A 144,179-nucleotide genomic window follows, 5' to 3' on the forward strand; every position below is an offset into this window, starting at 1 on the left:
TTCTTAACAAAGTCACTCACAATCCCTTTCACTCACGTTGGCAAGTTTATGGTACTGCATTTCCCGAAAACGTAATAGTTACGAGAATACGGATTGTTTTTGACTGAGAATGCTCGCCAAATATTAAGTCCGTCGGTACCTAATGCAGTCACAGTTTTTAGCCACCGACCTGCTCAATACGCCACGCGGAATTTGTCTTTTGTCGTCACAAACTTCACTTAAAAATTCCGAAGTTTCTACACACCCATCGGAATAATTATGCCGTTATTTTACAACATTTTTGATGTATCAAACTCTGCAAGATCCGGCAACTTATCATTTCCATCGGAACTACTACTACACTCGTCCGAACTGTTTCATGGCTAGGTTCCGGCTCTTCCCTAGAATACTCTTAACAGTCTTAAGTCTTCTCTACCAGCAGAGAAAGTCGCGCGAAGAATATTGCTTTACCATTGGTCAGTTTACTCAACAGCCAATAGCAAAACAACATTCTCTCGCGTCAGTCTGCGCTTTTCATAAATAACCAACCGCAAAATAGTAAACCTAAAGACTGCAATTTTTGCCGACGTAATTATCTAATATGCTGAAGTTTTGTTTATGCATAAAGTTATTTACTATTGTTAGTTACACCTGAATTAACTTTCCCTTTACCATAAACTTACTTTACAAACCTATTCTACAAAAATCCCCTTTGTCCACATCCATACTTCTTCGAAATGTTCCCACACTAAATCCCACTACATAACTCGTTAAACAATTATCTTCATATTAACCTTAAACCACACTCAAGCATCATTCATACTGCTAAAACACATTTATAACATTTTACATACACAAAAAGACATAATAACATTTTATGAAAATACTACAACAGTTTATGAAAAATGCACTCTAGTGGGCAGAATCGAAACTAAATCAGTTCCCTATCCAATATTGTCCTCTATCGGCTGATACATGAACTACGTGCGCGTCCAGTCTCGCGTCACCATCTGTCACTATCCAGCTCTGAGACACATCTCCCACTTAACCGCCTCCAAGGCAGGATCAGTATACGGCGCTACGCCTTATGCGGCCATAACCCAGTAACGATTTTCCCGCACTGTCCTAACGGATACCTTCGTCGTATGTTGAACATTGATTTCTGTGGTTATTTCGCTCAGTGTTGGTTGTCAGCACTGACAACGCTATGCAGATGCTGCTGCTTTCAGTCGTTAAGTGAACGCCGCCGGCCGCTGCGTTGGCCGAGGTGAGAGGCAGTGCCTGAAAATTGGTGTTATCGGCTACGTGTTGCCACTGTATATTTCGGAGTATTGAATTCCCTGACGATTTCCGAAACGGAATGTCTCATACGTCTACCACTAACTAGCAACCCGCTTTCAAAGTCGATTTATTCCCGTCGTGGGGCCATAACGACGTCGGAAACTTTTTCACAAGAATGACATGAGTACACATGACAGCTCCACCAATGCATTGCCCTTTTGTACCTTGTGTACGCGATATCCGTATATGTGCATATAGCTGTCCAATGACTTGTCATCTCATTGTATTAACTTCACTGGATATTTTCGTGAGATTTTCTGCTGTTAACACCCCTCCGCAGCAGACACTCAGCTTATCTTTCCAATATACATTTCAACTGGAATTTAAAACTTCGTTACTATCCAAGTAACAGGGAAATGCTGTTTTAGACGAAGAATTTATATTCAGATATGGGCTACAATGCAAAGTAGAACAAGAAAATAAAACTCAGTTGGCCATATGTGATCTTCTTTAGTGAGTATGTCTATGAGTTCGGTATGAAGCGAATTTCACTCTTATTTCACTGCTATTCTTTATTAATAACGGTATGAGGTGGCGTACCGCGAACAGCAGCAAGTCTCACCAGAGTATCGAAACAGTCTGTATTGTGTGCTGCTGACGACACACGAAGAGCCATTTTCGGTCGACAGTTGTTGTCCTGAAGCTTAAGCTCATCGTATATTGCACCAGCTCAAAGAAGTAAATATGTTTTACATGTATCATTTCCATAGACTCGCGCGGTCCTCGTACATTGTGGAAAGAAATGTAAGTTCTGTTTAACTGTCTAATGACAACGACAAAGATACTATGTGTTGTCCATAGGGATTTATGAGGAGTAAAAATAGCTGTATAATTAATTTTTTGTTTGTTTACAGGTATAAGGATGCAATTCTGGTACACACTGAAACCCCCGCTCTACACTATTGTGGCACGCCGCTAGAGAAGCCAGAACAAAATGGCGTGGGTCATTGATAAATTGGAGTGTCGTGCGGTATTTCGTTTCCTCATCTGATTGGGAAATAGTTCACAACAAACCATGCTGTGACAGTGTACGGCTACAACGCACCATCATATTTCAAAGTACGACGTAATTTTTATCCTCTAAAGGCAATTACACGGTCCAGCTACATTAATGTGAAAACAACTTTTGTTCGACGTCAGTATGTATTAGCCACACAGACAGCAGGTGTCAGCACTAGCAGCGGAGGGTACATAAAGTGCGACGGTAGGACGCGGACAGTATTACAGTCGTTACCATAACGCGGAAACGGAGCGATTTATCTGGCGTCTAAAACGGCGTGATCATTGATTTCGAGGCAAGGGTAGAAGCATTTCCGAAACGCCTAAGTTTGTAAACTGTTTTGGTGCCGCTGTGGCAAAATGACGCTGCCCAAAACCGGCGACGAGGCAACTGTGTTGCAGTTAATGATCTTTCCTTCGAGAGGGGGCCACAATCATATAGAATTTTTGAAAGAAATTTCCGTCATTTGACTGTTAATTGTTTATTTATTGTGCACAATCATAATTTCGGTTTGGTGGTCATTCTGAAGTGCATGTCGAAGCGTTATCTCCGACACTTTTTAAAGTTTCAACACGCACTTGAGAATCGCTACGAGGCCGAAATTTTGGTCATGTACAATTAATGAACAATTGACAGTGAAATGGTGGAAATTCCCCCCTCCCCCTGCCCCCCCCCCCAAAAAAAAAAATGTGGTGAACTACGTACGACAGATCAGAGGTGTAAACGACCGGTGTGGAGATGTGACAGCCGAACATACTGTTAAGCAAGTGACCACCCACATAAACCAACAGTGTCTTCTTAAATGCTGCTGTGTATGGTCTTCTGCATCGGGCGCCCGGTTCATGCAACGCTGCTGACAGCTATTTACGGCGACGCAGGCTGGAATTAGCACGCCAGTGCCTCAACTGGCTGTCCAGTGAGTGGTGACAGGTGGTGTTTTCAGATGAAACATGTTTTATGCTGCACCGGACAGAAGGCCTGAGCCGTGGTAAAAATTGCTGTTTTGAAGAGCGCAACGCAGCGCGGAGTGTGAAGCAGTCGCCCTCCGTTTCTGGCGGTGGCGCCGCTGTAGCAATCGCAGCTTTGGTGTCTCCCTCTGGTGAGAAAGGGGAAAGGTTGCCTTTTCACGTGTATTTAAGGGGCACTATGAACTCGCCAGGAGGTCGGTCTGGGGTCAGTCTGGGTCAGTCTCTCGTCCCCAGCTTGCTAGTCTCTCGTCCGCATTTGTGAGGCAGTTAGTGTCTGTCTGTCGTTCGGATTGCTACTACGTCTGTCGTTCGGATCATCCTTTAAAGATGGCAAAATGAGAGTCTTTCCACTCCGCCAGTAAGAGAACTGAGCGAATGGTTGCCCGTTCGGGGCTTAGTTCCTGCATCTGAGTCTACGCGTTAGGCCGCCAGTCTGCTCGAGTTTGCTCAGGCAACGGTCATTGGCGGTTGGATCGATCGGTTGGTCGGTCGCGCACCGAGACCCAAGATGACTGGTCCGCCTTGAGTGTCGGCGCATGTGAGGTTGCCACGTGAGTCCAGTTGGCCGCGCCGTATAGCGAGGGGTAGTGACTTCGCGGTCGACCGGAGAGCAACAGGAGTCAACCCACGACATCAGTCGGGCCGGTGCGAGCTGCGACGCCGTGGTGTAACTGGTTCTCCGAGCGCTTCTGGGCCTCTTCAGTTACCATCTTGTGGAGCTTGGTCCTTTCCTGGTGCAGGGATGTCGTTTTGCCAGTGGGCGTGTTTCCTCTGCATGGTTGGGTCCGAGCCAGTATTTCCGCCGTCGTGTGTCTGGAAGTGAGTGGGAGATGCACCAGCAGGGCAGTCGCGACGGGGCAGCAGTCGCGGAGACGGAGCAGCGGGCAGTCGGTCGGTTGGTGCTGACCAGGAAAGACGGGAGATCGCCGCGCCTTCCTGCGTCCGTTCAAGCGGCTGCGGACGGTTCGGGAGAGCGATTTGGGGGTGCTGCGCCAGGTCTTCTCGAGAAATCGCAGTTTATTAGAAGTTAAGTGATTGGTGATATGTTGTGTGATTTACTCTTGTTAAATTTTACTTGTTTTCTTGGTCAGTCTCTCGTCCCCAGCTTGCTCGTCTGTCTCTCGTACGCATTTGTTAGACAGTTAGTGTCTGTCTGGTTCGGAGCTGCCTCTGTCATGTTCGTCGGATTCGGCGTGTTAACGAATTTATTGCTTGGAGTGTAACGGCGGAATTTCTGAAATATGTTTTGATCTTGCCTATCATCTTGAGAGGCGGTATCTGTGTACTGTAGAGCATGTTAACCTGTTTGGCCAACCTTGTATAATTTTATATAAGATTGCATTTCATGGGCTTTCATTTAAATGGCCATTTTAGTATATAAAGTTGTCACCCTTCCATCGTAAGACCTTCTTAGACGTTAAAATCAAGTTGCACCTTCGGTGGCAAAGTTAATTTTTTTTAATTTTAGTGTTTGTACCATTTCCATCCCTCCTACAGGGTGCATAGTTTGTGTGCTTGGGTGAATTGTTAAAACTTTTAGTTTAAAGTAATCTGGTGTGTTGCAGATTTGCACCAGTGTAGTCTTTCAGAGGTTGTTGTGAGCGGTCGTAACTACGGCCGTGTGAAAAGGGAGCGGCAAGGTTCTCAGCCCGAAAGCTTATACAGTCAAAAAATTGTTTCTTTCTGCCTCTGAATACATTGTAACTTGATATTTAGAGGGTGCTTTCTGATTATAATTTTAAATCTGTTTCTTTTTTTTTAAAAAAAAACGCTTTTACCAATAAAATTCCCATTTGCTAAAGGCAATTTGATTATGATTTCATCAGTTACTCCCTGGCAACTACTTCCACCCTCACACAGGGTGATTAAATGTGTTAATTTTCTTGATGGATCGCTAGTAAATAAAATAAATTTTTAAGAATATTCCTTGAAAATGAATCACGGTTCAAGGCCGTTGACACGTAAGGTGTCAAACGTCTGAAAGCAAACACTCTGCAACTATTGTCGGATGAGTCCAGGTCGGAAGAGGGAGAGTTGTGGTTTGGGAAATATTTTCGTGGCGTTCTCTGCGTGATCTCGTCATTCTGGAAGTCACAATGCATCAACACATGTGTGCAGCTATCCTTGGGGACCATGTTCACCCCTACATGCAGTTTGTTTCCCCATGGCACGATAGTATTTACCAGGAGGACAATGCAACGTCTTACACAGCTCGCAGTGTACGTGCGTTATTCGAAAAGCACCAGACTGAATTTACCGTATTCCTCTGGCCATCGAATTACACAGATTTAAACCCAATAGAGAGTTTGTTGGATCACTTAGATCGGGCTGTACACGCCATAGATCTCAACTGCGAAACATGGAGAAACTGACCACGGCGATGGAGTCGGCAATTCTCGACGTCCCTGTCGATATCTTGCAGAACCTCACTGACTCTCTTCCTGCACCTCTCGCAGTGATTCGCGCAGCAAAAGATGGTTATTGAGGCTTTTGACAGGTAATCATAATACAGGGTGATTCAAAAAGAATACCACAACTTTAAAAATGTGTATTTAATGAAAGAAACATAATATAACCTTCTGTTATACATCATTACAAAGAGTATTTAAAAAGGTTTTTTTTTACTCAAAAACAAGTTCAGAGATGTTCAATATGGCCCCCTCCAGACACACGAGCAATATCAACCCGATACTCCAACTCCTTCCACACTCTCTGTAGCATATCAGGCGTAACAGTTTGGATAGCTGCTGTTATTTCTCGTTTCAAATCATCAATGGTGGTTGGGAGAGGTGGCCGAAACACCATATCCTTATCATACCCCCATAAGAAAAAATCGCAGGGGGTAAGATCAGGGCTTCTTGGAGGCCAGTGATGAAGTGCTCTGTCACGGGCTGCCTGGCGGCCGATCCATCGCCTCGGGTAGTTGACGTTCAGGTTTCATAACTGATAACTAACCTTTTTCGTAGGACTCTCCATACAGTTGATTGTAGAATTTGCAGCTCTCTGCTAGCTCTGCGAGTCGATTTTCCTGGGCTGCGAACAAATGCTTGCTGGATGCATGCTACATTTTCATCACTCGTTCTCGGCCGTCCAGAACTTTTCCCTTTGCACAAACACCCATTCTCTGTAAACTGTTTATACCAAAGTTTAATACACCACCTATCAGGAGGTTTAACACCATACTTCGTTCGAAATGCACGCTGAACAACTGTCGTCGATTCACTTCTGCCGTACTCAATAACACAAAAAGCTTTCTGTTGAGCGGTCGCCATCTTAGCATCAACTGACGCTGACGCCTAGTCAACAGCGCCTCAAGCGAACAAATGTACAACTAAATGAAACTTTATAGCTCCCTTAATTCGCCGACAGATAGTGCTTAGCTCTGCCTTTTGTCGTTGCAGAGTTTTAAATTCCTAAAGTTGTGGTATTCTTTTTGAATCACCCTGTATTATGACTGGATAGTGTATGATCGGTAAAAAACTAAAGTTTTTTCTAAAATTTCTGACTCAAAGTATAACTTATGGTTCCAGAATGAGATTTTCACTCTGCAGCGGAGTATGCTCTGATATGAAACTTCCTGGCAGATTAACACCGTGTGCCGCACCGAGACTCGAACTCGGGACCTTTGCCCTAGGCGGGCAAGTGCTCTACCAACTGAGTTACCCAAGCACGACTCACGCCCCGTCCTCACAGCTTTACTTCTGCCAGTACCTCGTCTCCTACCTTCCGAACTTAACAGAAGCTCTCCTGCGAACCATGAAGAACTAGCACTCCTGAAAGAAAGTATATTGCGGAGACGTGGCTTAGCCACAGCCTGGAGGATGTTTCCAGAATGAGATTTTCACTCTACAGTGGAGTGTGCGCTGATATGAAACTTCCTGGCAGATTAAAACTGTGTGCCGGACCGAGACTTGAACTCGGGTGTACTAGTTCTGCGTGGTTCGCAGGAGAGCTTCTGTAAAGTTTGGAAGGTAGGAGGCGAGATATTGGCAGAAGAACTGCGAGAACGGGGAGCGAGTCGTGCTTTGGTAGCTCAGTTGGTAGAGCACTTGCACGCCTAAGGAGAAGGTCCCGAGTTCGATTCTCTGTCCGGCACACATTTTAATCTGCCAGGAAGTTTGATATCAGCGCACACTCTGCTGCAGAGTGAAAATCTCCTTCCGGAAACATCCCCAAGGCTGTGGCTAAGCCATGTCTCCGCAATATCCTTTCGTTCAGGAGTGCTAGTTCTGCATGGTTCGCAGGAGAGCTTCTGTAAAGTTTGGAAGGTAGGAGACGAGATACTGGCAGAAGTGAAGCTGTGAGGACCGGGCCTGAGTCGTGCTTGGGTAGCTCAGTTGGTACAGCACTTGCCCGCCTAAGACAAAGGTCCCGAGTTCGAGTCTCGGGCCGGCACACAGTTTTAATCTGCCAGGAAATTTCATAACTTATGGTTCTTCTGCGCACAAACAGGACCTGTAAACCGTCATTTGAGGCGGTCGCAACTTGTAAGTTGTAATGACAGGTGTTATATTGTCGAAAAAAATGCATTTGCGCCATCATATGGCGGAGAACGAAGTGACAGATAATATCTCCCTGAAGAACCGGAAGGGGCAAGAGAAGTGGGGCCTTGGAGATCGAAGACCGGCGTTTCACAATCTAGAAGACTGTTGAAAAAGTGAAAATCAATCGTGGATCAGTTTTCAATTTCTTGCGCGACATATGGCGGCTGCGTCAGGCAAATCCAGATGATGTCTTTCGCTACCTAATCACCATGGACGAGTCCTGGGTATCACTATGACCCGAGACAAAGGAGTAAAGCAACCAGTGGAAGTATGTGGATTCACCGTCTCGGAAGAATGTTAAGCCGCATCATCATCGGACAAAGCGGTGCCGTATGTGTTTTGGGAGTGTGGTGTGGTGTGATGGTAGCACATTGTGCTCGAAAGAGGCAAACCGTTACAGAAGCATACTACCTAAGCCCCAAGACGAAGTTACGGAGCCTGTGAAGCTGAACCGTCGCTGGGAGCTGCAAAATGGTGTGTTTCTGCCTCACGACAACGCCCCAGGTGATGTTGCACAGTACATGGTTGCACATGGTGCTTCTTTGGGCTATTAAATTTTCCCTAATCCACGTATTCTGCTGACCTGGCGCAGAGTTATTTCTTCTTTCCTTGGATAACGAAGCCATTGCCTCAATGACGACAGCGTAATGTTCGAACTGGAACGTTTCCTGAACAGACAAGATGTAAGCTTCGACAACCAAATTCTTCATAAAGTCATTCATCATTGTCCCTGAGATAAATATCGTGCCAAGAATCCGAGGTAGTTCTTTGCTACTTGAAATCGCGGAGAGGTTCTGTCACTCGTTGACTAGTCTGGTGTGGCAATAGAAGATACAAAAGGGAAGCCGAAGTTTTAAAATTTCGTGTTTAATAAATCGTTCATGCAGGAGAATCATATAAACATACCTTCGTTTGACCAGCGCATCGAGGACATAGTAAGAGGTATCCTTGTCATAAAGAAACAAGTGAAAGAACTAAAAGCTAATATTCAATAAAAACAATACCAATCGCCGTTGTATAGGGTTATTTCTAGGCAACCAGTTTCGACGTTACACTACGTCATCTTCAGTCCTAAATTGCTCCAATACAGTAACTTCGTGTTACAAATATAGCAGTGCCTTTAATTGCTCTCGTAATAGCTGTTGCTGACTGTTGTCCAGCGAGCACGTATGCCCGTAATAGCTATTACGAGACCAGTTAAAGGCATTGCTATTTTGTATCGCGAAGGTTACTGGATTGGAGCAGTTTAGGTCTGAAGATGACGTAGTGTAACGTCGAAACTGGCTGCCTAGAAATAAACCTATACAACGGCGATTGGTATTGTTTTTGTTGAACATTGAACAGCCATAGTCCCATACTCCACCAGAAGATGGAGTTACATCATTAATAGCAAAGTCCGGATGGAATCCCAGTTCAGTTTTATTGGGAGTACTCTACGGCATTGGCCTCTGACGTAGTTGCATTTAGCGCCAATCTCTCGCCCAGCACAAAGTCCCAACTGAATGTAAAAAAGCGCATGTGACAGGTGTATATAAGAACGGACCTGCAAAATTAGAGACCGATGTCCTTATCACCCCTACTGCAGAATTCTTGAACATATTCTCAGTTCGAATATGGAAAAAGAAATCCTTGAGACCGGAATGATTCTGACCACAAATCACCAGGGTTTTAGAAACCATCGCTCGTGCGAAACTCAGCATGCCATTTTCTGACATGTATCCCGCGCACTATGGATGAAGAGGAACTGAGAGATTTCATATTCCTACACTTCCGATAAACGTTTGACACTGTGTCCCACTGCAGATCTTCCCGGATATGTGAGCGGCTCGAAGACTTCTTAAGTAACAGAACACAATACGTTGTCCTCGACGCCGAGTTTTCATAAGAGACAAACATATTGTCAGGAGCGTCCCAATGAAGTGCGATTGAGCCACTATTATTCTCTGTACACATACATAATCTTCTAACATTCTGCGTGGTGTCTGTTTGTTCTAAGTCGTGTCTCCCTACCATTTTCGCGCAACGACGCTCTGAGCGTGTTTTTTAGGGAATTGACTAGTTTGAACCCGGGACCTGTTGCTGGTAAGGAGACGCCAGACCACACATGACATGTAGAGTTCAGAAGAGTTCAGTGAGACTAGCGATGATATAACCAAATACTTAATGATTCCAGCGTCAGCTCCACTGCACTCCCTGTGAGTGAAGCCTTATGCGCTCAAAAATGCGGCATCGCGTGCGTTCATTACCTTGTCAGTGTTCGTCAGGGGGCGGCGGACGGCACAGCTCCATACAGCTCGCTGTCTCGGAAGCAACTCTCTCCTAACTTCCCTACTACAATTTACCGAATTTGGTTTAAAAAAAAAACTATCTGGCTGTGTTTTCATCTGGCCAATCAGGATCACAATGTTAACCTTAAGCTCCGCCTACAAAAATTCTGTCTATCCAATGAGAAACGTTATACTTTTCGTGGTGGGGCAATGTTTTTTAACGTTTGCGATGTAACAGAGACGCAAAAAAGTCTCACGCTAAAACTTGCGGCTGGTGTGGCCCTTTTAGTGTTATCGTAAGATCTATACTGTTCTTCTGGAGGGCTCTAGCTGTTAACATAGGCTGGGGGGTGGTCCTGGTGGTTAGCTGGCCCGTGGGTGTCCGTCCCTTATCGTAGGGCCTTCTAGCTTAACACGGTTCTGCTCTCGGCTTCCTCGTTTCTCCACTCGGAACTGTGTCTGTCTCATGGTGGGAAGGTATGACATGCATTTAGGCATTCTTGTGTTAGTCTGTGGTATTCCATTTGCTCACTCGTTACTCGTATTACTTTGGTTAATTTAATGTCACGATTTATTCGGAGCTATGTGACATACTACTGGATTTGCTTATCATGTCAGGGTTTTCATGGAAGGTGTTGGATTTGCCTGACACCTCACAATCTGGTGGGCAGTGAGGACAGAAGACTGTGGCTGTTTGCTAATGATGCTGTCGTGTATGGGAAGGTGTCGTCATTGATTAACTGTAGGAGGATATAAGATTACTTGGTCAAAATTTCCAATTGGTGTGATGAATGGCAGCTATAATTGTAGAAAAGTGTAAGTTAAAGCAGATGAGTTGGTAAAAACCAACCCTTAACGCAGGAATACATCATTAGTAGTGTCCTGCTTGACACAGTCAAATCGTTTAAATCTCTCAGCGTAACGCTGCAAAGCAGTATGAAATGCTACGAGCACGTGAGAACTGTGGTAGGGAAGTCGAATGGTCGACTTCAGTTTATTCGCAGAATTCTAGGAAAGAATGGTTCACATGTAAAGGAGACCGCATACAGGACGCTGGTACGACCTCCTCTTGAGTACTGCTCCAGTTTTGGGATCCGTACCAGGTCGGATTGAAGGAAGACGAACAATTCAGAGGCGGGCTGCTGGATTTGTTATCGGTAGGTTCGAGCAACACGCAAGTATTTTGGAGACGCTTCGGGAACTCAGATGGAATCCCTGGAGGGAAGGCGGTGTTTTTTTCGAGGAACGCTATTGAGAAAATTTAGAGAACCGGCATCTGAAGCTGACTGCAGAGCGGTCTGCTGCGATCAACATACATTGAGCGTAAGGACAACAAAGACAAGATACGAGGATTTAGGGCTCATACGGAGGCATATAGATGCGAGTGGAAGAGGAAAGGAAATGACTGGTACTGTTACAAGGTACCCTCCGCCACGCATCGTAGTGTGGCTTGCGGAGTATTTATGTAGATGTAGACATGTAGATCATTAGGGAAAGTGTTGCATCGAATGCTGCATATGTGGAAGACTGACGTCGTTGGCAGGTTTCATGTTCGCAGCTTGTAGTAGACGAGTACTACGCACGTGATTACTCACTTCGCAGACATGTCACCTTTATGAAGTTTCCAGAGCACAATACTCGCTGGTATTACCATTCTGCTGGCTGCACAACAATCGGTGATCGGACCGCGCCAAATTTCTCAGATGAGCTTAACTGAAGCTTATAGTTGCCAAATCTAAGGCTAAAAATTGTGGCACAGTCTGTCAGAACACGAGTATTTCCATTTAACCTTCTAGCGACCTGTCACGCACTTCCATCTTCTTCCAAGCTACCAACGACCTCCTTCACAGTTCGTTCAGTAAATCATGGATAGACCCCATTTGACCAAAGTGGCCTTCTTAGTTTTCTGTTCTCACTTTCTCAGTAACAACTGTCTCCCTACGCTCAACATGCAGCCTACCGTTCAGATGCAAGCGGGTGGCAACGCTGCTATTTCACATATGGTTGTATTGTCCAGCAGTTCTTTAAGGGGCTCCGGAACGCCCTATACTTGCAATGTTAAAATAACGCTTATAAATTACATCTTTCCTCACAAAGTATTTGAGGTAGGAAGTTGAACTTTTTACAGATTATTTATTGGAATATGGGCTACAACTTAACACAGGGATTTTACAAAATTTTAGTTCAGTTATTTAAGATGATTTTTTTTCAATTGTAATGAAAATTCACAACATTTTTTTGCAATTTTTTATTTATATATTCAAAAATAGACAGTTTTTTGGAAAAAGGCTCTGTTAAATTATGCAGAAGGTACTGTGTAACATTTACTGAAAGTTTGAAACAAATATGTTTGTAAGATCCTTAGAAAACATGTAATTAGTATGAGAAAATAAAAGTTTTGGGAATCGAGCGACAAAGATTGGATTAACTTTTTAGTGCATTCCAGGTCCATAGGATGGATTATCTTCATCCTCTGCAAACTCCTCCTCCAGCTTCCTCTTGTTCCTCCTCCTGTTTACTCTTCCTTGTATTTCTAGACTCTTTACAGCCCGAAGGCGTTCCTTGTCTAAAGCAAGCATCGCTCGTTGTTGTGTTCGTAGATTTTGCTACCATTTTCTTCAGTTGCAGTTACTGCAACACTGTTTCAAAAGGTGGTCATGTATGAGAACTTATCACATTTCAGTTGTATTTCACTAGCAAGTCCTACGTGCTTTATTATGGAGAGTTCCAGACCAACTTCACTACAATTGAAAAAATTCCTTTGAGAACCGACATATCAAATATTTCATTCACATCCGATTCGCCCATAAAACATTCATAGTTTTCACTCATTGAACCAAGCTTCTTCTGTGAAGTATTTTCTTTCCCACTTTGACTGCTATGGGCAGGTGTACTTGAGAGGTTAGGTTCACTCACTTGGTTATCGTCTTTATTGTTTACAGTAATAACACATACCTTTGGCTTTCCAACATTTCTCCTTTTCTTAAAAGCCTTCAGAGGATTTCTAATAACTTTACTTTTAGTCATTACTATACTTCAACAAAATGGAGACTCAAGAAACAGAATTAATTACGAATATTTTCGAGATAACGACAGAGTAAATAAACATGAAACAATCGACAATCACACAAGCGATATATATTGAACCATCACAGGTTAGCCACAACACATACTTTATCTCACATCACTAAAATGTACCTGATGAACACGGACGTTAATAGTAACATCATTTGACAGCAGTTTAACAGCGCCACAGTGGGTCACGCCCATGTAGAACACATTTCAAAAAAAAATTAAAAATAGTTGTAGTCTTCGGAATTGAATAAATTATATATCTATTAAAAGGTAATATTCTGCAGATTCAGAAAACGCAAAAAAGTAAAAATTGAACTTTTCATGATTTTGAGCCTTTCCGGAGCCCCTTAATAACGAAACATGCAACCTTCCTATTGTTTTCTCTTTACATTGTCTGTTTAGTGTTAGTTCTCCCTAACTTTTGGAAACTGGTAACTGTAAATGTCGTGTGACTAGGGCCTCCCGTCGGGTAGACCGTTCGCCGGGTGCAAGTCTTTCGATTTGACGCCACTTCGGCGACTTGCGCGTCGATGGACATGAAATGATGATGATTAGGACAATACAACCATTCCCTGAGCGAAAAAAATCTCCGACCCAGCCGGGAATCTAACCCACGCCCTTAGAATTGACGTTCTGTGGCGCTGACCACTTTTAGCTACCGAGGGCGGACTTCGAAACTGGCAAGAATAAGTAATAGAATAGGTGTGTCTGGAACACAACAAGCCGTTAACGAAAAAAGTAACCGATTACAATCAACAAGAAAAGGCTTCTTACTTTTCAAATGTGAGACAGAGTGTAGGATTTTGTGCTTCGGCATGCGTGGCTTGGTTATCGTGGGGTTTTCCCGACGAGACGGTTATGCTTTAGCAAGCAGGTAGCTCATGTGAAAGCTTGGGCTTGTCAAACATCAGGAATCAGATGATAAGTGCAATTATCGATTGACTATTACTTGCGTAGATTGAGCTTCTTTCCTCTAGTTGTAATACAGGCAGCCAAAGCAGAAAATAAACTGGATCCGTTGATAAATCTTTTTATTCCTTACTTACCTCCCTTTCTGCTTTAATGATCGTCGACGATGAAACGACCACGCTGATAAAGCTAAATGATTCCGACGCATTTACATGATGTAACGCGTTACCCATTCAGTGGCAGTGACGCATTTTCAGAATGATTGCCTGTTCACAGTTATTGCTTGTGATAAATCCCCTGACACCGTGTTGTGCACTTGTAATTGAGCAAAAGCGAAACACGTAGATGATAGCGCGAAACAACTACAGAGCAGTTTTCCATGAATCCGCACTGCAATATTTCGACAACGTTGTTACGTATCTGTCAACCGAACGCGGCTTGTTTTAACGGGCGGCAATGACGGTGACTGCGAGGTTCGATAAGAGAAAAACAATGCCGCACTCTCCCACATCTCGCGCAGCGCAGAAAATGCTACAGTATTTACACGTAGCTGCGGACGATGTATCGTTAACTTGTAAACTCGTTACAATATTTCGCCGATTGTGAACCGAGTGGGATGAATTTTCTGACAAGTACAACAAAAGCTTAGATTAAATTCCAGCTATTACTGCACAGCGAGTAGTTGTTGGCATATAGAGAAAAACACAGATATTTTCTAAATTTGAATTAAGACGACATGGAAGTAAGGTCTGTGTTCATTTCCGCAACAAAAGTATGCTGATTATGGTTTAGAATGACTGGACAATGAGCTCTGCGTCTAGTTGTAATGTCATTTTTATTACTACCAGGCAAGTGAATTATTATTAGCCGAAAGACACGCTTCTGTCCGTGGAGACTGAATCATAATGTCTGTTGGCTTAGATTTTCAGGTGGACAGTAGCACATAGCTGAATATGGAGTCCGGAATTGAGACAAAGAGTACTGAAGCATCTTCTCAGTCCAGGAGTCATTGGTGGGTATCTTAATGTGAGTGGCATTGAAGAGTGAAGAGTAGAATATGTTTCCCATTGCAAATGACCGAAAACAGCCCAGGAGTAATCAGCGGGTGTTCTCAGTGTATTGGAAGTGAAGAAGGGAACTATGTTTTATATTGCAAGTTGTATGAAACAATTTGTGGTTCAAATTGGTTCAAATGGCTCTGAGCACTATGGGGCTATTGAAGCTGGTGTCTCGAATGTATGAGGCTACAGACATACCATCAGATTTTAGGAAAAAATTACCTCCACACAGTTCCAAACATGGCAAGAGCAGATAAGTGCGGGAACTAACACAGAAGCAGCTTAACAGCTAATCCATTCAAGTTTCTATGAAGAATGATGTACAGAACTGAAAAGAAAACAGAGTCTTTTATATGACGTTAAGTTTGTGGCATCTGATAGTGGACGCAAATTTAAGAAAAATCAAGACACGTTAATAGAATTTAGTCGGCCGAAGTGACTGAGCGGTTCTAGGCGCTTCAGTCTGGCACCGCGCGATCGCTACGGTCGCAGGTTCGAATCCTGCCTCGGGCACGGATGTGTGTGATGTTCTTAGGTTAGTTAGGTTTAAGTAGTTCTAAGTTCTAGGGGACTGATGACCATAAATGTTAAGTCCCATAGTGCTCAGAGCCATTTGAACCATTTGTGTTCACCACGGATGGCAATGAACGCTCTACAACGTGCTCTGAGGCTGGACACAAGGTTGGTAAGGCGTCCTCTTCGTCCACCTGGCGGCTGACGACTTTTGGTTGGTAGTTGCTGTACGTGGACGAGCTGCAAAACTTCTTCCAACGTGTCTAACACGTGCTCAATAGGTCTAAGTCCGGGGGTACAGGCAGGCCAATCCATTCGCCGATTATCCTGTCGCTCCTAGAGCTCCTCTACCTGCACAACTCGAGGTGATCGCACATTGTCATCAATAAAAACGAAGTCATGCCGAATGCTCCCCTGAAAAGAGGCACATGGGAAACGAGTACAGTGTCACTATGACCGGTGAGTGTACCTTGTTCAAAGATTTAGCGGTCAGTAGATCCATAAAATATTGTGCCTTCACACAGCATAAAACCTGGACCACCAAAATGATCATGTTCGACAACATTCCTGGGTACATTATGTACTCTCGTATGACAATAGGAGGGAACACTTAATTGTAATTATTGTATTTTGAATAAAAGTGTAATTTGTGTTCGTCTCATTGTGTATGCCTCTCATTTACCTTCTCTACCATACAGTAGCAGTTCTTTCTATGTTTGGTCTAATTTTCATCGAGCTTTGTCGCTTGGCCTGGAAGTTAATTTCGTCCTGAAGTATTGCATTCCAGCGTAAAATCGTACTGATTAACACAGTCCAGCCGGGTGTCGAATATTCAGTAGAAACGAAAATTACATCTGCACTACAGCTCAGCATTATAGGATCACGAATGTCAACAGTTTATAGAATAGGATCATCAATCACCATGGCTTTTCACTAATAATTTTCGTTTCCTACAATAAAGTATCGCTGCTGAAGATTGTAAGTAATTTCAGAAAAACTTAACCAAAATATTATTCTGTAACGAACGGGAGCTCAATGCACATTTGAATACACCAAGATAATGTTTTTTTTTTTAAGAACTCTACAGCACCCTGTTCCAAGATTAGTGATGAATATTTGGTGATGAATATTTGGAACGCGGCACATTTTTAGGAGGTGTACGTCCGAGGGTGTCTCTGCAAGGGCCCTGAAGATGGGCCGGCCGCTGTGACCGAGCGGTTCTAGGCGCTTCAGTCCGGAACCGCGATGCTGCTGCTGTCGCATGTTCGAATGCTGCCTCGAGCATGGATGTGTGTGACGTCCTTAGATTAGTTAGGTTTAAGTAGTTCTAAGTTCTAGGGAACTGATGACCTCAGATGTTAAGTCCCATAGTGCTCAGAGCCATTTTGAACCTGAAGAGCAACACCCTTAGAGATCAGTGGCACGTAGACGATATTCTTCGCCCCCTTCCGTTCCCCTTCATGGCAAGCCATCCTGGGCTTATATTACCACAAGATAATTCCCGCCTGTACAAGACGAGATTTTCTGCTGTTTATCTTCGTGCCTATCGAACCCTACCTTGGTCAGCAAGGCCGCGGGATCACTTCCCAATTGAGAAAGTTTTGAAGATCATGGACAAGACCCTACAACTGTCTCTGAATTTTGACACTCTAAAGTACCAGTTGGATAGCATTTGGCACATTATCCTTCAGAAGCACATCCAGCAACTCTATTAGTCAAAGCCAAGCCGAATAACTGCTCGCACAATGGCCAGCGGTGGACCAACGTGTTATTAACTTCCTCAATTTGTGAAGCTCTTCCTTTTGAAGAACTCATGGAATTGTTCTGAAATTGAAATCATTTGTTTGTTTGCAAATGTGCGTGCATCTACGGGTTTACGTCCCATTAGGTTAATTTTTCCGCGGTGTTCCTTTGCTTCGAATGTATTAGGTAAGACAGCAGTCTCAGAGCTATAACCGTTCAGCGTGATAGTGAAACGGAGTTAATCAACGAATTCAAGTAAGAATCTTTAGAAGAAATACAATGTTGTCATTGTCAAATTCTGTTGGACAAATTCAGAGAATCCGTATTCGAGGAGAATTCTGATACAGTTCTGTTGTCAACATTGCATATCGTCAGTTGTTAGCGAACTTTGAATGTGCAAGCAGAATTTTTTTTCGACTTCAGCCTCCGCTGACAACGAGGGAAAAAGCAGTGGCCTTTAGATCATATTCTTCCTTTCTTTTGCTTGTGCCTTGTCCTGCAGTTTTCGCAGGGTCAGCATGGTTACAATCGGATTTGGCAAAGTTAATTTGAAGGGGGATGGAATAAATGTACCACAGATGTCTGCGTCTAGTGTAAATCATGAAATAGTGCAAACATGTTTTCAAATGTTTGCGATACTCACCTAGTGGGATGTGGAAAACCGCCTAAAAACCACATACAGGCTAGTCGGCACACCGGCCCACGTCGTTAATCCGCCAGGCGGATTCCATTTGGGGCCGGCGCGCCTATCCGAATCCAGGAAGCAGCGCATCAGCGCTCTCGGCTAACCTGGCGGGTACAGTGGACTTCATATCATATGCACATGACAAAAAACACCGTTAGTAAATAGTGCGTCACATTTATAGAGAAAACTGTTATTAATCCATATAAAACGCGTCTGGTGAAAAACAGTCTTCAATTGCAGTAAACTTAAAACGAAAAAAGAGAACTAAAATATGGTAGCTGCAGCGGAACATGGCCATGTAAACAAACATACGATTGTACATCGTTCTTAGAGACCATTACAGGAAGAGATATTACGATTCATACCGAAGCCTCCAGGCAGACTGAATGGAGCAAAATGGAAGATCCACAATATCGGTACGAAGTACCCTCCGTCTACCTTTAGTTTTGTATACGTAGTGGTAGAATTAGAACAAAGAGCGTTCCGTGTTCAGAAACGGATATAATTACTGCATTAGTATTCTGCAGTTAAGAATAAATGTTGAAAGATATGTTGAGAAAGGCAAGGTTATACATCGATAACTGTAAATATGAAAAAGGACCTGTGAATGTAAGGTGGAGAAAGGTACTGGAAAAAGGCACAGTTCCACGAAGAAGTAGTACAATGTCTCAAACATACATATATCGAATGTACTATGAAAGTAGCAGAGACATACAAATATAAACGACTATGACGGAATTACATAGTTTCTTTCATAACACGTGTAACAATACAAGGCGTGCACATTTCCTGGATGGGAATTGGTACAGCACTCTCTGTCCTGTTATGCTATTGTCTTGTTGGTACTTTGTCCAACCTCCATTCTTCCTTTTTACCTCAAAAATTCCCTTCGGCATTGATTTTGTTACGGTTGCAGTAAAATTCACCAGCTGCAACATAGTCGCATGTATGAATAGTGATCCAATACCATCAAATGTTTTTTATTCCAGTCTATGATCACAATATCAATTCTTTCGACGAAAGAATTGATATTGTGATCATTGACTGGAATAAAAAACATTTGCAGTGAAATTGTCGCTCACTCTTCTCCTGTAGCTCTTTGCAGCTCACATACGGCCTCAAATTGCCTTACACTGAGATAAGGACGCCTTGCAAGTATTCCCCAAAGTTTTTCTGCGGGGTTCAAATACGGGCTACATGCAGGCCAGGGCAAGACATCAATATCATTACCTTCAAACCACTTTTTGGTTTAGCAGAAACGTACACAGTTGCATTACATAGTTTGAACATAGACTTTCATCCCCGAGATCATCATATATTCTAACCAACTCTGTCTCTAGCATCTCAGTGTACACGTCAGAGATTATTCTAGTGTCCACCCAAGCAATAAGCAATGCGTAACTTACCATTATCGCAGAAGGCTGTCCAAATCGTTTCCACTTCCACCATCAAAATTTATGCTCATTCTTACCTGCTGCTCTGTTCTCAGATCATGCCGATAATACTGAAATCCATCCCGCCCATCTAAATTAATCTTCTTCTCATCACCGAAGAGCGCTTTATCCACTGCGAAGTCCACAACATATGTTTCTCAGCAAACTCCAATTTAGCCTGTTTACGCTTGTGTATTAGAGCCGATCTCTGCAGCTATTTCTTGAATGCAAAATGTTTGTCGTGTGACAAAATTTGTCGCACAGCTTTGGCAGTTACTGTCAAATGCAACTCAGCAACAGGTTGACAAGAATAACAGTTTGTGACCGTTGCCTTGCTCAAAAGTAACGCTTTATATGCCTCAGATAACTTCCTACTTCGCTCATATCTTCCGTTCTGTCCATATGTGCGCCCAATCTAACGAAATTATTAATCTCTGTACTTGAATAGTTCAACTTCTTGGCAATTTGACCATTAGAGAATTCCATTTCCTTGTAAGTATCGATTTTTTTCTTTTTCATCACATGATAACTGTCTTCCGGGTGGAATTGTCACAGTCATGGTTTATGTTCACAACACGCACTGTCGCTAACGGTGTCAATTCCCTAGCTGCAATAAAGGAACGTAAGCACACACTAACACCACACAGGACCGACTGCCTTCATACTGAGTTTCACCCTCTACCACCTGAATTGTTGATATCTTGTTATATACTGTACTACTGACGTCAAATGTATATCATTTGACTGCATTCGTCACTGTACTGGGTTTTGTACTATCGCCTATATATTGCGCACAACTATTCCAACAGAAAATGTTAAATTTCCTTCAAATGTTCTTATCTTTATACTGATTTCCACTACTTTGGGAGAAACAACAGACCAAATAAAAATCGGCATGGAAGCAATTAATGTGCCACGTTACCAATGTAGCTTCGTCGCTTGATGGGTAATTATTAGAGTATTAATCCAAATCCCTGAGGCTAAAGCCGCAGTTGACCCTGGATATTTTCGTGATTTCTGGATGTTTGCTCCTTTAGCAATGATCTGTTAACGTGCAAAAGCGAATTGGCACCATGATCGTAGCCCGCATCGTCTTCAGGCCCTTCTAAACTGTCTGACTAAGTCCGTTCAAATGAAGAAGGAAGGCAAGGGCATACCACTTCTAATAGAAGCAGGCGTAGTAAAAGTGTCGTGGTCAAATCAACCTTGTGCATTATTTACTACACTTAAAATAGCAGATTACATCAGGGGGAAGAAAATAAGATTACCGTCTCGTCGACAAGGAAGTAAACAGTCGTAACTCAGTGGGATAAGTACAGTAGAGGTAACTTACCATATTCGTATTGAAGATTTTAAGGAAACCATGGAAAACCTTTTGAACTGAGATCCCTATGGAAGCCCCCCCCCCCCTCTCCTCTCCTCTCTTACTGGTTCAAATGGCTCTAAGGATTATGGGACTTAACATTTGAGGTCATCAGTCCCCTAGACTTAGAACTACTTAAGCCTAACTAACCTAAGGACATCACACACATCTATGCCCGAGGCAGGATTCGAACCTGCGACCGTAAGACCTCTTACTGCTGTCAGATTTAGAGTTTCATCTGTAGAGCTAGATTATCGTTGTCACAGTCCGAGCAGGATACAAGTGTGACTTAACGTGACAATCATTAACCCGAGAAGAACAGATCCAACAACAATAATCCATTCATTAAATGATTTTAAATGTGACTATCCTCACAAATCTAACTTCGCCCAAGCATTTCAGCGCTAGTTCGAAGCTATTGTCAAGGACTTCATATTAGACGTATTTTTAGGAGGGGGTCAAACCGTCGGTCGAAGATGTGCTAACAACGCCTTTCGAAGTCTTCTTGACATGTCACCATGAGGTGTGTCAGTGTACAGGCTACACAGATGTTGCAGGAATCCAGGACTGCGGATGTACAAGTACCTGTGATACTGAAACGCTAGTAACAAGTATTATTTTCCACGATACTCAGTGAGAGCACTCTTTGAACAAAGTGCGTAACATTTATTGCAACTGCAGAATCGGAGTTTTCCTCCGTATATTGCAGAAATGTTTAAAGATTTCCACAGGGTAATGTACGTTAAATGGAACGATGAAGTCTATGAACAGACGGATGGCATAGCTATGGGGAGCCGCTTAAGCCTGCTTATAGCGAATTTCCTTACGGGGTAGCCGCGCGGTCCAAGGCGCGGCTCTCCCGTCAGAGGTTCGAGTCCTCCCTCGGGCATGGACGTGTGTGTTGTCCTTAGGATGAGTTAGTTTAAGTTACAATAAGTAATGTGTAAGCTTAGGGACCGATGACTTCAGCAGTTTGGTCCCATAAGATCTTACCATAAATTTTCTTATGAAAGAATTCGAGGAGTAGGCATAGGAAACTTCTAACAAAAAATCGAATATTTGGTTCCACTGCGAAGATGATACTTTGTGGCATAACAGAGAGGAACTAGGTCGTTTTCACAAACATCTCAACGGGATTAATCCGAATATTCAGTTTACCATGGAGGAGGAGGCAGGTGGAAGATTAAATTTTCTTGATGCGCTAGTTTTCAAGGAAGATGGTAGCTTAGACCACACAGTTTACCGAAGCCACGCACGTAGACCGTTACCTACATGGAGGGTCGAACCACTATTCACAACAAAAGTGAGACATCATAGAAACTTTGGGGGATAAAACAAGGAACATTTGCGAACCAGAGCTGCTTGACATGGAACTAAAACATCTCATTAATGCATTACTGAAGAGTGATTATTCATCCGATGAGCTAACCCTGTGCAAAAATCATAGCAGTGCGCAAGCGCCTGTGAAATCGGAAGTATTCCTGCCTTTCGTTGACGACGTTACTGGTCACAAAGGAAAAATCTTGACAAAATGAAACACACCTGGAAGATATAGGATCACCTAAAATTGGCTAAGGATGCTCGCAAACCGCTGGAAAAGGAGGAATTTAAAGGATTCCGTGTGGTTGTGGTGATGTGTACGTGGGTACTATAAAAAAGAAGGTTCGAAAAACGACTAGAAGAGTACAAGGGCAACTGTAGAATGTGAGAGATCGAAAAATCAGCTGTTGCGGATCATGTCTTGCAGACAAGAGAACACAACGTTCATTTTAATAGCACTCAGATACTGGCAGACACAAGTGGACGGAAGGCTATACAGAGAGGCCGTAGAGACTGTTAAAAACCCCAAGAATTTCAGTAGGACGGGGGAGGAGGTCGTAAAATTGAATGACATCTGGCTCTCGGTGCTGAATAAGATGCGTATGAGCATTCCTCCATGGGATGACAGCAACAACGAACGACGGCAACAGACAATGGCCAATTGTGCCTCTCTCACGCCACTAATCGGGAGCAAGCGTAATGAATTTTGCTGCAGTCAGTAGTAAGCTAGGGTGTGAACCGGACACATCTTGGGTTTTAATGAGAAATCCATCCCACCACGGCATAATAGCCTGAAATATTTTATTAACTGTGACCTTTCCGGCCACGAAAGTTTACATTTTACAATTCATCCCTCTCTCTTTTCCGTGGCTAAAATGGTGAAGCATTGCTTTTATGCACATGTGCTCAACATATACGTATAGACTATTTTTCAATTTTTAAAATCTTCGTTTAGTTACATGATTGGTGAAACGGAATTTTTTAAATCTTCGTTTATTTATATGGTTGGTAAAAATACTATGACAAAGTAAGAATACCATGACAAAGTAAGAATAGCGAGACGCCACCGACCACGATTCATTTGAGACGCCGGACGCTGAAACCAGTATGCAGTGCTAATAAATGCTATGTTTTCAGTAGCCTACTAGTAAATTAGATGCTAAGAAGAATTAATGATAGTAGTAGAAACATTGTAATAAGCGTTCGGAAGTTAATCGTAATCAAGAAGTGATAACATTCATTCTGAACACATCACCGGAAGGGGTACAAAACATAGAAAAGCTTCATTATCATAAAACGATGCCCAGATCAAGTAATCAGAAAAGCTTCCATAAATACATATGTTTTAATACCAGAGTTAAGAGAATGCATGTCCTTCTCTGACAAGCTGCACTGCTGATTTTAACTTGGGATCTCCGTCTTGTTTTAACTGATGACACGAAAAACGTGGTGCGTTCGTTGAAATTCTGCTTGTTGTTAAAACTCCTCCTTAATCTTCAAAGGTTGTGGCTATGATGTATTTGCAGAGTGACTTTATTAGGATAATAACCGGCCAGTTGCACGTCACCGTAACGGAGCAGCTTGATAAATGAGGTACGTTGCCGCCGTATAAGAGTGGTCAGTGTGACATGTCGTGTAGGACATGGATGATTAATGAGTTTAAATGCGCATGCGTGTTGATACCACTGGTGGTAACAACCGCCAATGTAAAATCTTTCGGAATGGAAGTGTGTAAGATAGGTAACGTTCAAAGCAACTGAAATTAACGAAAACAACAAATCCACTGGTACACGGCTTCTGTGCCTGATTGCCTTGGGATCAGAAGAACTAGGACAACATGATATTGAACGTCATTCGTGACCCAACCAACTTTAAATTGCATTTATTAAACATTGTATTCAGGTAAGATAATACAGAACATTGATCTTTCCTTTGAAACAATTGTAGGAGACATTAACACTGTTTGTGATCGAATATTAAACAGTCATACAAAATTACGACAATATTAATCCTTGATTTAAAACAAGTTACTTAAAGAGGTCAATACGTGTCTGAACAAATAATCAAATTTCAGTGCTCGTTTTCAGGAATGTTATTAGAAATCATCAACTCTGGTTTTAAAACAAAGTGTTCAGAGACATCTACACTTGCCCAAACGAATTATTAAACATCAAAGTTTGGATTAGAGAAAATTTCTAGTAAAGCGGCATCTTAACAGGAGGGAAAGCATTCACACATATAACAAACTCTGCTTATGAACAAGCCACCCCTTGGCTGATATTATGGGCATAAAGCCAATACTGAGACAGTCTGCATTGCTGCCAAATTTATTCAAGATGGCGGACCCTCCCCCATCTCGTCTCTGGGGGGTAGATGTGGCAATGTCACACCAATGACATCACCTGATGACAACACCTGCTGATGTGACCTCTTCCCTCACTTTTCCATGGCCTCCATCCCCCTCCCCTCTCACTCCCCTCCACTACTTGGAAAATCGTGGGAAAAGTACTGACAGATCCACACTCAGTGGCTAGTTTGCAAAAGCGCCAACAGGGGGAGCTCAAAATAGTGATGTCTCAAATGAAAAAGAGATGTTGGGAGCCAATAGGAACATTGTATTCTCCATAGGAACATTACATTCTCCCAGAAATTGGTGGGAGTGCTACATCAGGCCAAATGATCAGAGCTTGAGGGTATATAATGTGACACAGTAGGGCCTCGCTTTCACTTGTAGTCAGTCAGTGGAAGAAGAAGAACCAACAAGAGTCAGAAGCAGCAGCAGCCGAGGTCCACTGTCGCCACACTGCAGATTAGGAAGAATAAGAAAAGTAAGTATCGAATATTACATCTTTGTTTGTACCTATTATTATCATTATTCTTATTATCGCATGTTTAGGTCTTGGTCCTGCATGTGATAGTTCTTCCTTCTTGGTCAGTAGCCTTCAAACTGTCAAGCCCTGCAGAAGTGACTGCCAATGTGCTAGGACCAGCATTGAGTTCCAGTGTGTCAGCACCTGCAGCGGCCTACAACTTGTCTGGGCCTGCAGCGAGCATGTGTGGTCCTGTAGTGCAGCTGGTCAACACGCTGGAGCAGAATAAGGAACTGCTAATATCTGTTCCACTCTTGATTTGTATGATGAAAACACCTGGTCTATCCCCGACTCGCAGAATTATGCAGCTCGTGGTTGTAAATAGCACAATGCAGGTTAGCCTGTTCCATCCATCGATTTGTATGATGAAGACGCCCAGCCTATCCCCACTGCGTAGAACAGTGGAGGCATACAAGAGATTTACTGCATGTATACCTCTAAACTGCTTATGGGATACTTTGAAGAATGTAGCGAACTGCTTTGGATACCAAACAGGAACTTACTCTGGTACGGAGTGCAATGCATAACAACTTATATATTCAAGGTGTTCAACAGGAGAGCAAGATCAACATCAATAAAATAATATGGAAAATGCCACACATCACTGTATCGGATGAGCAATGTTTGGAGCTTTTGAAAGCTCTGAATGCCAGTGTATTTCTACCATTAACTTTCTGTTCATGGGAGGTTCTTGAGTACCCAGTGATACCGACTGCAAGCAGACACATGTGGGCTATTAAAACCTCACTTCAATTGGTGACTCCCACATTCATCACATTTGCGTTTCAGGCAAGTAGAAGAGAGAATGTAGCGATTCCGCCAAATTTGACAACCGCGGGTTAACTAATACCAGATTATACGTGGATTCAGAATTCTATCTGTATGTTAATTTAGATCTGCAATGAGATGAAAATGTGTAAGTCCAGCATCTGGCATGTATACTAATTTCTGTGCTTCTCACTATGAAGAGAAAGGATTTATACTCACACCATGGAAATTCAAGGAGCTGGCGCCAATCGTTGTAAACCACTGCTCAGAAGAGAATTAGTAATTAAACCTAGACCTATAGATGTACGAACTGAATTTGAATCTGCAACAAATTTCCCAGAACACACTGCAGTATGTGCTCTACTTCTACAAGACCATATGGTTAACTATCGCCTCCTCACTGGTGTTGTGCAGCCAGCTGTAGAAATGAACAAGTGCTGTGCCATACCCAGAACATTTCACAATCGCATCTCAAGGTGTGAACATCATTGCAGTCGTTCAGGGTTTCTATGATAACGAATGCAGACAGTTCATATTTAAAGATGTTGCTTTCATAGCACTTAACGGAAGATGCTGCTATGATAGAGACATTCTCAGTGAGTGTTGCATCGCTGAGACCTTTCAGAGATGTGAAGTGTGCTAAAACATTGGGGAGTGCAAAGTGGTTAACACGATTCTACCATGAAATTCACTAGGATGATCTGGTGACATTGCTTCGATTATTCGAATACACAGATACCATCAGCTACGTCGAAGGCGAGAAGATCACATGGATGCATCGAATCTTCGAGGACGCAGCTATTCAACACCTGGAATCCCACGGGTGCTCTGCTATCCGTTGACTCAGGGATGAGAAAAAAACTGTGTCAGAATAGTGCTGTGTCTGCTTATGAAAATGTAAAATTACTTTGAAGTTTGCTGATAAATAAAGGAATTTTTACCTCGCATTCTGTGTACTTTTTTCACAATGTAATTTTACCCAGATACCATGTCTGCAGTTCTCCACAAGAACTAGAGTTATAATTCTAGACATGTTTGCTGTATGTCTCTGGAAGCAGACATGGTCACAAGCCACCTTCTCTCACAACGAAACATGTGCTGCATGATGGGCATACCTCCATGCAACCACGCAGTTCACCCAACAGCAGCACTAGCTGAGAGTATTTTTACAATTTTCAGTTGCACTGTTTAAGAATATTTTACAATTTTCAGCATTACTGGTTGAGAATATTTACAATTTTCAGTAGCACCAGTTGAAAGTATTTACGAGTCAACCCAACAGTAGTGCTGGTCAAGAGTATGTTTAGATTGGTTGGAAGTAGGTGAAATTTAAACACTAGACTGTACACAACTTGCTTTTTTCTCCTGAAGGGTTATTTACATTTCATGCACGGTTTGCAAATATACATTTACAACTGCACATAGTATACAAAAACCCACAAATGATGTGGATATATATATATATATATATATATATATATATATATATATATATATATACATATTTACACCAAAAATATCTACACTCATAAACAGGTTATACTATTTCTGCATACATAAACTATTCACAACCACTATCACACACACTCTCACTCTCTCTCTCATTCAGACACCGTTCTCATCACGTAAATAGTGTCAGTATGGGTGAGTTTCAGTCCTGTCATCACAAATGACTCCTTTATTATCATAGCCGTCAAACTGATTTTAGACTGCAGCTCAGTGCACAACTCATGCCCTTCAGACCAAATATTAGTTTTCAGCACAGTGTGCTGCGGTGGAACACCACAGACACTTCTGTGCAACCACTGCAAGCAGTCTTCAAGCTCAAAGGCCCTTAACGCCATACAACACACGCCATTCGTACGCCTCTGGGTGATGGCTCAAATGGCTCTGAGTACTATGGGACTTAACTTCTGAGGTCATCAGTCCCCTAGAACTTAGAACTACTTAAACCTAACTAACCTAAGGACATCACACACACCCATGCCCGAGGCAGGATTCGAACCTGCAACCGTAGCGGTCGCGCGGTTCCAGACTGTAGCGTCTAGAACCGCTCCGCCACTCCGGCCGGCTGGGTGATGGCACCTTGCAGTGACTGATATGTGTACATTTTGGGTCTTAGACCCGCAAACTTCACAGTGGATGACCATCTCGCACCGACTTTCATTAGTCTAATAATCTTCTTGTTCTGTGGAACAATACCATAAGGATTATTGGCTATGTGTGAGGCCGCGCGGGGTAGTCGTGCGTTCTAGGGCGTCTTGTCACGGTTCGCGCGGCTCCCCCCGTCGTAGGTTCGAGTCCTCCTTCGGGCATGGGTGTGTGTGTTGTTCTTATTGTAAGTTAGTTTAAGCCTAGGGACGATGACCTCAGCAGTTTGGTCCCATAGTCCTTACCACAAATTTCAATTTGCGATGTGTGAAGATGTTTCGAGTTCTTCACTGTAGCAACTAATTACTTTGTATGCATCACAGCTTTTCACCTGTAGATAAAGCTATCTGTATCCATATAAAGTAACTTAGGATCAGCGAAATGAGGTTTTGCAAACTTGTAATGGAATCAGTACATTGGAATTTCGATAGATATAATATGCATATCCCCACAAAGAAATTCATTAACTTTACTGCAGTCTTCGACTTCTCCACAGCAAGTAAGTTCTTGCTGAAGATAGTGGCCTGTTTGAAATTTGGTCTGGTGACACATTCTCTTATGCCCTATCGCCGAGCCCAACATGACCTAATAAAAATTTGGCGATGTTTCCACAAATTTTCCGTTGTCTTGCCGAAAATTGCATTATTCATCAATTTCTAAAAATGTTTTTCGAAATCACTTTTGGCAGATGCACTCTGATTCGTATTCAAATCAAAAAGCTTCTTCAGCCAGAGTGACTTCTTGAAGAAGGTAACACAGGTAACTGCAATTAACTCTATCCTATATCGAGAAGTTTCTGTAATGCACGATGTATCTCTGCTTATCCCGCAGCATTGTATGCAACTTGGGGAACTAGTTGCTCTGGACATAGTGGCAAATCGGTTTGTTCATCATGCAAACTATTAGGGTATGCTAGGTCTATTTCCAGAACATACTCTACACCAGAATCAGCTGCCATACATTCGGTTTTTCCACCTAATCCCTTGCATTCGTTTTCGAGCACCCATCGAAACACGCTAATCGTTAGCGATTGTTGCTCGAATCAAAGGATGTGTTGAACCTCTCTCCCTACATAGGTTATTCGTCTTGGCGTGTCTACGCGCACTTTGGCTATGTGCCTCCATGGATCCCTCACTCGAAGTAAAGAAGCATGTCAGCATTGGCCAAAAGCTCGTTGTTGACTTTCTTTTCTTGAGCGAGGCATTGCAAGACAATCTTGTGCTGTGTAATAGAAGGCAGGCTCTAGAGAATATGTGGCTATGAATACATCCAGAATTTCTCGAAAACATCCGCCAGTAAATGCATATCTTTGTCCATGCATACTCATCGAAATTTGGGATATTAAACTCCTGCCAAACATTCGAAGCATGCTGGTACCCTGCATCCGATATGGCATCACCTGTAAGGTTATTGGAAAATGCAGCAATGTCACGTAGTCTGGTTGTGTTGAGTTTCCCCATACAATCCAGATACTCGTATGGGAATACCCCCCCTTCTTGTCACAAGCTGAAACTTTGCGTCATTGAGATGTACACCTCAGGTGATATGCATTTCCTCCAGAAGCAGGGTTTCAACAAGTTTCTGGAGTGGTGCCTGCATAGAGCGTAGCGAATCCAGGAAGCAGAGCGTAATTCTAGGCGTCATTCGTTTGGCGAATGAGATATATTTCTCGACGCCATCAGGTAGGATACTGTAATAAGTGCTCTGGATGCATCTTATAGTTTCTCTTGAAAGCTAGGAGTGACAACACAAAGCAATACCGATCTTCACTTTTGACATTAATACATGCCTTCTGTCATTAACTATATCATCAGTAAGCCTGATGTAGCAAGACTCTCCATTGATTGAATCATGGACATGCATATGGATTTCGAGGTATATTAGCCGAGTGCTTTACTTGAGCCTCTGACCTGCATCTCACAAAACCTGTCTCATATAGCACTCAAGGTGAAATCTTCAAACCATATAGCAACTGAGGTGCACCACGATACCACTCCATTTGCCCCTAAATGGTGGTCTCCTCTGCAGCACCGCCTCATTTGGCAGGATACGTGAGCTTGCAGCAGAGTAGTGCACTGCACTGAATGGAGGGGTAGGCAAGTGAGCTCTCTCTCTGTCAGTGAAAGGCATGATTTCAGAAACCCTACTGAGTTTTTGTACCCCATGATGGGTTCTCAATTCACAAGAATGAGACTTGCTCGCTCATCAAAAGTGTTCCCAATCACCACATAGCTTAGCTCTGGCATGGTATCAATAACCTGGTGCAGATCACTATTAGGATGGGAGAGGGAACTGCTGCCACTCAGTGACACACTATGAGTACCATTGGGTAGTGTGGGTTATCGTAGGCGAGGTTCTCCACATCATCCCAATGCAAACAACCAGGCTGTGGAGAAGCTGTGCATTGAGGCACAATGGTGAGACCCACACCAGAGATGCTGGGCTGCTGCTGCAGTGGTGAGCAGGGCAAAGAGCAGGCCGCTGCAGGGAGGATGTGGCACTTACGACCGATTGCACTGTGCCAGGTGACATCCACACCTGTCAGAATGGTGTAGCACCCACGGTGACGGTGGGCGTGCTGGCAGTGTCAAGGGCGGTGACAGCAGCAGTGGCAGTGGCAGTGGCAGGGGTAGCATAGGTGGTGAAGGCAGCAGTGCCAGTAGTGGTGGGATGCAGAGGCAGCAGTAGAGGTGGCGGCGACTGTGGCTGACGTTTGCACAACAACAGCTAGTGGCATCCAGGCAGGTGAGGCATGCCTCACAGATGTGCATTTCACTTTCACCTGCCTTGGTAGCTGCAACAAAGCGTACTGTGATGGTGCAACTGTGAAGGGGATGACTTGACACACACGTGAAAGAAAGATAATTATGGAAGTAATCACCCTCCTCCTCTTCCTGTCAAGCCAACACCAGCTCCCCGAGATCCCCGGCGACTGCTGCCTTCCATGCCAGTATCTACTTGTGGAGCTGAAACTCCATGTCTTCTGGAGAAGCTGTAAAACAAAACAAAAAAAAGACTGGTAACACTCACTTCCGAGTTTTTCATAACACAAAGGCACATGCTGGTAAAAAGAATTACGCTACGAAATATATACTTACATGACTGCTCTAAGAGCCATGTAGCCTCGTTAGGCTGCCGCTGCAATTCAGTCTCTACTAGCCAATCGATCTGAGTCAGCATGTGCACTGTAACAAAAAGAAGACTGTTTTGATGAGGTACTTTTTTTATCTGAAATACACTACAAACTCTAAATTCACTGTATCGAGGAATATGCTACAAAATTCGACCATGTGACTTGAAATGCAGCTTAATCTGAAATACTCTGATTTCATTTTATCGAGAAATATACTACAAAAATTCAGCCACATGGTTTTAAATGCAGTATAAATATGTATCAAACGCAGAAACATGTGATACACACTGAAAGACATCACTAAATTTTAACATGCAGTTTGAAATACAATGGAATTTGAACACACTTGCTACTACTAAATTGGGTTTAACAGGAAATACACTAAATTTGTACATATACTACACAACTACTACTAACACACTTGTTACTGCTAAAATCGCTTTAATAAAGAATATACGACAAAATTCAACCACATGGTTTGAAATACAACATAGACAGGTATCGATCACAGAAATGAACTACGATCAGTAATATTCTATTGAATCTGAACAAGTGATTAGAAGTGCATAAAAATACGAACACACCTGCCGCTACTAAATTTGGTTTAACATGAATATACCACTACGAATCCTGTACGCTAAAAATGTGTACTTATACGGCTGCTGTGACGCTACCTCTGATGCATTTCAGTGTAGAGACTGTTCTTCCACATGTGAAAGGTGCTGTTCCTGCTGCTACTGTTGGCATCTTACTTCTTCCAGTTGCTGGGCTAAGGCAGCTAGTGTCTCCGGCATGAACGCTGCAACGACAAATAAACTTTAGATAGCGAAATTCGAACACATGGTGTGGCATGCATCGGAAAATATACTACGACACTTGTTGTTATATGCGTTTCAACTAGAAATATACAACTAAACTCGAAAACGTGGTTTGAAATGCAATGAAATATGTAATGCAAACACACTTGATATATTGAAATCTGAACTCGCACGCTACGTGCAAATTTGCTGCAGAATTCGTTTTAAAAAAAAGGCAATGAGAATATATCACCACAAATTCTGTACAGCGAAAAAATATCTACTTACAGGCTGCTTCGTCCAAGTCCTGCCTGGGCACGTTGTTCCCTTGTTGACAGTGATTGTTGCTGCTTGCTTCACTACGAAGGATGAACACTTTTGGATGACGGCTGGTAAAAGAAATGTTCTGGATCCATTGATGAATTCGACCACAGTGAGAATGAATGTGTCATGGTTGGGTTATATTTAATTTAATGTGCGTTTTCTGCATTATGTAAGTTGAAGTTCCAGTGGTATTTTCCATATGCAGCTCCCCACGTGTTGTATCCAGCGCATTCGACACTCGCTACGTTTTTTTTTTAAAACAGCAATATGTATATTTTGAGCACATGTATTTTATGAGTGTATTTCACATCGATTTCTGTACATGTAAAGCGACCCCAGTTTAGCTCTGAGTTCTATTTTCACGTGGTAATGCAATTACTTGTGTAAGCGGTCGGGAGAAGGTAGTTTCGTACCGACTTCCAATTGGAATAAGTTAATTTTGCCTCGATTTTTACTTTACTGTGTTATATGGAACAGCGTTAATTACCGTATCAGCAGTGTATTGATCTGTAATTAGGCGAGTATTTCCATCCAAAAGGTTTGATTTCATGTCATTTCTCTTTAGTTTCGCGTTTGTTTCGGTTTCTTTTAATTTCGTTGGGTAATTAGAACAGTGCAAATTTCCACAGCAGTAGTGTACTGATCTGTAATTAAATGAGTGCTTCCACACACAACAAAAATAAAATAGAACTCCCTGTGAAAATAAAGCGACTACATTCCTCACCAGCAGCTCAGCACAGACTGAGTTTTTTCCACCATTTTCAAAGTGGAGTGGAGGGGATGGAAATGGGGAGGGGAAAGTGAGCATGTGGAAGAGACAATGGGGGACGGGGGGGGGGGAACATACATCAGCAGGTGATGTCAACAGATGATATCATCAGTGTGATGTTAGCACATGTACTGCCGCAATCTTGAATAAATTTGACAACAGTACAGACAGTCCGAGTAAGCTGGGGCTCATCTAAATGAATCACAGAGCCATGCAATAAACCGACTGGTGGAACCGCACCAAAAGTGCAGGGAAATCGGCAATTATTTCACTGACATAATTAAGTGCGCTAAGAAATTTTACGACAAGGGAGCTCTTGTGATAAATCACCACGGAAGCCCGCAATTTCAGGGCTAGCCTGACTCTCTCTGTTGGATGTTCATTCTGCGATACTGCTGGAAGATTTGGCAGGAATGTAGGGACTGTACATGATTGCTGGCAGCGGTGATCACGAGAATGTACGGTCGCAAGAGGACCGGGCTCCGGGCGGCCACGTGGCACTACCGAGAGAGACCGTCACGTTCGGTGTATGGCTCTGGTGTATCGTACTGCATCTGCAGTGGAATTTTGAGCAGCAGTTGTCACTTCAGTGACACAGTGACTGTTACAAAACGGTTGCTTCGAGGACAGCTCCCGAGCTAGACGCCCTGTAGGTGCGTTCAACTGATCCCAAAACGCTGGCATTTGCTACTGCAGTAGTGTCAAGCGAGAGCTCATTGGAGGCCAGAGTGGAGGTCTGTCGTGTTTTCTGATGAAAGCTGTTTCTGCCTCGTTGCCACTGATAGCCATGTGTTGATTAGAAGAAGGCCAGCTGAGCACTTGCAACCAACCTGTCTGGGTGTTTGATGCACTGGATCTACACCTGGGGCTATGATCTCTGGTACAATTTCGTAAGACAGCACGAGCACTCTCATGGATATTCCACGCACCCTGACTACAAATTTGTACGCCAGTCTGGTGGTTCGTTCTTTTTGGCTGCCATTTATAAACAGCATTCCATGGGGCGTTTTCCAGCACGATAACGCTCGCCCACCTACCGCTGTCGTAACTCAACATGCTTTACAGAGTGACCTTCTCGATCACCAGATGTGTCACCAATCGAGCACATGTGGGACACCATCGGTCGACAATTCCAGCGTCATTCACAACCAGCATTAACCGTCCCTGTATTGACAGACCAAGTGCAACAGGCATGGAACTTCAATCCACAAACTGACATGCAACACCTATAAAACACAGTACATGCACGCTTGCATGCTTCCATCCAACATTATGTCGGTTACACCAGTTATTAATGTACCAGCAGTTCACATTTGCTATGGATTTTCTTGCACTTGTATTAACATGTGATCTTGCAGTGTTAATCACTTAAATAAGTTATCAAGAAAAACGAATTCCAGAAATTCCATTATTCTACATTAGCTATTTTTTAGTGTTACGGTTTTTTCCTGTCAGTATAAAAAGTGAAAGTCATCATTTAAAATAGAATAAGAAAATATAGCCGGCCGGAGTAGCCGAGCGGTTCTAGGCGCCACAGTCTGGAACCGCGCGACCGCAACAGTCGCAGGTTCGAATCCTGCCTCGGGCATGGATGTGTGTGATGTCCATAGGTTAGTTAGGTTTAAGTAGTTCTAAGTTCTAGGGGGCTGATGACCTCAGAAGTTAAGTCCCATAGTGCTCAGAGCCATTTGAACCATTTTTAAGGAAATATATTAAACTTCTATTACAGGACTGGCTAGAGGCGGAAGTCTGTAGAGTGTAGCAAGATAAAACACTCTCCCCTGCAGTGAAGAACCTCATGGCTCGTTAGATGGTCTGCCTATAGTATCTTTAGCATGTGATCACACATACACATTTCGAACGCATTCAGCGTGTTCACGGATGCAGTTAAAACTGTCCGAGATTCCAATCAATGCAGCACCACCAGCAAGACGAAACGCTTCATGAAGAGTTATAACCAAGCAAATGTAAGGTAAATAATATTTTTTTGATACGGTGAAACTGTAACTGGCTACAGTATCTCCCCCATCATTACGATAATGGCAGGAGCGGAATTCTCCAGCGAATATATATAATAAGAAATGGCAATTTGAAATGTTTGCCACTATGAGCGTCTTTGACTAAACACATAAATGACACATATACTTTAACTACCAGAGATTGTATTATTAATAGAGAGGGAGAGTTTTGAGTCGCTGCTCAGTGAAGGGCTTCGATGCCGGACGTGCCGTACAGACAGTGAATTTTATTTGACATGCTGCCTGGTGTGACTGCATGCAGAGGATAGATTTCTGAGATGACTTTATAGAGAGAAGATATTTTTGGAAAAAGGGAATATGCACTGAGTTTTATTTGGTACAAGCGCTAGCGGAATACTTACTGTTGGGTAAAGATTACATCAGTATCTACGGTTTGGTATCTAGAACTAATTATCAGTCATGTGTTCAGAATCTTAATTATTATTCTTCACCCTACATCTTCAGTTAAAAGTACTTGATTAGGAAAACAACGGGTAAATATTACATATTTTATTTACATGAGTCGATTTTGATGGTGTATTACAATGGTAGAAAAAAATTATTGCTCACGTTGGTGCGAGTCACTTCTGTGTTTTTAAAATTACTTTAACATAATTTCAAAATACCCTTTCATTCATCTGCAAACATTTTATTACACTGATGTTTATCCTCACGGTTTGAATGCAATCGTCATATTACTGCACTGTCACGGTTTACGCTACTCCGTTGACAGGTAGCTGCATTCTTAGAAAGATAGCAAAATCCTCATTTGTGAAAGCAACCTGAAGTAAGATAAGGCAAATAGCCACGCAGTGATTTACATTAGGTACATGTAGTTCAGCACTTCATAGTACCTGCAGAATGCAGACAGAGCAGACCTGAATCATTTGTTGCAAAGGTAAGAAACCGTTGTCGGGCCTAAACGAATCGCTTAAGATGAAATCAGGAACAGGTTTCATTTGTAAAATTTTCGTATAAATTCAGTATTAATATGCAGTAGTTAGACTTTGTGTGTGACAGTTTCATGAGAAACCCATATAGTGTATGACTGAAAACCATCCTTTGTTTTTAATTTCATTTGCAAGTAGTCAGACATGAGTAGTAAAGATCAATTGCCGTATTTAACCTCTGTAATAAAAGTCTTATTACGACGAGACGCGTTTCGCTTTATTTTAAATTGTCTTCAGTGGTCATTGTAACAATATTTTTTTCTCTTACAATTTTGTTTGTTACGGCCATTAACAGTTTGCACGCTGTATTTGTTGCTATAAACAGTTTTTATTCCTTTCGTTACTCACGGTTTATTTGTTATTTATTGCATTCTTCTTCGTCGTCCACATGTGTGTGTTGAGTATTTGCGCGCATCACTTTCACAGTACTTAACACATTTACACTTCGTCTTGGAAAACATTACTGTGCTCTCGCCATTTTGCGTGTTTTATTTTGCTATTACGGGTTGCGATTGTCTTTTGTTTGTTTTGATAGTGGTGGAGGCGTCTGCTATCGCTCTGTCAGTATTTATATTTTCCAACCAGGAAGAAAGAGAGAGAGAGAGAGAGAGAGAGAGAGAGAGAGAGAGAGATAGAGAGAGAGAGAGAGATGGATTACATTATTATTATTATTATTATTACTAATTAATTTATTTGTTTTTAGTTTTTATTTTTTTAGTCGGATGTTTATCTTCGTGTGTGTGTGTGTGTGTGTGTGTGTGTGTGTGTGTGTGTGTGTGTGTGCGTGTGCGTGTGTGTATGAAGGGAGCTAACCTGTCCTTGTTATTGTGTGTGTAAGTTATTGGTTTACTACGGTAAAGTAGTAGATGATCTAAGGTGGGAATATTGCCTGGTTTGTGATATCATTCTGTCGTGTACACAAGGTTGTTCTTTCACAACTACAAGTTTTATTAGTTTAAATAGCGCATGGTTGCTAAAGGCGGCAATTAACCTATACAACTTGTGTATGTGCAACTCCGGAAGAAACGAGGCCGAAAAACTTAGAAGATAAGTGAGATGCAGTTTAGATTAACTGGTATCACACACATCAGAAGTTATTTACCAAGGTAATGTTCATATTCAAAATTAGGGCAGGTAAGGCTATTCTAGATCAGAGAACATGGGCAACACTAAAACTGGAATGTAAAAGTACTTGCTTCCCCATTGGTAGCCAGAGATTTTGGTATAAAAACAGCGTACAATTGCCAAGTTTAATTACAAAAGTTTCACCTTAATTCATCATCACGACCACTACTCTTACCTGGGAAGAACAATAAACAAGTAGAAAGACTAGTTTTGCAGATGACTGTGAAGTGCCGATGTGATTACCCGAATGCGCCCTGTGCTGTACTGGCAGCAGCTGTCGCCGCATCGGCATCAGTAGCAACAGCAGCAACAGCACAGTGTTCTCCCCGCCATGAATCCCAGCAGAGAATTCTGCCAGCGAAGGCGCGCACACAGGCCTGGCTGCTAGATTACTCTGAATCTCTTGTGATAGCGCCGTTCTTTATTCCGGTTTTAAAATCCGGTCCCCTGCCGCCCGCGGCTCAGATCTCTCTTTCGCTATCGAACACTTCCCGGGAGCGCACGACACTCGACTTGAAATAATTCTCCGCGTATCGTGCGCACGCCCATCCCCGCGGTCTATTCTGAAACGCCCACACCCCCCACCCCTCGGGTGCCGCCTGCTTCTGTACCCGGACTGGCGCGCACCACGCACACACACGTACATACACACACAGTGCGCGTATCCTTTGCGTCGGGAGCGGAAATGAAAACGTAGCGAGTTGGCGGCACACACAACGGCCCGCGCCGCCGGGAGGGGGCGGTGGGTGAGGTGCAAACGGGCTGTAACGCGCCCCAATCCGCTGCCAGAAACAGGAAGAGGCGAAGAGAGCGAGAAGACTGCTCCGAGATTGGAGAAGCGGGAGTGCGATGTAGCGGGGAGGGGATCAAACGGCGGGGAATTTGTGTCAGGCTGGAAGATCACAGGAAACGCCTGCACGCCCCTCCCCGCCCGATCTGCGAGATTTCTTTGTGCTAATGGAAAAATGAGCACTGCTGCTTTGAGCAACAATGTGTGATTACCAAAAAGGAGCTGCGTCGTGCATTAACGGGGTGCGCGTCCGCGGACTCGGAACACGGCTTTCTGGCGCCGTGGGGTACTCCCAACTGTATTCGCAACCGTCTGCAACACTGGATGCACGCGTACCACCAGACACTACGGTTAAAGGTAGAGCGTCAATAGCACAGATGCTCTTTGGTTCTGTTGCCTGTAGCAGAGGCGACGCCTTCTTCTAGGGTGATTACGATTACTGCACAATCCAGTGCTACATTGTATCCACGAGAAACTATTCCATCAGGTATGTAAAAACGTGAGACAAGCTAAATACACTCAGAGATGAAGAAGAATGTAATTATTACAATTCTTTCCATCTTCGCAACTGACTAGGTTTATTACATAGAATACAGGTGCACACAGTACCAGATAAGACACAGGTCTTCAGTAAAAAATGTGGATGTGTACAAAGAAATGCTCAATATATCCGAAGTGAACCGAATGGATGGAAAACATACTGACAAAAACTGGACAACTCTATGGGCGAACATATCCAAAAAAACATTTAACTCTTCTAGTGCAGTCAACTTGTTGACCCGCCAGGGTAGCCAAGAGCGCTAATGCGCTGCTTCCTGGACTCGGGTAGGCGCGCCAGCCCCGGATCGAATCCGTCCGGCGGATTGACGACGAGAGCCGGTGTTCTGGCCAGCGGTTTTCCACACACTTCTAGATGAATACTGGGCTGGTCCCTACGTTCCGCCTCAGTTACACAGCTCGCAGACATCTGAAGACATTTACACTGTTTCATGGATTCCACTAGACGCAGGCAGTTGGGGTGCACTCATTCAGTACTGGGGAGTACAGGGTGGTGGCAGGAAGGGCATCCGGCCACCCTTTAAAATTAACACGTCAAATCTGATTAACCCTGGTAGACCCTGCGTCACCGCGGTACAAGGCGCAAGCGATAGATAGATAATGCAGTCAACTTGTTATCGGGTAGTAAATGAAATAATAGCAACAACTCAAAAGCTTAAAGCCATTAAATTTTTTGGATGTGTCTAATTTTCTAACTGTGAAGAGAAAGACAATGTGAAGCACTGATTTATGTGCATCAAATACGGGCAAGATACGCTTGTGCACGAAAGTTAAACCTGCTTAAATGAGTAGAAGAGGCCAAAGACATACAGATAATTGAAGCTTTTAAACCAGATAATGCCGGCCGGTGTGACCGAGCGGTTCTAGGCACTTCAATCTGGAAACGCGCGACCGCTACTGTCGCAGGTTCGAATCCTGCCTCGGACACTGATGTGTGTGGTGTCCTTAGGTTAGTTAGGTTTAAGCACTTCTAAGTTCTAGGGAACTGATGACCTCAGATGTTTTAAGTCCCATAGTGCTCAGAGCCATTTGAACCAAAAGCCAGAGAAGAGACACTACCTGCCAACAAAACAAAATCCTATGCAATGGCTGGTGGGAAACTTTGTCCACTACATCTTAAGTGAAAATGGCAAAGAATGGAAGAGGCAGAGAAAGAGATGACTTAAAATTACGAATCCGCATATAAAGGGTACTTTAAAGCTGTCAAACAACTGAATGATAAGTATTTCAAGATTGAAGAGATTTTTCCTTTTCCTTCCCACATATTCTTATCATTATCCCCTTATTCACTTCCTCTTCTTTAGTCAAGAAAGAGCTATTTACTTTCTTTGTATGCTCAGTATTTCCATACAAGTACAATTTTAAACTGTAACATTATGTGAAGAATAGAAACCGACGACCATAACGACAAGAAAGAAGCAAGCAGAAGGAATTCCCTGTCATGTCAGAAGAAGATGATGCCGAAGAAGGTGAAACTGGTGACTCTAAGGAGAGGGAAAAAGATGAGTAGTCAGTACAGTAGAATGCCATGAGAGGAAGCCGGGTTCAATTCCCTGCCAGATGGAACGTTTCTCCACTTGCTGACTGGGTTTGTATTGTCTTCATCATTATTTCATCCTCATTGATGCGCAAGTCTCCGAAGTGGCGTCGACTAAAAAAGAGTTGCACCAAGCGACCAGTCTGCCGATGGGTGGCCTGACCACACACACAATTCATTTTCATTACAATTCTAAGGAAGGCAGTAACTCACAGGTATGAATATTACCAGATTATCAGTTTACTAACTCATGGTTACAAAATACTAAAACGAGTGATTTATACAAGAATGGATAATTAGTAGAAACTGACTTTGCGTAAAGTTAGTTTGGGATCTGGAGAAATGTAGGAACACATGGGGCAGTACTGACCCTAAGACTTAATTAGAAGACAGGTTGAACAAACGAAAACCTTCTCTTGTAGCATTTGTGGATTTAGAGAAAGACTGACAATTTTGACTGGAATACACTTTTAGCTACAGTGTGAGAGAATTAGGACCTGTGACTCTGCCGTGCCATTAGTAAAACAGCTACACTGTTCCAAAAATGCCAACTAGATTGCTGTTCTCCCATCAGCCGACAGCACACCTAGCGGGCATTTTGGTGTACGTGTTTCACTAATGGCATGGCAGTGTCACAGGACCTAATTCATTTACATTGCGATTCTGCCATGCTGTTACTATAACAGCTACAGGTGACCCAGACGTGATCTGAACACACACTAGAGAAAGAGAGATAAAAAAAAAACATAGAGTAATTAACATACAAAGGCAACAAAAACAAGGAATAAATGATCTGCGCTTCGCACGAATAAACCCAGCGCCTCTGGCGGTGCGCACGGAACTACTGACCCACAAGCGAAAACATCACACACACACACATACACACACACACACACACATATATATGGTAGGCAGCTACACACACATGGAAGGCGGCTGCGGGTCACTACACACACTCTGAAATTCTGAAGTTAGCACGGATAGAATGGGGGGAGTAAAAAGTTATCTACAACATGTACAAAAACGAGACTGCATTTATCAATCTGTTCGTTAAGTGAGCAGCAAAGAAAGGCAAGAGGAAAATTTGCAAAGGGAACTAACGTTCAGAGACAAGAGCTAAATTTTAAGGTTTGTAGGTGACGTTGCAGTTCTGTCATACATTGCCTTTCTGTCAGATACGGCTGATGACTAGGAAGATCGCTTGAATGGAATGCATATTGTCTTCGTGGTGTCACTCTAGTGAAATGTAATCGAACTAAATCAAGCTATGATGAAGAAATTAGATCTTGAAGTAACACTAAAAGCAGTAAATGAACCTTAAGCATGGTCGCAGTTGCAACTCTGCAAATGTGATATAAGGCATAAAACAGTCACCATTTCGGGAAGGTAGTTGTCAAAAGTTCTTCACCTAGGTTTCAACCCATATGAATAGGCTTTTTTCAGAAGTCTTATTACCTAGAGATAAGTATATACAGATAAAAGCAACGTCCGAAAAATTAGGATGTTATAGAAACACCACATACACACAATGGAGATTGTTATAATATTCAATAAAAATACATGCTCTTGTTATCATAAATGCAAGCTGAATGACCACGTGCAATACACAGAAGAGTGGGCGACTGGTCAAGTACCTAACATGATACAGTTCCAAAAGGCTAAAAGTTATTAATTATTAAAATAAGCCATAGCTTACGTTTTACTTGCTGATCATGATGTGCCAACAAAGTATCACTAATGCGATTGCAACAATAACGAGGAAATGTTACAAAGAACTTGGCAAGAAATTGAATACAGACTCGATATTCGTCGTGCTACCAAATGGTTCACATGTAGAAGTGTACTGATGGTAAATAAATAAATTCTTTGAGATGCTCTACAATGTGGTGCATTTTTCATTGACGTATGCACTGTGTTTTTTTTCTGGCTCTTTGAAAACTGGGAGGTTTGAGTGGGACACCCTGTATTTTGAAGCCCTTACACTCGGCTTAGGTACAAGTGGTGGCCCAATTCAAGCCACTATATTTTATGCAGGTGTGTTTCGATGTTTACCGATTCTACAGTAATGCGTTTTATTGACTGCGGTGGTGTCGCCGGAGGCAAAGAGATACAACCCTTGCCCTTAACGAAATCGTACAGTAGGAAACAATACATTGAGATAGATGTACACAAAGTGTCGACACCTAGCAGATATCGGTTTAAGTACCCACGATTATTCGCACAGCATTTTATAGCACACTCGCCAACAAAGCGAACCGGAATGGACAGCGTAAGGAACTTCGTATTAGAGGATGCAGCAACAGATTCCACACCGTCGTTAGCTTCTCAGTTCGGTGTTCACGAGCCAAGAAATGTTTATTAACAGACTAAGAACAGGTCACATGAATACTAACAAGTCGAAGCAGTTGTTTACATTAATACTGCCTCCAAACTGCGATTTCTGATTTGTTGAAGAGGACACTGTAAACATATTAATAGAATGTAATAAATAACGTTATCCAAGAATTATTACACAATGTTTAAGAACAATGTAGCATTTTTATCTTAGAGTTCATAGATCCATTAACAGATCCACTGCCAACCGTAGTAGCAATTTCGTTCGTCTGTGTAAAAATGAACTTCAAAATTTTATGAGTATTTTCTATGTACCACTACATGACATTGTACATTAAAAATTGTGTCTTTCATAGTAATTGTAAAGTCAGATCAATTATCCCTTTGTAATACATTGTTTTGTATTTTGAATTTACGACAAATAAATGAATTGTTTGTATCACTATGTAACATAGTTGTATCTGATCAAATGGGTTTGTATGAAACCAAAAAACCCCTCTTTATCAGCCTTCACTATAAATTGTAGCATAAACCAAGTAGCATAAACAAGATTTACGTGTTCTATGATAGATTTCACAGCGAAGAAAAATTTGCCAAAATACAAGTTTTTTCAAATGGTGCAAAACACGTTTCCCTTTTTATTGTCACGTTCAATTTCGGAGACAGCAAGAAATTTTGCAGGTATTCGTATAAAGATGTTGTAGTTCCTCGTCTCCCCCCACCACCGCCCCACCCCCTCCAAAAATTGTTATGTTGCTACATAACTCCGAATACGTTCTCTGGAAAATATTATGCCTTTAATACGTAGTACCTTCGGTGGCTGCTACCAATCGCTAAACTGTTTACATATCTAGATCATTTTATTGTTCCTTGCTACTTGCAGCTTCGAATGAAACGTCCACCATTCATATCTGCATCATTTTAATTGATAAAAATTGGAAATGGAAGCAAAGGTAACAGCTAAACTCGACGTCTACATGCGTAAAAAGAATAGTACAGCTACCATCAAGCCGAAGGTTGGTTTGAGCACCACAGTGCTCACTGGGCGTGGACCTATTGAATAATGTATGCCCATTTCATGTTCCAGTTTTTTAAATGAGTTATCCAGTGAGTAAGACGGAAAAAAGCTAATAGCATAGACTTGTTCTTTGGTTTTGACATTCTGGCCTTCTTTTTGTCCGTGGCTCATCTTATTATCCTACTCGTCTTTGTACTACGTTCTCCGTAACAAACCCTCATCATTTCAGAATTTTTTGATTTCGTTACTCCCGCTTTCACAACTAATTTAATTATAATTTGCTACTCTTCAAAATCATGATCGGCATCCGTGGCCAAACCAACATAATACACGTGGCACCGTAAACTTTATATAAGCTATATTCGAACTTTAAAGCAGCTTTGCCCGGCTATGTAGTCGTATTCATTCCAATCTCCTGCTGGCAGGCCTCTTTCTTCCCCATCTCTCTGTCGTCGCTTCCTCCACCCTCTCTCTGTCCATCTGTCCGTTTCTCCTCTGTCCATCAAACTCTTTTGGGATCTGTAGTCGGATCTTTGGATCAAGTTGACACAATTCTGCGAAAGTTCAATTCTTCGGATGAGATGCTGCTGTTACTGCGTATGATCGAACTCTGCCCACACTAGTGCCGTCACCTTTTATAGGCCAGCAGGGAGTACTTGGAGCAGGCGGCGAGTGTTGCGGGTGCCGTCCACACTGCCAAGTACCTCCGACACTGATGAAGGCAAACAAAAACAACGAGCGTTAGAGCCATACACCAGAGGTAGTTACATCATTAACAAAACACACTTCGCTGTAGGTCTATACTTGAGAGACCAACTACGTTCGGACTTTAAAGCAAACTAACTGAATATCCAGCTTTGCCCGGCTATGTAGTCGTATTCATTCCAATCTTCTGTTAGCACACCTCTTTCTTCCCCATCTCTCTGCCGTCACTTCCTCCACCCTCTCTCTGCCCATCTGTCCGTTTCCCCTCTGTCCATCACATCCTCCTCCTCTTACCTCCACCTCCTCCTGTATCTCCTCCTCTATCTCCCCTCTCTAAATCCATCTCCTCCATCCCATCTTTCTCTTCATCTCCTCCTCCCTCGCTCTTTCTACCCATCTCTTCATCCCCTCTCTCCATCCATCTTCCACTTCCTCTCTCTTCTGTCCATCTCCTCCTCTTTCTTTTTTATGTTAATCTGCTCCTCCCGTCTTCCTATCTCCTCCCTTCCCTTTCTCTGCCCATTCCTCCCGTCCCCTCTCCTTCTCTGTCTCCTCCTCCTTCCCATCTGTGTCCATCTTCTCCTTCCCCCTCCGTCACCTTCGCAGTAGAAGGTTCCTAGTTTTTATTTCCGCAGGACGTTTGTAAGTTAAGCGCTGTCGGGTGTGGCCGGTACTTGGATGGGTTACCATGCGGGCCGCCATGTGCTGTTGCCATTTTTAGGGGTGCACTCAGCCTCGTGATGCCAACTGAGGAGCTACTCGACCGAATAGTATCGACTTCGGTCAAGAATACCGTTATAACGGCCGGGAGAGCGGTGTGCTGACCACACGCCCCTCCTATCCGTGTCCTCCACTGCGGATGGCGTGGCAGGCAACTTGTGGCCTGTAGACGGAGTGGTTTTAGGACGTGTGTAACATATGTGTCTAAAATCGATCCAGAGATTTAAGTAGAGATTTTTTGCCACGGTTTGCCCGTGTACGCGCTTCTCGCATATCTTTAACAAAAAAATGGTTCAAATGGCTCTGAGCACTATGGGACTCAACTGCTGTGGTCATAAGTCCCCTAGAACTTAGAACGACTTAAACCTAACTAACCTAAGGACAGCACACAACACCCAGCCATCACGAGGCAGAGAAAATCCCTGACCCCGCCGGGAATCGAACCCGGGAACCCGGGCGTGGGAAGCGAGAACGCTACCGCACGACCACGAGATGCGGGCTATCTTTAACATATTTCACTCATATTTGGACACTGATTTCATCTGTATCTCTAGTAAGTTTCGCATTGCAATTTCGTTTTCACGCACTTCAGTGTTTATGACATCATATTTCCTGAACAATATGTTGTACAATCATATAATTTTGCAGGAACATTCAGCGACAAATGTGGACATTGTCTGATCGATATGTTGCGAATAGAATTAGTAGCAAAGAAGTAATAAATTAAACGAAATGAAAGATATGGCAGTTTTTCACGCATCTCAGTGTTTATGGCGTCATAGTTCTTGAACTGTGTGTCGTATAATTATATAATTTTGGAGGTACATTCAACAGCATATGTGGATACTGTCTGCGAAATGTGTTGCGAGTAAAATTAATATCAAAGAAGTAATAAATGTAAACATCGTGCATGATGCGGCAATTTTTCCCGCATCTTAGTTTTTATGGGGCCCTGAACTGTTTTCGGTAGGTTGTTCTTACCCCGCAGCAATAGTTGCCTGACAGTAAGGGATATGTGTACCAAGTTGAGTTGAAATCGCTGCAATGGTTTAGGAGGAGATGTGAAAAACACACATACACACACATCTATTTTTTTGATATGTATGGTTGTGTGGATTCATGAAATTAATTACTTTCACAAACGTTGTGAATCCTAACGTTGCAAAAGGCACTCGGTCCATCAGAAGTAAAAGCTGTCAACATTTATGTTCCTGTTTTAGGGAGATTACACCAGGAACATAAAGTGAATTGAGTACATACGATCGGTTTACAGCAGAACTAACCCCAAGCATCCGGTAATTAATATAACACAGCAAATCCTCTAAAGCGGACACTAATAAAATCTTTGTTCCCTCCATATTGAATATTGCTGAATTGATTGACCCAAACGCTTATACCAAGAACAGTAGCGCGAATAGTTACGTAAGTGTGTCGCAAGTATTCTGAATATTCTGAACTGGTACACATACGAAGGAAGATGTTAATATCTTGCTTATTACGGAAGTCCGAGGATCAGTTTTGAGGGTGAAATCTGTGATTAATGTTCAACCACTACATACCACTCCCGTAAGCACTCTAAAAATAAAATTGTGCCAGTAATATTTAGCACAGAGGAGTATAAGCAGTTCACAGACTACATTTGCGAATTAAAAGCGGGGCAGCCTGAACATATCTCACAGTAGAAAGAATCTCCTCCTTTGCACGTTACAGTTATTTGCGGAGAATACGTGTAGACGTATGAAAACACGGATGACTTTAAACCAGTAACTTTCAATTTTTTTGTTTTAGCTGCGATTTTCAAAGCTGTTTCGAGAGAGAAACAATCAAGCCATTATATTTTCTTCCTTTCACCCTATCTCTGCTTAAACGTCTTCTTTGAAGTGTAACAGAAGTAGTGAACTTTGACATGAGCTTTCCCAATCTCTAAGTTATAGCTCCCTTAAAAATGTGAAAATTATGGCCACGATCCATGTCCCACAGCACCAGCCTCTGTCCTCCAAGTTGACGACCGATTCCTAGTTACGCATATTCGGTGAACCCTCTGCCAAGCATTTAAGTATGAATCGCAGAGTAGTCCCACAGATGTAGAAATACAGAAAATATTTAACATTTTGATTTTCATTCAATAATAGCTGTGAAATTTGATATAATTTTGTCTCATATACCCGCATTATCATTGATTCTGCTCCTGATTCCACTGTTTCCAATCTTGTTTTAGACGCTACCATCCAGCATGACCTCATGTACTATTATTTGCCACTTACTGTTCAGAGTGACCTCTCTGACTTCATAAGGAACGATACTGACATGTTAGCCAGCCAGTAAGCTGTGAGAAGAGCATTCCCTAGAGCCACATACATCGGATTACGCAGGGTTCCAAGTGTTGTAAGAACAGTGGAATACCTCCGTCTGCACCCAACTCACGCGATAAGTCTCCCTGAACATATGCCGGTCGTCTCTCTGATAGTAAAAGTCGCATCCCAACTACTACAGCCTCACACGCTTAATAAGGTAAAACAAGTACCCAGATAATTTACTGCCACGAAAGCTCATGCCTACAGATTACGAAATGGTACCTTACACTATGAACGTATCAGATAACGACGTGCCTCCTCTGTAGGTCTCCCAAGATCTGAATACAATCACTGCGTTATAATGCTAGGTGCAGTATGCTTTGATACAAGACGAATGCTGTTGCAACGTTAAGAACGGAGTAACAAATGGGGCGCGTTCTTCATGACGTCGCAAGAGTATTTTATGTATTTTGTGAATTAGAAGATTATTTTTCTAACTGACTAACTGTTTTACACCTGGAGTTGCTTCAGTGTAATAGCTGTAAGTATTTCTGTTACGATGTTTCTCTTGATTGAATAAGAATAACTCACATTAGCGCTGAAATTGTAACATCAATTTATCATACGTAATTTCACTTGAGTCACCTTATACCAATACATTCTCCGCTCGGTGCCGCGAAATTTCGCTGGCCGGCTGAGTTATTGATTTGGTGTATTATCCCGTTCTCTCTTCCGATCTGGTCTAATTACTCTCTTTTTGTGTCCAGCTTTCGCGCACCGTTGGTTTGTGCGGGTTCCTACTAATTAATACGATGCACACATCATCTTCGAAACAATGGTGCGTAGAGCTCCCGCTGAGAATTATACGACAGCGTATTTCCTTTATAGTTACACACTGCCGAGACCTGGCGGTACTTTTAGTCATGTGTTTTGTGACAGCTATCGGCGGAAGAGGGAAGCATCGACGTTTATTAATTTCACAGATAAAGCTCTAATGAAGTGTATGTTACAATGGCTTCTTGCAGATTCGAAATCTGCTTGGTTTCCGGGCTTACTTTGCCAACTGTGTGCTGCAAAGATGAAAGCCCTACAGTCCATAGTGACTGTGGTGCGATGGCTTTGTCTAGGCCAAAAATCTTATGTCCAATTGAGGATAGAATTTGTGAGATCCTCGCCTGTTCGTTATGCTGAATTTTAAACCTTTATTGTCTGTTATGCATCATAACAGCCAAGCAGACACGTTGCTGCCAACATACTGTCAAGTCACATGAGCCCCTAGTGTAACCAACAGGAACAAAAAAGACAAGCCAACTGTAACGAAGTTAGAAGTTAATAAAAGAAACGGATGTTTAGCAAAAATGGTTTAAGAAAGAGGTCCATTTTGTTCAGTCATAAAACGTAGAAGGAAAACAATCATCTAAGAGCATCTCAGCCAATGATGACAACATCCATCGAGATGTGCATTTTTTTGTATTAGTCGTAAAAAGATTTATTAAATGATTTCCGATTTTATTTTTCACAGAGCCTTCTAAGCTCTTGACGAATGAGATATGCTTTTCTATATCTCAAGTGTTGTAGTTTCGGTGAATGGTTATAACAAAACGACTTGAGGTGCTGCTGTTGGCTTACATTAGTCACACAATTCCTGACACATCACAATAAAACAGTGTTTATATTACATAAAAATTCGTGATTTTGATTATTGACAGCAAAGACTGACAGTAATATCTGTCTCCTTGCTTACACGGAAGTCGAGGAAAGGAACGTTAGGTGCTATATTTCCTCTTCTACCCCTCGTAAATGATTAGATGTCTGTTTCGTGTAATTAGCAAAAAGAGAAGAAGGAAATATCTTAATGACGGGAAACAATTATTTAGTCAGCACAATCTGTGTCTGTTAGTCCGCCACTAATAGAGTGATGAATGACAGAGCAAAGAGATGTAGGTATTGTAACGCTAGTATTTGCGTTAGTAGAGCAATATTTCTTTAAATAAATCGGACTTCGTAAACCAAATTCTGAAAAAAAAGCAGATAACTTCGATGATCGTGCAAAGTGCATTTAAGGCTGCACTAATGGCTGCCGCTCAGTAGCATCACATTCTACATCTACAGCTACGTATACGTGATTACTCTGCTATTCACAATAAAGTGCCTGTCTCTCTACCGTTCCACTCTCGAACGGCGCACGGGAAAAACGATCAGTTAACTTTTTCTGTGGGAGCCCTGATTTCTCTTATTTTATCATGATGGTCATTTCTCCCTATGTAGATGGGTCCCAGAAGAATGTTTCTGCGATCGGTGGAGAAAACTGATGACTGCAATTTCATGAGAAAACCCCGTCGCAACGAAAAACGCCTTTGTTTTAATGATTGCCATTCTAATTCACGTATCATGTCTATGGCATTATCTCCCCTATTTCGCGATAATACAAAACGTGCTGCCCTTCTTTGAACTGTCTCGATGTCATCCGTCAGTCCCACCTGATGCGGATTCAGCAACCCACAGCAGTACTCCAGAATAGTGCGGACAAGTGTAGTGTAAGCAGTCTCTTTAGTAGACCTGTTACACCTTTTAAGTGCTCTGCAAATGAATCGCAGTCTCTGGTTTGCTCTACCCACAACATTATCTATGTGATCGTGCCAATTTAGGTTATTTGTAATTATAATCCCTAAGTATTTAGTTGAATTTACAGTCTTCAGGTTTGTATGACTTATCGTGTAATCGAAATTTAGCGGATTTCTTTTAGTACTCATATGAATAACTTCACACTTTTCTTTATTCAGGGTCAACTGCCACTTTTCGCACCACACACATATATCGTATCTAAATCATTTTGCAATTCGTTTTGGTTATCTGATGACTTTATAAGACGGTAAATGACAGCATCATCTGCAAACCATCTAATAGGGCTACTCAGATTGTCTCCTGTGTCGTTAATATAGATCAGGAACAACAGAGGGCCTATAACCCTTCCTTAGGGAACGCTGGATAATACTTCTGTTTTATTCGATGACTTTCTGTCTATTACTACGAATTGTGACCTTTCTGACAGGAAATCACGAATCCAGTTGCACAACTGATGCGACATTTTTAGAAATGTGGCGCGACTTCGCCTTTACATGAGGTATGTTACAAGAACAGACATCTTGTGACCAGAAAATTGTTACATAATGGGATTTATCTCACATATAGTTAAAAACTTTTTACTTCTAATGGATGAAGTTCTCAATGTCAAAAGCTGTAACCACTTTAAGATAAAAAAATAATTCTGCTATCCTTGCCTTAAGCGGGGACGTGTCATAATTCTTAATCATGTTAACTTTTTCTTGTAAAAATCCTTTATTTTCATTTTCTTTTCTGTCATTTCCATCACAATAAATTTCACTGTTCCGTTTGCATTTGGACATTAACCATAAAGAATCAACGTAAGACATTTACAAGTCCTGTCACGGTTAACATTATGTTTAGTCTTTTCTCTCTCGTGAATGATTAATTGTTGTTTGTTTACTGTGATTAGCAAAAAGAGAAGACGGAAATTATTAATGACGGGAACGAATTTATTAATCAGCACGATCCGTGCTAATAGAGCGATTCCTGACCGTGAAAATTAATGTATTTCAACGCTAGTACTTGAAAATTAATGTATTTCAACGCTAGTACTTGCGTAGAAGAGCAATGTTTCTTTACATGGCTCGGACATCAAAAATTAAATACGGTAAAAACTCCGGGTCCTTTTACTGATTGTGCAATATGCATTTAAGGCTGCAGCTATAGCAGTCGATGAATAGCATTACCGTATTAGCAACACAAACATCGATTTCGCTCCCCTGTCTCACTACTTCTGCTATCCGTGAAGACAGATAGGGCACCAAGAGGCAAGTGATACAAGAAGAAGGAGTGAGACCTATCAAATGTTTTTCAGATGAAAACATCACAGAGCTTATAATGTCTATACATCTGAAGTCTTGGAAGGCTGTCGATTCATTTTTCTTACTTCTGTGATGCCCTATTACAGTGCTGATAACGATAATTTCAGAGAAGGATGAGACAAAACGTGTAAGCTTAATTCTGTAACAGCATTAACGTGATTTTGTGTCTATATACGAACCGTGTTATATGTAAGGGTAATCCTCGTAGTTAAATTTTTCCTTTTTGTTCTTGGCTTTCAAACATTCAATCAAACATTTAACTGAGACGCTAGTCCACTGAACAGCCTTAAAAGCCCTTATCGTTGGCTGGACAGTTAAGAGGCATCCTGCCATACACCCACTGTTACAAATCAGGAGAGGCCACTGAGCCCACCCACTCTATGACCGGCCGAGCGACGGTTCCTACCTCTGTGGCCAAGGGGTTCTAGGCGCTTCAGTCCGGAACCGCACTGCTGCTACGATTGCAGGTTCGAATCCTGCCTCGGGCATGGATGTGTGTGATGTCCTTAGGTTAGTTAGGTTTAAGTAGTTCTAAATCTAGGGGACTGATGACCTCAGATGTTAAGTCCCATAGTGCTTAGAACCATGTGAACCATTTTTGACAGTTTCTCTCCACCGGCTCTGTCAGGTGATAGGACGGCGACGACTCTTTGGCATGGTGGATGGACGGATGTTTTATTGGTTCATATGGCTCTGAGCACTATGGGACTTAACATCTGAGGTCATCAGTCCCTTAGAACTTAGAACTATTTAAACCTAACTAACCTAAGGACATCACAAACATTCATGCCCGAGGCAGGATTCGAACCTTCGGCCGTAGCGGTCGCGCGGTTCCAGACTGAAGCGCCTATAACAGGTCGGCCACCCCGGCCGGCGATGTTTTATTGAAAGCGAAGATTTCCTCGCATTTGTCGTCCCACTAAGGGTTAACACTTACGGCAAACGTAGCAAGTGAAATATTAGTTTAATTGTAAAACAAATATTAGGTAGCTGTTATGAGAATGACGAAATTTCGTTCATAGATACATTATTAATACAATATACCGCGTGTTGTGGATCGATGTGGATGCTACAGTTCTGTCAACATCGAAAGGAAAACAGAGTTTTGAGCCTGTTACAGGGGTCATTAGTTTTATTAATAGCAAGTCTAGAGAGCGCAGGTAACAGACAAACGAGTTTTTTAATTTCTGAAATGAGAGAGGCAGTCGTACGCTCCCTCCTTGTTTAGGATTCACATTCGTTAATACTCACAACTAAACATGATGACAACCAACAAAGAATCTTTACAGCCATTGCTAATTGGTCTAAAATCGGACTTTATTAAAATAATTGATGATAACCATACGATACCATATTATTGTCTAATTCTTATTTGAAACGACATCTCAAAGCACCGAGTTTTGACAGATGGTTAAGCTTACTTATTAACTCTGACCAGTTGACATAACATTGGCTAACAAACACAAACTTTGTCGTTCGTGTTACGACCTTATCACGTTTTTCTTGCATTTCTACAAATTTCTCACAACGTTTCTGCCCCCACAAAGAAATACCCGTATATATTTTTAATAATACCGAAGAATCACAAACACTGGCAATGATGATGCAGTGAAAAAGAGAAACCTGAAACTTTTTAATGTGCCGAATAACAAAGATTTTGTTTCTGTATGTCTGTATTATGCTAATAAATTGCACAGTCCGATTAATAAAAAAAATTTGAAAAAAATGGAATTTGTCAGTGTCGTCTGCCCGCAAACGGATAGTGTTTTTTTTTTTTTTTTTTTTTGCTTCGTACTTTTCAGTAATGACGCAAAAACTAAATTTTACCGCGTACGTAACATTCAGAGTTTACATTTGATGAGACATCCACCTGTGTGTAATTTGGTCTAAACTGACTTAACTCCAATTGGTGGCGGGAGACATCATGTTTACATGCGATTCAGAACAACGATTGAGCTTAGAATTCTTTACTTGGCTTTGCCTGAGGGGAAGGATGTCTTTGATGAATGTTAAAATTTTTAACTCAGGTGAGAATCGAACACGAAACCGTCAGAATACTGTGTAAGAACTAGTCCATCAGATTGTCTGAAACCAGAAAAAGTCATTTGGAGAAACACAGACTTGCCAAAGATCGACTCATACTGAAAGCCATGAGTTCGACCCGATTACTTCCCTTATTTTTCAATTAAATTTCATCTGCTAAAAGTAGCAGTCTGATTGAACAACGGAGATAATTTACTTCCCTTCTCAATCCGCTAGTAATGGCAAAAACTTCCAAAAACATTTCGCATAAGAAATCGCGGCTCTGCAACAGTTCCCTCTCGATACAGGAGACGAATTCCCATCAGCCAACCGCCTCCTGAAACCAATTATCCCGCAGCACGAGCGTCACAAAATCATCACGAAGTAGAAAGACATTATGCACTTTTGGCCCCGAAATGGTCTATGTCTACGTGCAGTTCCCACTCATAAGGAAGTAGGATTAGAGGACTATCCCGCGAAAGTGTGACAATGTAGCAGTGAGATTTGACAGATAACGAGGACAGGTTAAGAAATTATTCAGTGAAACACTTTACTCAATTGAATCGTGTATCCACAGGAAACTAAAAATTATTTCGGCAGAAGCATAATAATACAGGCATTAACAAGGGAATAATTCTTCAAGTTTGTCACATTTAGATCTACAGGTTTGTTCCTGTGGTCTCCAGTCCAAAGTCGTCCAGTCTTGACTTGATGCAGCTGCGTATCCTGCGCAAGGTTCTTCGTCTCTGTGTAACTATCACAACCTATATTCATTTCAACCTGAGTAGTACGTTCATCTCTTCGTCGCCCTCTATATTTTTTACAACCCACACTATCCTCATCGAAATATTCATTGATGCCTCAGGATGCACCGTATTACCTACTTCTTTCTTTTATTCAAGTTTTGCCATAAATTTTTGTCAGTTACACTCAGGACCTCCGCATTAGTTAGACGCTCTACCCATTTAACTTGGACATTTCAAAATTATCTATTCTCTTCTTGTCTGAACTGCTTATTGCGCGCTTTTCACTTCCGTAAAATGGCTATATTCCAGACCAATACCTTCAGAAAAGATTTCCTAACACTTCAACTTATGTTAAATGTTAAATATCTCATCTTTCTCAGGAATACTTTTTTTCGCCATAGCCAGTCTGCATTTTATGTCCCCTCTGCTTCGTTCATCTTCAATTGTTTCGGCGCCCAAATAGCAAAACTGGTAAACTACATTTTGTATCTCATTTTGCTGTATAACTTTATTCCCTCAACAATGCTATTACCCATGTTTTAATTTTGGTGACGTTTATTTTATAATCACTTGTCAAGACAGTATTGCTCTGTTCAACTGCTCTTCCAAATCCTTTATTATCTCTGACAGAATTAGAATGTCGTCGGCAAACCTCAAAGTTTTTGTTTCTTCTCCCATGATTTTAATTCCCTTTACAATCTTCTCCTTGGTTTCCTTCACTGCTTGCTCAATGTACGGACTGTATTACATCGGGGATAGGCTACAACTCTGTCTCACTCCTTCTCAACCACTGATTCCCCTTCATGTCTCTTGACTATTATAACTTCCCTCTGGTCGCTGTTCAAGATGTAAATAATATTTTACTTTGTGTTATATCCCTGCTACCTTCAGAATTTCACAGTGCGTATTGCAGATAACATTGTTAAAAACTTTGTCTAAACATACAAATGCTATAAACGTTAAGTTTGCCTTTCTGTAACCGATAACCTAAGTCGTAGGACTAGTGTGGCCTCGCGTGTTTCTCTATTTCTCCGGAACCCAAACTGATCTTCCCCGAGGTCGCCTTCTACCAGTTTTTTTTTCAATATTTTCTCAACAATAACGTTTGAAATTGAAATCAATTGATATTAAATAAAAATTACAGTAGTGTGTGAGAGAGCCAATGGCCTTGTCGCTGTGATGACTTCGGTTCCCGTCAGGTCAACGAAGTTAGGTGTTGCCGGGCTTCGCTAACACTTGGGTGGGTGACCGTCCGGGTGTGAGAGCGCTGTTGGCTCGCGGGTTGTACTCAGTCCTCGTTAGGCCAACTGGGGCTACTTGATTGATGAGTAACGGCTCCGGTCGCGAAAACTACCAACGGGCGGAAGAGTGGTGTGCTGACCATAGGCCCTTCCATACCCGCATCCAGCGACGCCTATACTCTGAAGATGACACGGTTGTCGGTCGGCACCAGAGGGCCTCCAAGGCCCGTTCGGACGGCTTTCAGTTTAATCTGGGAGAGAGGTACGACTGTAGAGTCAGCCGCACTTGTTCAGCGACGAGAAACGATTTCGGTCAGACAATGTTGCTTGAACATACAAAGAATTTTTGCGGAGTTGCGGACTATAGGAAATTTCATTTGAAGGACATTGTTGGGAATTGGACATCCGTAATAGATTTCATACTCTGAACTTTAATATATGGCCCATTTTTGAGCATTTTTCAGTGAAGTTTAGTGGCGCAAGTGTTGTAAATATGCACTACAGGCAATTAAAATTGCTACACCAAATAGAAATGCAGATGATAAACGGGTATTCATTGGACAAATATATTATACTAGAACTCACATGTGATTATATTTTCACGCAATTTGGGTGCATAGATCCTGAGAAATCAGTACCCAGAACAACCACCTCTGGCCGTAATAACGGCCTTGATACGCCTGGGAATTGAGTCAAACAGAGCTTGGATGGCGTGTACAGGTACAGCTGCCCATACAGCTTCAACACGATACCACAGTTCATCAAGAGTAGTGACTGGCGTATTGTGACAAGCCAGTTGCTCGGCCACCATTGGCTAGACGTTTTCAGTTGGTGACAGATCTGGAGAATGTGCTGGCCAGGGCAGCAGTCGAACATTTTCTGTATACAGAAAGTCCCGTACAGGACCTGCAACATACGGTCGTGCATTAGGGTTTCGCAGGGATCGAATGAAGGGTAGAGCCACGGGTCATACACATCTGAAATGTAACGTCCACTGTTCAAAGTGCCGTCAATGCGAACAACAGGTGACCGAGACGTGTAACCAATGGCACCCCATACCATCACGCCGCGTGATACACCAGTATGGCGATGACAAATACACGCTTCCAATGTGCGTTCTCCGCGATGTCGCCAAACACGGATGCGACCATCATGATGCTGCAAACAGAACCTGGATTCATCCGAAAAAATTTCGTTTTGTCATTCCTGCACCCAGGTTCGTCGTTGAGTACACCATCGCAGGCGCTCTTGTCTGTGATGCAGCGTCAAGGGTCAGCGCAGCCACGGTCTCCGAGCTGATAGTCAATGCTGCTGCAAACGTCGTCGAACTGTTCGTGCAGATGGTTGTTATCTTGCAAACGTCCCCATCTGTTGCCTCAGGGATCGAGACGTGACTGCACGATCCGTTACAGCCATGCTGATAAGATACCTGTCATCTCGACTGCTAGTGATACGAGGCCGTTGGGATCCAGCACGGCGTTCCGTATTACTCTCCTGAACCCAGCGATTCCATATTCTGCTAACAGTCATTGGATGTCGACCAACGCGAGCAGTAATGTCGCGGTACGATAAACCGCAATCGCGATAGGCTACAATCCGACCTTTATCAAAGTCGGAAACATGACGGTACGCATTTCTCCTCCTTACACGAGGCATCACAACAACGTTTCACCAGGCAACGCCGGTCAACTGCTGTTTCTGTATGAGAAATCGGTTGGAAACTTTCCCCATGTCAGCACGTTGTAGGTGTCGCCACTGGCGCCAACCTTGTGTGATTGCTCTGGATAGCTGATCATTTGCATATCACAGCATCTTCTTCCTGTCGGTTAAATTTCGAGTTTGTAGCACATCATCTTCGTGGTGTAGCAATTTTAATGGCCTGCAGTGTATGAATTGGTTTTTAAATAGACCCACAGTGGTTTATAACTGACTGAAACGATTCAATAAACGATTTTACTTAGAAATTTTGCGTTCACTACGTAACAAAGTGATTGAACCTAAATGTAACTGCTCACCTATACTACATTTTGAACTGGGGATTTCTCGAACTTCATTCGAGCATTCGTGTTCACCCCTAGACAGTAGTATTCTCCCACCATCCAACCTTACGGCTGGATTTGTGATTGTAGACGTCGGGCTGTTAGCCCTATCATGGCTCACATCGACTCATTCTACATTCTGCGCGCATTCCGTCACAGGATCTTGATAACATGCTGAGTATTTTTGACTATGTAATGGTGTGACGTGATCGAAATAATCGTAACTAAATGAATTCCATCTATTTATTATTGTAAAATGCATAAAAGAGAATGCAAACTGTGTAACTGAACAGAAGCTGTTCTTAATATGTGCGTTCCTGGTAACATACTTTATAACTACACATAGTGACGCCTCCTGTTTCTCCGAACGCAGGTTGAGTCACTACTACTGGTAAATGGCAATCAAGGAGGCGCTGCTTGTAGTATTTCGGCCAGAGCTGTTTATCTTCGTGATTGTATTTCAAATCATTTGTTTTCTTTTGCAAATATAAATTAAAAGATTTAAACGTACAAAAGAACAAATATTCATGGAAGAGCTTTCCTACCTGTCTGTGGTGCCGGTATTTGCTCTAATAATTTCAGCATTAATAAAAGAAATGAAACCACGAAACTGTAACACTATCGAAGCGATGAGAGAGGTGGTACTCCTACGTGGCGTTTCCCAGGTGGCGGACAGGGGTGTCGGCCTCACCTGCTTGCCGATGAACTTGAGAGAAATAAAATAGTTCGTGGACCAAACACAACTTAACCGAAGAACATCTAGACGCAAATCTCGATCTTACCAATCGAGGTGTAGTTTTGTAATTTTATCCTAAAGATCATCCTCACTTATACCTTCGACCCGTAAAATTGAAATGGCCAAACAAACACTACAAAAGCAACTACCCCAGACCCCGGTCAGGTTGTTCTCTACCATCGCATTCTGGGGGATCGGTAACATCGTGCAGAAAAGGATAGGAGCTTCTCAAAATTTTCTCTTCGCAATAAAAAGAACTTCTTATCATAACACTGCTGACAACTGGCAAACCTAAACAACTGACTGATACTCTAGACAAATTTCACTATTGAAACCCTAGCAATACAGGAAACATGTATCCAAGATGAAATCTTTACGACTCAGAAAACTTCAGGATGTTTAAAGATAAACCACTCATAAAAATCAAAGACAAATGATCAATACTTGGGAATGCCTTTATAATATGGAAAACGAGTTTAGATACCCAAGTGAAAGAATCTCAGTTCTTACAGTGAAATCAAGGAACAAAGCATATGCCTTAACATATGCTCCTGCCCCACTAACAATGATAACAAGAAAGATCCTCTCAAAGTAGAAGGCTTTTCGGAAAAGCTAGAGTAAACTGCAAGTAAGATCCCCAAACGCTGTGTAAAACTCTTAAGTGATTTTGATATATAGGTTGGCTTGGAGAAGAAATACAGATCAGCAGTAGGACTTTATCCAGCGCATCGGCGGACGAATGAGAATAGAGAATGTCTAACAAGCTTCTGTACATCGTCTGGGCTGAATCTTATGTCAACAAAGTTTGCGGGACAACTACACATTCCCTAAATCGTTTCAGGCAAATGCCGGGATGGTTCCTTTGAAAGGGCACGGCCGATTTCCTTCCCAATCCTTCCCTAACCCGAGCTTGCGCTCCGTCTCTAATGACCTCGTTGTCGACGGGACGTTAAACACTAACCACCACCACCACCACCACAACTACACAAAAGAAAACCTGGAGGTCACCTAGCCCATTATTAAGAATATTCCAGATAGATAATGTCGCGGTTTCTACAAAGAATATGCATGAAATTCAAAACGAATGAGTACGGAAGAGAATTGTTGTTGATTCTGGTCACTACTTAACACAAATCAGAATTGGGTTCCAACCAAATAGGTCCAGACCTAACGACAACCGATTTCCAAGAGTTGATACAGATTGCCTGAAGGAAAACGCGGAGACTTTCGCTCGTGCAGTAAGAATAACATCTCAGGTATTGGCCAGACACCCATAACAAACTGCAAACATCGGCCGTAAAATTAGGAAGCCACTTAGGAAAAGTAAACACAAATGGAGGAACACGACCTGTGATGATGTCGTAGAGGAGCGTATGAAAGTACTGAACCGTTGGAATGGACATCAATCAGTTCGAAGACGGAAGTTCTTCCTGAACATACAACAATCAACCTGAAAAACAATTCACCGCGGAAAACGGGCGTGCGACTAAAGGAGGCTCATAAAACAGACCAGGAGTTCCAGAAAAACAACATCCGAAATATCTACAGGACATTCCGTGAGGACTTACCTGGGTATAAACCACAAAAATTGTGTTTCCGCCAAAATAATGGAAAACTAAAGATAAACAATAAAGGAAACCTCGTGATACTTGCTGATTACTTTCAAAATTTACTGGACTGTGATCCTGAAGTCGAGAGATACATTTTGGAAAACCTGTACCTAATCCCGACTCTCATCCCTCAACAATTAATGAAACAAGAGTAACAAAGCACCAGGAGAGGATGACATAACTGCGGAAGTATTCGAAAAACGAGGAGGTGACCTGAGACGATTCCAAAGCACTGGAAGATAACTACTATACATCCGAGGCATAAAAAAGGTTATAGAACAGACTCCAACGACTACAGAAGCCTATATCTTCTGCCAATTATAAAAAAGTTCTGTTCAAAGCTCTGTTAAACAGAGTTGAACAGCAAACAGATCATTTGATTGGTGAATATCAAAACAGGCTTTAAGAAAGGCAGATCGTGTGCTGAGCAGGTTTGGTGTTTGAAGAAAATATTAATGATACGTGCAGTACCAACGTATATGGCACATCTGTGGATTTCAAGAAGGCTAACGACTCTGTTGACAGAAAAAACGTTTTAGACACTTTAGAAGAGCTCAGGGCAGACAGTATAACTAAAGAACTAACCTGCCAGATCTTCACAGACACAGCATCTCAAATGAAGTTTCTGGATGAAATGTCTGATCTTTTTCAAACACATACAGGTGTTTGAAAAGGGGATGGCCTCTTCTTCTGTTTAACGTTGTGTTAGACAGCGTCATCAGAGAATAGGGGAAAGAAATCGAGGGTATAGACATCTGGACCTCAGGACAGCCGAGTTAAAACGATGTGCCCAGCTTTTACTGACGATACAGATGTCTTCACTAAGACCAGTCAGAGAACCAAATACGCTATACAGAAATCACAAGAGAGAATCGAATGAGCCATAGAGAAGTTACACGAGATAGCTTCAAACGCAGGCCTTCAAATATCATATGAGAAGACTGATTTGATCGAAAATTTACATAAAAAGATCATAAGATCGCCACTACAATTGAAGAATGGAACAACTTCACATGGGTCTTCTTTTAAATATCTCGGAGAAATGATAGTGCCAGCTGGACTAGACAACAAAGCCAGTTTAGAAAGAGCCTCCAAACTCGAGAAACAGTACAGAATAACATGGAATCACTAAAATGAACGAGTGATATACCGTAATGCTTGACTTGCCTGAAGCACTATATGTATCAGAAACTACATCCCTAAGAGGCCATCCAAAAATTGATGAATTTGCAAAGGGCCCGCGAAAAATTATAAGAAAAATTATGATTCCACTAATATAAATGACGTATGGATTAAAATAAAAACTGCGAATATATGCATAGCACCAGACAAGTTCATTGATACAATACGCAGAAGACACTTGAAGTTCCATGGTTAAATCTACAGAAAGGACAACACTAGAATAACCAAGAAACTATTTAATACAAGGTGCACAACTTTGTTTCCGCCGTTTTTTCCCCAACATTTGAGGCTTTAATGAAACAAATTGGTTATACATGTATTTTCCGTCGCTGGCCACTACTTTCTCCCATTTTTCGGGCGGGCAGTGTACGAATCCCACGTCGAAAAAATTGTTCATCTTTTGAAGCGATCCACGAATCGACCCAGTTGGTGACTTCTTCATGAGATCGTGGTGTTGGTCAGCAAGGTCATGCGCTATTGATCTAAACAGGTGATAGAGGGAGCAATGGGGTAGGACTTCTCATTTTAACGTTTCCAAGTACCTGTTGACTTCTTTTGCAACATGGAGTCGAGAGTTGTCGTGCTGCAAAATTACTTTATCGTGCCTCTCGCTGTATTGCTGCCGTTTGTCTTTTAATGCTCTGCTCAAACACATTAATTGCGTTCGATAACGAGCACCTGCGATTGTTTCACTTGGTTTTAACACTTCATAGTACACGACGCCGAGCTGGTCCCACCAAATGCAGAGCATGATCTTGGAGCCGTGAATATTCGGTTTGGTCGTCGACGTGGAAGCATGGCCGGGATATCCCTATGATTTTTTGCGTTTAGAGTATTCGTAATGAATCCATTTTTCGTCCCCAGTCACAATGCGATGCAGGAATCCCTTCTGTTTTTTCCTTTGAAGCAACTGTTCACAATCACACAAACGCCGTTCAACGTCTCTTCGTTTCAGCTCACACGGAATCCAAGTTCCTTCTTTCTGAATCATGCCCATAACCTTGAGACGTTTGAAATGGCTTGCTGTGTCAATCCCACTAATACTGCCAATTCTTCTTGAGTTTGACGCGAGTCTTCACTCAGCAATGTCTCCAATTCTGCATCTTCGAAAACATTCTCTCTTCCACCACTATGCAGGTCTACGGCGTTAAAATCACCGTTCTAGAAGCGTTGAAACCACTCACGACACGTTCTTTCACTAATATTGTCCTTGCAATACGTACTTGAGGGCATTCGGTGAGACTCAGCCGCTGTTTTCTTCTTATTTAAACAGAACAGTAACACCTCCCGCAAATTACGAGAATTGGGCTCGTAAACTGAATTTTCAATCAAGAACAACACAGAGGGCCGAACCGCACATAACCGAGGGTTCGGTGTGGGGCGGCGGTTGGGTGGGTGGACACTGTGGCCTTTTCTGGAGCCTTTCCGTCGTTTCTAGGTCCCCGGTTTAATACATACATACATACTGTCCAACTGAGCAAACAAAATGAAATTCGCAAAGAGTTTATGCCGTGATATCGACTTCTTCCCTGTTTACCATCCTTACCAGCTGCGCGGTGAAATTGGGCTGCAGCGACGAACATTCATCAATCGGCCGCCAAAGTTCACAATATTCCATTTTCCGTCGATACCTGTATGGATACCATTTTGTGACCAATTTGTGTAACTGCTTCGTGGTGCGTCATTTCGTTTGTCTTAGAATGTACTGGCACAAAAGGATCATGAGTATAAAGTTAGACAGATTCGAGATTACTCGGTGGCTTACTAACATTCGTTCTTCCAATGCACCATTCGCTAGCAGAGCAGAGCAGGAAAGGGAGAAAAGTAACAGTGGTACACAAACCACCCTCTACATCAGGGCTTAACAACTGGCCGGTTTCGAGCGCGAGTACTCGCGTCTGCTCAGGCACGTGCTCGCGAGCAGATGCAAGGTCGTGGAGTAGGGAGGGAGGGGAGGGAGGGGAAATGGGCGCGCACATATGAATAGGACCGCAGCGTGCCTATTGAATTCGCGCCGACTGTGTAACGTTAAAAGTACTACGATCAGCTCGAACAGTCACTTCGCTGGTTAAGAATCATGTCAAGTCACCGTTGTGTAACCCCAACCATGCTTTCACAGTTCAACACCCATTGGGAGGAAATGTATCTGTTTACAGAAAAAGATGGTGTTGCAAAATGTTTAGTATGTCACAAAACGCTGAATTCTTTTAGGAAATTTAATTTGCAGCAACATTATATGTCGTACCACGCGAAAGACTACGGAAGTGGAAAATGTGATGGACCAGATCGTGCACAGGAAGTGATTAAACTTAAAAGGAAGCTATCAGAAGAAGATCTGGATGACGAAGAAAAATCAAATGAGGCAGCTCTCAGAGTGAGCTACAAAATTGCTTTGTTTTTAGCAAAATCTTTGCGCCCCTTCACTGATGGAGATTTAATAAAAGATGTTTGATAGTTGCAGCGGAACATTTGTGTCCATCTCAAGTTGAACGGTTTCGGATTGTGCCATTATCTGACATGACCATTATGCGTCGCACACAGGACATGGCAGACGACGTCCAGAGCCAGCTTGCAAATATCTATAAAGATTTTATGGCGTATTCTCTAGCTCTGGACGAAAGTGTTGATATCACAGCGCAGCTTTCCATATTTATTAGAGGTGTTAATAGAGATCTTCCGATTAGGAAGGAGCTCCTCGATGTGGTAGCCATGAAGAACACTACAACCGGAAGTGATATTTTAAGTAGTGTTGAAGAAAGTGTTGAACATATAGGATTGTCGTGGAATTCTTTAGTTTCAGTGTCTACAGACGGTGCACCAGCGATGACAGGGAAAAAATTAGGTTTCGTTGCGCTGTTGAAGGAGAAAATGCAAAAACTGACCGCGCCGAATGAAATAAGGGGCGTTCACTGTGTGATCCACCAGGAAAACTTACGTGCAAAGAGTATCACTCTAAAAAATGTGATGAGTGTTGTTGTTCGTACAACCAGTTATATAAGGAAGCATGGGCTACAACACAGACAGTTCAAAAGATTTCTTGAGGATGTAGAAAGCCAGTATGGCAGCCTACCTTATTACAGCGAGGTCCGCTGGCTTAGTCGTGGCGAATTATTAAATCGAATTTTTGCCTATTAGATGAGATAAATATGTTCATGGAAATAAATAACATGTATGTTCCTGAATTGAAAGAGCCTTCATGGAAATGTGATCTTGCGTTCTTAGCAGATTTAACTAGCCATCTGAATGCTTTGAACATTTCACTACAAGGTAAAGATCTGCTAATTACTCATTTCATAGATCGAATACGAGCTTTTAAAATGAAATTGACACTTTGGGTGAGTCTGCTGGAAACAGGAAATCTAGCTCATTTTCCTAAATTATCATCCATGCAAGATGTTCACAAAGACTGTGAGCGTTATTCACATAGTTTAGTTGCCCTTAAGGAAGAATTTGATCAACGCTTTGAAGATCTGACAGCACTAGACAGTGATTCTGATCTGTTCTCCTCTCCATATTCAGCGAATATTGAAGAGATTCGTCCTGAGCTGCAACTAGAAATTATTGGCCTGCAGTGTGACAGAGAATACAGAGACAAATTTCAGAACAAGAAAAACATTTTGGAATTTTACAGACACTTCCCTCAGGATAGATTTCCTCATTTGCACAAACTGGCGGCTACAATAATATCAATGCTTGGTTCCATGTATGTTTGTGAATAACTGTTCTCTGCAATGAAATGTATCAAGACGCGCGTGAGAAACGCATTGTCTGATCGAAATTTAAACTGCACGCTGCGCCTACGATGCACAAGAACAATTACTCCGAACATAGACGCAATTGTAAAGGGCAAAAAGTACAAGATAACAGAGAATCCCACACTTCAGTGACACCTTTTATTGTGTAACAGTTCACAAATTAATACGAATGTAGAGGCATACACTAAGCTAATAAAATTATGAGGCACGTGTACATTCTCCTTAATTTGTTTCATTTGTCACAGTAATAATTCGCGAGTGATATTCCTGCAGGTGGCCGCGGATTTACATTGACTGGCGGCAGCCGTTGTGTGCCCCACGTGACTCTCCCCACTCTCCGCTCTGGTTCGGTAGTGGGGGTAGCGTGCTCGCTCCTAGCTGCTCACAGCTTGCTCCGCGAGCACGTATGTTGAGAAGCCCTGCTCTACATACAGGTGGCCTGGGTAATTGTAGGTAGTTGATGTTTCACCGACGCCCTGCACAGTCCACGAGCGCCTACTGACCGCCTCTCGGTCGTTCCAGCTGGTGTCCTGCGCCTGCGCAAGGGTGTCGCCGCGCCCTGGCGGGGAACGAGGAGGAGCAGGAGCGCTTTGTGATGCCGCAATCATTGTCGTGCTGTCGCGCCGGCCTGATTGATTGATCAACAATGCGGCGGCCCGCCTGGTGCGCCGCCTCTGCCGTAAAAGACGAGCGGCCGCCTCCCTCGCTGCTCTGTCTTAATGCAGGGGGGCGGTGCTCGCACCAGCTCCCCTTGTATGTCCTCCACTTGCTGACGAGTTCAGCCATTTGTCCACCTCGCTGTTTGGAACGCCCTCTGTTAAGACTGGTGTTCCTTTACTTTCTTGTGCTACAGGCTGTTTGCAAAAGATTCATCCGATTTTGCAAGACTACACTACCGGTCAAACTTTACATCACTCACGAAAAAAACTATATACTCTATTTCATATCGTAAAAACTAAACAGGCCAATAAACTAAACATTTTCTTTCTCTGTCACTAGATACAAGACAATACGATTTAGATTTTAGCCTCTTCAAAGTATCCACTTCTGGTCCTGAGAACAGCTGCACAAACTTTTGGCATTCTGGAGATGTTTTCGCAGATACTATGATCCAACACATCTATAAATTATTCCAGAAATCTTCAACATTAGGTGACCACAGTTTTATGACCTCCGTCAAGTTCATCCCATAAGACTTGAATGAGATTTAAGTCAGGTGACCGACTTGGCCAAATATATTCTTCAGTTCCCCCACCACATTTCTCATATCATACACTCTGCACTATTTAGAAGTACGTTCTGGATCTTTCTCCTGCTGCAGAGCAAACCTACGGCTAATAAGTCTCTTGCCAGATGGAACTGCATTCTTGATCAGTATCCTGTGATATCCTTCCATGTTTAATGTGCCATTAATTCCCACTAAGTTCAATAATGGTTCAAATGGCTCTGAGCACTATGTGACTTAACATCTGCGGTCATCAGTCCCCTAGAACTTAGAACTACTTAAACCTAACTAACCTAAGGACATCACACACATCCATGCCCGAGGCAGGATTCGAACCTGCGACCGTAGCAGTCGCGCGGTTCCGGACTGAGCGCCTAGAACCGCTAGACCACCGCGGCCGGCTCCCACTAAGTCACCGACTTCATCACCCGCAGTACACACCTACACCATACTTCACGGCTGGCGGCACACGCTGCGTCTTCGTACGTTCCTCACGAAGTCGACAAACAAACATTCAACAATGGTTTCAAAATACTTCAAACTTAGATTCGTCCGCGAATCTTGGACCCTGGCTGCAGGCTCTAGTTTTTATGTAACTGTGCTTACTGCCGTAGTTTCACCTTATTTTGGCCGCTACAGCGCCCCTTTAAATCTTGTTTCACGAAGACGCTGTTACACTGTTGAGACACAGATTGGGTTCTTGCATGCTTTTAACTTCCTCGCGAATTTCAGGTACAGTACGAGTTCTCTGACGTTGACTCAGTACAAACATCAGCTCATCTTCCCTGTATGATACTGATAGAGATGTTCCGGATAGCGAAACACGTGCACTGGCAGCAGTTTGCTTGAAGCCCTGCAATGTATACACAAATATAGACTGGGCTACGCCAAGTTCTGTTGATCTCCTAGTAGAATAGCACTCTTGTCGCAGAGTTACAACTGCAGCACGTTTTTCAATTACAGTCTTCCTCTTCCGTCCCATTAGGAGGAAATATGGTATGAACCTGATCAGTTACAGAAACACGCTGACAGATGCACACAATGTACTGTAAACAAATGCGAACTTATTGCTACGCAGTCATCAGAAAGAAGGAGGCGTGTTCGAATGGAACTGTCTCAGGTAAAGGTGCATCAGTTCCGTTGTGGATTCTCATAAGCGTCCCTCTAGGCGAACAGCCAGTCGAATACATAAAAGAGGCGCTTAGTCTTTATATGTTTGTACTCGCTTCGTTATCAGAATGAGGGTATGATAGAACACTCAAGACGACATCCATTGTTGTGGTAGGTAATCGAAAACCCTCGACCGGTGGTGTATATTTTATACATGCATGGCTATAGAATCTTGCAGTGGATTTTAACTTACGCATAAGACTAACATAGTTTCTCGTTTTCAAAAATAACCATCTGATTTTAAAAGGGAATATCTGTTAAGATGTATCCACACACAATCTTGGGCTCCTTTTCACGTTAAGAACCTGAGTTTTCACATCTACAAGTTTTGTAGTCCTGTCTTCCTCAGTTGCGTGTAATATTACGGTATATTGATAATTTTTACTTATGGACCGTTTGACAGCAACTGAATAAAACACAATTTTAGTGCCATACGCGTTTCGCCTTTATTTTCTGCAAGGTTTTGTTAGTGGCCTGGAATATGTACATATGTTTGCTATTTAATTTACATTTTGGTCACTGTACCTATAGGTTATAAACAGTTCTGGTGGTTGGTATTTCCTATTAAGTAGTAATGCTTTGAACTGTACTTACAGGGTGCCTGGACGATTTCCTACATATTACGCTCCTGTTGCATTTTTGGTGTTGTCCTTCGTCTTACAAATGCCAATTTACGTTTTTTCCCACATTTCACAGCACTATGCACTGAACACTTGTTTCGATGCAATGTTTTGGTTTCTGTTGCCAACTGTCAGAAGTTTTTGCCAAAGATCTAATGTTATTGCCATACTTTCGAGTGTAATTATTGAAGTATCTGTGATCTGTTCGTGTATGCATTTGTGTGTGTGTGTGTGTGTGTGTGTGTGTGTGTGTGTGTGTTTTGGTTCAAATGGCGCTTTAGTCTGGAACCGCGCTACCGCTACGGTCGCAGGTTCGAATCCTGCCTCGGGCATGGATGTGTGTGCTGTCCTTAGGTTAGTTAGGTTTAAGTAGTTTTAAGTTCTAGGTGACTGATGACTTCAGATGTTAAGTCCCATAGTGCTCAGAGCCATTTGAACCACTCATCAGTCCCCTTGAACTTAGAACTACTTAAACCTAACTAACCTAAGGACATCACACACATCCATGCTCGAGGCAGGATTCGAACCTGCGACCGTAGCAGTCGCGCGGTTCCGGACTGAAGCGCCTAGAACCGCACGGCCACCGCGGCCGGCTGTGTGTTTTGGTGTGTGATTTTTTTTTGTGGACTGTGTTTGTGTGTGTGTGTGTGTGTGTGTGTCTGGAAGGCGAACGGGGAAGAGTTTTTTTTCCTAGTCGTGTGAGAAGAACGATTGGTTTCTTTCTTTTTTCTTTTCTTTTTCACGGTTTTTCTTTTTTTTTATCTGATCATTTCTTTTATTAAGTGTAGTAAGGAGCCTGTGCTGATGTGTGTTTGTTCATTTATCACATGTTCATTTTCAGCCATGGCTTTCTGAATGTGGAAGTTTTCTTGCGTTTGTATAAGATGCTTGTCATGGTTGCTTATTCTCATTATTTTCATTTCTTGTTTCATGTTTGTAGGATGCTGGTTATGGTGTTTTAAATGTTCTGAAAATGTGGAATGGTTTGTTTCGTACTTCCAGCACCTGATATGTTCTTTGTATCGTGTTTTAAAATTCCTGCATGTCTTGCCTATGTATACTGCACCACAACTTTGACAGCAAAAAGAACGATTTAATTCCAAGTTACATTAATGTAAAGGTTAAAAACAGTTCTACAGTGGCACAAAAGTCGAAATCAGTTGCAGAACGATATTGGTTACTCAATGAAATTAGGATGATATTCGAAAAAATAGTACCTAAACATGATGCTCTATGAGACTCATCTAGAATTGGCAAAAAATACAGAACATGCCACGGTTTCTCTTTCTCGTGTAAGTTCACATTCGTGAGTATTTTGCCTTCGATCGTGGATAATGCGGCGTCTAAAAAATGGTTCAAATGGCTCTGAGCACTATGGGACTTAACATCTGAGGTCATCAGTCCCCTAGAACTTAGAACTACTTAAGCCTAACTAACCTACGGACATCATACACATCCATGCCCGAGGCAGGATTCGAACCTGCGACCGTAGCGGTCGCGCGGTTCCAGACTGTAGCGCCTAGAACCGCTCGGCTACACCGGCCGGCTGCGGCGTCAACAAATTCCCACGGAGTGCGCTTAACAATTTAGGTGCCGAAATCGCCCATACGCCGAAGTGTATACATCCTTGCCCGGTGCTCGCGGACCGTGAATTCGCTTATAGCATTCAATATACAGGGGTTGGGCAAAAGTATGGAACCACCACGAGAAATGCACGCTTTAACATGAAAGCAGATGCCGCCCAAGCCACGAACGGCCCTGTGCAATGTGCTCAATCGTCGCAAATGTCAGTAGCGGTGAGAACAATGTTCTGTGTAGTCGGGAGTGCATCACGTCGGAACTACGTGAATTTTAACGTGGGCAGGTTGTTGGCATTCGTACGGGGCATGCGTCTGTAACCAAGGTAGCCGAAGTGGATGGTGTTTTATGAGGCACCATATCGAAAATTTATACCGCATATAGGGAAAGCGGGAAAGAGTAAAAACATTATTCGCTATGTGTATGTTAAGTCATCGTAACAGACGATTATTGAAGAGGATTGTGACGAAAAATAAGAGGACGAGCTGCAAAAGTCACTACAGAACTGAATGTCGCACTCACAAACCCTGTCAGCATCGAAGAAACACAACGAGAGCTTCAGAAACAAGTAATTGTAGGGCGGGTTGGAAATCCAAAAACACTCATCAGCGATGCAAATACTATCAACACAAAGTCTTGCAAAGTAATGGAAGAATGTCATTTGGTCGGATGAGCCTTGTTTCAAGTCTCTGACCGAGTTTGCTTTCCAAGTGTGAAACATGGTGGGGGTCGGTGATGAGTTGGGGAGCCACATCGTGGCATTCCATAGACCCAATGGTTACTCTGCGAGGTTGTATTTCTCTTGAGGATTGTGTGACCATTTTGGCTAACCAGGTACTGCCTATAGTGCAGTGTTTGTTCCCTAATGATGATACTGTGTTCCACGATGACAGGGCGCCAGTTTACACAGCTCGCATCATCCAGGACTTGTTTTGTGAGCAGGATGAGAAATTTCCGCGTCTCTCCTGGCCACCATAGTAAATCAGAGCCTTTGTGGTCTACTTTGGAGAGAAGTGAGAATTGTGTGTGTGTGTGTGATCGCAATCCACCTCCATACTCGTTACTTGAACTGGCCACTCCTTTGCTGGAGTGATGGTAGAATATTCCAACTGCTTATGTTCTCCTATGCACTCTCAGAAGATGATGATGATGGAGTCCCACACTCCGTAACAGAGCTTAGGGGACGATGCGGGAGACCCGCACCGCCGTACTAGGCAAGGTCCTCGTGGAGGTGGTTTGCCATTGCCTTCCTCCGACGGTAATAGGGATGAATGATGATGGTGAAGACAACATAACACCCAGTCATCTCCAGGCAGGTGAAAATCTCCGACCCCGCCGGGAATCGAACCCGGGACCCCGGGCTCGGGAAGCGAGAACGCTACCGCGAGACCACCATCTCAGAATATAAGGCACTTACAAATAGCTGAAACTGTAGGATTTCCACTAACGTAAACTATAAACTGCTACCAGAATCAACTCCTTGGTTTTATATTGCTGGTAAATGGATGTAATTCAGTTGTGTGTTGTTTCGTGTTTACATGAACGGGCTTAAGCACTGCAAGTGTTTTCTCAGGGATATCAGCGTTATTCCCGTCCCTTGAATGTGCTGTTGCACACTTTTGCCCCTTACGACAGCTCGCTTGTGTATCTGTGTTACTCTACACACCTCACTGAGTCGGCCTCATATTTCATCGTCCTAGAGGAAAGCCTGGATTGACTCATGTGGAATATTTAATCTATCCAAAATTTCGGGCAGTCTAACAATATTCTACTTCCTCGATTTGCGTAGACGCAACCAACGAATCAGACTGACTTGCAGGTGTTAATGATTTCAAAATAATGTGGTCCGTCTGTATTTCAACTCGAAAAGAATAGGTTTTCTAGGCCAACGCGCCATCTCAACAGCAGTGCGAAGATTATAAACAATCGACAACTACGAAAGCGCACTATTATTGCCACGAATCTGTGGTGCAAGCACAGATCTATACGTATACTATGCAATAAAACAACTAGCCTTCGTCCAAGGGCATATAACGAATGCCGCGATTTATGTGTTTCTTTTCGTTTTCGTAATTTTCAAGCTTGAGTCCTCGGAAACCTCTTCCGTGGATTTAAATCCTCTCTTCGATTCTCTCTTCTTTCTGCAATGCTCCAACAAAATATTATAGGTCGCATTTTGCAACATGCGGGTTCATATGTATGACGATGTAGGATGTGACTTTCGTATGAAATAACTAACCTTGCCTGACGGATCGCGGTACAACCATTTTAGCGATTGGGAGTGGCACCTCAGATTCTCTCTCCTAGGAATACCATGTTACATCTGTGATGTAGTTTTCCAAAACAGAAATACAACACCTGAAGAAATTAATAACATGTAATCAAATGATTCGCTAAATCTGTGGATTTCATAACTGATAGATTAGCTTCCCAAGTTGTGCCTGTTAATTTCCGAAGTTGGTGATAAGATAAATGGACGGGTGCGCATCTCCGTGACGTTTTCGGCTTTACTAAATACATCTGTGACGAAATGCGCAGCTGTTCTCTGGTTATTTGCTATTTTCTCTGTCAACTCCATTCAGTGGGGGTCCCTGGTTGAGAAGCAGTACTCAAGCTTGTTTCTTCGTGGCTGGACTGCATGAGGATTTTTCCACGGAGTCTCAGTTTGGCATGTGCTTTTGTAAGATTGGTTTTACGTAGTCCTTCCACTTTAAATCGGTTCTTACACCCAGATATGTATTGGATGTGATTGCTTCCAATGATTGTTTGGCTATCGTATAATCAAATAATAATTGCAATGGCCAATTTATGCCCAATTGTCTAGAGTGTTTATGTTGAGGACCATTGCCGCTACCTGTACGAAGCGTCGTTCCTCTACAGATCTTCCTGCATTTCGATATAATTTTCTAGCGTTGCTACTTCCCTACGTACTACAGCATACTTCGCGAACAGCCTCATGGAACTTTCCACGTTGTTCAGTAGGTTATTTGTACCGAATGCACTGTGAACAGCGATGGTCCTGCATCTCTCACTTAGGGTCCACCCCAAAGCTACTTTTACGTCCGGAGATACTCCCCTTCATGGAAGACATTTTGTATTCTAAGTTCAAATAGCTCTTCAGTCCTGGTCTGATATTTCGTACGCACTGTTCTTCTTGATTAGGCTGTGTTGAACGCCTTCTGGTGTCGAGGGACACGGTGTCAAGCTGGAGGCCAAAACCCGCCAAACTTACTTTGTTGGCGTGCAGCTGGGAGTTGATCAACCATCCATCCTACTCTACTGCTCTTTCAGTCATCTACTACGTTTCCTCAGATTACTAGAGTTCCCACCTAGTCAACATTTTCCCAGAGACGAAAAGACGCAGACGGCTGTCGCACACTGGTTTCCGTGGGAAGCGGTAGAGTCTATCGTCAGATAATTTCATTGACTGGATAAGAATTGTCTTCAGTGATGATTCCCGTTTAGAACTGAGCCCTGATGACCATCGAAGACGTGTCTGGAGACGTCCCTAACTGCGGCGGGATACCAACGTTGGCCGTCGCCCGCCATACGGCCAGACAGCCGGCAGTTATTTTCTGAAGTGCTAAGACTCCTTTAGTTGTCATGCGCGGCACTCTTACAGCACAGCGACACATCGACTATTTTCTACGCCAAGTTTTATTGCCCTGCATGGCAAGTCATCCTGGGGTTACATTTCAGCAAGATATGTCCCGCCCATACGAGGCGAGAGTTTCTACTGCTTGTCTTCGAGCTTGCCAAACCCTGCCTTGGCCCACAAAGCCGCCAGATCACTGTCCAGTTAAGAACGTTTGGTGCAATATGAGTAGCGCCCTCCAACCACGGCGGGATTTTGACGATCTCAAAGCGCCAATTGGACAGAATTTGGCACTGTGTCCCTCAGAAAGACATTCAAAAACTCTGTCACTCAAAGCGAAGCCGAATAACTGCTTGCATAAGGGGCAGGTACGGACCAACGTCTCACTGACTTGCTGAATTTGTGAAAATCTTTCTCTTGAATAAATCATCGAATTTTTCTGAAATTGTGATCATTGATCATTTGTATGTGTGTTTATATAGATCACATCTATCGATTTCCGTCCCATTCGCATAATTTCTTCGTGGTGCGTAGTTTTTTAATATTTTTTTTTTGTCTTAGAGTATATATGAAACAGTTGCACTGTGTATTCTACTTCTACGTCTACATCCATACTCCGCAAGCCACCTGACGGTGTGTGGCGGAGGGTACCTTGAGTACCTCTATCGTTTCTCCCTTCTATTCCAGTCTCGTATTGTTCGTGAAAAGAAAGATTATCGGTAAGCCTCTGTGTGGGCCCTAATCTCTCTGATTTTATCCTCATGGTCTCTTCGCGAGGTATACGTCGGAGGGAGCAATATAACCGGCCGCGGTGGCCGAGCGGTTCTAGCGCTTCAGTCCGGATCCGCGCGACTGCTACGGTCGCAGGTTCGAATTCTGCCTCGGGCATGGATGTGTGTGATGTCCTTAGGTTAGTTAGGTTCAAGTAGTTCTAAGTTCTAGGGGACTGATGACCTCAGATGTTGACTCCCATAGCGCTCAGAGCCATTTGAACCATTTGGAGCAATATACTGCTTGACTCCTCGGTGAAGGTATGTTCTTGAAACTTCAACAAAAGCCTGTGCCGAGCTACTGAGCTTCTCTCTTGCAGAGTCTTCCATTCGAGCTTATCTATCATCTCCGTAATGCTTTCGCGATTACTAAATGAACCTGTAACGAAGCGCGCTGCTCTCCGTTGGATCTTCTCTATCTCTTCTATCAACCCTATCTGGTACGGATCCCACACCGGCGAGCAGTATTCAAGCAGTGGGCGAACAAGTGTACTGTAACCATCTTCCTTTGTTTTCGGACTGCATTTCCTTAGGATTCTTTCAATGAATCTCAGTCTGGCATCTGCCTTACAGACGATTAATTTTATATGGTCATTCCATTTTAAATCACTCCTAATGCATACTCCCAGATAATTAATGTAATTAACTGCTTCCAGTTGCTGACCTGCTATATTGTAGCTAAATGATAAAGGAACTTCCTTTCTGAGTATTCGCAGGACATTATACTTGTCTACTCTGAGATTCAGTTGCCATTCCCTGCACCATACGTCAATTCGTTGCAGATCCTCCTGCATTTCAGTTCAATTTTCCATTGTTACAACCTCTCGATATACTACAGCATCATCCGCAAAAAGCCTTGATGTTATCCACTAGGTCATTTATATAACTAAGTTGTTTTTGCGACGTGCAAATAATTTCATTTGTACAAAGGCGTCAGCACGGTTGATAGAGCAGAAACGTTCCCAGTATTTACACGAAAAACTAACAGCTCCTTGCAAAGGAAAGGGAATTATACGCGTTTGCGGAGGTCAGTCTTTAAAGCTTATGGCGCACTTCTGCTAAAGAGCGTCTCGCTTCATAATGGAGTGAACCTGACCGTGGCGAAAATAGTCACTTCTCATCTATTCATCTTATCAACAACTTGGGAAGTTAACAGGCACAATTTGGGAAGCCAATCTATCAGTTACGAACACCACAGATTTAGCGAATCATTTGATTATATCTACGGTAGACTTCAAAAAACAAGCCTCTTCCCGACGGGAGAGAAGGATAAATTCCAAAGAACACCACGGAATTCCGCTGTCTGAAGAGTTCGCAGCTGGATAAATTGAGACATGGACTACAACGAAATTTCTGAATGCACTTCGGATGTGTGTTACTAGACAGAACAGAACACAATACAGTACTGGTTTCCTTGCTGTTCTAAGGTAAGACATTGCGAATGTGATGCAAAGAATTACACACATGAACTCCTGTGTCTGCTGCACTATGCAGTGTTACTAGGGAGAATTTTTGTCAGTGCTGTCTAATGGAATAGAAGGACCCCTTTCTTATACAAAAGCTGTCAAGTGCTTCAACTTCTGCTCATTTATACCATTTTAGTTAGTTATGAAATATGTACTGCAGTTTTTCTGATGCTTCTGTTGCAACCTAATATTTTCAGCAATTTAGAGGCACAGTTTGAGGCCAAACAATTACAACTCACCGCCCTTCTCAGTTCATGACACTAGACACATTCAGGCTCCTAAGAACGTTGTTGGATTATTCTTTCTTCTTTTCCATTTCTTGGAAATTTTAACTAATAAAATACTACGAGTTACTTTTTTAACCATGTTAGACCTACAGGTCTACGTTGTCTAATGACTGTATTCACGATGTGTACAGTGAAGGCTTTGGAACGAGTGGATTATCGCCAACTCCTTTTGATGTTTCTGTCCATAGAACCTTTAACTGTTGATCACTCCTCCCCCTCTTCCCCTCCCCCCCCCCCTTATTCTAATATTATTAAAGACGCAGCTTGACATGTGGTGCAGCCCTTAGTGGCCTGCCTCTATGTTTTCTATTTTAATATTTTGTGACTAAAGCGTTATCGCTTCATATTTATTTTATACGTGACATGCTAGTTTTAAATGTTTCATTTCTGATAAAGGCACTCTTAGAAGTGGCCGAACCTGGGTCAAAAAGACTTCATTTTCGCAACCGAGGGCTGAAATTGTTTTAATTTTACCTTGTAACGGTAGGTGACAACGCAGCCACGTTTAAAGCTTTACGTCATAACGACTTTTGTTTGAAGTGTGCAGCCTCAGAATGCCAAATATTTCCCGGCCAGACTAGTGGAGAGGTGCTCTAGAGAGTGGAAGAAGGGAAGCCGTATCTCTTGAAGCTTATCCGACACAGTAGAGACATGGATCAATCATCTACTGTGGTAGGATGGTGTCATTAAAAGTGTAGGTGACAGGACAGTAGAGAGGAAGAACGCAGGAGGCAGAGACGATGTAATACATCAGCTAGATGATGGAAAAAACGAACTGCACCAGCTGTGGCATTCTTATGAGGAAGGCTATAGAACAGGAAACAATGGTGAACTGCTGATAACCAACCTGACGGTTGAAGGCACAGGAAAATATACAAAAATATAAAGGCGTTTTCTAAAGCTATTTTTTTTTAGTATGAGGCTAGGTCTAACAGTAGTAAACACGAATTTGTTTTAGTACATACACTGCCAGTGACATTAATGTGACCACATGCCAAAAGCTCGAACAGCCAACTTCTGTGTTGCGGACGGCTGCGGGACGTGCACGAAAAGAGTGAAGTTCTGGAAAGTACCGACAAGGATATTCGATTCCAGTGCCGCAGGCAGCTACAATAGGTTCTTCGGTTGAGGGTGCAAGGCGTAAATAGCCCGATCGAGGTGGTCCCATAGATTCTACACAAATCAAAAAAAGCTTTGCATCACCCCAGTTCCCAGAACTCCTGAAGATAAACGTTGATTGTGTATGTTATATCACAGACAGAGTCCCTTTGACTGTTCAGAGATGTCACTAAATCTTCCCAAAGATGATAACAACCATGCATGAGCAGCGCCTATTAGACGGAGGGGGTCCGACAGCCGATCATTTCCAGTCATTCTACCAGGAAGGAGGAACACGGCTCGTGTTGTCTGTGGTTCAACCATGCCTAGACGGTCAATACCACGATTCGATCGCGTCCGCATCGTTACTTTGTGGCAGGAAGGGCTCTCAACAAGGGAAGTGTCCAGGCGTCACAGAGTGAATCAAAGCGATGTTGTTTGGACATGGAGGAGATACAGACAGCGACAGGAACTGTCGATGACATGCCTCGCCCAGGCCACCCAAGAGCTACTACTGCAGTGGATGAACGCTACCTACGCATTTTGGCTCGGAGAAACACTGACGGCAACCCCACCACGTTGAATAATGCTCTTCGTGCAGCCGCAGGATGTCGTGTTACGACTCAAACTGTGCGCAATAGGCTGCATGATCCGCAACTTCACTCCCGACATCCACGGCGAGGTCCATCTTTGCCACCACAACACCACGCAGCTTGGTAGAGATGGGGAAAACAACATGCCAAATGGACCGCTCAGGATCGGCATCACGTGCTCTTCACCGATGACTGTCGCATAGGCCTTCAACCAGGCAATAGTCGGAGACGTATTTGGAGGCAACCGGTCGGGCTGAACGCCTTAGGCTCACTGTCCAGCGAGTGCAGCAAGGTGGAGGTTTCGTGCTGTTTTGGGGTGGCATTATGTGGGGCCGACGTACGCCGCTGGTGGTCATGGAAGGCGCTGTAACGGCTGTACGATACGTGAATGCCATCACCCGACCAATAGTGCAACCATATCGGCAGCATATTGGCGAGGCATTCGTCTTCATGGACGATAATTCGCTCCCCCATTGTGCACATCTTGTGAAAGGATAACGAGATCACTGGACTAGAGTGGCCAGCATGTTCTCCAGCCATAAACCCTATCGAACATGCCTGGGATAGATTGAAAAGGGCTGTTTATGAACGGAGTGACCCACCAACCGCTCTGAGGGATCTACGCCGAATCGCTGTTGAGGAGTGAGACAATCTGGACCAACAGCGTCTTGATGAACTTGTGGATAGTACGCCACGACGAATTGAGGCATGCGTCAATGCCGGAGGACGCGCTAATGGGTATTAGAGGTACGGATGTGTACAGCAATCTGGACCACCAACTCTGAAGGTCTTGCTGTATGGTGATACAACATGCAAAGTGAGGTTTTCGTGAGCAATAAAAAGGGCGGAAATGATGTTTATGTTGATCTCTATTCCAATTTTCTGTACAAGTTCCGGAACTCTCGGAACAGAGGTGATGCAAAAATTTTTTTGATGTTTTTAGATTGGGCTTAAACGCGGTGAGTTTGGTAGCCAGGGAGTACGGCAAACTCACAATAATGCTCTTCGAACCACGCGCATACACTGCGAACTGTGTGAGACTTTGTAGTGTCCTGCTGGTAAATCCCATCGTGCCAACGGAAAATAAACTGTATGTAGGGATGGAAATTGTCTCCAGGGATAGATGCATACTAGTGATGGTCCATTGTACCTTCCAGAATGACGGGATCACCCAGGGAATGACACGAAAACATTTCCCACACTACAACACTTCCTCCTCCGATCTGGACCTTTCCGACGTTTGTCGCAGGGTGTTAACTTTCAGACCGTTCGTACCGTAGGTGATGGAGCATAAATCGTGATTCGTCTGAAAGGCCACGTATCAGAAATGCTTCCACCCTTGGCCCGAAAGCTAATGATCGTGCCTTTTTAGAACGTCAGATAATTCGCTCCGTTACCGCATTACCCCCCGACACGCTTTATACGAGGGTGAGTCAAATGAGAACACATTTGTAATAACAAATCGAAATTTCGCGCCGTTAGCCTGTAAGTTGGTAAGCGTGCTACAAACAACGTGCAGAATGGGCTGTAGGTAGCAGCATAGTGCAGATGCACACATACCGTCGCAATATCAGTATAGAGATGGCCACACCACTTGTGACTTGCACCAGGGAAGAACAGCGTTCTGTTATTCGGTTTTTGCGTAGTGAAGGTGTGAAACCGCCAGACACCACACTTGCTAGGTGGTAGCTTTAAATCGGCCGCGGTCCATTAATACATGTCGGACCCGCGTGTCGCCACTGTCAGTGATCGCAGACCGAGCGCCACCACACGGCAGGTCTCGAGAGACTTACTAGCACTCGCCCAGTTGTACGGACGACTTTGCTAGCGACTACACTGACGAAGCCTTTCTCTCATTTGCCGAGAGATAGTTAGAATAGCCTTCAGCTAAGTCCATGGCTACGACCTAGCAAGGCGCCATTAACCATTTCTAGAGAGAGTCTCACTTGTATCATCAAGAACGCTGTATACAAATGATGGATTAAAGTTAAGTATTCCAGAAGCTACGTACTTTTCTTTATAGCATTCATTACGTATCCTGTTTCAGACCTCACGCCATCCTGCGAGAGCTTATAGCGTGCATTTCGGCTTCCTCAAACAAAACGGTGTTGGCACTTCTGCCGACACTTCAGAAGGTTCAGTACGGTGATGCGTGTTTGTCACTGCAGCAAGTCTACGAATGGAGTAGGAAGTTCGCAAATTGTGTGACTTCAGTGGAAGATGCTCCTCGTCCAGGTCAGGCACAACGAGTTGTGACTCCACAGAACATTGCAGCAGTTGAAGCCATAGCGAAGGAAAACTGCCGAGTGACACTGAATGACATTGCAGCATGTTTACAGATTAGTCATGGGTCAGGACACCACACTGTGCGTGATGTGCTCCAGTTTCACAAAGTGTCTGCAAGATGGGTGCAACGGCAACTGACTCCGGAAATGAGAGAACGACGTGTTGATGCTTGTGAAGAACTTCTTCGGCGCTTTGAACGAGAAGGTGATGGCTTCCTTGCAAGAATCGTTACTGGGGACGAAACCTGGGTCCATTTCCACCAACAGGAAACGAAGAGAGTGAGCAAGGAATGGCGCCATTCCTCATCTACAAAATCAAAGAAGTTTAGGACAGAATCATCAGTAGAGAAGGTTACGCTGACTCTCTTTTGGGATGAAAAAGGCATCATTTTGGAGCATACATGCTTGGAGGGACCACTGTCACCAGTGCATCATACACAGATCTCCTAAAAAATCGTCTCCGGCCTGCAATCAAATCAAAGCGACGTGGATTGCTGTCAGCAGGTGTCCTTTTGCAACATGACAATGCAAGGCTCCACACTGCCCGTACAACAGTTGCAACAATCACAGATCTGCATTTTGAGTGTCTTCCTCATCCACCACACTCACCAGACCTTGTCCCAAGTGATTTCCATATGCTGGGACTACTCAAAGATTCAATGGAAAGAGAGAAGTTCCGTTGTGATGAAGAGGTACGCCACGCGGTGCATGGGTGGTTGCGCGGACTACCAAAATAATTTTTTTCTAAAGCACTTTATGCACTTTGTAAGCGCTGGAGGACTTGCAGTGAGCGTGGGGGAGATTATGTTCAAAAGTGATACAGTTTTGTACCGCATCTGCGCAATAAATAATATTTTAAAAAAACATTTGTTTTCATTTGACTCACCCTTGTATATCCTACACTGGTGTTGCTGCCATCTGTTGTCTGTGAGTAGTTATTGCACGTCGACGTCGAACATACGTGGTGGTCACATTAATGCAATTAGACTATGTGCTGTTAGACTTCGAAATTGGTGTTTTTACAAACAATGCATTGCAACAGAATTCTGCAACTAGTTTCCGCGAGGCGTGCTTTCGTTTGGAAAACTACGACGTCGTGTTTATTTTGTAAGAGGTCGGTTGTGAGCACGTGTTCCGAGTTTGGAGGGCGCGCGGCAGCTGCTTGAAGTGGGGAAGCTCCTAATCCGCGCCTCCTCGGGCCAGGGGGGGGTGGTCGGCAGTACAAGCGAGTGCCCGCTGCGTGGCCATCAGTCAGGGGCGCGCCAGATGGGCACGCGGTCTTAACCGCAAATGACGGCAGCCAAACATCGCTTTTTACTTTGCGGCTATTAGGCCGGGCTGCTTTACGCGCGGGAATAATCACCGCGGCGCTGCTCAGGGCGAGGGCCGAGGCCGGCGGCGGAGGGCGGCGCCTCCCCCAGCGAGCTGCCGCAGATTTGTGACTCGTAAAATGAGCCGGCCGGCCGGGCCTTCATAAAGGCCTCCCCTTTTCTTTATGAGCCGCCTCCGGCCGAGATACGGCTGCTCTGTGCGCCGGTCTTCACTGCCCTCGGTGTGTGACAGTAATTAGCGCGGGATTAACCAACGGCCGCTTCTAAAAATTAACCGCTGTTGATAGTTGGGCCGCTGAGGGTACGCTTCTGTCTCTTCTCAGTTAACGTCACTAACACAGTAACCCTATTACGGGTGGATGTACTTAACTTTAACTGCGTTTATAAAGGGCATAGGATCATTCATTGTCTCTCTGTAAAGAGGCAACCGTGATAAAGTAAGGAAAGATAAATTAATTATTAAAATATACTTACGAAGGTGATCCTGCGGCTGCTATAAATCAAGATACAAAGGAGTTGAGGACATTAGCTACCAATGGGAAAGTCGAAAACTTGTGCTGGAATAGGACTCGAACCCGAGTCTACTGCTTACTAGGCATCCGGACACAGTGGTCACCACAACTGCACGCACTATCCTAGCATGCCTCCCGTCAGACCCAACAGATCCGAGAGAACAGCCACCAAAAGTGTATAATTAAGGAGAGGTTTACTATCTTTTGGTTCAAAAAAATCGATTTTTTAAAAATTGCGTTTTTGGATCCATAAAAGAGTTTAGAATGCACCCCTGAAACGGTTTTTCCGAATACGGAACGGAAATGTTTGTTATTCGCGGTTGAACAAAAAAATGCACCTGCCTGACACTGGCCTTTTTCACGCACCATTTTTTTCTTTCGGAGGACGAGTGCTTGGGAGAAAACACAAAATTCAACTGAAAGTTTGAACGCGTGTGTATGGAAGTTAGCCCACAAGCATTTGCATTCTAGTGCGAAGACTGTGGAGACTGCGACTTTCCTGGCAGTGAGCAGCTTCAACGAAGGGTATTCAGCAATTCTGAAGTCCATGACAACGATGGACGTCACCCTGGGACTCTATTCGACGCAGTTCACCAAGCATTCGGACGACCACCGGATTCGAGCGGCCGAAAACCGCTTGTCACCGGCCGTACGGGCGGCTCTGGAGCAGCGCAGGATGGCCCAGATCGAGCAGAACGCCCGCTATGAGGAGGAGGAAGGACTAGTTTATGGACCCGGAATAGCAGATTGAACGTAAGTTGCATAATATTGCATTTATATGTAGTCAAAACTTCAAACGCGTTTTTCTCGAAATGACTTTTTTCTTATCGCGCGCTATGGTAACTTCAAATCTACTGAACCGATTGGCATGATTCTTTGTTTCCAACGAAGCTAACTACATTGTCTAGGAGTTTTACCACTTTTATTCCGATCCATCAATTATAAATATTTTTACTAGGCCGACGAAGTTGAAAAATCGATAAAAAAACAATTTTTTCAAACGGCCACCATTTTGTTTCCTATCGTCCAAATAACTTAAGCGAGGTACAACTCTAAAGAAACTTATATACTTCGCTAACGTTGGCTCAATTTTGATTTCAGACGAGCCGGCTGACCTGTGACATACCGCGCATGGAGATCTACATCGAAATTTTATTTCTTTCCGACGGAACCTACACCGTTGTTCGTCGACATTTCCGGTCGAAAATATTCCAGTTTGTAGAGGAAATGTCAATAAACATTTTGACCAAATTTGACACTGATATCTATAACACTTCCCGAGAAAAAAATTCTCAAAGAACATGGTTTTTCGAACCGTTCAGAGCACATGAACACCTAGCTCGAACTCTTATGGGAATCGGCTAGATGCCGCAAGTAATAAGGCTAATAAGCAGGAGCACTACATCAGCAACGTGTCGTATGTTCAGAATTTTGATGTGACGGGAGGTGCGTTAGGACTGTTTGCTGACGGCTGTGTCTCGATGGTGCAGTGGTTGGTGCATCTGCCTAGTAAGCAGGAGACTTGGGTTCGAATTTTCGTGTAGCACAAATTTTCAGCTTGCTCCTATTGATATAAGGCAATGCCCGTTGGCAGTTAATGACTTTAATTCCTTTGTATTTTGAATCGTTATCCCAGACTGATACACTAAAATCTTACAATTAGACAAATTCCTGACAAATAGACATATCATTGTGTCTGTTGTCGGAAAACACTTAGAACTTCTACATCCACATCAGTACTCCGCAAGCCACCTGACGGCGTGTGGCGAGGGTGTTTCTGGTATCGCTAACTGCTTCCCCCTCTTACCTGATCCACTCGCGAATGGCGCGTGGGAGGAAGATTGTCAAGTTTTTTGACACTGTCAATCAGGAGATCCGCCATCTGTTCTACTTTTTTAAAGTTTATTTTAGGGACTGGTCACCCGTGAAGACAAGAGCGCACATTAAATCTCCTTTATTGAGATTGATTACAATCAAGCCATCTCCGGATCATAAAAACATTCTTGACCAGTGTTGATGCCATTACAGGTTCACACAAGGTTAAAGTATTTCTTAAAATGACGACATCCATACATAATTAAAGACAGCTTTTCATCGCTCGTCGACAATGTTAAGTGAACCATGATCATTGACATGGCCAAAAGAAACGTAATAACAGTTTTAGAAACAAGGCCAAGGGAATGTGGAACAACTACGCAAGGTTCAGGGAAAATATCTTTCACCCTTTACTTACATTATTTAAACAAGACCCAATTTTTTTTATAAAAAAACGTTTCCCGTGTTTTAAGATTTATAATTTAAATAATTGAGACATGCTCACAATCACGCAATTCTTAAGAGAAATTTTAACCATCAAAACATACTTTTCAATCAGTTGAAAGCAACAGGAATTTTTTTTCAAAGAATGGTATTAACATTTAAGAAAAACAACCATTTAAGAGACATCCCGAACATATACTTTCAAGGCAAGCTTCGAATTATGTTTGATTGCTTTAAAATATTAAAAATCTAAATGATTCCACTATACTTGATAAAATCTTAAAATTTCTTTCTGTTAAAGAAACAATAGGAAAATTCTTAAAGTATTAACAGTTTAAGATAAAACCGTTTGAGACACTGCTAAAATACACGTTCAAGGCAAGCTTTCAATTCCGTAACTCTTGATTCGGTGAGCCGTTTGCAGAGCTGTTTTTGTCTCTCGGTTGTCGCAGGTCCGGGCATCCTTACTCCCCCCCTCCCCCTCTCCGTCAGACCGGCGACATCTCCTGAAACGCGTGGCCCTCACGCCGGCAAATTAGGCGTGTGTTAACGGCCGGTTCGATATTACTAGTCGAGAAGTAGTTTAAATAAACACACATGGGAGGGAAATATAAGTCCAGTACGAAATAGCACAGTGCCTTTGCGAAACCGTAGTCACTATGGAAGCACCGGAGGTTCGAACAGCAACGAGTAGGAACCAAGGTTCGAAGGTTCGCAACCCCACGCGTCCGTGCAAACCAAAACATAAGAGACGTTATGGAGCCCCAGAACAACTCAAGAGGTGGCCGACAGACGCAAAGGTTAAAGCAGACATCCGCGCAACTTAGGTCAACTCTGGAGAAGGCAGCAACTTGCGCGGTTCAATGGTGGGGTTAATGATACGCACCCATTACTCCCAAAATGTCAGGAAGTCACTAGAATTGGACACCGGTGGGGCTTCAGATTAACTGAATAAATATAAACAACTGTCAGCAACTGTCTTTCTGGAATGCACGTAAGCAAACAGCTCTGCCATCAATCAGAGTTTCTGACTAGGATCAAAATTCGTGTTCGGGATCACAGCACTGCAGCCCATCCACCAAGTAACAGAAGTTAAATGAGGTCACTAAGCAGTGGAAAAACAAACAGGGCGGACGTTGATCCCCGCCAACCGAACGCAACGCCTCTGGCCCTCGCATTTTGAAAAACGGTGGGGGGTCTCCTCCTGTCCATTCTGGCGGTCGCGTGCTAACTCAGGCTGTCACTCCTGTCAGGTCAGTGTCGCTCCACCAGATTCCCCTGTATCGATCACTCAGGCCGCCGTACTGCCGATCGAGCCCTCGCGCGGCCGCCGTCGCCGAAATCGAGCTGCCGCCGCGAGGTGAGCGCCTGCACCAGAACAAGAACAGCTCAGAAGCTAACAAACAGGACAAACAGACCCCAGGAATTCGAAGGAAGCTGAGCCGCACAGCTCAGTTACAAAACAAAGGTATTACGCCGCTACACCTTTTTAACTGATTACGTTCTATGCATTAACATTGGGTGCTTTCTTCACTAGATCTCCAGCGTTTTACACTACATTTACTCTAGTATTCGCTATGCATAACTATTGTTTGACGGAAATGTACAATTTGTCAGTGCATTTTGGCGTGTTATGTCTGATTCATAACTCTAGCCGTACTGTTTACTGTTAACATCTCATCCTCCTCTCTCTCTCATCCTCTCCGGTATCACTGTTGTCGCTTTCACTGTGGGTATCGCTGTTCTCTCTTTGGAGATTCTTGTTACGTTACATGCAGGCACATCTGTTATCTCGTGTCCACGGATACTCTTCATGTGTTGCTTTTGAAGTACTGTCTGTTATGCACTTAGTTGTGCCAATTGTTCTTGGTCTGTTACTGCTGTGTAGATATGTATTTTTGTTTCTGTGTAATCTAAGTACAGTGTATGTCTATCGTTCGCATTTTGCCCGCAGAAGATGACAGTGCGTCATGGGGAACCTTCTTCCTAGCCTGTGTAGGTATGTGTCTGTCTCAGACTCATGTGATTTAATTGCTTTCGGAGGGTTCGTGTCCAGCTAAGGAATGTGCCGTACCGCGCCCACGTAATGATACAACTGGCTACACGAGAAGATTCAATGGAATTATGGGATTAATGAATAAAAACTAAACTCCAGATTGCGAAGAAGGTGAGTGGGGGCGAAGTGCCCCTCTTTTCCGTATGGTTACATTCACTTCCTATCATTTTACTTTTGTTGATGTATACCTTGTGCCGGCCAGTGTGGCCGAGCGGTTCTAGGCGCTACAGTCTGGAACCGCGCGACCGCTACGGTCGCAGGTTCGAATCCTGCCTCGGGCATGGATGTGTGTGATTTCTTTAGGTTAGTTAGGTTTAAGCAGTTCTAAGTTCTAGGGGACTGATGACTTCAGATGTTAAGTTCCATAGTGCTCAGAGCCATTTGAACCATATTTTTTGTATATCTTGTAATCTTTTATCTAGACACTGCTCACTCGTTTCAACTGCTCTTTCAAGACTTTGCCGTCTCCGACAGAATTATGTCAACGGCATACCTCAACGCTTCTGTTTCTTCTACGTGATCTTCAATTCCTTTAAAAAACTTCTCCTTCGTTTGCTTTAGTGTTCGCTCAATGCGCAGACTGAATAACATCATGGACAGGCTGAAACGCTGTATCACACTCTTCTGATCTATTGCTTCCCTTTCAAATCCGGAATACATAAACTTGTTTTATTTCATTGCAGTTAGAAAATTATTTTTAATGGAAGTAGCCTTCATTAGCTCTTATTACGCTGATTTCTTTTCTTTAATTCCGGCTCGTGATGACCACAAACAAATTGTCATCACACTAGCGATTTTGTTCCACTGTGACCATCTTCAAATCTGATTAAAACAGAAGAAGCCTTATATAATCCCAAAATGGTTAAACCAACGTGGCACAGTCAAATGATATAGAGAACGTCTAAAGCGATTCACATTATATTCTACTGGGACTGTGACATAGTTTACAGTATATTACTATTCGTTTTTGATATCATGTCTTTAGAAGATGCCACTTTGGCTTAAAAACATTGGGATAACACAGGCTTATTTTCTTAAATGGGGACTAATGGCAGAAAAAGATCTCTGAGAAGATAAGGCCCAGAACAGGTCATATAGATATATGATCAGAAATGCGTTTGAAGGGAAGTGGAGATAAAAGATGTTTGACAGTGTCAGCACAAGGAAATTTGCCTACGAACAGACTGTCGTCTGGAACAGTTTGCACGACAGCTGCCATTATCTATATTAAGCCTTATTACCTGTGGACTTGCCTCCGGTGTTTCGCTGCTCTATCATTGCGTAGATCACCCCGGTGCTGGTATTTCTGTCATTCATTCTGGCAGTATCATCCACTTTTACACCAGCCACCTGAAGGCTAAGGAAAATCCGCATGGTAAGGTGGCAGCCTCGATGTGTGATCGGGGATTATTGGTGGCTGCCTTGTGGGACCAGTCACCCTGCTAGAGCGCCTCACGTGCATCGCTTACCTTCAGTCCCTGTTCGAAGACGTGGGTGGTGCAGCTCCTACATGATGATGCTCCATCTCATTGTCCTCTAGAGTGTGAAGCTACAACACTGTACAGACGGGACATTTGCATTTGTCTGGTGTGTTCTCATGTGTGCTGTTACTGAAAGCCTCACTATCAAAGATCTTTTGAAATGCGGGAAGCACTTTGAATGCCGTCTTCATAAAAAATTAGAATATATTCATCATCGTCATCTTCAACAGTCCGGGAAAAATGGTATGAAATGTTATTGATATTATAAACCATGGTGAATGGCAGTAGGGAGCCCTGTGTAAATTGTATGTCTCTCTTTATTAACTCGGTGACAGTTTTTAATGGATTATGAATGTTTCTGGGTTGTCTGGATTGTGTGTAAACGTGCAGCGCATTGGACTTGAGGCAGAGTAACAGGAAATGATTCGGCAGAGCAGGTGTAAGACGCTTGGGAGTGAGGTCGGCCCACAATTCACAGGGGTTGTAGACACTGTCCTCCCACACGACTCCTTGCGGCTAAGGGTGGTACGGCGCCGTGTGTGGGAGCTAGGGTCGCTTCCCATATTTTCTGACTTCTTTTGAAGATAAACATCTGCCACTTGTAGAAAGTGAGGGACTCACGAAACAAACTCTTGTCTTCACAGCAGTCTTCTCTGAATTTCTTCAAACTGTTGCGGGACTGTTGACATTGGCGGGAGAACGTGCAGTTGGATATGTATGGCTCTAAGCACTGTGGGACTTTTAACATCTGAGGTCATCAGTGCCCTAGACTTAGAACTACTTAAACCTAGCTAACCTAAGGACGTCACACACATCCATGCCCGATGAAGGATTCGAACCTGCAACCCTAGCAGCAGCGCGGTTCTGCACTAAAGAGCCTAGAACCACTCGGCCACAGCGGTCGGCCGTGCAGCTGGCATAAAGATGCTTGGAAGTAAGATCGCAGCACTGAAATGAATGCTTTTTGTTAGAAGGGAAGAGTTTCATGTTGTCATTCGAGGTTGAGAGAGAAAGACTATTTTTGGCGGAATGCTCCGTTGGAGGGAATCCTCGTGCTTGGACTGAACTGCTTCGTAATTTTGCGACTGGCGAGATGCACCTTTTGATGGCATGCAATAAACAGGGTGTAAGTGAGCGTCGCGAGGACAAGCAGATCGTGGTAGGACGCGAGAATTTCCACGCTGAATTGGGGTCAGGACGCTGTTGTGTCCTAATCGACTTGGCGTAGCAGCGCGGTAGAGGCTGCCACATCTTGGAGCCCTGATGATTCCTCCTTTCTGAAGATGTCAGCACATTTGCAGTGCACAGCTTTGCACCACTGTCATACTTTCAGTCAGCAGCACCAGCAGCGTAGTTTGATTAGATTTCACACTCGTGGAATCCAGGACGACCGTCTGTCTCGTCTCCTTTTCCTCTTAATAAATGTGTGGACTTCTGTGTTTTAATCACCAACATCCAGTCGTTGGTCCTATAAAGAATCGCAAGTTTAGATAGTATTCGTTTTAATCAAATCTGAAGATGATCGTTATGGACCGAAATCGATAGACTGACAACAATTTGTGATTCTTGCTTGATTGGAAATGTTGTTGTTGTGGTCTTCAGTCCAGAACTGGTTTGATGCAGCTCTCCATGCTACTCTACCCTGTGCAAGCTTCTTCATCTCCCAGCACCTACTGCAACCTACATCCTTCTGAATGTCTTTAGTGTATTCATCTCTTGGTCCCCTCTACGATTTTTACCCTCCACCGTGCCCTCCAGTACTAAATTGGTAATCCCTTGCTGCCTCAGAATATGCCCTACCAACCGATCCCTTCTTCTAGTGAAGTTCCGCCACAAATTTCTCTTCTCTCCAGTTCTATTCAATACCTCCTCATTAGTTACGTGATCTACCCATCTAATCTTCAGCATTCTTCTGTAGCACCACATTTCGAAAGATTCTATTCTCCTCTTGTTTAAACTATTTATCGTCCACATTTCACTCCCATACATGGCTACACTCCACACAAATACTTTCAGGAACGACATCCTGACACTTAAATCTATACTCGATGTTAACAAATTTCTCTTCTTCAGAGGCACTTTCCTTGCCATTGCCAGTCTACATTTTTTATTCTCTCTACTTCGACCATCATCAATTATTTTGCTCTCCAAATAGCAAAACTCATTTACTACATTAAGCGTCTCATTTCCTAATCTAATTCCCGCAGCATCGCCCGATTTAATTCGACTACATTCCATTATCCTCGTTTTGCTTTTGTTGATGTTTATCTTATATCCTCCTTTCAAGACACTGTCCATTCCGTTCAGCTGCTCTTCCAGGTCCTTTGCTGTCTCTGACAGAACTACAATGTCATCAGCGAACCTCAAAGTTTTTATTTCTTCTCCATGGATTTTAATTCCTAGTCCGAATTTTTCTTTTGCTGTTCTTTGATTGGAAATAAAGAAAGAAATTCCTCACTTCCTGGAGCACTGTCCTCATTCGTGATTATGTCTCATCTTGCATCACCTTGATGTTGGCAGTAAAGCAGATTGTGACAATGTGTTACGCATTGGCCGCCTCCGTCGCAGCGCTAGCAGAAGAGCAGGGACGGGTGCCAGCATTGCTCACAAGGGAACCACTCCATCGCACCCCCTTCAGATTTAGTTATAAGTTGGCACAGTGGATAGGCCTTGAAAAACTGAACACAGATCAATCGAGAAAACAGGAAGAAGTTGTGTGCAACTATGAAAAACTAAGCAAAATATACAAACTGAGTAGTCCATGCTCAAGATAGGCAACATCATGGACATTGTGAGGGCAGGAGCGCCGTGGTCCCGTGGTTGGCGTGAGCAGCTGCGGAACGAGAGGTCCTTGGTTCAAGTCTTCCCTCGAGTGAAAAGATAACTTTCTTTATTTTGGCAAAGTTATGATCTGTCCGTTCGTTCATTGACGTCTCTATTCACTGTTATAAGTTTAGTGTCTGTGTTTTGCGACCGCACCGCAAAACTGTGCGATTAGTAGACGAAAGGACGTGCCTCTCTAATGGGAACCGAAACCATTAATTATTGAAGACGCGAGCTATATTTGCTGGATTCATATTGCCCACGGAATACATCTCACGTATTTAATGCACTCTCGTCCAAAGTAGCGAACAATCAACTGCCACCCAGGGAGCCTCGTTAGCAGCAATACTCTCTCTTCCGTGCACTGTAGTCGACTGACGTCGTGTGTTTCGATGTTTGTTTAGGTGTAGCGTCCCCATGCTACGACGCAGTTACCTCGCATCGGACGGACGGGCAGACAGATAATAATTGTCTGAAAATAAAATGTTAAACTTTTCACTCGAGGAAATACTTGAACCAAAGACCTATCGTTCCGCAGCTGCTCACGCTAACCACAGGACTACGGCGCTCCCAAACTCAGACAATCCTTGATGTTGCGTATCATGTTCACGGACTACTCAGTTTGTATATTTTGCTTATTTTTTCATAGTTCCACACAACTTCTTCCTGTTTTCTCGCTTGATCTGTGTTCAGTTTTTCAAGGTCTATCCACTGTGCCAACTTATAACTAAATCTCAGGGGGTGCGATGGGGAGGTTCCCTTGTAAGTACACTCCTTAGACTGCAGCGGCACATTTCCGCGTACGTCTGAAGTAGGCCGCCCGCGCCTAGTTAGCGCTCTACGCCGTCGTTTCACGCTGGCGTGGCCGTCGGAGCTCGGTCCAGCCCCGCGCTTGGAGGCTGCATTAGGCGCGCCGTGTTTTCCTAAACACAACGCAGGGCCCCCGCTGCGACTCGGCCCTCCGCATCTCCCTATTACAACCAGATTACGGGCCATTGTCGGCCCCCGCCTGTTACACGGGGCGGGGAGGGGGGGCGGCGTGGCTGATCCCTGCCGGACGGAGGGGCGCCGCCGCTGACTCAACACACTCGATATGAGCATTAATTACAACGAGCAACACTTGGTCGCGCAGCCTCGCCGGCCTGGCGACCCGCCGCTAATGGGGCAAATTGATCTGCTGGTGCGCCGCCGCCGGCACTGCTGAACTCCCCTGCCCGCCTCTCCCCTACAGCCCCCGGGTCCTGCGTGGCACCTCAGCGAGTACAAGTAGGTGTGGGATACAGCCCAGGACATTACGCTACCCGAAATACCTGGCGTTGAACTCAGAAAAGATTCTGACGTGACCACCTGCACCATCTCGTGAAAAGCATCCGAACTCCTATTAGTGGACAATGATATGGGATGCGTTCACCTTTCGCCTTTAGTTTGGTTTAGTTTACTTTAGTTAGTTACGTGTTCTATTGATCAATAGTACGGAAAACCGTTATGATGTGGAACGTGTCAAATGTACAAGAAATGCGCACAGGAAACAAGTTTTTTTTTTCTTTTGTTTACATTATAGTGTTATACCATAATATTTATATTATCTATCCCATTCCCTTAAATGATACAAAATGCATATACACTACTGGCCATTAAAATTGCTACACCACGAATATGACGTGCTACAGACGCGAAATTTAACCTACAGGAAGAAGATGCTGTGATATGCAAATGATTAGCTTTTCAGAGCATTCACACAAGGTTGGCACCGGTGGCGTCACCTACAACGTGCTGACATGAGGAAAGTTTCCAACCGATTTCTCATACAGAAACAGCAGTTGACCAGCGTTGCCTGGTGAAACGTTGTTGTGATGCCTCGTGTAAGGAGGAGAAATGCGTACCATCACGTTTCCGACTTTGATAAAGGTCGGATTGTAGCCTATCGCGATTGCGGTTTATCGTATCGCGACATTGCTGCTCGCGTTGGTCGACATCCAATGACTGTTAGCAGAATATGGAATCGGTGGGTTCAGGAGAGTAATACGGAACGCCGTGCTGGATCCCAACGGCCTCGTATCACTAGCAGTCGAGATGACAGGTATCTTATCAGCATGGCTGTAACGGATCGTGCAGCCACGTCTCGATCCCTGAGTCAACAGATGGGGACGTTTGCAAGACTACAACCATCTGCACGAACAATTCGACGACGTTTGCAGCAGCATAGACTATCAACTCGGAGACCATGGCTGCGGTTACCCTTGACGCTGCATCACAGACAGGAGTGCCTGCGATGGTGTACTCAACGACGAACCTGGGTGCACGAATGGCAAAACGTCGTTTTTTCGGATGAATCCAGGTTCCGTTTACAGCATCAAGATGGTCGCATCCGCGTTTGGCGACATCGTGGTGAACGCACATTGGAAGCGTGTATTCGTCATCGCCATACTGGCGTATCACCCGGCGTGATGCTATGTAGTGCCATTGGTTACACGTCTCGGTCACCTCTTGTTCGCATTGACGGCGCTTTGAAACGTGGACGTTACATTTCAGATGTGTTACGACCCGTGGCTGTAACCTTCATTCGATCCCTGCGAAACCCTACATTTCAGCAGGATAATGCACGACCGCATGTTGCAGGTCCTGCACGGGCCTTTCTGGATACAGAAAATTTTCGACTGCTGCCCTGGCCAGCACATTCTGCAGATCTCTCACCAACTGAAAATGTCTGGTCAATGGTGGCCGAGCAACTGGCTCGTCACAATACGCCAGTCACTACTCTTGATGAACTATGGTATCGTGTTGATTAGATTAGGTTAGATTTACTTTCATTCCAATTGATCCGTAGTGAGGAGGTCCTCCAGGATGTGGAACATGTCAGAAAAACAACAATACATGACAAATATTTACAACTAAAGCTGCATGGGCAGTTGTACCTATACACGCCATCGAAGCTTAGTTTGACTCAATGCCCAGGCGTATCAAGGTCGTTATTACGGCCGGAGGTGGTTGTTCTGGGTACTGATTTCTCAGGATCTATGCACCCAAATTGCATGAAAATGTAATCACATGTCAGTTCCAGTGTAATATAATTGTCCAATGAATACCCATTTATCATCTGCATTTCTTCTTGGTCTAGCAATTTTAATGGCCAGTAGTGTATTATGTCTCCAGATTTATTTACTCATATTCAAGAATTCATCTATGGTATAGAAGGAGTTGTCAAGGAGGTATGATTTCAATTTGTTTTTGAAACTGTTACTGCTGTCTGTCAGACATTTTATTTCATCTGGTAATTTATCAAAAAAATTTATTGCAGCATATTGTACCCCTTTCTGTGCCAAAGATGGGTTAAGTAAAGGATAGTGTAGGTCTTTCTTCCTTCTGGTATTGTAACCATGAATGTCGCTGTTGTATATAAACTGGCCATGTTGTTGAGAAAAAATTTCATTACTGAGTAAATGTACTGTGAAGCAGTTCTAAGAATTCATAACCTTTTAAACAGATGCCTACAAGATGTGCGACTATGAACTTCACACATCATTCTAACTACTTTCTTTTGAGCAGTGAATACCTTTTGCCTAAGTGTTGAGTTGCCCCAGGATATTATTCCGTATGACATCAGAGGGTGGAAGTATGCAAAGTATGTTAGCTTACTGATTTCTACATCCTCAAAATTGGCGATTATTCTGATTGCAAAAGTTGCTGAACCTAGTCGCTTTAGGAGATGCAAAATATGAATTTTCCAATTAAGATTCTCATCTATATGTACACCCAAAAATTTAGTATGCCCTACCCAGGCTACTGACTTCTTTTGATGTGTTATGTTTATTGAAGGATTTATACTTTCTTGCACCAGAAAATTAGATGTACCGTGTTTTTTCGAAGTTCAGAGCAAGCCCATTCGCAGAAAACCAATTAATAACTTTTCGAAAGACCTTATTTGTATCATTTTCTACCGGACTTTCTTTTACTGTATTAATAATTATGCTTGTATCATCAGCAAACAGTGTCAGTTCAGCATCTTATTTCACATAAGAAGGGAGGTCATTCACATATATCAAGAACAGGAGGGGACCCATGATCGAACCTTGTGGAATTAAGGCCTTAACTCTACTGGAGACACGTTGAGTGAGGTGTGGGAATGTCAGTGGAGGACGAGAGCCCATTCTTCCTCAAGGGCCAGAGAAGGTAGGACGCTGGGATCTGGAGCGAAGTCGACGTTCTAGCACAAAGCAAAGCAGTTCCACTGGGCTGAGGATCTATTCTGGGGAAGTCAGTCCATTCCAAGAATGTTACTGTCCACAAATCCTTGCCTCACAGATACTGCTTTATGACAGGATCCATTGTCATGTGATACAGTCATCATCATCGAGTTGTCCCTCTACTGTACACGGTACCCAGTGATGTACAATGTGTTCACATTCTTCTACATTTACCGTTTTCTTAAGCGCAATGATAGGACCAAACCATAACCACAGAAAAAGGTCCTCACACCGTACCACCACCTCCTCCTTACCCCTGTATCGTACTGGGCCCATTGGGGGTGAATGACACATGGTGACAATTCGTGGGGCCCAATGCAAATACTGTTAACAGTTACAAAGAACGTTATTGATCTTGGTACATGACGTAGTGAGACACGCACACCTCTCATCGCTGGGGCTGATGAACAGGCGGCGGTTTCCTCCTGTGCTGCTGTACCAGCATCTCAAGCCACTGAGGCCGGCAGCCTGTAGGCCATGCGCGTTGTCGTCAGTGGCTCGTCATGTTGTCATGTGTAAGTCTGCAGGCTTTCGTGGCCGTTGTCACTGAAGTTAAATTCTTCTGGGTTATTAGGCCGCGTCATGTTTCTTCTAAAATGTTAGACGTTTCGACCCCTCTGCTGGGATATTCCTCAGGATCTTTTGGTGTCCACTACTGCTGGAATACTGTCAGCGATGATTTTTTTTCCTTTACTGTATTTCGATTCCCCCCGAAGGGGGCGGGCTAGCAGCAGCTTATTACGCTGCTCTGCAGCCTACAGACTTTTTAAAATGTAAGGAGAAGTTAAGAAACAATAAAAGCAGGCGATAAAACGGGACTTAAATTGCAAAACGGCGGAAAATTGGGGAAAGTTGAAACATAAAGCAAAGGGTTGGCAAAGCTAATAAAATACACAGGAAGCAGACAGGTAACATAGTAGACAGACAATTAAAAAACATGGCGACCGTCTGGTTTCTGTTCGCAAGAGATATAAAACACACCCAGCGACAGTATGATGACCGTTCGCAACTCTTCGCAAAAGACACACAACACTGAACACTCACTGTAAACATTGCACTAAAATGTCAGCACAAAGAGGACACACCATAGTCTAGGGCAGATTGGGGGGGGGGGGGGGGGTGGACCTGGATGTTGATAGACGAGGGGGAAAACAAGGAGGGAGGAGAGGAAAACGAAAGGGGGGGGGGACCAATGGAGGAAGTGGACCCATAAGGGGGGGAAGAGGGAGGGGCAGGGCAGACGCGAGAGGGAATGGGAAATGGCAGAGGAGAGAGATGCAAAAGGACTCGGGGAGAGAAGGGGGGAAGAGAGAGGGTAGATGGGGGAAAAGGAGGATGGAAGGGGGGGAGAGGGAGCCCAAGAAAAGGATGGAAGGAAGGAGGGGGGCTTGAGGATCAGAGTTGATAGGAAGGATAAATGGAGGGAGAGAGGGCATCATCCGGGCGGGAGAGTTGATGGAAGCCACCTTGGGAAAGGAGATGAAGGGTGTAGAGATGGAGGGTATGGGGGACACAAGAGTAAAGGCGTGGCAGAGGGCGGGGATGGGAGAGCAGTGGAGCAACCAGGGGGTGAGGGGGATCAAGGAGGCGGGAGGTGTAGAGTATGCGGATATGTTCGAGGAATAGGAGCAGATGGGGGAAAGGAATGAGGTCATATCGGAGATGAGTGTCGCGTCCACTTATAAAGGAGGAGTTTTGTGGCATTCATGCTGGAGAAGTGATTGTATTGGTTAAAATTCATATGGCTACCATTGGTGGGCCATAGTCATAGGCCAATATTCCCGCTCTGATGCGAAAGAAGGGGCGTTGGTCGCTTATCTCCTGTGGATACCATTGGCGGTCCATCGTCATTGACTAGAAAGGCCTATTCCACACTTATGCTGGAGAAGGGTTATCGGTTGAAATGCCTGCTACCGCTATTGGTTGGTCGTCATCAGTGGCTAGATTCGAAACGGACAGAGCAAGAGAGGGGGAATGTTTACCCAAAATATTATTGTCCGCCGATGTGACTTGCAGCACGTTGTTTAAGCCGCTCACACACCGCGGCCGCGTATTTACTTCCCTGATGGCGGGGAGCCACGATGACGGAAGCCTATAGCCGTCCTCTCTATTGAAATTAGATGCATTCTTAGAAATTTCAACCGTTTCTCGGAACTTTCTTCTGTAAATGTTTGTTTCTTTAGCCAGTACACGTACGTTATTAAAATCGATTTCAGTGCCACAGTTCTCGTGATGTTCCGCTACTGCCGATTTTGCACTTTGTTTTAGCCGCATGTGCCGTTCTTGTTCCTTAATGTTTTCTTTAACAGTTCTTCCCGTTTCGCCTATATACACTTTTCCGCAGCCACATGACACTTGATAGACGCCCGCATTGTGGAGGTATCCAGGTGCATTCATTTTCCGTCGGAAGAAGCCTTTTATTTTGTTTTTACTAAAGAAAGATGTCTGAATACTATTTTTCTTTAAAATTCTGCTTATGCGGTCAGTGACCCCAAAAACGAACGGTAACCTGTCGCCCCTTCTTCTTCATCAGAGGCGGAATATTGGCCATTGACTATGGCCTACCAGTGGTAGTCATACGAACTTTAACCAATACAATCACTTCTCCAGCACGAATGCCAGAAAACTGCCCCTTTATAAGTGGACGCGACACTCGCCTCTGGCAGTTTTCCAGCAGTAGAGGACACCAAAACCCTGAGGAAAATCCCAGCAGAGGGGTCGAAACGTCGAACATTTTAGAAGAAACATTGATACGTCTCCTTAGAAAAATTTATACAGGACTGTGCTTAAACTGATACACAATATTTTTAGCGCAACGCAATCTGACTTTCAAAAATCCCCACAAAAGAATGGCCCTGACTAACATTAACCTATGCATTTCACAAATCGCTTACCTCACAAAAATCTTGGTTACTCGAACTACTGCAATACAGCGAGTGCCACTACTGCCAGCTAAATAAAAGATTCAAACTACGGAAGGCACTAACTACTGATAGGCATAGTTAGCAAATGAAAGATTTTAATAGAGAACAAACACTGTATTTACCTTAATAGTCATAATATATATAGCAGTTCATGACAAATTACAAAACTCCGCCATCTCTCTCCCCACATCCACCACTTCTGGCGGCTCACCTCCAACTGCACAACGCTACGCGCTGTTCACAGCCAGCTGCCTAACACTACAATGGCGAGTATTACAACAATGCAAAGCAGCCACAGACTGCACACAGCACAGCGAGTGATTTTCATACAGAGGTGGCGTTACCAATAAAAAAACCTAAACAGCCTACTTACATAGCCCCCATGCTCCCCACAAAAAATTTTACAAATTGTTTTGGGCAGTGGCCAATAATGATTTGATAAAATTTTTCATAATTACAATAACAAAGATATCAAATGCACACACTTATTGAGACAATGTTGGTCAAAAGCTAAAATTTTCTCACAGTCTATAAAGACAGTCCTGATTCATCACATTAAAATTATAGTGTTTTTCTTTTTTTTCAAAGTCTGAACAGTAAAAGAGAATGCACACAGAAGTAGTGGATATCCATGCAGTCTTGAAGAAGTAGTGTTGTCCTTCCAATGGAAAGACAGTGCTGACTCGCGACATGCAGACAAGTAATGGGTCACAACAGAGCAAACCCACAGCAGAGTCATTCGACGTTTTGAAGAATATTGGTAGGTAGGTCATCACAGAGTAGACCCACTGTAGTCCTGGTAGAGAGTGTGGTATTGGTGGGCCACCAGAGGTGCAGACCCACTGCAGTCCTTGTAGAAATAATGGTATTGGTGGGTCATCAAAGATGCAGACCCACTGTAGTCCTTGTAGAGATAATGGTATTGGTGGGTCACCAGAGGTGCAGACCCACTGCAGTCCTTGTAGAGATGGCCAGCAGCCATCTGTTGCGATCTGTTGCGACTGTGCAGGTGCACAATCACCATCGAAGAGTCTTGCGGATAATATAGCAAGTCCATAACCACCACTTGCGCACTCACAAAGTTTCTGGTTATTGTCCTTAGAACCAGCAATGCTGTTATCCAGTCCCTTGCTGAATCATTAACACATGTCCAAACACTATCAGTCCCTACTTCTCACATATTGTCCATATACTATGACCAACAGAAACGTGTGCAGTGAAATGTAACTTAATTTGATGAACTGGTGTCAAGTACAATTTTATAACATAAGAACACAATAACAAAGGTACAAAACACATCATTAAAAACATAATAATACAGATAACATTTGTAGTAATAGGGGCTTTACAAAAGAATAGAAATAAACATATACATCAGTGTTACAGGAATTATGACATAAGTAAATACATAAAAGATCAGAATAACTTTTGAAACATCAACTTCACACATGAGCTTTAAAGAAAACAGAATAAATAATGTCTAAACATTTTTACAAAGAAAATAACATATTATTAATGCAAATTATATTTGAGGATAACAGTATTCCTCATCATAGTTCATGTAGCTGAGTATGAGAAAAATTCTACAACATAAGTCTTATGAGGTAAACATATAAAGACAGGAAGAACATAAACATACAAGAGTACACAAACACAGCAGAATAACAGAAAGGGAAAGGACAGGGTTTGTTGTACTGCAGTATTTTGGCTCAAATGGCTCTGAGCACTATGGGACTCAACTGCTGAGGTCATTAGTCCCCTAGAACTTAGAACTAGTTAAACCTAACTAACCTAAGGACATCACAAACATCCATGCCCGAGGCAGGATTCGAACCTGCGACCGTAGCGGTCTTGCGGTTCCAGACTGCAGCGCCTTTAACCGCACGGCCACTTCGGCCGGCTGCAGTATTTTGCAAACAAAACTTTCTTTACTTCTTGGAGATCTCCCTTCATTCATCATTATTCCCAAAAAGTCCTATCTATACCTCTTTTCTGTATTCTAACCATATTTCTTTCAAAATAATTATGGCTCATTGTACAATACTCATTTTGGCCCAAATATTTTTCATATAACTTCTCAATGCGTTTTTTCCCTATTGTCCATAGTCAGTTTCTTATGTAGTCTACCCCCCCTGAAGCTAACTTAAATCTACTGAGCTCAGATGCTAAACTAAGGGACGAGGCAATGCAGCAGCTCAAAACAATTAATACAAATAGCAATAAAAAAATGGAAATTGTCAAAGCAAGCAGCAATATTACAACTAATATAAGGCAATGAGCAGCAAACAAGAAAAATAAATCAGTAGTAAAACTGGCTTAACAGAGTAATGCAAAGTGAAATTTAGTAGCACTACGCCTGGCAAACAGCAGCAGCATCTTAACATGACAAAGCACAAGTGAAAAAAATATTACACTAAAAATGGCCATGTCTAATACCTATGTCACATCTTAACACTAGAGTGATGCATCACAATTTATTCTAGAAAAGAAATTACGAAGTCATTAAAAATAGTATTTATGCAATTTCTGTGAAGGGAAATGTCTATTTGTGCTCTCTTTTCCAAGAAAGTTTATCAGAAACGTATTCTTTACTGGGTCTGTAGACAAAAAATAGTGATATTAGTACATCTATTAAATTTTATAATAAGCAATGCTGCAGTGCAGCTAGAAACTAGATATGAAAGAAATGAGCAAATATGTACAAAGGAAGGCATGAAACATTATTCATTAGCCATATGGCATTACATAAGGTAGTCAAAAATTCTCTCAATTCTCGAGAAAGACGCTTGTCATAATCAGGTGTGCAGATGTAAGTATCTTTCCAAGTAATGAGCGTGTCGTATTTGCGGTGCTTTCTACAAAGGAATGTCAATAGCGAGGATAATGGCCTCCCTTTTTTTTCCCACCTGTGCCTCTGGAAGGCACACGCTAATGGTTTTTTTCAAGGCGACTGTCACCCAGCTGGGTGCCCATGACGCATTAGGTGCAGGTGGTCACTTAACTTTCTTACCGAAATATTTACGACACCAGTTTCCACTACAGTGACCGTCTCATATAAAAATTTCACAGGTCGAAAATTTACGTTACAAATGTGTAGAAACAAAATCCTGTAAATATAACAGTGTCCAAAAAATTTTCGTCGGCATTGTGGTACATTCAAGCATTTACACACATTTCATAACTCTTAAAGTACGATTCTTGGTTTCCAACATCCTTTTTCACAAGTCAGAGTCCCTAACCACTACTCATTATTCCTTACCTTATAACACATATACATATTCGTCGTCGTAAAAAATAACATCAAAACACCTCAGTCAAATCTCAAAAATGTCATAGCTTTATGCAATAATTTCAAACCCTAAAAAATATTCTCTGCTCATTTCAATAGTGTTATCTACCTCAAACGTACTTTAAAATCATGCTCCCTTACCAAATACATCATTCAAAGCTCTCACAGTATCACAGTTCACAAAGTACAGACAAAATACAATTTCGTAAGTGTGAAGTTATCCAACTGTGTAATTGCGTAAACATGTGTCGCTGATGTAGTAAAAAAAATGTTTATCTCTCAGTTAAATGATCAGATAGCTGTGTAATTTGTGTGTTACAGAAATATGGTACCGATGTGTAAAGTTGTATAAGCAAATACCATATTAGCTAGGGCTCCTTGTGCTTGCCAAACACATGGTACACAAAGTAAGCATGTACCCCCCTGAGGATTATTGAAATTATACCCTCAGGTGTCACAGATTACAGCAATGGAATGAAATGTATCACGGAAAACTTTCTTTGTAATTCAAAAATCTTTAAAAATAAATGTTTTAAGTATAAAATTAATCACTCAAATACGTGTACTGTAGCGCTAAACTGTGCGTCTTGTTGCAACATAATCTCTGTGGAAGTGTCGTAGTTATCGTCCTCCGAAAGCTAAGTTCTGCAGAAGTCAATGTACTTACCTCATGATAAACAAAAGTGAAATGCTTTGCGTACAGGTATCGTAGTTATTACGCTTATTGCCGTGATGAAGAAAGTACTGTGCTGTCACATATTGTTGTGCTACGGAAAAGGCAGTCTCATTGTAGCTATACCACAAAAGTTACTACTAAAACACGTTTTACTTTCCAGAAGAATTCAGAGAAACTGTGCAGATATAAAACAGATACACCGCAAAAGCAACGAGGTAAATTGTGTCACACATTAGTAGCGTCGTGATATAGTCGTGTAGCTGTCAAATAAACTAACCACTGTGTCATCTGGTATCTCTCAGAAAGCACCTTGAATCCATAATGTATTTTCAAGTAAACCAAAATGTTGCACTAAAATCTCTTTAGCAGTACCAGTACATGTTCTATGTATGTAAGCCTGATAGTCGTTACGTAATCGTGCAACTAACAAGCAAGAATGTACAAATAACAACACTGTGTCGTATGTTCACTATAACAATGCATTCGTAATTTCTGTTTAAATAAGTTCTCTTGGTTCTTGACTGGATATTTAACTTCAAACACTGTTGCATGTTAACAGATACTAAGTCTGACAAAGCATACTGGTAATGTAAAGTGAAAAGCTATATGGCAAAGACAAAGTTAAAAAGCAGATTATCTCTCAATAAATGGTTTTACATGTGAAATGTGGTGTAAACCTTCACTCTTCCTAGTACGCAGAGTTTCAACTTTAACGCAATTATCATGTGGTATACGTCGGTAAAGAATACTGGAATTTTTCTCAAGGTTAGCTTCTATGTTATATTTCTCTGAGCCAGTCGGTGCACGTGGGTGCCTGCGGCGCGAGTCATTGTCTGTCTCTTTGTTGGCGCGCGTTGTTATTGGGATTAGGAGACCTAACTTCTACAAATTCGCCTTCTCAAGAGGGCCCTGCTCTGTTTGAGTCCCGCCAGTTCTGATGCAATTCAGGTCTGTCGTTACGATCATATCGTCTGTCGTCATGTCGGTAGATGCCATAGTTTCTTTCTTGTCGGTCACGTGGTGGAGAATTTCTCCCTGAATCGTAACTGCGCGCTGGACCGTTGCGTCTAAAGTTATTCTGTTTCCCTTGATAATAATTATTTTGGTTCCCAAATTGTCTGTTTCTCTGATTGTCTCTGTGATAGTCACTACCGCGGAGAGGTGATCTTTCCCTGTAATTATTACTACTCTGCCAACGGTTGTCATATGGGTGGTGTCTGTTTTGGTCACGATTTGCGTGGTAAGAATAGCCTTGTCGTGTCCAGTTATTGTTTCTGTCGTCACGGAATTGTGACGTATGTGACCTGTAGTGATTGTTTTCCTGTTTTCGCATCCGGCGACTGTCTGTGTCAATTTCTAATTCTTGTAGGAGTCCCTGAAAAGCTTCAATGTCATATTTGCAACGTCCTGCTAAAATAATACGTCGTAAATGTTCAGGCAATTTGATTAAGCAAATGCGGATGAGTTCTGAGGGGCTGTTTGGGTTTGAAAGATACTGATTCTTATGCAACATGTCTTCAAAATATTTGACAAGACTGGAAAATTCAGATTGTTCAAAGTGTTTCATCATCATGATGCTATGTTTTACTCGGTCTTGTGTAGCTTGAGACCAATATGCTGAGAGGAACGCATGATAAAATTCTCCTTCACTGTGACAATTGTGAATGACCGATCACATTCGCACAGCTGGTTCATTCTCTAAGTAGCCACACATAAATTCTAATCTGTGCTCTAATGACCAGTTGGGAGGAAAACAATGAGAGAATTGATGGAGCCACGCTTGTGGATGAATGTCGTTGGCAGAATTCTTAAATGTTTTGAATTTACGTGTAGTAATGAACAGCTTATAGTAAAAATCATCGTGTCGGCGAGTAGCATATCGGTCATTGTTACGTCGTGTCGGCGGTTCCATCTCAAAATTCGGCAAAATTCGGTGCACCTTGCCAATTTCTTTCATAATTTCCGAAGTGTCCTGTGTTATTATTTTGTGGGTGTTCCGTATTTCTAAGTCCCTCTTCCTGTGTTGGAGCGCGAGTGTCCTCTGAAATATTTAGTTCTTGTATTACCTGTGTCAGCTGATCTTGTACTTCCCGGATTTCTCTTTGGTGTTGCGTATTAATTTGATTCTGATTTTGTTTGAATTTCCTAATTTGTTCATACTCTTCTGTGTCAGTGATGGCTACAGGTCTTGTGTCATTCGTTGCAGATAAGTTAGTGAACTGATCCGATAGTGTACTTATTTCCTCAGTGTGTTTTTCTGAACCAAATTTCAGAGTGTCCATTTGTGTTGAAATCGTATCTACTGTGTCCTTTAAGTTTTCTTGAGTTTTTGCAAGTCGCGTAACCGAATCGGTAGATGCAACTGAGTCAATTTTAGTTTGCAAGGTGTCGTGATTTTCATGAACAATAGTTTGCAGTTCTTTTATGGCTGCTTCGTGATTCTGTAATGCATTTTCATGAAGCGAAAAAATAGGTTGGAAATGCTCACAAATTTGTGTTTTTACGTCAGTACAGACTTTTTGACATTTCGATTCGATGTTATGTAACTCAGTAGTTAAATCTTCACGTGTTTGTTCAAGCGTCGTGTCTAACTCTGAAGATTTTGTTCCATTGTGTCTAACTTTTTAAGACTTTGTTCCACTGTGTCTAACTTTTGAAGCTTTTGCTGTGTTTGTATCTGATTTTGTTCCATTGTGTCTAACTTCTGAAGATTTTGTCCCATTTGTTTCTGATTTTGTTCAAGCGTTGTGTCTAACTTTTGTAGCCTTTGTCCCATTTGTTGCATTAACTGTAATAACAATGCACTGGTGTCTGAAACATGTTCCTCAGTGCTTTTCGATAGTGAAGTTGCACCGGCAACATTTACATTTTGACAAGCAGAAAATGTGTCTTGACTTATTTGCGAAAACGGTGAGGGCCCAAAACCTGAATCTACAGTATTTGCAAAATTATGTCCTGTCATTTCGGATTCCTGAGGCGAGCTGTTGCCGAGCGATCGATCGATAATGCTTCCCTGTTCACTGATTGTTTCACTGGCTACGCCATTGTTTGCAGCCCGCTCCATTTCCCTATGCACAATTACCAAATTACTACTTTGAACATTAGTTAATTCATTACTCGGTGGCGCTAACACACTGCTTTCGTCTTCACTGTCATTTTTCAGTTTACTTTGGAGCCTAGTATTACGTTTTTCACACGCCATTATTGTCACAATATTGCACACGATAACACAGAAAAACACAATTTGAAGAGCAACAATAAGAGAACACATTAACATAGCACTGAAAATAATATCTAGTTAATTGCAGCTGCGAAATACTTGGTGCGAATCTACATGCATGCCACAACTGTTTTACTGTACAACGATGAAAGACTGCAACTACAAAGGAAATTCTCTCTACAATTACGCACTAGCAATAAACAAAATCTACGCTAATTACACAAACTACAAGGAAAAAATCAGAAGATTCCAGTGAGGTATCCTCGGCTAAGGGTCGACATATGAAACGTCCCCTTTTTGAAGAATTATACAAGACTGTGCTTAAACTGACACACAATATTTTTTAGCGCAACGCAATCTGACTTTCAAAAATCCCTACAAAAGAATGGCCGTGACTAACATTAACCTATGCATTTCACAAATCGCTTACCTCACAAAAATCTTGGTTACTCGAACTACTGCAATACAGCGAGCGCCACTACTGCCAGCTAAATAAAAGATTCAAACTACGGAAGGCACTAACTACTGATAGGCATAGTTAGCAAATGAAAGATTTTAATAGAGAACAAACACTGTATTTACCTTAATAGTCATAATATATATAGCAGTTCATGACAAATTACAAAACTCCGCCATCTCTCTCCCCACATCCACCACTTCTGGCGGCTCACCTCCAACTGCACAACGCTATGCGCTGTTCACAGCCAGCTGCCTAACACTACAATGGCGAGTATTACAACAATGCAAAGCAGCCACAGACTGCACACAGCACAGCGAGTGATTTTCATACAGAGGTGGCGTTACCAATAAAAAAACCTAAACAGCCTACTTACAACATGACCGGCCTAATAACCCAGAAGATTTTAACTCCATGTTGTAATGTGGTCTTGCCCCACCCAGCCTTCGCCTCCTCACATGGCTGAGGTGGCGGCGAGAGGAGACTTACGTGCACTGCTTGCCTCAGTGTTGTGTAAGCCCGGTGTTCCTTCGCCCTACTCGCGTCACCGCAACAGAATGTGAAGACGGCTGTGCATCGGGTACGATTCGCTGCCCTCAGACAGTAGTTGGCTGGCGGCTGGTATCGTAGCACCGAGCCCAGCCGGGAAACTATCGTCAGAGTCGGCCGGTGCAGATGTAGATCGACAGGTCTGAGACACCAAGACCCATAAAGGGCATAGTGCAGACGTCAGGCGCAGCCTGGTGTCGAACCCATGGCTGCAGCTGGCGCAGCCCAGTCGTCTAGGTTTCTGGCATCACTCTGGTCTCGTGGTGGTACTTCTGGCTTTTAGCGTCGAGAAGCGATCCCTGTCTTAAAATCAGACTTATTTCTATGCCTCAAATGCCCAATTGTTTCACCCCCGCACCAAGTCACGTTGCCAAAAGGAGAGACTTGTCCTGATGTGATGACACTGCCCCACCTTCTGCACGGTTATGGCTGTGCAGTGCTATTTACCACTGTGCAACCCACCAGTGTGTCTCTTCCTGTTACATACATCTCGCCAAACTTGCAGCTACAGACAAGCGGCTGTTAATGCAATGCTCCTATGGCGCTTCCATGGTACTTTTCCTTACCTCTGTTAAAGACTAATAATTTTCCGACCAAAGACTGGGTCGCGGCACAAAACTCCAATGGTGGCACTACACCTGATGGCAGCCCCAAACACTATCATCGAATTTTCATAGGGCATGGCGTGATTCATCACTCTAAATCACTCCTTTCCAGTCATCCTTCAGTGGCTCACACATTACACCACCTCAAGCATTGCTTAGTATTGAGCACTGAAATGTGTGGCTTGTGAGGAGCTACTTGATTGTCGCACCCCATTATTTTTAACTCCGTATGCACAATCATTGGGCTAGCTGGACTGCTGGTAGGACTTTATTTATTTGTGTTATACTAATAATACAAAACTCTCCACCTGCTTTTATACTACCCCGTCTAATATGTGCCCTGACGTCATCGGTGGCGTAGTTGTCTGTTTACCCGAATGCTATTTTCCATGAAAACAGCATTCGACCGTCCAGGTGATATGTTGACAACTCTGGACGTTCCCTTCTGTGAAGAGGTGTCAGAGGTACTCATACAGCAGGTTTCCGACAGTAAAGATACTCTGCCGAAGCCCTCTGTACACCTTTTGCCTCGATCCAACACGTCCAGTGAATGCAGCGAGGACAGACGCCAGTTGCCGTGCAGTACTGAGGCTGTACCGTCGTTCCCTTACAGCCATATAACGGTCCTCTCTCTCTGATGTCACTCGTGGTCGGCCGTGCCCTGGTCTTCGGGATTTATTTATGGTCTTTATAAACTGTCGCCACACCCGAGAAACAACAGAATGATTCACATTAAGCCATCGGGCCATATCAGTTCGCGACTGCCCTTCTTCCATTCTTTCTATGACCCTCCACCGCAGAGGATCTGGCAGGCGTCTTCTCTGTGCCATACTGCATCATCTGTGACTGTGTACACAGCGATCGTGGATGTGGGACTACCCGGGAAACACTACTCTGATAGGTGCCCTGACGTAATCGGTGGCGTACTTGTCCGTTTACCCGAATGCCATCTTCCGTACATAACACGATCGCACAGACATCTGATGACAGTTTGTATGATTATGTCGTGAATTAGACCAAGGAAGGGAAAATAGCAATTTGTTGCTTTAATTTTGGACACATTGCCGCTAGACGACGATTGTCTTCCGTTTGTTTGGCTACCGTCACATGCTACAAAATAGGTTGGCTACTTTGCAGCAGAAATCATTTTGTGTTCTCGAATTTACGAAGTGATTACAGTGCAAAGACAAGTGAGACTGAGGCACCACACTGATCCTCTGAATGGATGGAACACTCGCAGATGGTATCGACAGTCTGCAGACGCGGCATGTGTGGAAGTTACATTTGCCTACAACAACAGTTTCACGTGTTTTCAGAAGTCGGTTGGTTATGAAACCCTACAAGTTACAGCTGTTACTACTATACGTTATGACGACAAACGCAAACGTGTGGCATCTTCTGAGGAGCTTCAAATGCTGTAGACAATAACACTTCCGCACAACGCATGGAGTTCAGCGATGTAGTTTCCCACCTTAGTGGGAAAGCAAACAAACAAAATGTTTGAATTTGGAGCCTACAAAATTCACATGCACATACTCAACATGTAAAACCAGTCAGTGTACGGTATGCGATAGCCCACTTACCTGTTAACGATCGATTATTCTTTAATGGAAACACAATTGACTGGTTTGATGCGGCCCGTCACGAATTCCTTTCCTTCTTCATCTCAGAGTAGCACTTGCAACCTACGTCCTCAATTATTTGCTTGACGTATTCCAATCTCTGTCGTCCTCTACAGTTTTTGCCCTCTACAGCTCTAGTACCATGGAAGTCATTCCCTCATGTCTTAGCAGGTGTCCTATCATCCTGTCCCTTCTCCTTATCAGTGTTTTCCACATAATTAACGGTAAGGAGTAGATAAACTGGTTGATTCCAAGGTTGAACGAGGATAACTTCATTCTTCGACAAGACAGGGCGGCCCATTCAGTGCAATCGCCAAGTGTGTGAATATCTGAATGAGGCCTTACCGAGCCGTTGGCTTGGTCCTCAAACAGCCTGCGACTTAGCCCTTTACAGCTGGCGCTCACGGTCACTGTAACTTCATCCTCTTTGGTTTCATTAAGAACAACGTTTACTGACCAAAACTATCGCAGAACCTATAAGAGTTGGAGAACCGGATCCCTGTACTCTCACAGCAACAGTGACGATGAACTTGCTTATCCAAGCCTGGGAGGAACTCTCGAGTAGATGTAATATTGTTCGTGTCGCTGGTGGCAGACATACTGAAAATCTGTACTATAAACTTGAGAGATTCGTAAGTGTATGTCCAAAGCTTCACAGCTGTATCTTACACTTTAATAAATATATGCGTTCGAAATGCACATATTCGTTTTGAAACACCCTGTATTTACATAGTACTCGTCCTGGCTCCACTCCTCTGCTCGTCGCATGACGTTAGTCACCCACTGTCACGGTCACTGGTGGCGCCACAGCGGCAGATTACACTGAGGTGACTTAAGTCAAGGAATGGCGATATGAAAGTATATAGAGAGCGGTAGTATTGCGTACACAAAGGAGGTGGGGGGGGGGGGGGTTGTTTTGGGGGAAGAGACCAAACAGCGAGGTCATCGGTCTCATCGGATTAGGGAAGGATGGGGAAGGAAGTCGGCCGTGCCCTGTCAAAGGAGCCATCCCGGAATTTGCCTGGAGCGATTTAGGGAAATCACGGAAAACCTAAATTAGGATGGCCGGACGCGAGATTGAACCGTCGTCCTCCCGAAGGCGAGTTCAGTGTGCTAACCACTGCGCCACCTCGGTCGGTCGTACACAAGGTATAAATGGGCAGTGCATTGGTGGAGCTGCCATTTGTACTCAAGTGATTCTTATTAAAAGGTTTCCTGGGAATTAACAGACTTTGAACGCGAAATAGTACTGCGAGCGGGACGCAAGGGACATTCCCAGAAATCGTTAGGGAAATCAATATTCCCGGATTCACAGTATTAAGAGTGTGCCAAGATTACCAAATTTCACGCACTGCCTCTCACCACGGACAACACAGTGGTTGATGGCCTTCAGATAACGGCCGAGAGCAGCGGCGTTTGCGTAGGGTTGTCAGTGATAACAGATAAGCAGCATTGCATGAGATATGTGCAGGTATCAATATGGGACGTACCATGAATGTATCCGTTAGGACAATGAGGGAAAATCTGGCGTTAATGGGCTATGGCAGCAGACGACCGAAGCGAGGTCTTTTGCTAACAGCACATCATCGCCTGCAGCGCCTCTCCTGGGCTCGTGACCATATCGGTTGGACCCTAGACGACTGGAAAAACCTTAGCCTGTTGGTGAGAGCTGATGGTACGGTTAGACTGTGACAGAGACCACAGGAAGCCATAAACCCTCGTTGTCAACAAGCCACTGTGCAAGCTTTTGGTGGCTCCATAGTGGTGTGGGCTGTGTTTACATGGAGTGGGCTGGACTATATGGTCGAACTGAACCGATCAACGAACGGAAATGGTTATGTTCATCTACTTAGGGATCATCTGCAACCATTCATGGACTTTGTGATCCCAAACAACGATGGAGTTCTTATGGATGGCAATGCTTCATGTCACCAGGCCACACTTGTTCGTGACTGGTTCGAAGAACATTCTGGACATTTCATGCCAATGATTAGGCCATCGATACTGCCAAACATGGCCGGCCGCTGTGGCCGAGAGGTTCTAGGCGCTTCAGTCCGGTGCCGCGCAACTGCTACGGTCGCAGGTTCGAATCCTGCCTTGGGCATGGATGTGTGTGATGTCCTTAGCTTAGTCAGGTTTAAGTAGTTCTAACTTCTAGAGGACTGATGACCTCAGATGCTAAGTCCCATAGTACTCAGAGCCCTTTAAACCATTATTTTGCCAGACAAGAACCCCACTGAACATTTATGGGACGTAATCGAGAGGTCAGTTCGTGCACAAAATCCAGTACCGGCAACACTTTCGCAAGTATGGGACAGGTATAGTGGCAGCATGGCCCAATTTTTCTGCAGGGGACTTCCAACGACTTGTTGAGTCCATGCCACGTCGAATTGCTGCACTACGCGGGAAAAAATAGGTCCGACATGATTCAGGAGGTATCCCGTGGCTTTTGTGCCCTCGATGTATAGTTACGTTGCGATTTCATACACGTGTACTATTTCAAGTCTCCTGTGCTGATATGTACCAGTGAGTAAAAAAAGAAAAAAAAATATGTTCAGGAGGTGCCGGAACGCGGTAATCTGGCGCGGGGATTCCAATGTGTACGAGAACTACAGACGATGTGCCTGCAAACAAATAAAAGTGTCCGCAGCTCGTGGTCTCGCGATCGCTTTCGCACTTCCGAACACGGGGTCCCGGGTTCTATTTCCGGCAGCGTCAGGAATTTTCACCTGCCTCGAGATGACTGGGTGTTTGTGTTGTCCTCATCATTCCTGAAAGTGTCGAGGTTGGACTGAGCAAAGGTTGGGAAATTGTACGGGCACTGATAACCGCGCAGTTGATCGCCCCACAAAACAAACATCATCATCATCACAAACAAAAATACTAAGAAACTTTATTTTTTCGATGTAATGATTAAACTTTTGTGACTAACTCACGTACTTCACAGCCACAAATGCGTAGCTCCCGCAGAGGCCACGGAGATAGTACTCCGTGAGATCTAGCTTGATGTGCTCCCTGTCGGCGAGTGGCACAGCCGCCGACGTTCAGATGTAACCAAAAACCTCCGGCTGCAGCCGTACTGGCGCTCCCCCTCGGCCGCGGGCGCTGCCATATACCTCGGGGATAGATTAAGTAACTGTTTCTAAGGAAGCACTCTATTATGGGCCGCGCCCCGGCGAGCACCAATCACGGCGCCCCCTCCCAGCCAGCAGCCACGGGCGCGCCACCCTCTGCCATCGGGGCCCTCCCCTCTCCCCTCGCGCACACAAACTGCGGCTGTAAAAAGAGGAGGCCTGCCCATAACCACAGCTTTATTTAGACCGAGTTTATCCAGATGCCTGTCGCTTAATGGACTAGCACATACCCCAGCATCACAGGTTTCACGCTTGCAACTTTTCTCATTAGTTGCTTCAAAATTCATTGAGATGTGCCCTGTCTGTGCAACTAAATGGAAGACAGTTTGTTTTCTCCCATACGCGTTTCGCGTCTTTTACTTATGATGCATCTTCAGTGGCCTTGCTTGTTTTTACAATATAATAAATGCATTATGTAGCAGTTACATGTATGTTACTATGTTACGTTTTCTCATGTTTTCCTCTTGTTTTTCAAGTTAGAAACAATTGTGCAGCACAAGTTTTGTGTCATTAATTATCGTTTGGCGTTACTTGTTCAAAGAACCCTTGCAATGAGGAAGAAAGTAATTAATGACCAAATCAATGTCGGCAACAACTCACTGATCATGTTAGTCACCAAAACAATAAAAAACAGACAAATGAAAGATAGTCAGAATAAATAATTAGTGAATGACCCCCCTTCTCTCTCTTTCCGTCTTTCTCGCGCGCGTTCTCTGTCTCTCTTTTTCTATCCCTCACCCTCACACACACACACACACACACACACACACACACACACACACACACACACACAAATAAAGAAATCCTCTCACATACAGGATAACAAATTCACACATAACAAAACACACACACGTGTACACAAAAAATCCGCTCACACAAAAAATAACACATTGACACATAAAAAAATACACACACACACACACACACACACACACACACACACACACACACAAAACAAATGAAGAAATACGAAACCACACACGAAACACAAACAGAAGACAAAAGATCAACACACAACAACAGTTGGCAAAACTACACACTGTAAAAACATACACACGTTCAACACACAATGAAATGTGCAAGTGAAGTGTTGTAAAAATTTGGGTGAAAAAATGCTATCAATGAGCCAAGGACCAGGACCGCTCACATGCACTAACAAAACTGGTAAATGAAACTAACATCACACCATAATTGAACCTCACGAAACTTGCGTTGCAAAGTTGCTTCTAACCTGAAAAACAAGACAAAATCATGAGGAAACGTAACACAGTAACGTACTTGTAAATACTTCAGAATGCATTTATTATATGTATAAAAACAAACATTTATTACAGGCCACTGAAGATGCTTCATAAATAGAAAGAAGCGAAACGCGTATAGCAAAGAACTAACCGCCTTTGATTTAGTTGCAAAGACGGAACATACCTCCATCAATTTTCTCATTCCTTGATAACCCCTACGCACGCGGGGAAAGTCGGGAAGAAATGGACAGTCAACGATACTGTGCGAAGAAACGGTTCCACTACCCAGGCGATCGTGCCTATTCGTCACCACCGATTTCGTCCAGATTTGTGGTGTGTGCAAGTCTTGGCCAGAAATGATAGTGACAGAAGCGGGAGCTCCAGACGGGCAAACGTTTGGAAAAAATAGTGGATTTGGCGAACGTCGGGCTTACAGACAGCGAGTGGCGCAGTGCACAGAGTACAAAACAGTAATCCGAGGGTCGGGCGACCGAGTGCCCACACAGAAATACTTTTTCTGTTGTTATTTTCAGTTTTTACGTTGTATTGTGTTGTACTGTATGGAACTGGGGACCTAGAAACGACGGAGAGGCTTCGTTCCCGCCGTAGCCCTGAGTGGTAGACAACCCCACAACAGGATACAGCAGTTCACTCACCCCACCGCCGCCCCACGCCGAACCCAGGGTTATTGTGCTGAAATGTTTGCCTGGTAGAGTAATTGTGGTGTACACGTACGTGGAGGAAGTCGGTGAATATTTACTATTTGCACGATATACGAGAGAGAACTGTCAGAGCAAGTGCTTTGATAAGTGCCGAAGTGATAAGGAATACCACTCAATCCATGATAAGAAGATTGCAGCACAGCATTGATACCAATGGTCATCACTTCGAACAACATCTGTAAATGGACATTCATGCCACCTTTGTGAACTTTATTGACCTTCAAAGACCTTACTATTACACATCATTGGATTCGTCTCGATAGCAGCTATCAGAAAATAAGTAACAATCTATAGCATACCATTAAAAAAAAGAAAAAAAAGATGACGTTCATGTCTCTGAAGCGACCCCAGATAGCAACAAAAAACCAACGTCATATTGTGAACTCTGCTTTGGAAGAGATCATCTGTGTGGAAAACACTGTTTTCATGCGAGATAGGGCAGACCCTCATGCCGCTCGCTAAGTGAAAGATTTACTTAAAACAATCTTCCATGAATGTTTTACCTCCAGACGTTGTCCAGGTTCATAGTCTGCAAAATCACCTGTTCTGAATCCATGTGACTTTTGGCTCTGGGGATGTCAAAAGAACCTGAAACTTCCTGGCAGATCAAAACTGTGTGCCGGACCGAGACTCGAACTCGGGACCTTTGCCTTTCGCGGGCAAGTGCCCTACCAACTGAGCTACCCAAGCACGACTCAGGCCCCGTCCTCGCAGCTTTACTCCTTGCAGTACCTCGTCTCCTACCTTCCAAACTTAACAGAAGCTCTCCTGCGAAAGGCAAAGGTTCCGAGTTCGAGTCTCGGTCCGGCACACAGTTTTAATCTGCCAGGAAGTTCAATATCAGCGCACACTCCGCTGCAAAGTGAAAATCTCATTCTGTCAGAAGAACGAGTTTACCAGAGTCACGTTCGGTCCCTACCTGATCCGAATGCCATGTAAAGGAACACGCTGCTCAGACTCCATCAGAGCTGCTGCGAGCAACTGTTAATCACGACGTATTACGGATGAAGCATCTCGTCGACGTCTCTGGTGCTCATATTAAATAAACTGTGTAAGCTACTGGCCGAGCGGTTCTAGGCGCTACAGTCTGGAACCGCGCGACCGCTACGGTCGCAGGTTCGAATCCAGTCTCGGGCATGGATGCGTGTGATGTCCTTAGGTTAGTTAGGTTTAAGTAATTCTAAGTTCTAGCGGACTGATGACCTTAGAAGTTAAGTCCCATAGTGCTCAGAGCCATTTGAACCATTAATTTGTGTAAGCAACAGTTAATAATAAAATCTACATTATGCCTTTCTCACTTGTTTGAGCTTTTTTTACTCATGTCCCGTTCCTAGTCCATTAGATATGGAAAGATTTTTATACATATTTCTCTCACTCACAATGCCAGTTTTGCGCCTGCTGGCCAGAACTGGAACTAATTCTCTTCCACAGTAAACTGGTTCCGCTTTTTCACTTTAGAATATTTACGAAGTTTCTCTACCATGCGATAACTACTGCCCACAGTTGACCTCTGTGAGTAGCTGCACTTTAATTATAACCATCCGGAACAATTCTTTTAGGAAAATTTACGTACAATCAAAATTTTCCTTTGCATTTCCTGTTTCCATCTATTATGAAAATATTAAGAAACACAACATATTGAGCATTATTTCGGTTTATTGGTGGGGTAATTACCTTAAAGATTAAAAATAAAAAATATCCACAGCGACTCGTCCCTCGGTTTACCGTTCTGCACTCTTCGCTGCGCTGCCCACTGCCTGTTACCTCATACTTACGTAAGGAGAGATAGTTATTGAAATATATATAAAAAAGGAAAAATAAGTTACAAACTACGGCGTGCGCTGACTTTATTCAACATGTAAACGTCACTAAGGAACATTGATGCTGTCGATGACCTGAATGGCTGTTTTCAGCTCAGAAATGATTTTGGGGCTATTGCTGTTCACCTTGTCTTTAATATAGCCCCACAAAAAGGAGTCGCATGTGTTCAGATCTGGAGAATATGACGGCCAATCGACGCCCATACCAGTGGCCTCTGTACACCAGAGCCAGAATGCGGTCCCCAAAGCGCTCCTCCAGGTTCAAATGCTTCAAATGGCTCTGAGCACTATGGGACTCAACTTCTGAGGTCATTAGTCCCTTAGAACTTAGAACTAGTTAAACCTAACTAACCTAAGGACATCACACACATCCATGCCCGAGGCAGGAGTCGAACCTGCGACCGTAGCGTTCTCGCGGTTCCAGACTGCAGCGCCTAGAACCGCACGGCCACTAAAGCCGGCGCTCCTCCAGGACATCAAACACTCTCCTGCTTCGATGGGGTTGCGCTCCGTCTTGCATGAACCATATCTTAACGAAATCAGGTTCGCTTTGGATAATGGGGATGAAATCATCTTTAGAACCTTCACGTACCGTCCGATAGTCGCCGTGCCATGAAGGAATATCGCACCGATTATACCGTGACTGGACATTGCACACCCGTCGAGAGTGAAGAGACTTCTCGATCGTGAAATGTCGATTCTCAGCCCCTAAATGCGCCAGTTTTGCTTATTGAGAATCCATCCAAATGAAAGTGAGCTTCGTCGCTAAGCCAAACAACAATGGCCGGCCGCTGTGGCCAACCTGTTCAAGGCGCTTCAGTCTGGAACCGTGCTACCGCTACAGTCGCAGGTTCGAAACTTGCCTCGGGTATGGATGTGTGTGATGTCCTTAGGTTAGTTAGGTTTAAGTAGTTCAAAGTTCTAGGGCACTGATGACCTCAGAAGTTAAGTCCCATAGTGCTCAGAGCCATTTGAAACATTTTGAAGTGACTTCCGACTTATCGGGACCGGAAGCGGCCTCAAGGGTGTGCAGACCTTTAGAGGTGACCTCCAGCCAGTCGGGACCGGAAGAGGCCTCCAGTGTACTAGGACCAGCAGAAGGGGTGACGACGTCCAGCTCGTAGATTCCTGTAGTGCATCTGATCAGCATGTCGGAGCAGGAGAAGGAACTGCTGTTGTCAGTACCACTCTTGGATGAAGACACCCAGCATGTCCACGACTCCCAGATGTGCGCCATGTGTCTCGTGCAGCCTGATGCGGATCAGTACTGGACTCCAACATACAGTATGCGCCATGCATTGAATGGTGGAATATTCATCTACATCTACATCATCCGCCACCTAATGGTATGTGGCGGAGAGTACTCTTCGTACAATTAACTGACACCTCCAACCATGTTCTATTCGCGAATAGCGCTTGGGAAGAATGGTTATCGGTAAGCCTCTGTATATGCCCGCCCGGTTAGCCGTGCCGTCTAACGCACAACTTTCCGCAGTGGGAAGGAGCACCTGGTCCCCGGCACGAATCCGCCCGGCGGGCTTGTGTCGAGGTCCGGTGAGCTGGCCAGTCTGTGGATGGTTTTCAGGCGGTTTTCCATCTGCCTCGGTGAATGCGGGCTGGTTCCCCTTATTCCGCCTCAGTTACACTATATCGGCGATTGCTGCCCAAACAAGTTCTCCACGTACGAATACACCACCATTACTGTACCACACAAACGTTGGGGTTTCACTCGTCTGGTGTGAGACGTTCCCTGGGGTGGTCCACCGTGGGCCGAACCGCACAATAACCCTGAAAGAGTGGTTCAGTGTTGGGCGGTGGAGGGGTTAAGTAGACTGCGGAAGTCGTCGTGGGGTTGTGGACCACTGAGGCTGCGGCGGGGACGGAGCCTTCCGCCGTTTCTAGGCCCACGGTTAACATACAATACATACAATACAAAGCCTCTGTGTTGGCTCAAATGTCTCGAATTTTCTCCTCGTGGTCATTACGCGAGGCATACATGGGGGTAAGTGATATGTGGTCCGACTCGTCCTGTAAGGCCCTCTCTCGAAGTTTCAATAGTAAATCTCTCCGTGATGCACACCCCCTCTCTTGTTACGTCTGCCAATGGAGTTTGTTGAGCATCTCCGTAACGCTCTCGCGCCGGATAAACGATCCTGTGAGGAAACTCGCCGCTCTTCGTTGGATCTTCTCTATCTCTTCTGTCAGTCCTACCTAATAGGGATCCTGAATGGATGAACAATACTCCAGAATTGACCGAAAAAGCGTCTTATAAGCCACTTCCATCTGGATGAGTTACGTTTCTTTAAGATTCTTCCTATGAATCTGAGTATGCCATCTGCTTTTCTCACTATTTTTTTTATGTCCTCATTCCACTTAAGGTCGTTCTCGATAGTAACTGTTAGATAATTTACGGTAGATATTGTTTCCAGCTGTTTGTCACCGGTAGTGTAGCTTTACAATAGTATACCTCTTTTCCTATGTAAGCGTAATATGTTACATTTATTTACGTTCATGATCAACTACTAGAGCCTGCACTATTTATCAATTCTCTGGAGGTCATTCTGCAAATCATTAGCGTCTTCTGGCGTTGCTACTTTGTTATCGACAAAAGCATCATCTGCGTAGAACCTTAAAGAGCATCCGACACTTTCTACTGGAGCCTTTATAAACAGGGTGGTCCATCTGAAGTTTCGGATGAGATAATCTCGAAAACTATACATCGGGTAAAAATAGTGGGTAAGACAAGTTCGTAAGCTCAAAGGGGGACATCAAATGATACTACACGTGACCCCCAGCCCCAGCCCCCTTGGGTGTGGCGGGGGGCAACTTTTAAATCTTAAATGGAACCCCCCATTTTTTATTGCAGATTAGGATTCTCCATAAAAGAAGCAATCAAGTTTTGTCTGAAAAAATTTTTTAACCATTAACGGATGGCGCTGAAATCGAGAAAAATTAAAATTAGGGAAGAATGATCCTAGAAGGACGCATCAAACGATACAAAATATGCACCAATTCTTTCATTACGCCAAATTAAGCTCTCTTTTTTACGAAATGTATCCTACCCGCCACAGTTTTTGATGGAGGGAGGCGGAATGGTATTAAAATGTCGATAGGAAACTCTACACAATTGTATTACTCACCCGACTGTGGCGCTACCGTGGCCAAACTGCGAACCGTGGCTCAGTATAAAGGTCGGTGCAATGCAATCAGACGTCACTTCACTGTCAGACAGTGAACCTAAACATCAACTGACGAAAGTAAATTATTCTTTAGCGAAACATGGCTCACTATCCTCCTACAAAGATTGTTGTTATGATGTTAATTTTAGGTGAATGCCATAACAATTACGCTGCAGCTGCACAATTGTATGCCGATCGTTTCCCAAACAGACTACATCCAAGCGAAAACATTATTCGAAATTGCACTCAACGAGCTCAAAATGGATACAGTGACTCTCGTACCCTTACCGTTCTCGCCTGTGTTCAACTGGATCCCGAAATGAGAAGTGCGATTCAGAGACAAACTGGAATACCGAAATCAACTGTTTTGAGGATTTTGAAGGCACATAAATATCATGCGCATCATATCACACTAACACAGGCATTAACACCGAAAGATATGCGAATACGCGTGCATTTCTTCCAATGGGCCTTGGAAATGACAAGAGGTGACAATGAATTTTTTAGATACGTAATTCTCGCCGATGAAGCCACGTTCAAAAACAATGGCGAATTAAATCGTCATGATTGTCATTATTGGTCCTCTGTCAATCCAAACTGACACAGACCCGTTGACAATCAACACAAAGGGTCGTTAATGGTCTGGTGTGGAATTTTAAATGGTTATTTGATAGGACCGTATTTTTTGACCGGAATGTTACTGGGGAATCTTACTGACAACTTCTGCGTGATGATTTGTTGGAGATAATAGAAGATGTTGACTTAGGCCGCGCGGGATTAGCCGAGCGGTCTGAGGGGCTGCAGTCATGGACTGTGCTGCTGGTCCCGGCGGAGGTTCGGGTCCTCCCTCGGGCATGGGTGTGTGTGTTTGTCCTTAGGATACTTTAGGTTCACTAGTGTGTAAGCTTAGGGACTGATCACCTTAGCAGTTAAGTCCCATAAGATTTCACATGCATTTGAACATTTGTTGATTTAGAAAGTAGGTAACGAATGTGGTTCTAACAGGACGGAGCATCTCCCCATTATGCTAAAAATGTCCGGAACGTTTTAAATTTACGGTACCCTGGTCGGTGGATAGGACGCGGCGGATCAATTCAGTGGCCTCCACGTTCACCAGACCTAACATTCCTGATTTTTTCTTGTGGGATTATTTAAAAATATTGTTTATGTAAGACAGCCCACAACCCGAAACGATGTGGAGCAACGCTTTCGAAGAGCGTGTGCAGCCATACCACGGGATGTGCTGCTCAAAACTGTGGACAAATTTCGCTGACGATTGACTTTATGCATTGAAGCAAATGGGAAAAATTTTGAACAATTTCTTCGTGGCTAATTTCATTAGTTAAGCATCCCAAATTGTGAGAGGCAAGGGGACTCTCACTAATGAAGCACCCCATGGGAACATCATTCTACTACGTCCAAGTCGTTGTTCCTGGGCAACGCTAAAAGTAGGATACAGTACATTTTGTACAAAAATAGCTTAATTTGGCGTAACGAAAGAATTGGTGCACTTTCGTTATCGATTCGATGCGTCTTTCTCGGATAATTCTAAATAAATCAGAGTTCTTCCCCAATGTTACTTTTTTCTCGATTTCAGCGCCATCTGTCAATGGTTTTAAAAATGTTTCAGACAAAACTTGATTCCTTTTTTATGGAGAATCCGAATCTGCAATAAAAAATGGGAGTTTCCACTTAAGATTTAAAAGTTGTCCCCCGTCCCACCCAATGGGGCGGGGGCTGGGTGTCACGTGTAGTATCATTTGATTTCCCCCTTTGAGCTTACGAACTTGTCTTACCCACTATTTTTATCCGATGAGTAGTTTTCGAGATAATCTCATCCTATCATGCTTCCTTGGGATACTCCGGAAACTACCTTTACATCTGTCGATTGTGCGACGTGTTGAGTTCTGTCCGCAAGGAAGTCTTAAATCCAGTCGCAAATCCGCTCCGATACTCATTAAGTTCGTATTTTTTTTCACAAAGCAGCAGTCAAATGCCTACCTGAACTCAAGGAACACAGCGGCTACCTGAGCGCCATTGTCTACGGCGCTGCGGGTCTCATGGAGGAACAGAGCGAGCTGAGTTTTGCAGGATTTCTGTTTGCGGAATCCATGTTTACTTTTATAGAGAAGATTTTCATTCTCAAAAAAACGTTATAATTCTGTAGCAAAAAAAACGTGTTCCACAATTGTACAAAAGATGGAATGCAACAAAATAGGTTGTGTGCATTCGTCTTAAGGCCCTTCTTAAAAACGGGAATAGCTTGCGCTTCCTTCCAAGCGCTAGGTACCCTTCGTTGCTCAAGAGATCTACAATAAATTACTGCTAGAAGGGAGCAAGTTCTTTCGCATTATCTTTGTAGAATCTTGTAGGTATCTCATCTGACTCCTTTCCACAACAAAGCGATTGTAGTTGTTTTTCTTTTCCCCAGTCGGTTATCTGAATATCGGCCATTTCGACGTTCGTTCGACGATTGAAAGGAGGGACACTGTTACGATCCTCTGCGGTGAAACAATTTCCGTATTTTGGCCTTCTCTCTTTCGGTGCCAGTATGGTCACTGAGTGAATGAGTGTATGATTTTGACCCATTTAGTGATTTTACATACGACCAAAACCTCTCAGGCTTTTTATTCAGGTCGGCTGACAGAAAAAAATGTGTGTGAAATCTTATAGGACATAACTGCTAAGGTCATCAGTCCCTAAGCTTACAAACTACTTAACCTAAATTATCCTAAGGACAAACACACACATCCATGCCCGAGGGAGGACTCGAACCTCCGCCGGGATCAGCCGTACAGTCCATGACTGCAGCGCCTTAGACCGCTCGGCTCAGCTGACAGAGTTTTAATTTCGAAGTCATTGAACGCATCTCTTATTTCTCCCCTTACTGTCATTTTCTCTTCGTTCAACCTTTCTTTGTCAGCTAGGTTTTTACTTATCTCGAATCTGAGATGAGGATTGGCTTGGGTTGTTTGACAGAGGAGACCAGACAGCGAGGTCATCGGTCTCATCGGATTAGGGAAGGATGGGGAAGGCTGTCGGCCGTGCCCTTTCAAAGGAACCATCCCGGCATTTGCCTGGAGCGATCTAGGGAAATCACAGAAAACCTAAATCAGGATGGCCGGACGCGGGATTGAACCGTCGTCCTCCCGAATGCGAGTCCAGTGTGCTAACCACTGCGACACCTCGCTCGGTCTGAGATGAGGTTCTCTTTGTTCACGTAGCAGTTTTCTAACACGGCTATTAAACCACGGTGGGTCTTTCCCACCCCTTAAGACCATACTTGGAACATAGTTGTCTCGGGCATATGGTACAATGTATTTGAATTTTTTACATTTGTTCCCCACATCTTCGTCCCTCTCACCGAATATTTGAAGCTGACTCATCAGATGCCCTGAAATTTGTATCCTGTCACTCTTGCTAAGCAAGAATATCTTCCTATCTTTCATTGTAAGACCCGGTGTCATAGATGCTATTATAGCCTTACGATCACTGATGCCTTCCTCTACGTTCTTTGATTCGATTAAGTTCAGGTCTGTTTTCTTGCCAGGAGGTTTAAGACGTTACCCTAACGAGTTGGTTCTCTATCTGCTCAAAGCAATTTTCGGACAAACCACCCAGAACAACGTCACACAAATCCCTGTCTCTGGCACCAGTTTTGATAGGATGACACTCCCAATCTGTACCTGGCAAGTTGAAGTCACCCCTGTTACAACGAGATGACGAGGAAAATTATTAATGATGTTCTGCAAGTTCTGACTGAAGCGGTGTACCAGTAGAGCTCCCTACCCAGGCGGTCTATAAAAGCAAGCGATTCCCATTTTGACCGAACTTTGATACTTAACTTCACCAAGATTAATTCACAATGGAAATCCGTGAGAAACCCGCTAGATTTTATTGAACTTATTACACGCCACCACCATTGGCCACTAACCTATCCTCACGATAAATATTCCAACGTGAACTTAGGATTTCATTGTCATTAACGTCCGGTTTCAACCAGCTTCCTTTTCCTAACACTATGTGTGCATTACAACGTTTAGTAACCGATACTAATTCTGGGACCTTTCCTTGGATGCTCCTGCAGTTTACTAAAACCATATTAACTTTTTGTAACTCTGATTTCCGACGACGAACATACTCTGAGGGCATTGTGGCTAATTTATGAAGCAAATCGTCTTTGATCCCAAGGGATGGTTTCTCTAACCTAAAAAAGCCCCTTGTGCACGCTACATGTGCTCCTCTAACCTAGTAGCCACTTCCTGCGTGTAGTGCACGCCTGACCTATTAAGGGAGACCCTACAATTCTGCACCCGATAGCAGAGTGTAACGTCACGAGTCAACACGAAATAACTTTATTGCAGTAAGCTACTTTGCAGAACAGCCCTTAGCATTGGAGCCGTTGGTTGTGAAGGAGACCACCAATTGGGTCTTAGCAATGAGTCGTTCGCACCTGTCGCTATGCTAGCTGTGAGAAGCGGTATCCGTGTTACTTTGAGCAGCTGTATATTCAAACCCCTACGAATCTAAATAAACTATATTAAATATGATTCAATCTAGTTAAAAATCGATACATCACCTTCTGTTATTCACGAGAATATTGTATAAAAATTTCATCTTTCTGTCTGTCATCGTTTGGGAGTTAGAGAAATTTACTTAAGAAAATTAAAAACCGACACTTATAAGACTAAATTCAGTTAGGATCTATAATAGTTTATATTTTGGTATCATTAGAAAACATTTCCAGAACTCTCAATGGACAGCACTATTTAATCAGGATTTTCACATTTAAAAACTTTAACTACTTTTCATTTTTGTAAGATAATAATTCTAGAGAAATTAATAACTATTTGTTTTGCTGTTGTGAAATGAATGAGAATGAGTGAGAGTGTGTATGTGGGGCATACGTAAAATTTCAGTACTATGTTATACACACCACTATGTAACTGTGTCGTGGGAAAGTTGTGTTTTACCCACATTGCTGATGACTTATGTCCAAGTGTACTTGCTTTTGTAAGGAGGCAGCCAGAATAGCCGTTTGCAGAGTAATAAGTTTCTAAATTAATTTCAAGTTTAGTTTTCCTTTCGTTTGGTTTTGTTAAACATTATATTAATATTTGCATTTAGAAATGAAGTAAATGCAACTGGGAATAGTGATTGGTGTAGGACACTTTTGGTGCGAGAATAATCTCGAAGGATAGTTCGGATTGGCTGGTTATTTTGATCAACCTATCAGAGTTCCCTCGCACTGCTAGGTAGTTATACAGGGAGAGAAGCAGACTGAAGGGGAGTCGCTAATCAGCTATTGGACGTGCAGGTCATGTTGAACGTTTCAGTCTTCATTACGTGTAAAATGAAGAAGTAATTGGTTTCTCGCGTCCATGACTGTGTTTCCGTGAAAGCAGTTGCGTTTATGTACAGATTGGTGAAAGTTGGAAGTTTTGGAATTGTTTTGTTGGAAAAATAATCGCGTGTGAACTTTAGGTCTTTGTGTAAATTCCGCGTGGCATGTTTCCTATTCATATAAGGGATATTTGGCGAGCAGGTTCTTTAATAGAAATCCACTAAAAAGGATCGAATGTGAAAGTCATATACAGTAGCGGAGTATTGACTGTGAGATCACGTAAATATTCGGGACGGACTTATCTACATTTCTGGCTGCTTTGCGGGTGAAGTTGTTGAACGAATTGTGAACTGAGAGAATTATATTTTCGTTAGTCAAGGACATGTGAACTTGATGGCACTTTTTTCATTTGAGCTAAACGAAATAAAAGGACGTGAATTAGAATTCTGACATTTTACTAAAGGAATGAAGAAACCACCTTCCGCCCGATAGTTATTAATAGATATTTACGGGATAGCTGGCTACACTTTGCTAAGTAAGTATCGGCGACGTTTTCATCAACGCTGCTTTTACGCCGTCTGAACAGTACATACGTATGCAGAGAACAGGGATGGTGAGCTGTTGCCGTACTGAGGTAGGTGGAACATTTGCAGTGAACAGTAGGACGACAAACAATTAAACCCGCCGAACCGCAAGAGGTCGAGAAATTCGCATCCGATACCGTCGCAGAGTCGTCTGAGTCTCTGGTTTAGACCCTCCACTCTGCTCCAAACCAGAAGACCGCGAACAAAACTGGGAACTATGTGAAAAATAGCAAACTTAGCCCGCACCCCGAGTGCGATGCTAGTTGCTTCCGCCAAATAAGCCAGGTGCAGAAAGAAGCCGAGAACACCCTCAAAAGCCAAGCGGCGGTCGTCATTCGCGCGGAAGTGCCCCACTATATGCAGTCGGTTGCACCCAGTGCGCTCGATAGCCGCCGGCAGTGCCTCTTCCACGTCACGGACGAGACCTCCCGACAAACATACTGAGCGCACACGCTTTCTTTCTCGCCTTGCCTGCTATTTCTCTGAAGAGCTCCATCACTTGCCTGACATCGGAGCTCCCAATGACAAGCGTGTCCACCCTCTGCGCTTCTCCGGACTTGGCAGGAAAGTCGGCGGCTGGTCCAACAGGAGAGGCATCTTGTGCTGGCTCAGAGTTACCGTCACGGGTAGCACATCGTACCTGCTGCTAAGGCGTAGGAAGCCAGCCGCACAACTTGCTCCCTCTTTTATCTTCCACCCACTGACACGCGAACACACCATGGATTATAAATATCTATGGAGTGAGCATTCGGATGCGCAGAACGAAAAATCTGTCCGCAACATCTCCTGCTGCTCAAGTCACTTGGTACAAGGACGGCACATGTTAGTCCGTATAGCTCTTAGCGTATTTTGAGTGTTATTACTCCACTGGAACAGATAATCACTTTCAGAAGTATCCTGAAACTTTGGATATGCGTTTTATAGAAATCTTAACAATTTTATACCTGGAACTTAGACAGTTTTAAAGCTGTGAAGAGTAAGAATATTGTGCTTTTTCGCCACAGTATCACAGCTCAGTTCTACTTTATTTCCGTTTTTTCGGGTGCGGGAAAAGAAGTGGCAGCCAACAATACCTTGTTAGGTTTTCTATTGCACTTATTCATGTTGTCGAATTTCCGTTCTAATTAAGAAGCATTCTTCAGTGAAGTGTTTAGAGCACAATTTTGAATGTTTTGTAGGGACGAAATTCTTTCTTTTTATTTTGTGGAGCCATATTTTGATTCTCTGTTCATCTTTCGGGAAACTAGAATACAAAAATTATACAATGTTGGAAACTGTCTCATGCAGAAGTACTTAGATACACATAAGGGTTTGAGGAGAAATGGGTCAAATGGCTCTGAGCACTATGGGACTCAACTGCTGTGGTCATCAGTCCCCTAGAACTTAGAACTACTTAAACCTAACTAACCTAAGGACATCACACACATCCATGCCCGAGGCAAGATTCGAACCTGCGACCGTAGCAGTCGCACGGTTCCGGACTGCGCGCCTAGAACCGCGAGAAGGGTTTGAGGATCTGAATGAACTGGAGGAAATTAATCACATTGTCTTATATTAATTTTATCTGCAGATTAACGTAGCACGAATACGTATACACTGACTGGCAGCTTAAACGCACTTGCAAATTTATCTAGCATTTCTCTCGTAAACACATGGGCAGAAAAAAAAAGAAATTTGCTCTGCAATTCATTACAATACCGCGTCTCGATATATTTAAACATAAGAAGCTCCTCACATCAATATGATATTCTCTATTAGAGATTTGTTGTACTTACCTATGAAAAGTAACGAGTCTCCTTTCATGAACTTCTCTTTACATCAGTAGCAACAACAATACTGCACTACGGCTGTTACTACTACCAAAACGTGTAGAAATTTAGGTAAAAACAGGTGAATACGTGTAATATTAAAGTTTTGTTGTTATCACAAACTGCAGACAAGCAGCGATGTCCCATTACCACGTGACTAGCCGGTTTTATGTTGAGAACATGCGCAGTAGGCTATGCTCACTCCATAGATATTTATACTCTATGGAACACACCACTGTCTGCCACCCACTCTCGAATGAGGACGGACCGGTTAGATGTTACATATGAGGAGATACAGCGACACTCGGGTCACCAGGAGATACAACAGATGCCAGAAGTGTTGACGGTCTCGTCACCAGCGCCCCAGTGTCACCGCAACTTTTAGCATTTGCAAAAAGCATGTTGATAGCAGCCAACGCAGCTTCCAGATGTTTACGGACAGCAGCCAATTCTCCATGTACCTGCTCACAACAAGCACAGTTATTGGGTTGTTTTTGGGTGAGAAGACCAGACAGCCAGATCATCGGTCTCATCCGATTAGGGAAGGACGGGGAAGGAAGCCGGCCGTGCCCGTTCAAAGGAACGGGCATTTGCCTGGAGCGATTTAGGGAAATCACGGAAAATCTATATCAGGGTGGCCGGACACGGGATTGAACCGTCCTACTCCTGAATTCGAGTCCAGTGTGCTAACCACTGCGCCACCTCGCTCGGTCAACAAGCACAGTCCCTAGCCATATCGTAGTGTATAAAAGATAGATATAAAATCTCAAATGGCGCTGCTGAGTATGGAATGTATGCAGAATATAACTAAGTGAATAAAGAACACTAGAAACTGCTGTGTAGGTTTCTCACTACACCCTGAGACGGCAAGCTCTTAAACAGAAATAAATTTCTGTACTGATGAGGATGTATCTACAGTTACCTGCTACTAGACACTCTGCTTACCAGAAAACCACTGCACAAGATAAGTATGCAAACTAGAATGCACTGATATAAGCTATAAGCTGTGTACCAGCACGAGATTTGAACTTAGTGGAGTGACGTGAAGCTTCTGACAGCGGGAAAATTACGCTAGGAAGCCGCCTTACACAAGGAAATGCATCAAGAGTTACATAAAAACAAAAGCTTAGAGTAATTTACTAACCAATGATCCACACAGTAAAATTCACAGGTTTAGTTCACTTCTTTCCAAATGCACGTGAAAAAAAAACTAACCTAAATTACTGTGTATCAGACAACTGCTGCTGGTGTTGGCGCTGCTGGCGCGTCAGCGTGTACCGGTACAAATTCCAGTGATACTGCAAGGACAGTGTGTACATGTAGTGGATGAGAAGATACCTGTGCCCTACTGCTGTTCTCTTCTACATATAGTTTAAGCGTCTGAATGTAGGCATAGAAGTAGCCGATAGTGCCTAGCGTGTGATGACGGATTCGAAAATGCGACAAAGAGTGTTAAAGTGCAGTTTGCTGAGCTCGAATGGGAAGAACTATGTCGTGCAATACCCAATGTCAATGCTCAGATGACTGTAGAGTATAACCCATCTCTGTCTTTCTCGGACAAATACTATACTGGCCTGATGCTATCATATAAAAGTACGATGATGCAGCACTGAGAATGAAATCTGGTGACCGATCCATATATTTACAATACTCCAATTAGCGAAATTGTTTGGACTGAGGATGGTGATATCTCTTGTGTTAGAGAGACTGGATCGATGGCTACCGTGTTTTCAAGCTGTGTATAATGACGTTGTGAGCCACCTTCATGTGTGTGGTGTATATGTAGATGATTTACAACAGTGCTTCAGTTCAGGTATTAATGCACTGCCGAAGTCGACCTCAGTATAAGTGACACAGAAGCCACCAGTGTTAATTTACACAAGAATGCCTAAGTTTTACGATGCACCTGTCAGTTTGAGAGAAACTGAGGAATTTTATGCATACAAGAAACTGCTGGATTTTATGCGTACAAGAAACCGTTATTTGCTAAATAAATACTGTGAAAAATGAACTAATGTGTTTTTATTGATTAATGTATCCCTTGTGTGATTGTTGAATAAAATGTATATTATCAGAAGCAGTGTTTTCTCCTTACCTCTCATTATAATCTTATTCGGCTGGAATTATTTACTGCATAATCGCCGACAATATCTTCAGTACAATTTATACAATGCCACAGCAGCAGCAAGTCGCCTCAGTCACTTAATTTTCACGTTATGCTGTGGAGAGAAAATTAATAAATACAGAATACTGAATGCTTAGCAAGAGAAAGGTTAGCTTCTTCGTAATTACCGCCAATTTCTTCATCTCCTTCAGTTACAGCTATGAATTATCTCTGACCAGAATGTAGTCACCGTAGCTCAGTTGGTAAAGTGACTGCGCCATAGTGGGTACACAATTATGATTATTATTACTATCACAATTTTTTCTATAAACGCTCATTACACAGCAATAACTGATGTAGTTGGTATCATAGCAGAGTGGGTGAAACATCCTCGTCGTAATGACTTTTTTGTAAGCGACTGGTCCTATCATGGTGAAAAAGACCAGAAGAAGAAGAAGAATAAGAAGAATGGCATATTCCTTCCTGAAATTGTGGGTCCATCCCATTACAGCAAGACAAATGTTCTCATGTCATTACTAACACAGCCAGATGGAGTCTGCAGATCTTCCAGGACGTCACGCTGCAGATCGAATTTTAGCTGGTAAAGCCAAGGCAATTCTTGCAAGAAGGGATGTTGGTACAGGACATCGACTTGCTGCATTTGCAGATGATAAAATCAGGCATACTAAAATTAAGTTGGTCTTGGTTATGAATTTCAAGCAACTTATGGGGGCAGCATGTTGCACTCTAGGGAAGAAGATGAAGACGACTACAAAGAAGAAGAAGCAAAAGACGAGCAGGAGTGTTTCCAAACCGGATTTTGACACTGATGTATGCAGTTGAAAGTGCTCTGAAGTATAAAGAAGCGAGAAGACTAATGAAACCACCCAAGGTTCTACCAATACCCAAGACGTCTGGTGGAATTATTCCCTTCCTCATTCCAGTACCCTCAGGTCTATCAGCTTTGGGTTCACTGGTTGGCGGTGCTGCAGCTATCGCCAGCGAGCGGTCTACCCGGCGGGAGGCCCTAATCACACGACAATACAAAGAAAGCTATCGCCAGGACAGTCAAGAATGTGCACAACTTCCAGGAACAACTAGTGGAAGCAAGAAGACGTAACAGCATGATTTAAGCAGCAACCTTTGGGAAGAGACTGTACTACAAGAAAGAACTACGTCTCTTCATAAATAAAAAAGGCCCCTTGGCCATCCTACTAGATAGAGCGCTCATAAATACAAATCTGTCTACATCTACATCTACATTTATACTCCGCAAGCCACCCAACGGTGTGTGGCGGAGGGTACTTTACGTGCCACTGTCATTACCTCCCTTTCCTGTTCCAGTCGCGTTTGGTTCACGGGAAGAACGACTGCCGGAAAGCCTCCGTGCGCGCTCGAATCTCTTTAATTTTACATTCGTGATCTCCTCGGGAGGTATAAGTAGAGGGAAGCAATATATTCGATACCTCATCCAGGAACACACCCTCTCGAAACCTGGACAGCAAGCTACACCGCGATGCAGAGCGCCTCTCTTGCAGAGTCTGCCACTTGAGTTTGCTAAACATCTCCGTAACGCTATCACGCTTACCAGATAATCCTGTGACGAAACGCGCCGCTCTTCTTTGGATCTTCTCTATCTCCTCTGTCAATCCAACCTGGCACGGATCCCACACTGATGAGCAATACTCAAGTATAGGTCGAACGAGTGTTTTGTAAGCCACCTCCTTTGTTGATGGACTACGTTTTCTAAGGACTCTCCCAATGAATCTCAGCCTGGCACCAGCCTTACCAACAATTAATTTTATATGATCATTCCACTTCAAATCGTTCCGCACGCACACTTCCAGATATTTTACAGAAGTAACTGCTACCAGTGTTTGTTCCACTATCATATAATCATACAATAAAGGATCCTTCTTTCTATGTATTCGCAATACATTACATTTGTCTATTTTAAGGGTCAGTTGCCACTCTCTGCACCAAGTGCCTATCCGCTGCAGATATTCCTGCATTTCGCTGCAATTTTCTAATGCTGCAACTTCTCTGTATACTACTGCTTCATCCGCGAAAAACCGCATGGAACTTCCGACACTATCTACTAGGTCATTTCTTGTGAAAAGCAATGGTCCCATAACACTCCCCTGTGACACGCCAGAGGTTACTTTAACGTCTGTAGACGTCTCTCCATTGAGAACAACATGCTGTGTTCTGTTTGCTGAAAACTCTTCAACCCAGCCACACAGCTGGTCTGATTTCCGTAGGCTCTTACTTTGTTTATCAGGCGACAGTGCGGAACTGTATCGAACTCCTTCCGGAAGTCAAGGAAAATGGCATCTACCTTGGAGCCTGTATCTAATATTTTCTGGGTCTCATGAACAAATAAAGCGAGTTGGGTCTCAAACTATCGCTGTTTCCGGAATCCATGTTGATTCCTACAGAGTAGATTCTGGGTTTCCAGAAATGACATGATACGCGAGCAAAGAACATGTTCTAAAATTCTACAACATATCGATGTCAGTAATATAGGTCTATAGTTTTGCGCATCTGCTCGACGACCCTTCTTGAAGACTGGGACTACCTGTGCTCTTTTCCAATCATTTGGAACCTTCCGTTCCTCTAGAGACTTGCGGTATACGGCTGTTAGAAGGAGGGAAAGTTCTTTCGCGTACTCTGTGTAGAATCGAACTGGTATCCCGTCAGGTCCAGTGGACTTTCCTTTGTTGAGTGATTTCAGTTGCTTTTCTATTCCTTGGACACTTATTTCGATGTCAGGCATTTTTTCGTTTGTGCGAGGATTTAGAGAAGGAACTGCAGTGAGGTCTTCCTCTGTGAAACAGCTTTGGAAAAAGGTGTTTAGTATCTCAGCTTTGCTCGTGTCATTCTCTGTTTCAATGCCATCATCATCCCAGAGTGTCTGGATATGCTGTTTCGAGCCACTTACTGATTTAACGTAAGACCAGAACTTCCTAGGATTTTCTTTCAAGTCGGTACATAGAATTTTACTTTCGAATTCACTGAACGCTTCACGCATAGCCTTCCTTACGCTAACTTTGACGTCGTTTAGCTTCTGTTTGTCTGAGAGGTTTTGGCTGCGTCTAAACTTGCAGTGAAGCTCTCTTTGCTTTCGCAGTAGTTTCCTAACTTTGTTGTTGAACCACGGTGGGTTTTTCCCGTCCCTCACAGTTTTACTCGGCACGTACCTGTCTAAAACGCATTTTACGGTGGTCTTGAACTTTTTCCATGAACACTCAACATTGTCAGTTTCGGAACAGAAATTTTCGTTTTGATCTGTTAGGTAATCTGAAATCACCCTTCTATTACTCTTGCTAAACAGATAAACCTTCCTCCCCTTTTTATATTCCTATTTACTTCCATATTTAGGGATGCTGCAACGGCCTTATGATCACTGATTTCCTGTTCTGCGCTTACAGAGTCGATAAATTCGGGTCTGTTTGTTATCAGTGGGTTTAAGTCTGCCAAAAAAAGTTTCGTTTATATATGCGGGATAGATTACTGAAGACTATGTGTAATTTCCGAGAATGCGGAATTGTAAATTTAGATGTTGCTAGACGACCTAGAACCCAATGGGTGGCGTATGTTGAAAAAGTACAAATAACGTCTACTATGTAAACTCATTCGGTGACCTGCAACCTCCAGAAGAATTACACTGATACTTGACAAGCAGAAGACATGTATTCTACAACTTTCAACGCAATATCTGTGTGGTCTATCAAGCATCATGTTCCTCCTAACATTTATGGAGAAGGATATATAAGAAGGTGCGTTAAGCATCCATTCAGCAGTTGAGGTTCGGAAGCAATGTCGTATATTCTGACTTTGAAAGAATGATTGTCTGTGTTACGTGCGAATCACTTCCCAACAATTGATTTAAGCGTTGGAGGTTGGAGTAATACGCTGATTGTGATGGAAGTGTACAACAGTATCCCGAATATCACGGAGGCTAACAATAAATTGCATCTGGAAATTAATGGTGAAAAAGAAATTTGGGAAATAGAATTCAGAGAATACGATATTGGTCATTTAAACGAAGTTTTAAAAAATCCTGGAAAAGGTATTGAGCTACATGCAAACATCAGTATACTTAAATCCGAAAGAAGGACGGTGACGGAAACTACTGACTTTAACCAGAAATACACAGTAGGAAGACTACTGGGTTACACAAAAGATTGGATTTTGAGGAAGGATTCTAATAAATTTTACAGACCTAATCAGACAGTGGATATATTCCCTGTCAATACAATCCTTGTCAAATGTAACATTACAAAAAACTCCTATCTCAATGACACATTTATTCATGCAGTTCACGTATTCTTCCTGTCAGTTAGCTTGGTGTACAAGATTGCTGAGACTCGCACCAACGCTATACACCAGCCAGTGACAGTTTAGACATTGGACTAGCAAGAGTTGTGTATTGTGGACCAGAATAATTATCTTATCGACTTTCATGTTCATGAAAGCATTGTATAACTGCATCTAAGTCAGGATGCCCATACAGTATAAAACCAACACACACAACCAATGGCACAACACTTCACAGCCGAACCACAAGGTAATAATACATATGAATTTTAAACCAGTAGGTCTGAAACTCTACAATGATGTCACTCAATATAATGGTCCCAGTAGAATATGATGAGTGAATTATACGCCAGGAATAATTCTCGCTAAACCTTATGCTTTAACTGCATTTAACAAGAAAGGTGAAATAAGATTGTCTCCCAGCACCAAGATGGTAGAACCCTCCCATGCAAGAGTTTAATATATTTGGATGGGGTATTTAGAAAAATGATGGTTCTTCTTATGTGGATACCATAATCTACATCACAGGCAAGGAGAAGATCACGTGAATGCATAGAATCTTCAAGAATGCAGCTGTTCAAGTCCTGGAGGTTTGTGGATACTCAAGAAGATGTGTTGGAATAGTGGTCTGTCTGCTTCTGAAAATGTAAAATTAATTTTGAGTTGGATGAGAAATAAATGAATTTTTATCTTATGTTCTATGTACTTTTTTTACTTATTTCACTGTGATACGTTTATAGCTATATAGTATGCAACTTTGTTGAGATACTATGTCCGTGGTCTTCTTCAAGCACAGGAGATATAATGAAAGGGACATGGTCATGAGCAACCTGCTCCCATAATCCAGTACATGTAGCACGACGTGCAAAATCCCATGCAACCATTACACACATTTTGTTATTCTCCATCTTGAACTTCGCCTCATTAATAGCAAACCTGTTCAGAACTAAAGTCATATGGGTGTCTTGCACACACTTTGTATGTACAATGCAGAGGAATTGTTTTTTCTGTAAATAATAACACAGAGGCATATGGTAACGAATTTCAGTTATTCAATTCTCAAATATATATAAATATAAATTGGTTCTTGTGATACAATTTGATCCTTTCTTTTCACAATGCTGATACAGTCTGGTTCTTAAGATACAATTTGATTCTTTCACACATAGTATCTTCACATGCAGAGATACATTTTTATTATACACTATTACTAATAATAATAACTATGACTCGATAAAGCCCCCACAGTTCACCCAACAATTGCGCTGACTGAGCGTTTACTGTTTTGGGGGGCAGAGAAACATTGGCTGAAAATATTCACAATTTTTTTCAGTGGGTAGCACTGATTGAAAATATTCATGATGGATAGGGAGAAGCAGGGTGGTTAAATATATCCAAACTAAAAACTAATCAGATTTGGGTAACTAGCAACAGGTGAAACTCCAAAACTTCTATTTACGTGCTGTGCAGGGACTATTTACAAGTGTACACATTTATTCATCTGAACATGCTGTTAATAAAGACGCATTCTGTCAGTACACATCGTGTGGATATATATTTACATGGTTTGTGGTCCATTTACACTAACACTGCATACATGATGTTCATATATCTACAAGCACACAAGTATGTCATCACACATGGTATGCATATATATTTAGACTAAAAAATATTTACACTATGATAAATGCCTCATACCATTCCACATACAACCACAACTCATACTCTCTCTCAATCTAACCACTCATCAAGTAAATAGTGTGGGTACGTGTGAGTTTCAATCCCATCCTCACAATGACCCACTTCTTGTCATGAAATAACAGATCAATTTTAGATTGCAGCGCAATGTACACATCATGCCCTCACGATTGAACACTAGTTTGCTGTACCATATACTGCGGCTACATTGGAGCACCACAAACAGCACTGTACAGGCACTGCAAGTAGTCTTCAATCATGAGGGTTCTTGATGTCGCATGATGCACACCCTTTGCCTGCCTCTGGGTAGCAGCTCCCAATTTGCGATATGCATACATTTTGGATCTGAGTCCCATAGACTCCACAATCAGCAACCCATTTGCCTCGTCTTTCATTAGGCTGATAACATTCTTGTTCTCTGAAACAATACCGTAAGGATTATTGGCTACATATGAAGACATGTCAAATGCATTAATGTGGCACCTCATTACTTCACATGGATCGTAGCCCTTCACCCAATAGATGAAGCTGTCTTCCCATATAAAGTAACTCTGGATCAGCAAAAGGAATTTTCCCAAACTTATAACGAAATCGGTACATGTGGAGTTTGGACAGGTCTTATATGCACATTATGACATAGACAGTTTCATGAACTCTACTGCAGTCTTCATCATCTCCACAGCAACAAAGTTTTTATCGAAAATAGTATCTTGTTTAAAATTTGGTCTGAAGTTACAATACCCTATGCTGTAACACCCATTCCATTGTGTTTTAGTTAGAATCTTGCGATGTTCTCTCAAATTTTCCATTGCCTTGCCGAAAATCGTGTTATCATTAATTTATTAAAAAACTTTTTCAGAATCTTTCTTCACAGAAGCTATCTTCTCCGTATTTAAATCAAAACATTCTTTCAGCCAGGGTGACTGCTTGAAGGAGATAGCACAGGTGGTTCTAACCAGCTCTGTCGCTAAGCTAAGAAACTGCTGGATGTTTATGTAACGTATTACATACCTCTGCTTGGCCCCCAGTGGTGTAATCGGTTAAAAGATGGTGCCTCCTTACAGAACTAGTTGCTCCAGACATAGCGGCAAATCACTTTGCACATCAATCAAACTAGTAGGATGTTTGAGATCTGCCTCCAAAACATATCTTACACCAGAATCAGCCGCTATGTTATGGATATTTTCACCTAATCCCTTGCATTTGTTCTTGGCCAGTCATCGAAACTCGCCAAACAGCAGCAATAGTTGCATAGTGTGACTATATAAGATATTCACATCCAGATACCTGACATAGGTCCAATCAAGGGATGCACTGAACATCTCACTGATGTTTTTTTTTTTTTTACTTGGCGTGTCTATGAACACGTTAGCAATGTCCCCCACAGATCCTGTGCTCAAAGAAAAGAAGAATGTCAACAACAGTCAATAGTTCGATGTCGACTTTCGTTTTCTTGAGCACAGCATCCCGATAACCCAGGTGCTGTGTAATAAAAGTCAGGATAGAGAGCATATGTGGTCATCGGAATTTCTAATAAACATCAGCAAGCAAATGCATGTCTCTGTCCATATAAAGTGTTGCATACTCCCCTAAATTTAGAATGTTGAACTCCTGACAAACATTCGTGGAATGCTCACACTCTGTGTCCAATATGGTATTGACTGTCAGGTGACTGGTGAACGCAGTTATGTTGGGTAGTCTGATTTTGTCAAGTTTTACCATACAATCTAAATGCTTGATGGTGGTGTGGTGCTTGCATAAAAAGTAATGAGTCCAGAGAGGGAAATTCTTGGCCTCCTTCATCTGGGGATTGAAATATATTTCTCAATGCTATCAGGCAGGACACTGACCAGATCCTTCCCCATCCCGAAATCAGCCAATTACTCAACGAGAAAGCGAGCAACATACCCATTAAAATTTTGAAAAAAAAGCATGTGTCGTGCTAATGTATTCTGCAGGTAGCATGTATTATTGGTGGCACTCCAGAACTTCCCTGTTACATGACAATGGTCCCTACAAGGAGTTTCCACTTTTGTATCTAATGGGTATGCATAGCTAACACAGTCAACCACCTTCTTATACAAATCATCCTTCTCCTTTAACTTGGTCGTGGAAGGGTTGGTGCTGTAAAGCTTATCAACCTCCCATGAAAGTTTCTGAATTCAATGAGTAAACCCACTTGCAGGATTGGGCAACGCTCCTGATAGTGGGCATTCTTAAACTTTAAGATTTTGTTTTCTTCAGTGGGCATTACAAAACGTACTGGTTTCCTGGTAGAGCAATCCACAATATGCCTTGCTAATAAGTTACTTGTGGAAAATGCATTAAGGCACCTGGAGCCAATATTCTGTTTATGCCTATGTTCACTCATTTGGGATGTAAGGAGTTGGGACATAGCTTTTATCGATGTACAGTAATTATTATTATCCCCATCAGAAAATATCAGTATGTTTACATGCAGCTTCTGCTGACTGGCAGATTTGTCTGGCTTGTTCACTTTTAGGTCTTTTTTATTTTAAAAACTAATACATGTCTGCCTGCCTGCTATATCCTTAGGAAGCTCAATATAGCTGAACCACCCATTTATTGGATCATAGACATGTGTATGATTGTTGAGGCGTAATACTCAGCTGAGTGCCTTACCTGAACCTCTAATTTCCATCTCAGAAAACTTGGCCTGTATAGCATTCGAGGTGAAATCATGAAACCACTTAGTGTTCGACATGTTCTGTAACATCACAACTTTTGCCCCCAAATGTAAACAATGCTCATTTCCTCAGTACCTGAGTCCTGTTTGGTGGTTGTGTGAGTTCACAACACAGCACAACGCTGCTTATAATGGTAGGGTACCACGGATCATGAACAATTTGGAAGATCTCTATTTCCAGCACAGGAAGGTAAGCTTTGAGAAAACTGGCGAAGTGTCTGTGCTCTCCTGCTGGCTCCTCTATACAGGATCACTATTACTATCACTATGACTAGCAGCCAAGAACACTGATCATCCCGTGAGCAAAACTGGCTGTGGTGTGGAGTAATGATGTATGTGGTGTGGTGTCACATCCCTATGACGGTGCAGCTTCAGACAAGAAGGAGTAGATGCTGTATCTGGCTAGCAGAAGCACCCAGTCTATGGGGATGGCTGCCATGGGTTGCCCACAGCTCCCATCCCCATCCCAGTTGCCAGCAGTGGCGGTGATCTTCCTTTAGGGCAGTGTTACAGCAGTGAGAGCAGTGGGGTCAGGGTGAGTGCAGAGGGGGATGCGAGGTGTCTGTCACAGGTCCACGTTTTGGCGATGCTGTCTCCACATACCCTGGCACCCGTGCCATCATGTAATGCAAGGATGGTGGAGAGGATCGTACCTCAAATGCTGTCAGATCTCTGACTGTAGAGAAAGAATAACGAAAAATAAGTACACATGTTATAAACTAACCTGCTGCTGCAAAGAAATAGGAGCAGTGATTACATGTGCTGCATATATAAAGACCAGTACATAAATTTCCTGAAGCAGCGATGATGTCACTCGGCCTCCCAGAGGTCATCAGGGGACACCTCCATCCAATCAGGCAGCTGCAGCTCAGATTCCTGAAGCAGCAGCTCCCACTTGGGCACCTTCTCACCTGGACCAGTATGGATCCAGTAGTCCAGCTCACTGGTATCACCCACAACAAAAACAACATATCGGTTTAAAAACAAATTACAACAATACAAAAAATAATGAAAAGAACATGTAAGATTTGTTTGCTTGCTGTCTTTCAGCATCCAGCAGCTGGTTATGTTCTGCCAGGCATATATGCTGCAAGAATAACAAGAATTGGAATCTTTTTCTAACGAACACATGCTACGAATTTGAACACATACTTTGAAATTTGACGAGATTTTTGCAATAAACGAAATCTGGACACACACACACTCGCTATGAAACTTTTTTTAACGAAAATATACTGCGAAATCTGAACAAATTGAGCAACGAATTTCGTTTTAACGAGAATAAATTACAAAGTATGAACACACTGATGTGATAAACTCATGCTACGAAATACGTTTTACCGAAAACTTATTGCGAAATGCGAACATATTGAGCTACAAAACTTTTTTAACGAAAATATACCACGAAATTCGGATACAGATACACATGCTACAAAATTACGAAAATATGTACTCGCACGGAAATTCTTCCTGTGACTATCTCAGACGTTTGCTGCTACCGCTGGTACTGCTGCTGTTGGTTACTTCTGATTGCTTCATGGTGTAAGATACACTATCGACAACTCGACAAAAGAGGCAGACAGATGCACTAATGACGACAGGAGCAGAATGAAGATGGCTGTGGAGGGGGCTATGGCTTATATAGATTCAAGCTTCACCACTAGTTTCGGTGGGATCCAATACAAACACTTACACAGGGTGAAAACCTTGGTAAGCAGGTTCAGACATGTCAGGTGTTGTTGACTCACAGAACATCCGTGAAACAGCAAGCAATTCTTCATCTTCCAGGAATGTCTTAACTGGTGTTTACCAGTGCTCCCTGGAACACCAGTGTTTACTACGTCAAATATAGAGCCAAATTCTCTGGGGCAGGTGTTGTTCACAAGGTCAACAACCAAGAATGTCATTGTCGGCATTCACCAGTCCATCCCAGAAAACCCATTGTTAGCTACATTAAAGCCAAGGTCTGCTGGCCAGTGCGTACCATACAACTTTTCTCGATGTCTTTGAATCAAGTACTTGTGTATGTGTGTGTGTGTGTATGTGGGTGGGTGGGTGGGTGTATGGGTGGGTGTGGAGACACAAACAGCAGTGTCCTTCCAGGAAACAATTCATGCATTTGTCAGCATCTTTCAACTGTGCAGGTGGTCATCGTCATTCTGAGAACAATAGCACAAGCTGAGTAATGCCTCAAAGCACCCTCTTGTGTGTCACAATACGAAACACACCTTTCTTTTGCCTTTGAAGCAGCCACTATAAGTTTTGATGCACTGTCACAAACCATCATGTCTGCCTTTCACCACTAATGACAGCAACTGCGTGGGGAGGGCTGTGTGTATATTAATTCACCAGCTCACCTGGCTGTCACAGCAATGATGCTGTTCATAATTACATGTCATTCAAATGATTGCAGAATAGAAAGCTTCAAATTTAGAATAGTGACAGACCACAAGTTCTCAGTTGTAACTGAACTAGACAATGTACAACAATACAGAAATGTTCAGCTCGATCAAACAAAGTGGAGGCACTTGTGTGAAAATCTATCATACATCAGAAGTCAATTCACCACAGAACACAGCCTATACAAGATGGACATCAATTGTGTTCCCTGGCAGAACCGTCAACATCAGGAGCAGCAGTGGTACAGCACTGAAATTTCTGAATCATGAGACTACACGCAGTGTATGTTTAAAAAAGAAAAGTGTTTCATGTATGCTTTGTGTGTATAATTCTGTGTATTTTGCCTTAGACAGAATAAGCCAATTAATAGTTAATGTAAAAAAAGCATACAGTAAAACAGTGGAACGTATAATGTGAAATAAAGTTTTTGTGGCATTATGACTCTGAGGAACCCTGACAGCAACGCCACCATGTTGAATAATGCTTTTCGGGCAGCCACAAGACGTTGTGTTACGACTCAAACTGTGCGCTGGCGAGATCCATCTTTGCAACCAACCACAACACCATGCAGCGTGGTACAGATGGGCCCAATAATATCCCGAATGGACCGCTCAGGATTGGCATCACGTTCTCTTCACCGAGGACAGTCGCATATGGCTTCAACCAGACAGATGACCAGATGAGAAGACCATCCATAATAGTTGTAAAAGCGTAAGACTATAACTAGGGAGCGAGAAAGATGAGGAAGAGACCGTTTAAAGTCCAGTTTTACTCGTTCCGGGTTTCTTTTGGGTGGCCTGTCATAACAGCATTACCGTACTGTCTGTATGCTTAAAAATCGTGACATCATATTCCTCCGTATTACTAAATGTGAGCAAACGCAAACGCAGTAGATTCTCACTTGCACAATTTTGACTTCATAGTGAGGAGTGGCTCCGATCTGAAAAGCAGTGTGGAAGCGTATTGAAGCACTCAACTAACGACTGAAGACGGTGTGTTCGGTTGGGCAGGACGCTTCGGCAACTGTGCGGGTGTGTCCAGAGAGCAAGAACTAACTGGATTGCATTGGCGAGTCTCAAAACAGGTGGTAGTGCATTGGCTTTGGTGCCACGAGCAGTATACCAGCGCCGCCTTGAGGCCCCAAATTCCACTAACTGGATTACTGTCGCCAGTCGCGAAACACGTAGCAATGCGTCTGGTGTGGCACGACTGCCTAGCGGCCTCAGGTAGCACTTGCCACCAGCCTCGGTTGCGAAGCCAGCGCTGCGATGAAACACCTCTCATTCTCGGCCTAACGCTTGTTGGTCGTTAGTGTATTGACAACTGGGCCATCATTAAATATCGAAGTTGTTGTCGCTTACGTGATTTGAAAACATTCACCTTCTCAACGACAATGCATGGCCACAACAACTGCAACTATCGACGAACTCAGATCTGATATACTGAAGCCTCGTTTACACGGAAACCAAAGGGAAGCAAACACAAGTGCATATGTGAAAGAACATTTGTAGACGGTCCATATGTATTCTCTACAATTCGCTTGTACCCGTGAACAAGTGTTTACATATGGGGAACGGAAGGCAGAGGCGTGAACAATGTTTACATATGGGGAACGGAAGGCAGTACGAGAGAATGTATACAGCATGGCAACTTACGAACACGACGTTATTGATTCCAAAACTTTGCACATAAATATGTCGGGTCAATCTTTTCGCTTGTTTCTCAGTGCAGCTGAGAACGAAATTTAAAAGCAGAGCATTAATGACCGCGGATCAACAGAACTCCAAGAATAGTTAGCATGTAGATGATGATTATTAGCAGTTGGGGAAATTAACATTAGTAACTGTTTCGCATTTTATAGCTGCTATCAGAGGCGCCAACTTGAAAATATTTTTTTTTTTGAGGGGGGGGGGGCAAGAATCATTTTATTAGGTACTACATTTGACAGATAACTTTGCGTTTCCATCTACATGTTCGACACTCCAAACCAGTCCTATTTGCAGATGACACCAGTGTATTGATTGAAGGTGGAAATAGAAAGGCTCTTAGGCTGTATGCTGAAATCACAAATGAAAAGATTTCAGGGTGGTTTGTAAGGAATAAGCTACTGATTAACCCTTAAAAAAAAAAAAAAAAGAAAACAAACCGGCACTAAACAATTCCACACACAGCAAAATTAAAAATCCATTAAAACCAAATATTTCTTTGGAAAACCAAAAAATTAAGTGTCACTGAAACAAAATTGCTTTGTTTACTTACAAGAAAATCTGAAATGGAATTCCCACACCCCATTCTTAAATTCTAAGCTATCTAAAATGACCTATGCAATGAGAATTATATGGAAGAACACAAGTGCTGAAGGAGAGAGGTGTGTTATGCACGCATACTTTCCCTTTTGAGTTATGACATTATATTCTTGGGAAATTCCCCTCACAGCATAACAACTTTCAAGAAACAAAAAAAGATTGTGAGGATAATGAAAAATGCAAACAGCTGAAAATCATGCAAACTACGATTGGCTGGCGACTAGACTCTACCCGTCGACTCGCTGAAACGTCAATCACAATGTCATTTCAGTCGGAGTATAGATCAGTAGTGGTACAAAACAAATACATAATTAAAGTTGAAGAAACATACCTTAATTTTTGATGGCAAATATACTCCTCCTCAGATCATTCCTGCATATGAACTCGTCACATACGGCATCAAGGTCGAGTTTAATCGATTCATCTCTATGGGCATTGAGAAGGGCGATGGTATTAAGACGATCCTGCCTCATTATAGAAAGAAGATACGTTTTCAACCTCCGCAGACAAGAAAATGATCACTCAGCGGTGCAGGACGTTACCGGAATCGCCAGCACTGCACGTATGAATTTCACTAGTTCACGCAGTAGGTCAAACAGGTGGTTTTCCTGTTTTAGGTATTTCACTATGTCATCCAACGAAATAATATTCGCAGAATCACTACTTTGGATAATCTCATGAAACATACTTAGGTGGAGAAGCAAGCGTTCTTTGTCTATATCTGATTCGTAGAAAGATAAAATATCGAATGAATGTTTGTTATCACCAAGAAGAAGTTGTTCAATTTTATTTACATACATGAATGATTGAGTTTTTGAACCGTGATTCCAAGAAGCTGATGGATGTATCCATTGTTTCATAATACAATCTTATATATTTGTCACATACTTCAGTGAATGTTTCTACAAATGAATTGATGGAGTCATCGTATTTCTTAGGGACTTTTCTTTTACGGGGTAATTTTGGGGAATCAACATCCATATATTGGCATTTTTAAGTTACTTCACCCCGGAATAATTCAGAATTGTTTCTCATAAATTTAATAGAAGTTACAAGAGTGAAATTTATCTTATTGGCCTCCTCTAAGTGTAGGGATTTCCTCTGTAATGCTATGTTTACGGTATCAATGTGACCAAACAGTTTTACCAAAAGTGATAACATGAAAAAGAAAGCATATGTCTGCATATTAATCAAGAAGCTTTTTGCTTTCGCCCCAGTGTCTGAATTGTCATTTCTTGAAACATTTAGAAAAAATCCCTGAAGTTCTGTATAGTTGGACTAAACTGAAGACATTGCCAAGTGTCTTACGACCCACGTTGCAGGACTGAGTGGTTTCAAATTTTTTAGAGGCATCTGCCTTTAGGTGAGCAAAAAGATCTAATCTTTTAGGTGAATCTATCACAAAATTTATTACGTTCTTCATAATATTCAATGCATTTCGACATTCTGGAACTGCTCTCATAGTGTCTTGTAGTGTTAGATTTAAACAGTGTGCAAGGCAGTGCACAAACATAGCTCTCTTCTCCATTTCCATAAACTTTGCCTGGACACCATTATAGTATAATCTGGCCATGTTAGCTTAACCGTCAAGGCATTGATCCCTACAATTAGATGTAGGCAAATCAAATCCTCATAAAATGTCGATAATAATATCAAACAGAGCCTTAGCTGTGGTACTTTGTATTGAGTATAGCCCTAAAAAATATTCTTCTATCTCTAGCGAAGCATCAAAAAATCTTATAAACATACTAAATTGCTCTTTGGTGGCTATGTCTGTTGTTTCGTCTGCTATTATTACAAAATACTCTGCAATCTTGATATCCTCCAATAATTTTCTAAGAAGTGCGTGACTTAAAATGGTCAAAATTTCGTTTTGCGCATCATGGGATGTCCATTTCTAAGTTTCGCGCTGTAGCCATATTAAAAGTAGCTGGTTATCTTCACATCGAAGGCGTAATAAATTGTCAAAGTTACTTGTTTTATCAGTATGCCCACGTATTGCAAGCCCCTGCACTGCTAAATAACGGAGGGAAGATATGATTTTTAGTAAGTAGGATCAGTTTTCTTTCATTTGTGTCAGTTTTTCTTTGGAAATCTGGCTAAATACATTGACATTCGATTTTAAGGATTTAAATTACAATGCAGCTTCTCTGTGGCAGCCAGATGGTTCATGCACTTTCAACTTTTCTACCCCTTTCTTCCAGTTCGAAAGCCCAGTTTCCACGAAAGCTTTTTCCATTTTGTGAGAAAACTGAAAACGATTTTCTTCAAACATTTGTCTGCAAATTTTGCAAAAAAAGACATATTTTACCTTATTGTAATCGATCCATGCAAACTGCTGTTTCCAAGAGGGCTGATAACAGCGTTGTTTTTTTCCAGGAACAGTGTTTTTTGTCACCACCACAGTTCCATCACTATCTGTTGTAAGTAGGCTGTGTAGGTTTTTTTTTATTGGTAACGCCACGTGACGCTCTGTATGAAAATCACTGGCTGTGCTGTGTGCAGTCTGTGGTTGGTTTGCATTGTGGTTGGCTATTGTAGTGTTGGGCAGCTGGATGTTAACAGCGCGTAGCGTTGTGCAGTTGGAGGTGAGCCGCCAGCAGTGGTGGATGTGGTGAAGTGAGATGGCAGATTTTTGAGAGCGGATGATCTGGACGTGTGTCCATCAGAAATAGTACATTTGTAAGAATGGATGTCATGAACTGCTATATATATTATTACTTTTGAACACTATTAAGGTAAATACATTGTTTGTTCTCTATCAAAATCTTTCATTTGCTAACTATGCCTTTCAGTAGTTAGTGCCTTCAGTAGTTTTAGTAGTTTGAATCTTTCATTTGCAGAGAAACAGACAATATGGGAACTAAAATAATTATTATCAAGGGAGACAGAATAACTTCAGACGCAACGGTCCAGCGCGCAGTTACGATTCAGGGAGAAATTCTCCACCACGTGACCGACAAGAAAGAAACTATGGAATCTACCAACATGACGACAGACGATATGATCGTAACGACAGACCTGAATTGCATCAGAACTGGCGGGATTCAAACAGGACAGGGCCCTCTCGACAAGGTGAATTTGTAGAAGTTAGGTCTCCAAATCCCAATAACCACACGCGCCAACAAAGAAACAGACAATGACTCGCACCGCAGGCAGCCGCATGCGCCGGCTGGCTCAGCGAAAAATAACATAGACGCTAACCTCGGGAAAAATTTTAGCATTTCTTACCAATGTATACAACATGATAATTACTTTGAAGTTGAAACTCTGCGTACTAGAAAGGGTAAAGGATTGCATCACCTTTCACATGTAAAACCGTTTATTGAAAGATAATCTGCTTTTTAACTTTGTCTTTGCCACAAAACTGTTCACTTCACGTTACTAGTATGCTTTGTCAGACTTAGAATCTGTTAATATGCAACAATTTTTGAAGTTAAATATCCAGTCAAGAACTAAGAGAACTTATTTAAACAGAAATTACGAATGCACTGTTAGAGTGAACAGAGGACACGGTGTTTTGTGTGTGTACATTCTTGCTTGTTAGTTGCACGATTACGTTACGACTATAAGGCTTATATACTTAGAACATATACTGCTAATGAGATTTTAATGCAACATTTTGGTTTAGTTGAAAAGACATTCTTTATTAGAAGTACTTTCTGTGAGATTAAAGATGACTTAGTATTTGGTTTCTTTGACAGCTGGACGATTATATCACGACGCTACTAATGTGTGACACAATTTACATTGTCGCT

The sequence above is a fragment of the Schistocerca piceifrons genome, chromosome 3, assembly GCF_021461385.2.
Source record: "Schistocerca piceifrons isolate TAMUIC-IGC-003096 chromosome 3, iqSchPice1.1, whole genome shotgun sequence".
NCBI lineage: Eukaryota > Metazoa > Arthropoda > Insecta > Orthoptera > Acrididae > Schistocerca > Schistocerca piceifrons.